The sequence below is a fragment of the Moschus berezovskii genome, chromosome Y (assembly GCF_049115385.1).
Source record: "Moschus berezovskii isolate FMDL1 chromosome Y, NW_MosBer_1.0, whole genome shotgun sequence".
NCBI classification, from domain to species: Eukaryota; Metazoa; Chordata; class Mammalia; order Artiodactyla; family Moschidae; genus Moschus; species Moschus berezovskii.
This window is the reverse complement of record NC_142489.1, coordinates 4482556-4626348: the sequence shown is the minus strand read 5'-3', so window position 1 is coordinate 4626348 and position 143793 is coordinate 4482556. Positions and strand designations below refer to the sequence as shown.

The 143793-nt window shown below is 49.2% G+C and overlaps 1 protein-coding gene across 2 annotated transcripts; it reads left to right on the top strand.

Annotated features, from left to right (window-relative positions):
- The first annotated feature begins 71550 nt into the window (after positions 1-71550).
- Positions 71551-128674, top strand: LOC148773011 (cAMP-dependent protein kinase catalytic subunit PRKX). Of its 2 annotated transcripts, none has more exons than XM_088834355.1 (9): positions 71551-71680; positions 96395-96563; positions 108011-108274; positions 116902-117021; positions 121897-121992; positions 123805-123862; positions 125622-125699; positions 127380-127528; positions 128539-128674. In XM_088834355.1, the coding sequence occupies exons 2-8, from the start codon at positions 96466-96468 to the stop codon at positions 127503-127505; spliced, it is 840 nt and encodes a 279-aa protein (XP_088690481.1). In that variant the 5' UTR covers positions 71551-71680; positions 96395-96465; the 3' UTR covers positions 127506-127528; positions 128539-128674. The 2 variants fall into 2 exon arrangements, with proteins under 2 accessions (XP_088690481.1, XP_088690480.1); XM_088834354.1 differs by lacking the exon at positions 71551-71680 and adding an exon at positions 72475-72993.
- The last annotated feature ends 15119 nt before the right edge of the window (positions 128675-143793 follow it).

Sequence of the window (143793 nt, the reverse complement as noted above, 5' to 3'; positions counted from 1 at the left end):
TTCTGGAACGGTTTGTTCACTGCCTGCCCGCCTCTTCGGTCGTATCCGACTCTTTGCGACCCCGTGGACAAAAGCCCACGAGGCTTCTCTGTCCATGGGATTCTCCAGGCACAAATACCAGAGCGAGTTGCCATTTCCTCCTCCAGGGGATCTTCCCGACCCAGGGATCGAACCCACGGCTCCTGCGTCTCCTGCACTGGCAGGTGGGTTCTTTCCCACTGAGTCACGAGGGAAGATGGTACACTGTGTTTCTATTATCAGCTCCACTTCAGATCATGCATTAGATCCTGAAGGCTGGGGACGACTGTCCAAAAGAATGAAAGCTTGATGAGATCAACCGTCATTCTTCCTGCTTTTATCGAGAGGTAACTGACATGTAAGATTCTGTCCATTTAAGGCTGTGCATGTGTGATGATGTGATACATGGATATGTTGCAAACTAATCACTGTCCTAAGGGTAACGCCTTAAGCTTCCAAAGTTACCGTTCTCTTGCTGTGGTGACAACATTTAAGATGTACTGTCTTGGCAACTTGCAAGTCTGTAATCCAGTATTGGTGCCCCAGCTGTGAAGAATCTGCTTGCCAAGCAGCAGACTCTTGGGTTTGATCCCTGGGTCACGAAGATGCCCTGGAGGAGGCAATGGCAACCCACTCCAGTATTCTTGCCTGGAGAATCCCATGGACAGAGAAGCCTAGTGGGTTACAGTCCATGGGGTCGCAAAGAGTCGGACATGACTGACAGACTAAACAAGAGCAACAACCAACAAATATTCAGTTCAGTTTAGTCGCTCAGTCGTGTCCAACCCTTTGTGACCCCATGGACGGCAGCACGCCAGGCCTCCCTGTCCATCACCAACTCCCGGAGCTCGCTCAAAGTCCTGTCCATCGAGTCGGTGATGCCACCCAACCATCTCATCCTCTGCCGTCCCCTTCTCCTCCTGCCCTCAATCTTTCCCAGCATCAGAGTCTTTTCCAATGAGCTAATTCTTTGCATCAGGTGGCCAAAGCATTGGAGTTTCAACTTCAGCATCAGTCCTTCCGATGAATATTCAAGACTGATTTCCTTGAGGATGGACTGGCTGGATCTCCTTGCAGTCCTAGGGACTCTCAAGAGTGTTCTCCAACACCACAGTTCAAAAGCATCCATTCTTCAGTGCTCAGCTTTCTTTATACTAATAAAGTATTAGATTTATTTATACTAACATTGCAGTCAGGCGAACAGACTCTCATCCTCCAGTTTGCCTTGTCAGAGCACATTTCAGTCTCCTCCTTAAAGCTAGGAACGCTTTTTTATTCATCTTGCTTCGTCCTTGGTGTCAAGCCGAGGTCATTACACAGTGAGTGTTGGAAACGCGAAACGAAGGAAGGGGAGAAGGAGGCAGGGAGAAACGGTAGATGGATGGAAGGAAAGAAGGAAAAATGTTGGAAAGGGCGGAATACAAAAGAGATCTTATCTCACGGTTGCTATCAGCCAATTTTTCACAGACTTCCCTTTAATTCCTGTCACTGATAGAGATAAGCTTTACCATCACAACTCAAGAACATTTCATTGATAGATGGCTGAATGCCTCAGGGACAATATCTGCATGATGTAATAATAATTTCCTCTATTTTTATAGCTCACCAAAATCCTAACTCTAGTGGAACACGGTGGTGAGATATGATAGCCCCCATTATTCAATCTGGCACACACACACACAAAAAAAAAATTCAAGAGGCAAAAATAACATTAGCAAAGCCTCCTGGAAATTTATGTTTTTCCACAGTACTTCCTTGGTAGCAGAATATTTGCAACCCTGTTTGGCGCATAATTCACAAAGAAACAGGGAGACGCCATCAAAATGTTAATTCAAAATAAATAGCGGCTCTGGTTCCTGCTCCAGACCGCCAACTGTGTCACACAATTTCATGCTAATGGATTATTAATTACAATGCCCTCTGCATATTAATTGATGCCCTGCAAATATTTTCATTACAAGTGGCTTGTTCATAAAAGAAACACACGAAAAAGAACACACACACACAAAACAGAAAACACAAAAACACAAAGACACACACACAAAAAAACGTACACTATCTTTTCATTGGAATATATTGGATTTACAATGCTGAGTTGGTTTCAGGTGGACAACAAAGCTATTCAATGATACAAATAAATATATATATATATATGTAAACATGGGGCTTCACAGGTGGCTCAGTGGGAAAAAAAAATCCACCTACCAATGCAGAAGATGCAGGTTTGACCCCTGGGTTGTGGGGAGATCCCCTGGAGGAGGACATGGCAACCCACTGCAGTCTTCTTGCCTGGAGAATCCCACGGAGGGGCAGGGCCCGGTGGGCTACATCCACAGGGTTGCAAATAGACGCAACTGAAGCAACTGAGCACCCATATATGTAAATATGTATTCTTTTTCAGATTTTTTTTCCATATAGGTTATTACAAGATGTTGAATATATTGCCTTGTGCTATACAGAAGGTCCTTGTTGGCTATCAATTTTATATATATGTGTGTGTGTGCTCAATCCCTCAGTCATCTCCAACTCTTTGTGACCCCATGGACTGTAGCCCACCAGGCTCTTCTGTCCATGAAATTCTCCAGGCAAAAATACTGGAGTGGGTTGTCATTTCTTCCTCGAGGGGATCTTCCGGACCCAGGCATCAAGCCTGCACCTCCTGCACTGGTGGATAGGTTCTTTCCCACCGCTTTCCCACTTTTTATATCTGGTAATGTGTCCCCTTGAATCCCAAATTCCCAATTTATGCCTCCCAATCTTTGGTGATCCTGTGTTTGTTTTCAGCACAAAACCACCCCATCTCCTAGAAATGCAGGAAGCTTTGTAGTTTTGCCTTGAGTTCGCTCTGATCATCACGGTGGATGCAGCTGAATAAACTTGCAGAGAACTTCATTAGTATTAAGGCTTTCGAGGTAAACTTCCCGTGATACGAACCGCGTTCAGGGGACGGACTCGAGGTTCTTCCAACAGGGGGGCCGCTTCTATAAATCTGGTCCCTCGAGTGGGTGGACGGGGTAATGGAGAAGCTGACGCTGAGTTACCGCTTCACAAGAATATTGAATCCTTAAATGAACTGTGCACTCTCATTTTTAATAGGAGCGAGCAGTGGCCGGGCATAATAAAAATAATTGAAACGAGGGTTCGGATCCATTAATCTGCTGAGAAGCGCCTCGGAGAATAAGTGAGGCTGAAAAGGTGGCAGACGGTCATGACAGCCCCCGATAGATGTCACCGGAGCCTAATGGTCTCAGCGGTCATCAATAAAAAAAAGGCTGAACGGCGTAGATAATGCAGAATAAAACTTGAAGACAAATTCCTGCCCTGGAAGGACAGAATAGAGAACGGGAAAAGTGTGGCGTGAAGCAAACGTGCGTCTCCATTGCTGTTGAGAATGAAAAAGAGGATCCTGTATCTACATTGTGTTGTGCCTGCTAAGTCGCTCCAGGCTTGTTGGACTCTTTGCGACCCGTGGACTGTAGCCCGCCAGGCTCCTCTGTCCATGGGCTTCTCCAGGCAAGAATACTGGAGTGGGTTGCCATTTCCTTCTCCAGGGGATCTTCCCGACCCAGGGATCGAACCCACCTCTCTTGTTTCTCCTGCATTGGCAGGCAGGTTGCTTACCACGAGCCCCACGTGGGAAGCCCTTGTATCTATGCAACACACAGAATTCATGCAGTGACTCAAATTGCTGCTGCATGATAGACTTCCCTGGTGGTCCAGTGGCTAAGACTCTGAGCTCCCAAGGCAGGGGGTCTGGGTTCCATCCCTGGTTGGTGAACTATACCCCACACACCACAATTAAGAGTTTGCATGCTCCAAGGAAGACTTGGCTTGCTGTAATTAAGATCTGGCACAGCCAAATAAATTAATAAATAGATTATAGATATATTTTTTAAAAAACAGTGGCACTTTTTATCAATTAAAAAAAATTTCTACTGGATGCACAAAACGTTTTAATCCCTCCCTTCTGCTGTGTATGCCATATACAGCAATATGTAAATCCATCCCAGAACAAATATCTATTATTGGCTCAATTTTCACCTGAGCCTTTTTCCTGGAGTCTGAGAAGGACATGGCCACTCACCATGCTCACAGGTGGTGGACGGTTCACCTTCTAAACAGTACCTTCTGTTTCTTTTTTCTTCTCACGAATTCTTTTATTTTGGGAGAGTTGTTTTTCATAAAATTATCTATTGTTAGACAGACAATATTATAACATAGGATTATTTATCCGAGTTAAATTCACCCATTCCAGTCCATTTTAATTCACTGATTCCTAGAATGTCGACGTTCACTCTTGCCATCTCCTGTTTGACCACTTCCAATTTGCCTTGATTCATGGACCTAACATTCCAGGTTCCTATGCAATATTGCTCTTTACAGCACCGGACCTTGTTTCTATCATTGGTCACATCCACAACTGGGTATTGGTTTTGCTTTTGCTCCATCCCTTTATTCCTTCTATAGTTATTTCTCCACTGAGCTCCAGTAGCATACTGGGCACCTACTGACCTGGGGAATTCCTCATTCAGTATCCTATCATTTTGCCCTTTGTTACTGTTCATGGGGTTCTCAAGGCAAGTATACTGAAGTGGTTTGCCATTCCCTTCTCCAGGGGACCACATTCGGCTGTGGTCCATGTGATTAGATCAGCTAGTTTCCTGTGATTATGATTTCAGTTTGTCTGCCCTCTGGTGCCCCCTAGCAATACCTACCGTCTTATTTGGGTTTCTCTTACCTTGGTCGTGGAAAATCTCTTCACAGCCGCTCCAGCAAAGTGCAGCCGCTGTACCTTACCTTGGACGAGGGGTATCTCCTCAAGGTCGCCCCTCCTGACCTTGAACGCGGAGTAGCTCCTCTCGGCCCTCCTGCGCCCGCGCAGCCACCGCCTGTTGGACGTGGGGTAGCTCCTCTCGGCCGCCGGCCCTGGCCTCAGGCGTGGGGTAGCTCCTCACGGCCGCACCTCTTTGCGTGGTTCGTTGCGCCCGGGCCGGCGTCTCTCGCGTCGCGTCTGCGCCGCCGGGGCCGGCGTCTCTCGCGTCGCGTCTGCGCCGCCGGGGCCGGCGTCTCTCGCGTCGCGTCTGCGCCGCCGGGGCCGGCGTCTCTCGCGTCGCTGTGGGCAGGAATCCCTTAGAAGAAATGGAGTAGCCATCATGGTCAACAAAAGAGTCCGAAATGCAGTACTTGGATGCAATCTTAAAAATGACAGGATGATTTCTGTTCGTTTCCAAGGCAAACCATTCAATATTACAGTAATCCAGGCCTATGCCCCAACCAGTAATGCTGAAGAAGCCGAAGTTAATCGGTTCTATGAAGACCTACAAGACCTTTTAGAACTAACACCCAAAAAAGATGTCCTTTTCATTCTAGGGGACTGGAATGCAAAAGTAGGAAGTCAAGAAACACCTGGAGTAACTGGCAAATTTGGCCTTGGAGCACGGAATGAAGCAGGGCAAAGGCTAATAGAGTTTTGTCAAGAGAATGCACTGGTCATAGCAAACACCCTCTTCCAACAACACAAGAGAAGACTCTACACATGGACATCACCAGATGGTCAACACCGAAATAAGATTGATTATATTCTTTGCAACCAAAGATGGAGAAGCTGTATACAGTTAGCGAAAACAAGACCAGGAGCTGACTGTGTCTCAGATCATGAACTCCTTATTGCGAAGTTCAGACTTAAATTGAAGAAAGTAGGGAAAACCACTAGACCATTCAGATATGACCTCAATCAAATCCCTTATGATTATACAGTGGAAGTGAGAAATAGATTTAAGGGACTAGATCTGATTGATAGAGTGCCTGATGAACTCTGGACGGAGGTTCGTGACATTGTACAGGAGACAGGGACCAAGACCATCCCCATGGAAAAGAAATGCAAAAGAGCGAAATGGCTGTCTGAGGAGGCCTTACAAATAGCTGTAAAAAGAAGAGAGGCGAAAAGCAAAGGAGAAAAGGAAAGATATAAGCATCTGAATGCAGAGTTCCAAAGAATAGCAAGGAGAGATAAGAAAGCCTTCCTCAGTGATCAATGCAAAGAAATAGAGGAAAACAACAGAATAGGAAAAACAAGAGACCTCTTCAAGAAAATTAGAGATTCCAAGGGAACTTTTCATGGAAAGATGGGCTCGATAAAGGACAGAAATGGTATGGACCTAACAGAAGCAGAAGATATTAAGAAGAGGTGGCAGGAATACACAGAAGAACTGTACAGAAAAGATCTTCACGACCAAGATAGTCACAATAACGTGATCACTGACCTAGAGCCAGACATCTTGGAATGTGAAGTCAAGTGGGCCTTAGAAAGCATCACTAGGAACAAAGCTAGTGGAGGTGATGGAATTCCAGTTGAGCTATTTCAAGTCTTGAAAGATGATGCTGTGGAAGTGCTGCACTCAATATGCCAGCAGATTTGGAAAACTCAGCAGTGGCCACAGGACTGGAAGAGGTCAGTCTTCATTCCAGTCCCAAAGAAAGGGAATGCCAAAGAATGCTCAAACTACCGCACAATTGCACTCATCTCACACGCTAGTAAAGTCATGCTCAAAATTCTCCAAGCCAGGCTTCAGCAGTATGTAAACCGTGAACTCCCAGATGTTCAAGCAGGTTTTAGAAAAGGCAGAGGCACCAGAGATCAAATTGCCAACATCCGCTGGATCATGGAGAAAGCAAGAGAGTTTCAGAAAAATATCTATTTCTGCTTCATTGACTATGCCAAAGCCTTTGACTGTGTGGATCACAATAAACTGTGGAACATTCTGAAAGAGATGGGAATCCCAGACCACCTGACCTGCCTCTTGAGAAACCTGTATGCAGGTCAGGAAGCAACAGTTAGAACCAGTCATGGAACAACAGACTGGTTCCAAATAGGAAAAGGTGTACGTCAAGGTTGTATATTGTCACCTTGCTTATTTAACTTATATGCAGAGTACATCATGAGGAACGCTGGGCTGGAAGAAGCACAAGCTGGAATCAAGATTGCTGGGAGAAATATCAATAACCTCAGATATGCAGATGACACTACCCTTATGGCAGAAAGTGAAGAGGAACTCAAAAGCCTCTTGATGAAAGTGAAAGAGGAGAGTGAAAAGGTTGGCTTGAAGCTCAACATTCAGAAAACAAAGATCATGGCATCTGGTCCCATCACTTCATGGGAAATAGATGGAAAAACAGTGGAAACAGTGTCAGACTTTGTTTTTTTGGGCTCCAAAATCACTGCAGATGCTGATTTCAGCCATGAAATTAAAAGACGCTTGCTCCTTGGAAGGAAAGTTATGACCAACCTTGATAGTATATTAAAAAGCAGAGACATTACTTTGCCGACCAAGGTCCGTCTAGTCACGGCAATGGTTTTTCCCGTGGTCATGTATGGATGTGAGAGTTGGACTGTGAAGAAAGCTGATCGCCGAAGAATCGATGCTTTTGAACTGTGGTGTTGGAGAAGACTCTTGAGAGTCCCTTATACTGCAAGGAGATCCAACCAGTCCATTCTAAAGGAGATCAATCCTGGATGTTCATTGGAGGGACTGATGCTAAAGCTGAAACTCCAGTACTTTGGCCACCTCATGAGACGAGTTGACTCACTGGAAAAGACTCTGATGCTGGGAAAGGTTGGGGGCGGGAGGAGAAGGGGACGACGGAGAATGAGATGGCTGGATGGCATCACCGATTCTGTGGACATGGGTTTGAGTGAACTCCGGGAGTTGGTGATGGACAGGGAGGCCTGGCGTGCTGTGATTCATGGGGTCGCGGAGAGTCGGACACGACTGAGCGACTGAACTGAACTGAACTGAACTGAGGATTATTTATATTAACTTGTAATAATTTTATTGTTATTTTAAGATGAATTAACACATAAATGCGCTTCCCAGGTGGCTCGGTGGTCAAGAATCCACCTGTCAATGCAGGAGATATAAGTAATGTGAGTTCAATCCCTGGGTCGGGAAGATCCCCTGGAAGACGGCACGGCAACCCATTCCAATCTTCTTGCCTGGAGAATGCCATGGAGACACGAACCCATCGGGCTATGGTCCATAGGGTCACAAAGAGTCGGTCTATCTATCCATCCATCATATCTATCCATCCATCCATTGGGCTACGGTCCATAGGGTCACGAAGAGTTGGTCACAACACAAGCAAATTATCATTCACGCAGCATGGAAATACTGACAAATATATCCATTTCCATTTCTTCCCTGGTAAACAGTGATAGTTGAGGGCAGAAGAATGTGGTGTTGGAGAAGACTCTTGAGAGTCCCTTGGACTGCAAGGAGATCCAACCAGTCCATCCTAAAGGAGATCAGTCCTGGGTGTTCATTGGAAGGACTGATGCTAAAGCTGAAACTCCAATACTTTGGCCACCTCATGCGATGAGTTGACTCATTTGAAAAGCCCCTGATGCTGGGAAAGATTGAAGGCAGGAGAAGGGGACGACAGAGGCTGAGATGGTTGGATGGCATCACCGACTCAATGGACATGAGTTTGGGTGGACTGCGGGAGCTGGTGATGGACAGGGAGGCCTGGTGTACTGTGATTCATGGGGTCACAAAGAGTTGGACACGATCAAGCCACTGAACTGAACTGAAACATTGATAGACACAATTTAAGTAAACAGAAGTTCTTCAGGGTCCTTAACATTTTCCCCCAGCTCTACTGAGGTGTAATTCATTAATTAAACTATGTATATACTTATCTTTTAACTTAAATCTATTTATTTTTCATTAGAGAATAATTCCTTTCCAATATTGTGTTGGTTTCTGCCATCCATCAACATGAGTCAGCCATAGGTAAACATATCTCTCCTTCCTCTTAACCTCCCTCCCTAAACACTGTCTTCCTAAGAGCATCTTCTCTCAGACCTCTCCGGGTACCAATTTTTCCAGCTGGACCTCTGCAAAACAGGACACTGAGATGGATCTGGGGGGGGGGGGGAGGCGGAGTGCAATGTGTTTGCGAGAGCAAGAACGATAAGGCAGGTTCAACCTAGCTTTGCCAGGGTAGCACTGATTTCTACAGCAAGCTCCCGGCATCTGAGCCGAGCCATAGTGGCCAAGCCTTTAGAGCCTAGATTCCGTCACTGGACACGGATTGCCTCCAGGAAGAAAATCAGGACCCTGGACAGAGAGTTCTTTCACGAGGAGGAACCTAGGTATTGTATTTCTGTGTTTACAACAGGAGTTATTGTCCATGTATGTGTTTAAATATTTACGTATTTATTTGGCTGTATTCGGTTCAGTTCAGTTCAGTCGCTCAGTTGTGTCCGACTCTCTGCGACCCCATGAATCACAGCACGCCAGGCCTCCCTGTCCATCACCAACTCCCGGAGTTCACTCAAACTCATGTCCACAGAGTCGGTGATGCCATCCAGCCATCTCATCCTCTGTCGTCCCCTTCTCCTCCTGCCCCCAACCTTTCCCAGCATCAGAGTCTTTTCCAGTGAGTCAACTCATTGCATGAGGTGGCCAAAGTATTGCAGTTTCAGCTTTAGCATCAGTCCCTCCAATGAACACCCAGGATTGATCTCCTTTAGAATGGACTGGTTGGATCTCCTTGCAGTCCAAGGGACTCTCAAGAGTCTTCTCCAACACCACAGTTCAAAAGCATCGATTCTTCGGCGATCAGCCTTCTTCATAGTCCAACTCTCACATCCACACATGACCACGGGAAAAACCATAGCCTTGACTAGACGGACCTTTGTTGGCAAAGTAATGTCTCTGCTTTTTAATATACTATCGAGGTTGGTCATAACTTTCCTTCCAAGGAGTAAGCGTCTTTTAATTTCCTGGCTGCAATCAGCAGCTGTATTAGGTCTCAGTAAAGTCATGTAAACTCTTAAGTTTTGGCATATGGGGTCTATCCCCTCAGCCAGGGATCGAACCTGGGTCCCCCATATTGGGAGCGAGGAATCTTAGTCACTGGACCATCAGGGAAGTCCTAGAGTGACTGTGTTTGACTGCTTTGGGCTCCCCTGGTGGCTCAGGTGGTAAAGAATCCACCCACAAGGCAGGAGATCCAGGTTCCATCCCTGGATTAGGAAGCTCCCCTGGAGAAGGGACTGGCAACCCACTCCAGTACTCTTGCCTGGATATTCCCACAGACAGAGAAGCGTGGCTGGTTATAGTCCATCGGGTCACAAAGAGTCGGACACAACTGAGCGACTAACACGTTCAATTTCATTTATAAAAGTCAACTGGGTCCTTCTGCGTGAGTATCGCTCAAATGAATGAGTTTGCATAGGAGCAAGCCAAGTTATAAACATCATTCAGGAAGACTGTTTTCAGAATTAGAGTCCCGCGTTTGTGATCGTTTTCCTTTGTTTCTGTAAGATGTTTACAACCGGGTAACATGAGATTGTTACGCAATCAATTTCTTCCACTCTCTTGTCCCGTGGTGATTCTGCTCACGGAGTCAAATCTCACCTACAGAAGGATGAAGGGTTAATTCAGGGAACTATCGGTTAAAAAAAAAAAGAAAAAACTGGAGCCTCTTTAAGGCATTTTGTTTAACAAACACATCACTGAGGACTCACTCTTGCATTTCTTTTCAATCTCATTCAAACAGAAAGCCTGTTGTGTATTGTGAATCCCTTTCAAGGTCACATATCCTGAAGCTTTTGTGGCTTATTTAGTTACTTTCAGTCGCTTCAACATCTGTATTTGAAAACCTTCAAAAAAAAATAACATCTGCTTTTGAAATCCTTCAGACAAAAGTGACTAGCGTGTCCTCAAAAGTACTTGAAACCAGATTTCCCTGCTTAAGTATGATGTGATCTTTTTTTCCTTTTCTTTTTTTTTTTTTTTTGCTGAAGTGTAGTTGATTTACAATGTTATGTTCATCTGTGCTGTACAGCAAAGTCTCTCGGTCATACACACACATATATATATACCTTATTCTTTTCATATTCTTTTCCTGGTTTATCACAGGATATTGACTCTAGTTTCCTGTACTGTGCAGTTGTACGCTGTGGTTTGTCCCTCCTATATGGAATAGTTGACATCTTCTCATTCCAAACTCCCACGGCTTCCCTCCCCACCCTGCCTCCCCTTGGCAACAACAACGCTCCTCTCCGGCTGTGAGTCCGCTTCTCCTTCGCAGATAAGTTCATTCGCATCATTTCTGAGATTTCCGGTGTAAGGGACGTTATGTGATATTTGCGTTCCTGCGTTTGACTTGCGTCAGTCAGGTATGACAATCTCTACGTCCACCCACCTTTCATATTCTTTTCCGTGGTAGATATTACGAGATGTTGAATACGGTTCCCTCTGCTATCTAGCAAGACCTGTCTTTCATCTATTTTATACAGAGTAGTGTGTGAATGCTAATCCCAAACTCTTAATGCATCCCTCCTCACCTCTCCTCGTTGAGAACCGTGAGTTTGCTTTCCTTGTCTATGAATCTGTTTCTGTTTTATGGATAAGTTCATTTGTATCATATTTTCAGTTTCCACGTATGTGATACGATGCGATATTCGTCTATTCAAACCATATTAATATAAATACAAAAATTGATACAACTTAAATTGGAGTATATTGTGTGTGATGTGTAATTATACATGTGATGTGGGCATACGATACTCTATCTTTACATTTACCATTTACATGTAAATTATTATACAAGTAATAATGTATGCATATAGTGGTGCTGGAGAAGACTCTTGAGAGTCCCTTGGACTGCAAGGAGATCCAACTAGTCCATTCTAGAGGAGATCAATCCTGGGTGTTCACTGGAGGGACTGATGCTAAAGCTGAAACTCCAATACTTTGGCCACCTCATGCCAAGAGTTGACTCACTGGAAAAGAGTCTGATGCTGGGAGGGATTGGGGGTAGGAGGAGACAGGGACGACAGAGGATGAGATGGCTGGATGGCATCACCGACTCTGTGGACATGAGTTTGAGTGAACTACGGGAGTTGGTGATGGACAGGGAGGCCTGGTGTTCTGTGATTCATGGGGTCGCGGAGAGTCGGACACGACTGAGCGACTGAACTGAACTGATAATATACATATAATAACATACGCACTCTATAGTACTATGTATTTATCTATACAAAACCATTCTAATATACATACAAAACTGATACAAATATAATTTAAATTGTATTATATTGTATGTAATGTGTAATTATACATGTGATATGGACATACGATACAATATCTTTACTTGTACAAGTATGCATGTAATAATACATCCATATTTGGGCTCCAAAATCACTGCAGATGCTGATTGCAGCCAGGAAATTAAAAGACGCTTACTCCTTGGAAGGAAAGTTATGACCAACCTAGACAGCATATTAAAAAGCAGAGACATTACTTTGCCAACCAAGGTCCGTCTAGTCAAGGCTATGGTTTTTCCCGTGGTCATGTATGGATGTGAGTTGGACTGTGAAGAAAGCTGATTGCCGAAGAATTGATGCTTTTGAACTGTGGTGCTGGAGAAGACTCTTGAGACTCCCTTGGACTGCAAGGAGATCCAACCAGTCCATTCTAGAGGAGATCAATCCTGGGTGTTCATTGGAAGGACTGATGCTAGAGCTGAAGCTCCAATACTTTGGCCACCTCTTGCGACGAGTTGACTCACTGGAAAAGACTCTGATGCTGGGAAAGGTTGGGGGCGGGAGGAGAAGGGGACGACGGAGAATGAGATGGCTGGATGGCATCACCGACTCTGTGGACATGAGTCTGAGTGAACTCCGGGAGTTGGTGATGGACAGGGAGGCCTGGCGTGCTGTGATTCATGGGGTCGCGGAGAGTCGGACACGACTGAGCGACTGAACTGAACTGATAGTACACATATGATAATATATGCACTCTGTAGCACGATGGATTTGCCTATACAAAACTATATTCATATAAATACAAAATTGATACAACTTAAATTGTATTCTATTGTGTGTAATGTGCAATTGTACATGTGATGTTGACATATGATGGAATATCTTTACATGTAGTAGTCTACCTCTAATAATATCGATATAATAAAATATGCAATCTATAGTGCTAAAGGACTATATTTCTATTAATATATAAATATAGTGATAGTAAACATTTTACTTATATAAATATATAATAAATTACAAATATAATCTACATGGGAAGGATATGGCAACCCACTCCAGTATTCTTGCCTGGAGCATCCCATGGACAGAGGAACTCAGCAGGCTGCAGTCCAGCGGGGCGCAGAGTCTGACATGAGTCCAGCTACTCCGCACGCAAGCACACAGGATACATAAATCATACTTACTATACAACAAATATACTTTAGAGTGACGAATACATATGCATAAGCTAGAATACTTTAATGTGTATTGTTACCTACAAGAACGCATATTCGCAAGCAATGAAATCCCCCCCAACAATGCCTTACTTTCTGCCTTCTCACACTTCAGCCCAGAGACGCGTTCAAGACCCCTTTCCCCATAAAGGAGATGGGGCTACGTGTCCACCTGAGCCCTTCTGAAATGAGAGTTTAGGAAATAGCCAAGGGCTTCCCTGGTGGCTCAGACTGTAAAGACTCTGCCTGCAATGCGGGAGACCCTGGTTTCATCCCTGGATGGGGAAGATCCCCCGGAGAAGGGAGTGGCAACCCACTCCAGTACTCTTGCCTGGAAAATCCCATGGACAGAGGAGTCTGGTGGGCTACGTATGGTCCACCGCGTTGCAGAGAGTCAGACACGATTGAGCAAAACACACACACAGTCGGTCAACAACGGGGACCTCCCCAACTCTTCTGTCTGTATGAGAGTCACCCAAGAACTTTAAACACCAGAAAGCAAAGTCAGTTCCAACAAGAGCAGCAAAGAGGGGCATGCACTCTGGAAGCATCCCACCCGAAAGTGGTCCAGCCAGGCAATGTAGGTGTAGGTACGCCTCGTCGGACACATGTGTGAGCATCACCAGGCACGCACGCTCACTCCATAAGAGACTCGAAGCTCTCTTTCTCATGGCTCAGGTCCCACGTCTTGTCCCTTCTCTCGAATAATATCCCGTTGAGTATGCTCACCTTTGAAGCCATTGACAACAGTCGAGGCCCGGAAACCGGAAAACCTACCCTTGAAAAAAAACATAGATTGCCCCGGAACGCTCACTGTAAAACCAGTTGCCAAGGGTCATCTTAAGTAACATAGCTGGCAACATGGGCATTGGATAGGGGAACGGGGAACGACCAATTGATTGGTCGTATCAATCAACTTATAAGAGGATGAATATCGTTTCGGTTTCTTTTTTCTTCGTTTAATCTTTTTCAACTGAAGGACCATTGCTTGACAGAATCGTGTTGGTTTCAGCCAAACATCAACATGAATCAGCCATCAGTGGATACATATCACTCTGTTTTTCTTCACTCAGTGTCACGACTTTGTGGTCTTTCCACTTCAGTCCCTCGCTCAACACGACGTCTCACTCACCAGTCACTTTTGTAGCCGTCGTTTGGGGTTTTCAACTCCACGGAGCAGACACTCTATCTGATTTGCATTCCTGGTGGAGTAGGGAGTTTGAACGTTTTCAGTAAGAAATGTTGATTACTTTATTTTGTGCTGCGTGAGCCCACCTGTGTAGGAAGTACCAAGGCAACAAAAATATGCTTGAGATCACGCATTTGATTAAAGGGGAGTCAGATGCAGCTGATTAAAGACAGCAGAAAGGCCTGAATATCTGTCCTTTTTGACACCTTAGGGAAGAGATGCCTACCGCTCCTTAGACACTGATAAAGCCAGAACAAAGTTGGGGGAATCATCTTCCAGTCAATCACCCTGACAGCAGGTGCTGGCATCCCCAACCCCCTCGTACAGACCAGGTGGGGAAACAGCCCAGAATATTCCCCAAGTTGAAAGGGGAATATTCCTCATAGCCCTAATGAAGTTCTGAGGACCACACATTGATGAAAAGTGAAAGTCGCTCAGTCGTGTCCAACTCTTTTCGACCCCATGGACTATAACGTTCATGGAATTCTCCAGGCCAGAACACTGGAGTGGGTAGCCTTTCCCTTCTCCAGAGGTTCTTCCCAACCCAGGGATCGAACCCAGGTCAACTTTTCCTTTCCACTAAACATTTTTTGAGGACATGCGGGTTCAGTCCCTGGGTTGGGAAGATCCCCTGGAGGAGGGCATGGCAACCCACTCCAGTATTCTTGCCTAGAGAATCCCATGGACAGAGGAGCCTGGCGGGCTACAGTCCATGGGGTCGCAAAGGGTCAGGCAGAACTGAGCGACTAACAGTTTCACTTTTCATGGTATCTTGTGCATAAGGAACCACTTTTTTCCTGACACATTGTGTCAGAAAGAACTTACGGGCTGTTTCTTATGGACATATGCTACACCCGACCTTGCTTGGATTCATTTGATAAATCTGCATTTATCATTTCTTTTTCTTTTATGACTATGAACAGAACCACATGATCATCAATTAAAGACAAAGTTAGGCAAAAATGGCATCTTTAAAATATGAACATTTCAATTATGAACATGTTTATATTCTTCTGTTTTTTGAAATTGTCCTTTATTTTTCTCAGTGCTTTATAGTCTCCAGTGTAGAATCGTTTTGCAATTTTTGCTAAAATTTTAAACCAACTTTGTTGATGCTACTGTAATTGGTATTTTAATTGCATTTTCTATTTGTTGATATGCAAATCTATATTAAGATTTGTATGTATATAAGCGTTGAATCACTGAGGTTGCACACTTGAAATGAATATGTTAACTGTAGTTCAACAAAAAGAATAAATAAATAAATAAGCAAAAATTTAAAAGAGAAACAGATTTTTATCCAGTCCTTGCAGTCAGTAACTCTGCTCCTTTCACTTATAAACTATAAGAGTTTACAAATTATTTCAAACTTTCTGTATATACAGACATGTCAATTATGAACAAAACTTCCTTTTCTCCAACTCATAATTTTCTTAAACTTGTTGCTTTGTAGTGGGGTATAGCCAATTAACAACGTCGTGATAATTTCAGGCGAACATCAATGGCACTCAGCCATACATAAACATGTATCCATTCTCCCCCAACCAACTCATAACAGTTTAATCTGATAATGCAACCTTTAGAATTTTGCTTCCATGTTCATGATAACAGTTAGCCTGTAATTTTATTCTTATAAGGTCCTTCTCAGATTTTTATTAAACATGTACACTGCCTTCATATAATGAGTTGGAGGCATGTCCTCTCTGTTTCTGTTTTCTGGAAAAGTGTGTAAGATTGACGTTATTTCTTCTTCCTAATGGTTTTGCAAAAATCATTGGTAAATGTCAGTCTTGAATGTTCATCGGAAGGACCGATGCTGAAGCTGAAACTCCAATCCTTTGGCCACCTGATGCGAAGAGCTGACTCATTTGAAAAGACCCTGATGCTGGGAAAGATTGAGGGCGGGAGGAGAAGGGGACGACAGAGGATGAGATGGTTGGATGGCACCACCAACTCGATGGGCATGAGTTTGAGTAACCTCTGGGAGTTGGTGATGGACAGGGAAGCCTGGCGGGCTGCCGTCCACGGGATCACAAACAGTGAAACATTACTTCATGACTGAAAACCACGAAGAAAAAGCCAACTGTCCTTGGTAACATTTTAAATTAGATTCAGTATCTTCAGTGGATCAAGGCCTTTTCCTCGTTGAAAAAAATAAAGACACAGGTCCCACCTTTATGTTCGCCTGGGGTGCCCCAAATTCCTATTTTTCACCTGAATCATTTTCGCTCAAGCCGTGGGTCTGGCTTTCTGCAGTAGATAAAGGAGCCCTGCTATCGTGCTTTGAATGTTACCCTGGGTTTCTTTGATACCAAAGGACACACATCAACACCCTGGCCTCCACGTCTCCACCAAACCGAAAGCCACTTTGTTTGAAAGCCTACAGCGTCCACCGGTGCCTTCGACAGCCCTCTCCCCATCCGAGGTCACGAAACGTCTTAAAAGGAAGATAAATGCCTCGTGGGGAGACAAAAAGTCTTTTGCCTTCTGAATCTACGCAGCTGGAATGGCAAAGGAGCGATAAAGGAGGGAAAAAAACTCTCTTAGATGCTGTGTTTTGTTGAGCTGCCACACAAAACCAGCACATTCTTACCGGTGCTAGCCTGGGACCCTGTAGCTGGGCAGGACGTTTTTTTTAAAAAAATATGTTTTTTAATTGATTTTTGGCTGTGCTGGGTGTTCATTGCTGTGCAAGCTTTCTCTGGCTACAGCAAGCAGGGGAGACTCTGGAGTTTGCTGTGCGGGTTTCTCATTGCAGTGGCTCCTCTTGTTCCACGGCACGGGGTCTAGACCCCAGACTCAATAGTTGGGGTGCACAGATGACTTAAGTCTCCCCACAGCACGGGGGATCTTCCCAGCCCAGGGATTGAACCTGGGGCCTCCTGCCTTGGCAGCTGAGGAGGCAGGAAGCTTCGAGCAATCGGCAGACAGCTGTCTTAACAAATCTTTCAAGGGGCTTGAAACAAATGCTTCCCCCAGGGCAGGGGGGTGGGGGTGGGGTGGGGACACGACGGATGCTTCATTTTGTCACCCACGGGACTATACACGCTACAGGCTAGGTATTGGCACAGAGCAGGGAAGATTTGAATAGACAAAGGAAGACCGCTCTGTGGGTGACTTTTGTCATTGACCAGAAGAGTCCACTGGGCACTTTTCCTCCGTAACAGCTCCACTGGAGGGGGGCATGGACACCCACTCCAGTATTCTGGCCTGGAGCATCCCATGGACAGAGGAGCCTGGCGGGCTTCGGTTCACGAGGTTTCAAAGAGTCGGACACGACTGAGCGGCTGGGTGAGGCAGCGCACAGGTAAGCCATGCAGATTTTCCTTCTCCGTGCACGTGTTTTTTTTTTATTTGTTTCAAATAGTTGCTTCTTCCTCTTTTTTAAAGATCTATTTGCTTAACATCTGCGCTGGGTCTTCGCTGCTGTGCACAATCTTATTTTTTTTTTTCCTAGTTGCAGCGATCGGGGGCTACTCTCTAGTTGCGTTTGCACGGGCTTCAGGAACCCTCCCCACGGCCAGCATCGCAGAATCTGCTCCTCACGTCCGTGCAGAAGAGTCGTAGCTCTCCCAGGCTTCGGGTCCTGCTTGCTTTTCGTTTGCATTTCTTTGTTCAACTGAGAAAGGAGAGGTGTCCGAGCTCCTTGGATCGGCCGTGGGGCTTCCATGGAAACACAGCTCCCCCTACTGTTGCGATGTCTTTCCACGTGAAGGAAAGAGAATGAATGGTAACCAACCTGTCCAAGGACAGACAGCTTCGCTTGCTTCTTGGGACCTTGAAAACGCACAAACAAATCCGATCGGATGGGCCAGGCTGCAGAGAGAGTGGGTGAGTTTTAATCCCACGCCCTCTGTAGCATTTTCCTCTGTATCAAAGATTTTAATGCCCGCAACCCGAGAGATGTTGAAACTGCATTTTCTTATGCTGTTGTGTGGTTGCTAAGTTGTTCAAGCTGCATTTTCTTTTGCTGTTGCTGTCTAGTTGCTGAGTTGAGTCCGACTCTCTGTGGCCCCGTGGACTGTAGCCCGCCAGGCTCCTCTGTCCGTGGGATTCTCCAGGCAAGAATACTGGAGTGGGTTTGCCATTTCCTCCTCCAGGGCATCTTCCTGACCCAGGGATTGAACCTGGGTCTCCCGCATTGCAGGCAGATTCTTCACCAATGACCAACCTGGAGACTGTCTCAGTCGTGACATTTCTGATCCTTCGAGAATATCCAGTCTCAGATGGCAGCTTCCCTTCTCCTTGATAGGCTGCATATATAATAATTTTATTAGCATCTATTAAAATCGTATCACAGCCTAAGATGAAACAATTTCATCGTTTCTGAATTATTTGAGAACTTGGTTTAGATGACTTTCCTTGTGCTACTATTTATTCTGCCTCCTGAGAGCCTTTTTCTAATATTTATTTATCTAATGTTTATTTTCTAACATTTATTTTTTCATTATCTATTACCACTTTAATGTTTATTTAGTTACTTTTCTGGCTGCATCGGGTCTCAGCTGCAGCATCCAGGATTTTCTGTCTTCACTGCAGCATGTGGGCTCTTTGGTTGAGTCATGTGGGGTCTAGTTCCACCATCAGGAATTGAACCCAGGACCCCTACACCGGGAGCTGGACCACCTCAGCCACTGGACCACCAGGGACGTCCCCAGAAACAGGCTTTTTAAGATGATCTTTATAATGATTGATGTATAGTACGAATGCCCTTTATGGATATAATGAGCTAGTCAGTCTCTTAATTGGATTACATTATATGCCGGGGGCGGTGGGGGAGGGGGGCTCAGCTGTAAAGAACCCACCTGCCAATGCAGGAGACTCAGGTTCGATCCCTGGGTCGGGAAGATCCCCTGCAGGAGGAAGTGGCAACGCATTCCAGTGTCCTTGCCTGGAGAATCCCATGGACAGAGGAGCCTGGCTGGGCTGCAGTCCATGGGGTCGCAGAGAGTCGGACCTGACTGAGCATGCTCAGCCAGCATACACCAAGGGGAAAGGAAATCTTAAAAATTTTAATTAAGGTCCTGGATCTGGTCCCTGGGAACCAATGAAATGCAGATGTGAGCTGGGGTGGACCTTGTCTAATAAGGTGCAGGCTTACAAAGAGGGTCCTGATGTTGCCTGAGAGGAGTGTGTGTCTCTGTGTGTGTGTGTGTGTGTAATGGAATATCATTGAGCCATAAACAGAAGGACTTCCTGCCATTTGCAACAACACGGGTGGATTTGAGGGGCTTAGGCTCAGAACTGTGAGGCAGACAGAGCAACACAAATACAAAGCTATGCTTTTTCCAGCGGTCATGTATGGATGTGAGAATCAGAATATAAAGAAAGCTGAGCTCTGAAGAATTAATGGTTTTGAATCCTGGTGTCGGAGAAGACTCTTGAGAGACCCTTGGACTGCAAGAAGATCCAATGAGTCCATCCTACGGGAGATCAGCCCTGAATATTCATTGGAAGGACTGATGCAGAAGCTGAAACTCCAGCCCTTTGGCCACCTGATGCGAAGTGACTCGTTGGTAAAGACCCCGATGCTGGGAAAGATTGAAGGCGGGAGGAGAAGGGGATGACAGAGGATGAGATGGTCGGATGGCATCAGCGACTCAACGGACGTGAGTTTGGGTGGACTCCAGGAGTTGGTGATGGACAGGGAGGCCTGGCGTGCTGCCGTCCACGGGGTCGCCAAGAGTCTGGCACGACTGAGCGGCTGCACTGAAGTGAACTGATATGGTACCACTTGCGCGTGGACTCTAGAAGCAACCACGAAATGCAGACTCACAGAAAGCAGCCTGGAGGTTAGCAGAAAGAGGTGATGGGGGGCGGAGGGATGGGGAGGGAGGGGAACGGGCCAGAAAGGAAGAAGACAGAGAGACAGAGGGAGATGGGCAGGAAGGAGACAGACACAGTGGAGACAGCACGCGGGGCGGGCAGCAGAGTCGGGAGCCCTCTCCTTGGGTCTCAGCTCACCTTCTGTGAACGCGGAAGGTCCCTGGGCATCTATTCTGAGTGCTGACCTGGCTTCCATCACAAACCAAATGCTGGCCACGAAAGCGTCTCCCTCAGCGACAAGCAGACCCTTTCGAGAACATCTCATTTCCCACTTCTCATCTCGCAAAGTCTCAAGATGTAGTCACACGTTCCCGCAATGATCGCCTGGGAACTGAACTTTTTTTTGTTGTTTTTTTAATTCTGTTTTGCCGCCGTGGGATCTTTAAGGGCTCAGACGTGGCTGGGTTCGTCGAACGCCTTGCGTTCGCTAAAAGCTCCGAATTAATTTGCTTCTTGAGATGCCCGTACAGTAAGCTCCTGCATGCGTGCTAAGTCGCTCCGTCTGTGTCTGACTCTGCGACCCCATGGACAGCAGCACGCCAGGCCTCCCTGTCCATCGCCAGCTCTCGGAGCTTGCTCAAACGCATGTCCATTGAGCCAGTGATGCTGTCCAACCATCTCATCCTCTGTCATCCCCTTCTCCTCCTGCCCTCAATCTTTCCCAGCATCAGGGTCTTTTCCAACAAGCAGGTTCTTCGCATCAGGTGGCCAAAGGACTGGAGTTTCTATGTATCAGTTCAGTTCACTTCAGTCGCTCAGTCGTGTCTGACTCTTTGCGACCCCACGGACTGTACCCCACCAGGCTCCTCTGTCCATGGGATTCTGCAGGCAAGAACACTGCAGTGGGTTGCCATTTCCTCCTCCAAGGCTCAACCCAGGGATGGGAACCGAGTCTCTTGTATCTACTGCATTGGCAGACAAATTCTTTACCACCAAGCCGCCTGGGAAGCCCATCAAATAGCTACAAGGATATATTGTACAGCACAGGAAATGTAGCCACTATTTTCAAATAACCATAGATGAACTATAACCTTTGAAACTTGTGAATCAGAGTATCATACACTGGTACCTTATTGATATTGGGCATAATATGACTTCAATTTAAAATAAAATAAAAAAATAACTAAGACAAAAATGACAATCAGATACCACCACCCAGAGACTACAATAGACAAAATTTAAAAGCCTGACAGTAATAAGCAATGCGTGTGGACCTGGTGGAATTCTCATGCCTTCCTGGGTACGATATTAAATGATACTACTTATGAAAAATAGCAGTCTGGCATACAAACCAGAAATTTCACCCCTAAGTATGGAACCAAAGGGGAAAAAAATGGCTGGGGGGAAAAATGAAATTTTTTAATACAAAAAAAAAAAGATTTCTGTACTAATGTTATTGCAGTTTCATGCTCAGTCCCTGGGTGGGGAAGATTCCCCTGGAGGAGGGCATGGGAATCCATCCCAGTATTCCTGCCTGGAGAATCCCCTGGACAGAGGAGCTTGGCGGGCTATAGTCCATGGGGTCACAAACATTCACGACATGAGTGACCAACTAACACTTTCACTTTCATGCATAAGAGCCAAACAGATTAACTGGTTATACAAACTATGTTCAGCATAAGCATCACACACACAAAATGTTTTTTATTTATTTGTTGGCTTTGTTAGAGTCTTTATTTTTTTTTAAGTAATTAATTTATTTTTTATTGGAGGCAAATTATTTTACAATATTATATTGGTTGGTTTTGCCACACATTGACATGAATTCGCCCCGGGTGTACATAAGTTCCCCCTCCTGAACCCCCCTCCCACCTCCCTCCTCCCTTTATCCTCCCTCTGGGTCATCCCCGCACGCCAGCCCCGAGCATCCTATAACATGCATTGACCCTGAACTAGTGATTCGTTTCACATATGACAACATACGTGTTTCAATGCCATTCTCCCAAATCATCGTCTTTATTAAGTTTATGACAATGTTGCTTACGTTTGAAGTTTCGTGTTTGTTTGTTTGATGCACGGCACCTGAGATCTCAGCTCCCCATCCAGGGATAGAACTCACACCCCCTGCATGGGAAGGCAAAGTCTTAGCCACTGGGCCACCATGGAAGTGCTCCCCAGAAAATATAGACAGGAATACATTCTGATTACAGCTGTGCATGTGTGCAAACTCATTCTTGTGTCTGACTCGGGGATCACAAGGAGTGTAGCCCGCCAGGCTCCTCTGTCCATGGGATTCGCCAGGCAAGAGTACTGCAGTGGGTGGCCATTCCCTTCTCCGGGGGATCTTCCCAACCCAGGGATCGAACCCAGGTCTCCTGCATTGGCAGACATGTTCTCCACCACTAGTGTTACCTGGGAAGTGCCGTTACACCTGTGCCTTCCAGCTTTCCACCTTCCTCCTGTCTTTCCTGCACAGAATCGCCCCCGGCAGGCGATGATAATAAAGGCTTTACTCACCCTCTGCTTGACCTCCCTTGGAGGTGTTGCTGCTGCTGCTAAGTCACTTCAGTCGTGTCCGACTCTGCAACCCCATAGACGGCAGCCCACCAGGCTCCCCCATCCCTGGGGTTCTCCAGGCAAGAACACTGGAGTGGGGTGCCATTGCCTTCTCCCTTGGAGGTGTTAAGCCTGTTTATTCTCATATTCTAAACACACCTGGGGGACCTCTAATGTGATGATAAACACGCTGTAGCTGGGGGTCCATGAACCAGGTGGAGCTTCCCATTGCAAATTATTACCAATTCACGTTTCCACCTACCTGCTGTCTCCAACGAGCTTTTAAAAACTCTTTTTAAGATGTGTCCAAAATAATATTTCTGAGTAAAATAGAAAAAAAAAAATTATGGTGGTGTTTGACGCCACCTTGCGGGAGCGTTTTGCTATGACGCCACTTAACTATTTCTTGGCCATTAATAGAAGGAAAGCCAGAAAATAAAATTTTTTTAAGGGTTTGTTTTTTTTTCTGACATGGACCATTTTTTAAAATCTTCATTTGACTTCTACAGTATTGCTTCTATTTTACGTTTTTGTGTCTTTTTTGACCTCGAGGCATGTGGGATCTTAACTCCGCGACCAGGCATCAAATCTACAACCCCTGCAGCTTGGAAGGCAAAGTCTTAACCACTGGACCACCAGGGAAGTCCCAGGGAACCCTTTCAAGATCCATGAAACACAGAATCTTCTTTTCAAAAATGATCGTGGAACCCACGCTTGAAATGTGGACATTAGCATTTTTTATGATTAAAATGATATCTGGTTTAATGGTGTCCACTGAGAAAAGTGCCCAGCCTAAAAGTGGAGAATTATGTTTTATTCTGCGAGCGTTCTGAGGACTCTTAACTCAAGCCCAGGAGGCAGCCTCTCAGATGCCACTGAGGGACCGCTCCTAAGAAGAAAGGGAGGAGAAAGGTTGAACAGCAATTTTTGCAACAAAATCCTAATAGTCGGAACACCAATAGATTATTGTTTATTAAAGAAAACCAGGCATCTCAAGTTAATGAATTTAGTGCTTTTCAAAGTTTGAGAAGAAGAGCTATGACAAAGCTAGACAGGATATTAAAAAGCAGAGACATTACTCTGCCGACAAAGGTCCATCTAGTCAAGGCTATGGGTTTTCTTTTTTTTTTTTGCAACTGCATATCAGCATTTTATTGCAGGCTCAGTCACACATTTAGTAACATAAGAAACAATCTTCTGAAACAAGTTACATAGAAAATAATATAGCTAGCAGTTATTAGTAAGCTCATAAGAACTGCAAGTCACAACTTTCATTAGGTAGAGCCCAGTATACCCCAGGTCATCTGACTGTATTTGTTAAATAACTATACCCTGGTGTTAATCTCCTGGTTGTACATCATGGAGCATCTGATCTTTATCTGAAGATTGCTTACTAGATAAGCTTTAGAAACAAACTTAGAGTTTCCTTTTTAATAACAATTCAGTCTTTTAGCAATATAACATAACAACAACGAACTATCTCAGAAGTGATTCTTAGTAAATACTAGATCTTAATTCCGGAGAAGGCAATGGCAAGCCACTCCAGTACTCTTGCCTAAAAAATCCCATGGATGGAGGAGCCTGGTAGGCTGCAGTCCGTGGGGTCGCTAAGGGTCGGACCCGACTGAGCGACTTCACTTTCACTTTTCACTTTCACACATTGGAGAAGGAAATGGCAACCCACTCCAGTGTTCTTGCCTGGAGAACCCCAGGGACGGGGGAGCCTGGTGGGTGCCATCTGTGGGGTCACACAGAGTCGGACACGACTGAAGTGACACAGCAGCAGCAGCAAATCTTAATTCAGAGAAGGCGATGGCATCCCACTCCAGTACTCTTGGTTTTTCTAGTAGTCACGTACGGATGTAAGAGTTGGACTATAAAGAAAGCTGAGCCCCGAAGAACTGATGCTTTTGAATTGTGGTGCTGGAGAAGACTCTTGAGAGTCCCTTGGACTGCAAGGAGGTCCAACCAGTCCATCCTAAAGGAGATCAATCCTGGGTGTTCATTGGAAGGACTGATGCTGAAGCTGAAACTCCAATACTTTGGCCATATGATGCCAAGAACTGACTCACTGGAAAAGACCCCTGATGCTGGGAAAGACTGAAGGCAGGAGGAGAAGGGGGCAGCAGGGGATGAGATGGCTGGATAGTATCATGTGCATTTGGGCAAATTCCAGGAGGTGGCGAGAGACAAGGAAGCCTGGCGTGCTGCAGTCCAGGGGATCAGAAACAGACAGATGTGACTGCACGACTGAACAGCTTTGCAAAAATGCAAACACTGGGCTCGCTGAAATCATTCTTTTGACAAGCCCTGCAGCTGTCTGGGGCCAGTTTCCTGTGCTTTGTCATCCAGAGTGCCCTGAGGGTGTATGTTTGAATGTGACTGCAGTGGCTGGCGGCAATATCCTTTGTTTCAGTTCAGTTCCGTGGCTGAGTCGTGCGGCGACCCCATGGACTGCAGCACGCCAGGCCTCCCTGTCCATCACCACCTCCCAGAGCTTGCTCAAAGTCCTGTCCATTGAGTCGGTGATGCCATCCAACCATCTCATCCTCTGTCATCCCCTTCTCCTCCCGCCTTCAATCTTTCCCAGCATCAGGGTCTTTTCCAGTGAGTCAGTCCTACGCAACAGGTGGCCAGGGTATTGGAGCGCCCTAAGGGTTCACATTTGAATGTGACTGCAGTGACTTTTGGCGGCAACATCCTTTGCTTACTGAACTGCAAACAAGTGGTTGGAAGAAAGAGACAACATACCTTTTTTTTTTCCTGTTCAAGATTAATTCTAGAATGTATTCCTGTTTTATTCCTCATTGAGAAACTTCTCGAGACGGGTGGATTGGGGTGGGAGGTGGAAGGGAGGTTCATTACGGAGGGGACATGTCTATACCTATGGCTGGTTCCTGTTGGTGTTTGGCAGAAACCGACACAATTCTGTAATGCAATTACCCTTCTGGAGAAGGACGTGGCAACCCACTCCAGTATTCCTGCCTGGAGAATCCCATGGACGGAGGAGCCTGGTGGGCTGCAGTCCATGGGGTCGCAAAGAGTTGGATACAGCTGAGGGATGAAGACTTGCCCTTTTATCACAGTTATACATCTTCAAGCCAGGACAGTACTTAGTTGAGAAGCATAGATACAAAATACTAGCCGTCCTCTTTGGACAGAAAGGAAGTTCAAGGGCTTTATATGCCCCGGGTCCGTGTATTCTTGGATGTCCCCTCGCCGGTCTGCCTGACAAACGTTGTTGTGCTACTGTGGCCTCAAGGGACCTCCTTATTGAGATGTGAAGGTTGTTTCTGAACGCTGGTGGCAGCGATACGATTTGCTTTTTGACTGTAAACAGCCCCAACGGTGCTTCTTTTCTGCCCGCTGCTGTCCTCCCTGGGAAGCAAGGCTGGGTTTCCCCTGACCTAGAAACCGGTGGGTGATGCAAAACCATTGTCTCAGACTCCTGAGATCATGCAAAGTGAGACGGGAAGGAAGAGGTCAAGGCACAACTTTTAAAAGAACCACACAGCCCGAGGACAAAGCATAAGCTGATCAGAATCAAACAGGACCAAGATGGCAGACAAGCCAACTTGGCGAGACCTTGATCCTCAGTCAGCAAGCTCAATGACACATCCAGGGGCTCCGTGACACTTCCACGTGAGGTCAAAGTCGCTCAGTCATGTCCGACTCTTTGCAACCCCCCCAGGGACTATACAGTCCATGGAATTAATTCTCCAGGCCAGAATACTGGAGTGGGCTGCCATTCCCTTCTCCGAGGGATCTTCCCAACCAAGGGATCAAACCCAGGTCTCCAGCACTGCAGGCAGATTCTTTACCAGCTGAGCCACCAGGGAAGCCCAAGAATACTGGAGTGGGTAGCCATTTCCTTCTCCAGCGGATCTGCCTGACCCAGGGGTTGAACCGGGGTCTCCTGTATTGCAGGCAGATTCCAAAGCACTTCCAAGGCATTGTCAAAAGACCAAAGAGTGTGCGGGCGGCCGACTTCCTGGAAATCTCCACCCCTTCCCCAAAACAGCTGGACTAATCCTCCTCCTCATTAGCCTGTGGAATTACCCAGCCCATGAAAACTAACCACGCGACGTTCTGCAGCTGCTGAGCTCACCCTCTGCGATGGGCTCCACTCTGTCCGTGGAATGTGTCTCTCTCTGAATAAATTCCCTTCTTACCTAACACTTTGTCTCTCACTGAATTCTTTCTACGATGAGACATCACGAACCTGAGCGTCGTTACGTCCTGAAACCACGTCTGTGATCTCAGTCGGAAGACCATGGGTTTTGGCCGGGTTTGAGTCCCAGCCACGTAGGTTCAAGTCCCAACTGGAGGTCAGTTCAGTTCAGGCGCTCCGTTGTGTCTGACTCTCTGTGACCCCGTGGACTGCAGCACGCCAGGCCTCCCTGTCCATCACCAAATCCTGGAGCTTGCTCAAACTCATGTCCTTTGAGTCGGTGATGCTATCTCATCTCATTCCAATCTAAGGTAGACAGTTTCAAAAGAAATCCTTGGAGTGGACCAAAACAATTCTGGATAAAACTTCTCTAACCAGGGCAAGCGGAGAAGGCAATGGCAAGCCACTCCAGTACTCTTGCCTAGAAAATCCCATGGATGGAGGAGCCTGGTAGGCTGCAGTCCGTGGGGTCGCTAAGGGTCGGACACGACTGAGTGACTTTACTTTCACTTTTCACTTTCACACATTGGAGAAGGCAATGGCAACCCACTCCAGTGTTCTTGCCTGGAGAATCCCAGGGACGGGGGAGCCTGGTGGGCTTCCGTCTATGGGGTCGCACAGAGTCGAACACGACTGAAGTGACTTAGCAGCAGCAGCAACCAGGGCAAGAGCGCCCACAATGCAGGCCGTGAGAGTCACGAAACTATAACCACTCTGAAGAGCAATGTTCCAGGCAGAAAAGAATTGAAACTGAGTACCTCGGTAATTCAGAGGATGAGATGGTTGGATTGCATCACTGACTTGATGGACATGAGTCTGAGCAAACTCCAGGAGACAGGGAAGGACGGATAGGGAAGCCTGGAGTGCTGCAGTCCAAGGGTTTGCAAAGAGTCAGACACAACTTAAGAGACTGAACAACTCAGATTGGTCTTCTTTTTTTTTTAACTGAAATCACACCTAGTGTCCAATCGTCATATATGGATGTGACGGTTGGACCATAAAGAAGGCTGAGCACCAAAAGAATTGATGCTTTCGAACTGTGGTGTTGGAGAGGACTCTTGAGAGTCGCTTAGACAGCAAGGAGATCAAAGCAGTCCATCGTAAAGGAAGTCAACCCTGAATATTCATAGGAACTGATGCTGAAGCTGAAACTCCACTCCTTTGCCCACCTGATGCAAAGAGCTGACTCACTGGAGAAGGCCCTGACACTTAGAAAGTCTGAGGGCAGGAGGAGAAGTGGATGACAAGGATGAGATGGCTGGATGGCATCACTGACTCGATGGACATGCGTTTGGGTAAACTCCGGGAGTTGGCGATGGACAGGGAGGCCTGGCGTGCTGCAGTCCATGGAGTCGCAAAGAGTCGTACACGACTGAACAGCAATGGACTCTTTACACTGATGGTGGTGAGAGAACGCCCTATAGATGAGCACGGGTCTCCACCAGCACCCTTCTCAGCCTACAAGGATATGACACCCTTCAGTTGGTCCTTTCCCTATGAGCAGTGTCAGACCCTAAACATCCGGTCTGTCGTAGAGTCCTCTCCCCTGGCTCTTCAGGAAACTGACGGCTACATGGGCTGGTGATGTCATCGTTCCTAAACAGCCCGGGACGCTGTGAAGAGTTCGCAAATTCAATTGTGTTGGTAGCATTTCCCTCCGTGTTTCCATTAACTAACGTTTAATTCTGATTGGCAGCAACACCCCCGCCGAGACTAACCAGAGCTTCCTGAGGATCAGGAGAGCCTTTGTCATCAGCAGCCTCTGCATAGAGAATACCGAATCAGGGATAGGAAAAAAAAAAAATTACCAAGTGACAGAGCGTGCAGAAACAAGGGGTAAACATCAAAACCTTAGAAATTCCTTAGAAATTTCATCATGAGGGCAGTTGTGGAAATGGGGGGCATTTAGAGACAATATGGGCTTCCCTTGTAGCTCGGTCAATAAAGAATCTACCTGCAAAGCAGAACACCTGGGCTCGATTTCTGGGTTGGGAAGATCCCCGGGAGGAGGGCACAGCAACCCGCTCCAGTATTCTTGCCGGGAGAATCTCATGGACTGAGGAGCCTGGTGGGCTACAGTCCATGGGGTCGCAGAGAGGCTGACATGCCTGAGTGACTCTTCTGCCAAGTTGCATTCCCTTCCGTGTCCTCAAGTGGATGGACGTTTCTTCAGTCAGTTCAGTTCAGTTCAGTCGCCCCGTCGTGTCCAATTCTTTGCGTTCCCGTGGACTGCAGCACGCCAGGCCTCCCTGTCCATCGCCAACTCCCGGATCGAGTCAGTGATGCCATCCAACCATCTCATCCTCTGCCGTCCCCTTCTCCTCCCATCTTCAATCTTTCCCAGCATCAGGGTCTTTTCAAATGAGTCAGTTCTTCGCATCAGGGGGCCAAAGGATTGGAGTTTCAGCTTCAGCATCACACCTTTCAGTGAATATTCAGAACTGATTTCCTTTAGGATGGACTGGTCGGATCTCCTTGCGTACAGGTTGAATGCAACCTTTCTTGCATACAGACAAAACATTTGGATCTTTCTCCTTGGGAAAGTGTAAAGAAGGAAGCGAAAGGGTTAGTCCCTCAGTCGTGTCCAACTCTTTGTGACCCCATGGGCTGTAGCCCGCCAGGCTCCTCTGTCCATGGGATTTCCCAGGCAAGGTTACTGGGGTGGGTAGTCGTTTCCTTCTCCAGGGGATCTTCCCGACCCAGGGATCAAACCCGGGTCTCCTGCCTTGCAGGGAGATTCTTTACTGTCTGAGATACCCAGGAAGCCCTCCTTGGGAAAATCTGATACTTTTGTGTTAATTATGGTTCTGTAGTTAAAACATGTTGACCAAGCAAAGTGGTCCTGTGTGGGGGATCCAAGGGGTATTGTTGTCACAACATTGCTTTCTCCTGGATTGCGGAGAGGGCAGCTGATTACAGACTTTGTTTTCTTGCAGTCTTAGGACTTCTTTGGTAGTCAAAACCCTTATTGTTTTCTCAGAGACAAAGGAGAATGAAGCCCACGTTTGAGATGAGATTACTGGAGGATCTTTATGAATGTAAAGAGGACGTGATGAATCCTACACAGGGAAGAGCAGAAAGCCAAGCACTCACTGTTCTTCTCCCACTCAGCAGCAAGATGGTGTCTCAGGCAGATGCAACCTCAGCTGTGCGCACACACACAGGTCCCAGAGCAGAGAGCAGAGACGCAGCTTCTGTCATCAACACCATCGTCATCACCACCATTATCACGGTCACCAACATCCCCCCTTTTCATCATCATCATAAATGCCAGGCAAGATGTTAGCATCGTATTTGCAAACGCACATGCTGCTGCTGCTAAGTCACTTCAGTCGTGTCCGACTCTGTGTGACCCCATTGACGGAAGCCCATCAGGCTCCCCCGTCCCTGGGATTCTCCAGGCAAGAACACTGGAGTGGGTTGCCATTTCCTTCTCCAATGTGTGAAAGTGAAAAGTGAAAGTGAAGTCGCTCAGTCGTGTCCGACCCTTAGCGACCCCACGGACTGCAGCCCACCAGGCTCCTCCATCCACGGGATTTTCCAGGCAAGAGGACTGGAGTGGCTTGCCAGTGCCTTCTCCACAAATGCACATATAACAGGTCTAATGTAAATCAACTCAGGAGGTGCCTGGAATAGGCAACTTCACAGAGATACAAAGTACAGTTCCGATTCCCAGAGGCTGGGGAGCGGGGAAGAGGGGATGGGGAGTTGGTGTTTGACGCAGACAGAGTTGGCTTCCAAGGTGGCTCAGTGGTCATGAGCCCGCCTGCCGCTGCAGAACATGTGGGTTGGATCCCTGGGTCGGGAAGATCCCCTGGAGGAGGGCATGGCAACCCACTCCAGTGTTCTTGCCTGGAGAATCCCACGCACAGAGGAGCCTGGCGGGCTACAGTCCAGGGGGTCGCAAAGAGTCGGACACGACTGAGCACACAGCTCTTTTGGTTGTGAAGTTGAAAAAGTTCTGGAGATGATGGTGCTGATGGTTGCACCACCATATAAATATGCTTAACGCCTCCTCCGAGCTGTGCACGAAAAAAGAGCTGACGTGGAAGTTTTTGTCATGTGTATCTTAACTCAATTAAAACACACACGCTCGCAGAGTTGACCTCTGATTTCAGGCATTCCCGGGAAATTGTCCTCATCACCTCCCCGCCGCAATGCCCCGATCCCATCACAAGCTGCGCGATACATGCCTCCTTCATGTCTTCTTTCCCCAAACCCCTTAAATTATTATTTGTTTTTGCCTCAACCATCCCTTCTTGCTAACTAGGAAGCCATATTCCGGAGCAAGACCATACCGGTCAGTTTCTTTGGTGACTGGAAGGAACTGCTTCTATCTGAAACTGGGTGGAAAGCCTTCTTAGGCTAACAGGAGCTGGTATCTGGCAGCTCCAATACCAGCAAAACCCCAGGACTCAGATGGCTGATAGTACATCATCGGTCGGTCTGGTAATTGAGTCTCCAAGGAGAGGGTCTGTTCTGGGAACAGGGATGCTCTCTCACCACCAGGACGATGAAACGGGTGTGATTTTCCTTCTTAATCCCTCGGGGCTCCCAGGCAAGCCTCACAATTAGACTGCAGCTGTCGCCGCTGCTAACTCACTTCAGTCGTGTCCGACCCCACATGTGAAATAAACACAGTTCCCATATCAGAACCTGTCCCCATGCAAACAGCTTTTTTAAAACACGGCACCAAAATATTTCAAGAGTGATCAGAGACCTGTGACCATGTGGGAAGATTTAAAAGATGGTACCCTAACACATCAAAAGTGATTAGAGACTTGTGTCCATGTGGGGAGGTTCAAAACATGGCACCCCAATTCTTCAAGGGTGATCAGAGACCTGTGACCACATGGGAAGTTTTAAAATATGTCAGTCCAATACCTCAAGGGTGATCAAAAACCAACCTCTATGCAGAAAGCTTTACAATATGGCCCTCCAGGTGAAGAGCCAACTCATTGGAAAAGACCTTGATGCTGGGAAAGATTGAAGGCAGGAGAAGAAGGGGATGACAGAGGATGAGATGGTTGGATGGCATCACCGACTCGATGGACATGAATTTGAGCAAGCTCCGGGAGACAGTGAAGGACAGAGGAGCCTGGTGAGCTGCAGTCCATGGGGTTGCAAAGAGTCAGACACGACTGAGCGACCAAACAACAACTAATACTTCAAAGGTGATCAGAGACACATGTCCACCTGGAGATACTGAAAACTTGGCACCCCAGCACTTTTCAAAAGTGACCAGAAGCCAATTAACAAACCAACATGTCAAGGGTTAAATGATTAGAGTTTTAGGATGCACCCACTTGACATAGCGAAATTTTCATTCTTTTCTTCTACCTTGTGCAGAAAAAGGCAATCTGGATGATGCTGGAAACTAGCTAAGGGCTGACCTAAGTTCAACACCTGGGACCCCCTTTGCTTTCCTGATGGCTCAAACGGTAAAGAATATCCCTGCAATACAGGAGATTCGGGTTCAATCCCTGGGTCAGAAAAGGAAAACCCCCTCGGGAAGGACACGGCAACCCACTCTGGTGTTCTTGCCTGGAGGCCTCCAGAGGCAGGGAAGCCTGGCGGGCTGCAGTCCATGGGGTCGCAGAGAGTCGGGACACGACTGAGCGACGAACGCTTTCACCTTTCACCGTTTCTTTCAACAAGAAAACTGCCTTTTGGAGAAGAACATGAGCTTCGCTGTGCCATACTGGAGAGAGGAGGTCCTGACGAAAATACGTAGTCACCCAAGGACTTGCACTGAAGGAGCATCCGAGGAATTCCCCTGCCCAAAAGAATATGACATTTGGGAATAAGCACTCATTTGATGTCCTTTTTCTAAAGGAGGGGGAAGGGCAACAGCCCATGATCCTACCTCGGTTCTGCCTCTAACCTACCTCTCTGCTTATTACATGTCACATGGCATGAAATCTGACCGTGGTCCAAGCTTCTGAAGCTGCCAGCATCACCCACGAGCTGGTTAGGACAAGAAACATCCCACCCAGACTTCTGAACTCAGCCTCTGCACTTTCATACAATCTGCAAGTGATCCCTTTGCAAGTTAATGATTGTGAAACCCTTAACTTATAGGGCATTTCCTTAACCTGCTCAAACTCTGTGGTCTAGACGAGCTGTTCTAGCTGGTCTAGCACCTGTTCTCAACCAGAAGTGGCTCTGCCCCCATGGGGGCACTTGGAGATTCCACAGACCTTTTTTTTTTTTTTTGGCTGGAAAGCCATATAAATAGTGTGTGTAATACATGAATTTTTGAAAATACTTGAATTTTTACCTAGCGAAAAAATTTATGACACTTTGATTCCACTTGTTTGGCTTAGTATGAATAGAATGCTAGCTATCTAATTTACAAAAATAAATGCACAAAAAGCAACAAAAGTTTACTGTATAGCACAGGGAACTATAGCCAATATCTTGTAATAACCTGCAAAAAGGAAAATACTCTGAAAAATAATGAATGTGTGTATGTATAATTGGGGCTTCCTTGTTGGCTCAGAGGTAAAGAATCTGCCTGCAATACACGAGACCTGGGTTTGATCCCGGGGTTGGGAAGATCCCCTGGAGGAGGAAATGGCAACCCACTCCAGTATTCCTGCCTGGAGAAGCCCATGGACAGAGGATCCGGGCGGGGCTACAGTCCATGGGGTTGCAAGAATCGGACATGACTTAGCGACTACACCACCACCATTTGTATAATTGAATCACCTCACTGTGCAACTGAACATTGTGAGTCAACTATCCCTCAATTATATATATATGTTTATACACACACACACATAACCCTCAGCTTTTAGGTTGTGAACACTTTTGCAGTCCACAGCTTCCTCCCTTATGCTTCCCCCACCCCATGCTCAGCTGCTCTGTCGTGTCTGACTCTTTGCAGCCCCATGGACTGTAGCCCACCAGGCTTCTCTGTCCACAGAAGTCTCCAGGCAAGAATACTGCAGTGGATTGCCACTTCCTCCTCCAGGGGATCTCCCTAACCCAGGAATCGACCCCATACCTACTATGTCTCTGGCATTGGCAGGCAGGTTCTGTACCGCTGAGCCACCAGGGAAGCCCAAATTGCCCAAATCCATCTGAAAAAAAGAACCCCTTTACAGCCATGGCTCAGAGCCAAAGAAAACTCACCTTACAGGCGCTGCTGGGGCGGGGGGTGGGTCGGGTGGGCCCTGGTGGGGGAGGAGAGCTGGCCCCACCCCCATCCCCTGCCAGAGGCGGGTCATTGTTCCCTTCACAGCCCTGGGGGGCAGGGATGGGTGCGGTGGGAGGAGGCCTGTCTGCAAAACCTCCTGTGGCTGCATCTGGGGCAGAGCCTTTAGCAGACAGAGGGACTGGAGACTGGCTTCAAAGGATCAGCCTCAGAGGTCGGCGGCGGGTGTGGGGGGGTGGTCACAGGTCCTCTTCTGCAGGACCGCTGTGGGGTTGGACTCCATCCAGGGCGCCCCAGCTTTGTTGGGAGAGCCCTTAAGGGGCTCAGAGGAACCAGGTCTCTGCCACATTCCCTCCCATCTCTTTTTTATTTTTTCAGGCCTTTGGCGAGGTCTCCCAGGGAGGCGCCACTGTGGCATCCATTTACAGAGCTCCGGAGAGAAAGAGAAAGTGAAAAAAGACTTCGGGGAAATCAGGAGCTCAGGCTGCTGTGTCTCCCCCGCTCATCTCCTGAAACGGGGCAGGAAGGAGCGGCAAAGCCAGCCACGCCACACCCCACCCCACCCCCGAGTGCCAGGCGCACGGGACCGCTCACTCCTGAGCTGCTCCGAGCGTCAGGCCTGAGATCTGAGCTAACCCTCAAGTTCCTTTCTCCTATCTGTTTATCCCCTACGGTGGGAAAGGGGCCAACGCGTGTGGAAAATTCCTCCAGCGAGGCACTCAGCTCGCCCAGGGGTCATTCCCCGCGCGATTCACACCCACGACGCTCTTGGCAAATTTAAGCAAACTTTCTAGCGCTCAAGGAGACGTCTCGAAGGGGACTGTGGTCCCTGGAGCCTCCTATTCTGTCACTCACCCCTCCTACTGATAACGACAAAGTCAAGTTCAGTACCATTTTTCTAGATTCCATTTATAATGGGACTGAAGAATTTATTGACAGGGCAGTAATGGAGAAACACGTAGAGAATAGACTTAAAGACATGGTGGGGGTGGGGAGTCAAGCTCACCGTCCACTGCACACACCAGAAAGTGCTTTCCTGGCTGGCTTTAAAGTGTCTTTCAAATGGTTCCCATATTTAAAATTGGCTTTGTCACGGGGCATCAATCCTGCATAAAAGGTTTTGTTTCATGTTAAGCTTGAAATGGGATTTAAGAAATGGAATATTTCCTGCAGTATCTAGACAGCGTATTAAAAAGCAGAGACATCACTTTGCCAACAAAGGTCCGTACAAAATCAAGGATTTTTTTTTTTTTTTCAGTAGTCATGTATAGATGTGAGAGTTGGACCATAAGGAAGGCTGAGTGCCAAGGAATTGATGCATTCCAACTGTGGTGTTGGAGAAGACTCTTGAGAGTCCCTTGGACTAGCAAGGAGATCACACCAGACTGTCTTAAGGAAATCAACCCTGAATATTCACTGGAAGGACTTATGCTAAAACTGACTCTCCAGTACTTTGGCCACCTGATGGGAAAAGCTGACTCAATGGAAAAGACCCTGATGTTCGGAGAGATTCAAGACAAAAGGAGGAGAAGGGGATGACAGAGGATGAGATGGTTGGATGGCATCACTGACTCGATGGACATGACTTTGAGCAAGTTCCGGGAGCTAGTGAAGGACAGGGAAACCTGGCGTGCTGTGGTCCATGGGGTCGCAGAGAGTCGCACACGACTGAGCGAGTGAACTGACTGACTGTGTGTGTGTTAAATGCAAACTCTTCAACTAATTGCAATCCAACAGAAACCAGCCTTTTTGCCTGTCATTTTGCCCAGATGTTAAAAGCAGACCCATGCAGTCCCAAAGTCATTCTTTGTCCAGAGATAAGCCCTGATATCTCTGCCCCAGATCATTTCTAAGAACTGAAGAAAAAAAAGAAAAAAGATCTCAGAAAACTGTCAAGACCTAAATCACTCACCCACCCTCAGGAGCAGGAAACAAGATCTGCAAATGGATAAGCAGCCTGACTCCCTCCCTTATTCAAAATACAATCACGTGGATTAAATGGTAGCTTAAAAAAAAATTAGCAAGCTTCAAAACAATGGCGTTTGAAGCAGTTGTTGAGTGACTGCGGTCATGGACTGAGCATCTTGTCTCTTTGGGGAAAGAACAAAGTTGAATTCCCTTCATGGCCCTGGAAGACCTGATGCAGGACATGCTGGAGGACAGTGGAAACTTTGCTTTCGGTCGCTCAGTCGTATCTGACTCTTTGCGACCGCAAACAAGATAGCGTCCCTCACTGTCTGCTGGAGTTTGCTCAAATTGATGTCCACTGCATCGGTGATGCCATCCAACCGTCCCATCCTCTGTCGCCCCCTTCTCCTCCTGCCTTCAATCTTGCCCAGTATCAGGGTCTTTTCCGATGGGTCGGTTCCTCTCATCAGGTGGCCAAAGCACCGAAGCTTTAGCTTCAGCGTCAGTCCTTCCAATGACTATTTTATGATCTGAAGCCCAAATATATCTTAGGTGGCCGTCTTCCCTGCTTAGACACTAAGACCCGTGGTCTCTCGCTGTCCTCCAATGGCGTGTGAACAGAGGCTGTGGGAAGGAGACTCATCCACGACATCTTCTGAACCTACAGTCCCTTTGGCCTTCCGTCTTGGTTGGTTGGTTGGTTTGCTTTGTTTCTATTGATTTGATTGACGTCTGGTTGATTTACAGCAGAGTGATTCCTTTTGGTATGCACATGTTCTTCTTCACATGCTTTCCCATGATGGTTGACTATAGGATATCAGATACGTCCCCGTGCTACACAGCGTGTGTGTGTCCTCAGTCACTTAGTCGCGTCCGACTCTTTGCGACCTCATGGACTGCAGCCCCTCCAGGCTCCTCTGTCCACGGGATTCTCCAGGCAAGAAGACTGGAGTGGGTTGCCACGCCCTCCTCCAGAAGATCTTCCAGACCCACGGATCGAACCCTGTGTTCCTGTATCTCTTGCATTGCAGGCGGATTCTTTCAAACACTGAGCCACCAGGGAAGCCCTCACACTATGCGGTAGAACGTTGTTTATCCATCGTATATATAGTAGTTTGAAAAAGAAAGTGAAAAATACTGGAGTAGGTTGCCATGCCCTCCTCCAAGGCATCTTCGCGACCCAGGGATTGAACCCACATCTCTTATGCCTGCTGCATTAGCAGGCAAGTCCTTTAGTATTAGTCCTTTAGTATTAGTGCCAATACTAATTGGAAGCCCAACCTCAGGTGTAACTTGAATCTATTTCATTGTTTCCCTCTTGTTTTCATTGAAACCCAAGCCCCAGATGAAGGTCTCCCTGTCCCTGGGAACCTTGCTTGACTTCTCATAGTCAAGGAAAGAAGACAATCAGGGCCAATTACCTTGGTGAGAAATCCAACATGAGAACAATGCACATTTTCAAAATTTCTTTGAAACTCTGCGTCTACGGCATACCTTCCGGTTCGTACAAATGCCACTCTCTTCATAACTGGAACAGTGAAGAAAGCCAGCTGATCACTCACTCATAACACACTTTCATAGAGACAGCTCTTTCCTGGCAATTACAGAGATGCATCGACTTGAAGACCGCTTTGATCTGTCGCTGCTTCTTCTAGAGAGAAATTTAGTTTCTCCTGTGTTTTTCAGAGCACACGTCAAGAGAAATTCTCTTTCGTCCGTTTAGTAGAGTCCAGCCACCCTGGGCACCAGGGAAGCATTGTGGAGACAAGGAAGGTCCTCCACAGGAAGCAGATGATCATTAGGATCTCCTTCAGAGGAGCACTTTGTTGATTTTTGTACGTCTTGTGCTGTCAGTGAAATACTCTAAACCAAATGCAGGAGGAAGAGGTTGGTGACAAACATCGTTTCCTAAATGCTCCCTGGGCAGTTCTGCCTTTTTCCGACTAAGAACTGTAATCTTGGAGAATCATGAGTGAGAGATTAAAGCACCCCTTCCTGTCTTCTGTACAGGATGTTGCTATTCTTCCATTTTTTAATAAATAGATCTTTTTTCTTTTCTTTTTAATGACATACCTAGACTGTATTAAGAAGCAGAGATAGTACTTTGCCAACCAAGGTCCATCGAGTCAAGGCTATGGTTTTTCCAGTAGTCATGTATGGATGTGAGAGTTGGACCACAAAGAAAGCTGAGCGCCAAAGAATCGATGCTTTCAAATTGTGGTGTTGGAGAAGGCTCTTGAGAGTGCCTTGGACAGCAAGGAGATCCAACCAGTCAGTCCTAAAGGAAATCAGTCCTGAATATTCATTGGAAGGATTGATGCTGAAGCTGAAGCTCCAATACTCTGGCCACCTGATGGGAAGACCCTACTCACTGGGAAAGACTCTGATGCTGGGAAAGATTGAAGGCAGGAGGAGAAGGGGATGACAGAGGATGAGATGGTTGGATGGCATCACCGAATCCATGGATATAAGTTTCAGTAAACTCTGGGAGTTGGTGAAGGGCAGGGAGGCCTGGCGTGCTGCAGTCCACGAGGTCCCCAAGAGCTGGACATGACTGAGTGTCCAGATAAGGCATTGGTATCTTACCTCCCAGACCAGAGATGGAACCCACGCTCTTTCTGCAGTGGCACCCGGAATCTTAACCCCGGGACAGCCAGGGAAGTCCTCTCCTATGTCTTCTTTTCATCTCTTCAAGGCAAGTCATTTGTCGGTTCAGGCAAGCGTTTGATTGCTTATGACAAGAACTTCCTCAAACAGCCGTCAGCTCTTGAATGAGATGAGTCCCCAGGGAGCACATTCTCTGTTTTGGATTCTTTGATATTTACACAGCAGCATGAGTTGCTGAGAAATCTTTTTTTTTTAAGATTTCTTTTTTAATGTGGAGCACTAAAGTCTTTATTGAGTTTGTAACAATATTGATTCTGTTTTACGTTTTGATTCTTTGTTCTCAAGGCGTGTGGGATCTTAGGTCCCCAACCAGGGGTCGAACCCACACCCCTGGCGTTGGAAGGTGAAGGCTTAACCACTGGACCGCCAGGCAAGTCCCTCAAGTTAATTCACCCACAAGTTCACAGGGAAACATTCGATGTCTACCTTCCTTGATGTCTACACACCAGTATGAATTGTTGAGAAATCTTTTACTTTTCTTTTAAGATTTTTTTTTTTTTTTTGGAATGTGGACCATTGCAAAGTCTTTACTGAAAGTGTTAACGATATTGCTTCTTTTTTACATTTTGGCTTTTTAGCTGCAAGCCAAGCTCGATATTAGCTCCCTGACCACGGATGGACCCCACACCTCCTACACTGGAAGCACAGAGTCTAACAACTGGACCAGCAAGGAAAGCCCCTGAGAAATCCTTTTATTTCACCCAAAAGTTGACAGCGGAACACTGAATCACATACAGTCCCATGAAGAACAAGTGTTCAAAGTGGAAAACGAGTGCCTACAAAGAGAAACGTCGCCAGAGTTGACATGGCTGAGCTTCTCAGAATAAAGCTAACAGAAGACCCGGTGTCTATTTATCAAAACAATAATAATTACAAAAAGAAAAAAAAAATTGCAATTTAAAATAGCATCAGAGGAACTTCCTTGGTGCTCCAGTGCTTAGAACTGTGTGCTTCCAATGCAGGGGGCAGTGGGTTCAATCCCTCGTCAAGGAACTAAGATCCCACACGCTATGCAGTATCGCCAAATAAATTTAAAATAAAAAAATAAATCAAAAATAAAATGACAACCCCAAAAATTTCAATCATGGGAATAATTACAAACAGATACATAAGATGTCTATGAAAAAAACAATGAAATACTATTGGGAAAGATACATAAATGAGAAGATGGGGATATGCAGGATCAGAATCCTGTATTTCCTCCACATGCTCTGATCCATTCATACTTCCTCCTCTTCTGACCTCCGGGAAATAGATGACGCGGCCGAACCACGTTGTCTGAAGGCGCTGCATCAGCTCATAACCTGCTTTCACCGCTGAAAAATAAACGTGGAAGCAGTTTGGCGATTGACCCCTCCAAGGAAGCAGTTGCATTCTTGCCTGCAGACCACTCTTCTTGCACAGTCTGGGGTCTGACATACTCCCAGCTGTGCAGGTCACAGGATGAAGCTTCCATCCAAAATGATACCAATGAACTTACTTACAAAGCAGAAAGAGATTCACAGACTTAGAGAAGGAGCTTATGGTTGCTGGGGGAAAGGATGGGGGAAGGGATAGTCAGGGAGTTTGGGATGGACATGGACACACTGCTGTATTTAACACGGAAAACCAGCAAGGACCTGGTGTCCAGCACAGGGAACTCTGTTCAATACTCTGTGATAACGTTATGGTTCCCAGGGGAAGGATGGGAGAAGGGATAGTCAGGGAGTCTGGGATGGACATGGACACACTGCTGTATTTAACATGGAAAACCAGCAAGGACCTGGTGTCCAGCACAGGGAACTCTGTTCAATACTCTGTGATAACGTTATGGTTCCCGGGGAAGGATGGGAGAAGGGATAGTCAGGGAGTCTGGGATGGACATGGACACACTGCTGTATTTAACATGGAAAACCAGCAAGGACCTGGTGTCCAGCACAGGGAACTCTACTCAATCCTCTGTAATAACCTTATGATCACCAGGGGGAAGGATGGGGGAAGGGACAGTCAGGGAGTCTGGGATGGACATGGACACACTGCTGTATTTAACATGGAAAACCAGCAAGGACCTTCTGGACAGCACAGGGAACTCTGCTCAATCCTCTGTGATAACATTATGGCTATCAGGGGGAAGGATGGGGGAAGGGATAGTCAGGGAGTCTGGGATGGACATGGACACACTGCTGTATTTACCATGGAGAACCAGCAAGGTCCAGCACAGGGACCTCTGCTCAATGTCCTGTGGCAGCCTGGATGGGAGGGCAGTTTGGGGGAGCATGGATACATGTGTATGTATGCCTGAGTCCCTTTGCTGTCCGCCTGAAACTATCACAATGTTTTCAATCAGCTATACCCCAATACAAAATAAAAACTTACAGAAATAAAAGCTCAGATTCTAAATGTGAATTTGTTGTACCCAATGCTGTAGAGAACAGACCAGAAGGGAAACACAATGTCACTGCCATCAAATACTGTCGTCTGGGAAACTTTGCTGCCACTGATTAGGTGGATTTTCATTATTGCTGAGAACCAGAACCCACCACAGTCCATCCTAAAGGAAATCAGTCCTGAATATTCACTGGGAGGCCTGATGCTGAAGCTGAAGCTCCAATCCTTTGGCCACCTGATATGGAGAGCTGACTCATTGGAAGAGACCCTGATGCTGGGTAAGATTGAAGGCAGGAGGAGACGGGGATGACAGAGGATGAGATGGTTGGAAGGCATTACTGACTCGATGGACATGAGTTTGAGGAAACTCCGGGAGTTGGTGATGGACAGGGAGGCTTGGCGTGCTGCGGTTCATGGGGTCGCAAAGAGCCAGACACGATTGAACTAAGGAACGACAACCAAACCTACCCAATCATGAGCTCATTGAATAATTCCATCAGAGTGCTTAAATAAGGCTCACAAACCCTTCTAAGACCATAGTTTTCAAAGCCAGTTCTTGGACCAATAGCATCAATGCAACCTAGGAACTTGATCCAAATGCAAGTCTTCAAGCCAAGTACAAACCACCCCGCAAGACCCACTGAAACAAATACTGTTTTGGGGCTTCCCAGGTGGCTCAGTGGTAAAGAATCTGCCTAGCAACGCAGGAGACACAGGTTCGATCCCTGCGCCGGAAAGATGCCACATGCCTTGGAGTAAGTCAGTCCGTATGCCACGGCTATTGAGCCTGTGCTGTAGAGCCTGGACGTTACAACTACGGAATCTGGAGTGCCCCAGAGTCTGTCCTCTGCAGCAACAGAAGCCACTGCTATGAGGAGCCACAGCTATGAACAATGAACCCCGGCTCATGGCAACCAGAGAAACGCTTGTACTCTGCAATCAAGGCACAGCACAGCCAAAACTAAACAAACAAGAACACAGCCAAAAATAAGCAATTAAGATGACTTTTAAAAAAGTTTTTCACACGTCCTGCGTCTTTCTGAACCACCCTGACGTTCGAGAACCACCGCGTCAGGCATCCCTTTCTCGTAAGTAGGTTCATATCATATTTGGGGTCTGGTTTCCGGAATCACATTACTGTAAAACCACAATGAGCAGAAGCCGTTCTGGAGATAATGGCGCAGACGTCTGTGTGTCTAATGAGATGAAGAAAAAAAAAACAAAAAAACCAGACTGCCAGCAGGGAGCCGGGGTGTTTAGGCAAAGATGGATGAGCTTGTCTCTAATCCTGGGAGAAGAGAAATTGCCTTTCTGGTACAGAGCATCATCTTGAACATGACAGGTTTGCCTTTAACTTGCCTATGAGGGGATTTGGAGGGTGGAGGGTTATCAGGTACGGTCATGGATATGACCTGCTTTATACCATTTTCTCCCCGGGTGCTAACCGTGAGACCTCACCTCGTGTGGGTATCCTAACTTGACAGTGGGTGACCGTCCCTCATTTTAAATGAATAAAAGTGCATGTTCCCTGGTGGCTCAGGTGGTAAAGAATCTGCCTGCTAATATGGGAGACCTGGGTTCCATCCCTGGGTCACGAAGATCCCCTGGAGATGGAAATGGTAACCCACTCCAGTCTTGTTGCCTGGAGAATTCCAAGGACAGAGGAGCCTGGTGGGCTGCAGTCCACGGGGTCGCAAAGAGTTGGACACGACTGAGCGCCTAACACACACCGCACATCCCCAAGGAAAATGAAATGTGTGTCTCAAAGAGATTTCTGTCTTCTGATATCCACTTCAGCATCATTTGTTTGTTTATTTTTGGCTGGCCTAGCTCTTCCTTGCTGCCCTTGGGCTCTCTCTAGTTTTCTAGTTTCTTTAGCTTTTTCTTGCAGAGGCTTCTCTTGCTGCAGATCACAGGCTCTAGAGCATGCATTGCGGCTCTCAGGCTTAGCTGTTCCGTGGCAGGTGGAATCTTCCCGGAACAGGGATCGAACTTGTGTCCCCTGCATTGGCGGGCAGATTCTTATCCACTGTACCAGCAGGGAACTCCCCATTGTGTTATTAACATAAGCCATTAACACATGGAACAATCTAAGTGTCCGCTGATGGATGAATCAATAAAGAAATTTTGGTGTATGTATATACATATATATGCTATGCAGTATTATTCAGCCTTAAAAAAGAAGAAAATTCAGACATTTCCAATAACTTGAATGAACCTGGAGAACAGTATGCTAAATGGAGTCAACTTATGACCAACCTAGACAGCATACGAAAAAGCAGAGACATTACTTTGCTGACAAAGGTCCCTCTAGTCAAAGCTGTGGTTTTTTCACTATCATGTATGAATGTGAGAGTTGGACTATAAAGAAAGCTGAGCACTGAAGAATTGATGCTTTTGAACCATGGTGCTGGAGAAGACTCTTGAGAGTCCCTTGGACTGCAAGGAGATACAACCAGTCCATCCTAAAGAAAATCAGTCCTGAATATTCATTGGAAGGACTGAAGCTGAAGCTGAAACTCCAATCCTTTGGCCACATGATGCAAAGAGTCGATTCACTGGAAAAGACCCTGATGCTGGGAAAGATTGGGGGCGGGAGGAAAAGGGGACGACAGAGGATGAGATGGCTGGATGGCACCACCCACTCTATGGACATGAGTTTGAGCAAGCTTCAGGAGTTGGTGATGGACAGGGAGGCCTGGCTTGCTGCAGTCCATGGGGTCACAGAGAATCGGACACGACTGAACCACCGAACAGCAGCAGCAGAGACAGTGACCTGGGTGGATAGCTTGGAGAGATTTCCTGCCCTCTGGTTTCCAGTGCGTCAGAAAGGAGCGGTTTCCCAGCAGCAGAGAGGAAGGTGGGAGATTGCGGGGGATGGGGGTGTTGACCACACAGCCCTCTGAGCCTCCAGGTTCTGGGAACCTTCCTCCCTCCCAGGAAGACAAAGTCCTTCGTGATGCAGACTTTGGCATTCTTTTTTTTTTTTTTTAATAGTTGGTTATTTCCTGATATACATTTACCTTTTTCTTTGACAGGTCTCATAACTCCTTTCAGAGCCGTGTTCAGGTTGGATTATCTATACCACTCCTTCCTTTTACTGGGACTCCTTTTTTTTTTTTTTTTTTTGGCTTTCCGGGTCTTATTTGCACCTCGTGGAGCCTTCATTGCATCACAGCTGGGACCTTTGCTTGTGGCACATAGCCCTCTAGCTGTGGTACTCAGGCTTCATTGTTCCAGAGCACGTGGGATCTTAGCTCTCCAACCGGGGATTGAACCTGTGTCAGCTGCGTTGCAAGGCAGATTCATAACTGCAGGACCACCAGGGAAGTCTCGTGCGTTCTTGCCTGTGTCTTTCCCAGACTTTTGAAATGAGTTTCCTGTTTACAAGTAATCGTCAGATCGCAAAACTCAAGGCTCCCATGCATTCCCACCTGGGACCATCCGCTTAAGTGTCCCCCACTTTTGGAAGAAAACTTGCTGGCTGGCTTCCCTGTTAAACGTCAATTGCCCTACGTGACCGTAAGTCCGTAATATGAACCCCACCTGCTGTCAACATGTTCATTTTCTGCCCTGTTTGCGGGTGAGCCTGTTGACCGTGGTTTCTTTTTGATTATCTCAACGACCACAGAAACGCCGTTAGGTGATTTGAGATGGTGTTTGAAGAGTGGATTTCAAATGACTGACGGGAGACTCTCCACGAGAAAAGGACTTAAGATCTGATGGATGCGGACAGCCCCATGCATTATTTACATGCTATGTGAAACCTGTAATTATGGATAGAATTGATGGTACAATCCTCACTGCAGGGAAGAAAGAACAATTTCTACAGTCATGCTCTTGTAATTTACTTTGGTTTTTAAGACCAATGGGTCACAGGCAGGGAGTTGCAACTCTTTTTGTTTTTTTTTTAAGATTTTTTTATGTGAATCATTTTTAAAGTCTTTACTGAATTTGTTGCAACATTGCTTCAAGGCTATGTTTTGATTTTTTGGCTGCAAGGAATGTGGAATCTTAGCTCCCTGACCAGGGATCAAACCCATACCCCACTGCTTTGGAAATCAAAGTCTTAGCTACAAGACCACCAGGGAAGTCCCAGGACTGGAAATTTTTGAACCAAGCTGAGGGTACCTAGCAGAACTCTGACGGTATCATGAGATATTTCGGACTGGAGAAATTTGTGCAGACTGAAGCATTCCAAGGATGTTGACTCCTTAATGTCCTTTAGTAGGAAAGCTGCTACTTAAAGAGGTTGATTTGGGAAAGGAAGCCTTACATGTTGGCAAAATTAATGGATATTTCAGGTATTTCCGTCTGGAATGAAACCACTAAAACGACTCAGGCCTTCAGTTGCACTTTCCATGTTTCATGGCATTTAATCATTGCATTATAACAGCATCTCACTGCAGCCAAGTAGGTGTGGGAAATATTGGGAGTGCAGTGGGGAAGGTGAATATATCTGTTCAAGCTTTCCAGACAGAAAGGGAAGATTTCCCAACTGATCATTTTTACCTCCAAAGCCGTGGACACAGAGGGTTCTGTCTGAAAGGCAGTGAAGTTAGATCAAATAGAGAAATGCTGGCAAATGTTTTCTTTCTTTTTTTTTTCTTTTAAGTCTTTATTGAGCTTGTTACAATATTGCTTCTGTTGCTTATGTTCTGTTTTTTTTGGCGGGGGATCTTAGTTCCCTGACCGGGGATCAAACCTATACCCCCTGCTTTGGAAGGTGAGTTCTCAGCTAGTAGACCCCCAAGGAAGTGTCAGCTGATGTTTTCTGCAACAACAACAAAACAAACAGCAAAAAAAAAATATGGGGAATAAATATTTGGGCTTTGAGGATCATACCATCTCCTTTGAAAATATGCAACTCTGTCATTGTAACAGGAAATTTGCATACCCATATACAAATGAATGTATGCAGCTGTGTCCCAATAAAACTTTATTTATAAAAGCAGACCGAGGGCCATACTTGGCCCCTGGTTCATAGCATGCGGATGCTTGACACAGAGCAATGAAACCACTTCTAAGAGTTTACTGAGAGCTTACAGCTGACATGGGAACTTCATGTAGAGCATCTGTTTCCCAGACACTCAGTTGCCTTTTCCATTTTATCTTCAAAGTGCTTATCTCTGCCTGCACACCAGAGCTTGATCACAAATCCATTTAAATTCTTAATATGGAAAATTCTGGAGACTCTCAAGGAAGCACTTTGCCGTTCTCTTTGCCTTCTGCATTACTGACCACAGAAGCCTTCCAGGACAATGCCCTGATCATCACCAGCAAGTGAACTTTCCACCTCTAAGCTTTTTGTACTGAGCAATTAAAGTAAAACCCATCGAAGGGAACCTTGCCTATGCTCAGGTCTGCTTCCATGTTTTTGTTTTTGTTTTTTTAAGATATGGACTTTTTTTTTTGAAGTCTTTATTGAATTTCTTGGGGCTTCCCAGGTGGCTCAGATGGTAAAGAATCTGCCTGCAATACAAGAGATCTGTGTTCAATCCCTGGCTTGGGAAGATTCCCTGGAGAAGGGAATGGCAACCCACTCCAGTATCCTTGCCTGGGAAATCCCATGGACAGAGGAGCCTGGAGGGCTACAGTCCAGGGAGTTGCAAGAGTCCAACAGGACTTAGCAACTAAACAACCACCACTTACTGCGTGTATTACAATATTGCTTCTCTTTTACTTTTTGATGTTTTGACTGCAACGTCTGTGGGATCTTATTCCTAGAACAGGGATCAAACCCCTACCCCTTCCAAACTGCTTTGGAAGGAGCAGTCTTAACCACTGGACCTCCTGGGAAGACCGCCTGGGACTCTGCTTCTTAAAATACATACAGAAAGAATGAACATAGGTATATGCATAACTGATTCACTTTGCCTGAAACTGACAAAACATTGTACATCAAACTCTGCTCCAATATGAAATACAAATTAAACTAAACACATACACAGTCTGAACCTACGCAGTGTGCGTGTGAGCTTTGCTGCTCAGTCGTATCTGAGACTTTGTGACCCCGTGGAGTGTCGCCTGCCAGGCGCTTCCGTCCCTGGGATTCTCCAGGCAAGAATACTGGAGTGGGTTGCCATTTCCTCCTCCAGGGGATCTTCCCGACCCAGGGATCGAACCCACATCTCGTGCATTGCAGAGAGATTCTTTACTGTCTTGAGCCACCAGGGAACCAATGCAGAGGTCTCAGCTAACCAGCCTCTGGGAAACTCCCAGATAAAACTGTCTGATTCTCTCTCATTTTTTCCCCTATAACAAAGCCACTATGGAAGGATGTCTCAGAAAAAGAAAAAAGAAGGCAAAAATTAGTTTTGGATTCCAGACAGAGCTTTAAAGCCAGGGTAAGAGGAAAAAATTTCAAATGCACGAACGGACAACTCATGTTGGCTCCCTTTAACGAATCACCCATGATGCCCTTCTTTCTGGCCTGCGCTGAAAGCAAGTCATCAGCCCAGCCCACCCACTGCCTGATTCTGCCAGCGGGTGAGAACCCTCCAGATGAAAGCCTCTCTCTCTCCTTGAACTTCATCACTCAGCAAACAGAGCCGAGTCTTCCCTGTAGCATCTCTTGGCTGCTCTTACAGCCCTGCGTTCTAGAACCTTGGACCTTAACCATCAAGGTCTGTGGAACCAATCGAGCCACTCCCTGCCCCCTTTCTGTGATGATCGCCCCGAGCAGATAAGTCTCTTTGTTCAGTCCCCCTGTCGTGTCCGACTCTTTTTTGACCCCGTGGACTCCAGCCCACCAGTCTCCTCTGTCCCTGGGATTCTCTGGGCAAGAATACTGGAGTGGCTTGTCATTTCCTCCTCCACGGGAATCCTCCTGAACTCAGGGATCAAACCTGCATCTCCTGCCTTGGCAGGTGGATTCTTTTCCACTGAGCCACCAGGGAAAGCCATCAAACAGTGTACCAAATATGAAATTTATTGTAGCATTATTATTATTCAGTATGCAAAGCACCACAAAACCGATTATTATTGTTATTGTTAAGCAATGTTTATTTTTGCTTACTCACGGCACATCAGACGTTGTCAGAAGCTCTTTACAGGAAATAGCTTGTGCTGTTTCCATCAGATGGGTTTGCAGCCAGGATGCAACGTCAGGGTGGTTGGGCTTGAAGGCCAGTTTTCTTAGCCTTGACAGTCTGATTAAAACATAAACATTCAATGTAAAACATGCTGCTGTTTGGGACTTCCCTGACAGTCCAATGGTTTAGACTCTGGACTGTCAATACAGGGGCCACGGGTTCAATCCCTGCTCAGGAAACAGATCATCCATGTCAAAAGATTTTTAAAAAAAAAAGAAACAAAAAAATGCTGCTATTTATCCTGAGTTCGATCCCTGCATCAAGAAGATCCGCTGGAGAAGAAAATGGCAAGCCACTCCAGTATTCTTGCCTGGAGAATCTCCATGGGACCGCAAAGAGTCTGACACAACTGAGTATGCACACACGCACGCATTTATAACTACACCTATTTTAACAGGTTGTTGTTTAGTCGCTCAGTCACGTATGACTCCTGTGACACCATGGACCGCAGCACGCCAGGCTCCCCTGTCCGTCACCAACTCCCGGAGCTTACTCAAACTCATGTGCATCGAGCCGGTGATGCCATCCAACCATCTCATCCTCTGTCGTCCCCTTCTCCTCCTGCCTTCAATCTTTCCCAGCATCAGGGTCTATTCCAATGAGTCAGCTCTTCGCATCGGGTGAACAAAGAAGACAGACTCTCCCGAAACAGAAATCTTGGTGATACTCTGGGTCTTATGAGGGACTGGATATGTGCCTTGGGGAGAGCAGTGTAAATTTGCAGAATCAGTGGAAAAGGAGAAGAACTTTCTGGAAGCCAGAGGATATGTTTACAAACAGGAATCTTTACCTGGGAGAAAAAATGTTTGCATTTCTCCATCGTAAAGTATCTCCACCTTCCCTGGTCAGCAGAAAAAAAAATGGAGCATTGAGTTCAGTTTTGGCTTCAAGATACACAAAGACAAACAGAGAATAAAAGATGGATAGATGGGTGGATGGGTGGGTGGGTGAATGATGGATGGATGGATGGGTGCATGGGTTGGTGGATGGATGGATGGATGGGTTGGTGGGTGGATGGATGGATGGATGGATGGATGGAGGGTTGGTGGGTGGATGGGTGGATGGATGATGGATGGATGGGTTGGTGGGTGGATGGATGGATGGATGATGGATGGATGGATGACTGGATGGATGGATGGATGGGTAGATGGATGGGTGGATGGATGGGTGGGTGGATGGATGGATGGTGGATGGGTTGGTGGATGGATGGATGGATGGGTAGATGGATGGGTGGATGGGTGGATGGATCAGTGGATGGATGAGTTGGTGGACGGATGGATGCATGGGTTGGTGGATGGATGGATGAGCGTCTATCCATCGATGGATGGAATAGCACTTTCTAAGATAAATCATTCAGTCAGTTTCATCAGGGTGTGTGACAGCCCAAAGAGCACCCCAGAGGACGGCTGTGGCCAGCACACAGGTACGGGCCCCTGGCAGTCCTGGCTGGGAGGCTGATGGCAGAGATTAGGGGAGAAAGGTTTCCATCTGAAGGACCTGATAAGACCACAGTCAACAGGATGTGGCGATGACCCGCGTCCGGAAAAAAAGAGAACAAAGGCATAGATAACGTACCCTTTAGCACCCAGCAGGATTGAACGGAAACCTGTATTTTTTTTTTTTTTAATATTGAGTAAAGGAACTACCAGCTTGATGATAGTGGGGGGTGCGGTAGAAATGAATTCACTTGTTATTTTTATGATCCTTACTCCAGATCCCGGTCTTTTACAAGAAAGTAATAAGAGTGAACAAACCATGCTGACTTCAAGATACATGTGCTTGTTTCATTTATTGATCTGCATTATCTGAGATTGCCTTTATTGTTGTTATTATTTTAAATTTTATTGGAGAGACGTGTCTAGTAGCCCAGTGGTTAGGACTGTGTGCTTCCATTGCAGGGGTCTCGGGTTGAATCCTTTTTTGGGGGAACTGAGATCCTGCAAGTCGTGTGGTGCCACCAAAATAATATATAAATAGATTAAACTTTACACGAACGTGTTACAAGTGCAGTCTTAAATAATAGTAATTTTAGCAAAATTCAGTGTTCACTTTGAATGGATTTTAGTACAAAATTTTTAATGCTTTTAATGTTGACCACGTGGATCTCTTGTTTGGTGATTTTTTTAATGTTCTTATTCTTCATGGAAGAATAATGGCTCCACAACGTTCTGCTGGCCTCTGACATTCGTCAGGATGAGTCAGACACAGCTATGCGTGGGTCTTCTGTCTCTTGAACCTGCCTCCCACCTCCCACCCCAACCCCCTCCCCCAGGTGTTTACAGAGCTCCTGCTTGAGGTCCCTGAGTCAGACGGCAAATTCCCATCAGTTAGCTGTTTCACATGTGGGATTGTATATGCTTTCATGTTACTCTCCCCTTTAGTCCCACCCTCGACTTCCTCCCCTTGGCTTCATTTTATTTTATTTTAATGCAATGTACACTCCTGCTTGCTTTCCTTTCTGGTCCCCGGTGGGGTATGTGTTCTGTTGTACTCTTTGCAACCTCACAGGTCAGACTCTTCTCTTTTTTTCTTTCAGGACGCCAGTTCTTCCTTCCTGACACAAAGCCTGGACCCCTCCACGGGACCTGTGTGGTGTCCCACGGCTTCCAAACAGCTCACGTGGGCACCAAACAGCCAAAAATGGAACTCCCAGACGTTTTCTCGGGAAAACGAGATTGTCCCGGGAAAGAGATAGGCGCAGTTGAGATTCAAAGACAAACATTTGCCCCACGTGAAGGTCACTCTCTTCTCAGCAGTAAGTTTGGAAAGAACGGATACTTTTTTTCGTTTCTATAATAGAAAGGCATCACTTGAAGAGACTTGTGGCTGTTCAGCTGCTCAGTCTTGTCCGGACTCTTTGTGACCCCGTGGACTGCAGCATGCCAGGCTTCCTGGTCATTCACTAGCTCCCAGAGATTGCTCAAACTCATCTTCATCGAGTCTGTGATGCCATCCAACCATCTCACCCTCTGTCGTCCCCTTCTCCTCCTGCCTTCAATCTTTCCCAGCATCAGGGTCTTTTCCAAGGAGTCGACTCTTTGCATCAGGTGGTCAGAGGACTGGAGCTTCAGCTTCAGCGTCAGGTCTTCCCATGAACATGCAGGGCTGATTTCCTTTCGGATTGACTGGCTTGATCTCCTTGCAGTCCAAGGGACTCTCAAGAGTCTTCTCCCACACCACATTTTGAATCGACACCATTCCCTGAGCCCCTTAGGGGAGACTTGTGTCGTTTGAACAAAAGAAGCAGGCAGGCAGATCTCCGTTCCTTTTGCCCACGCTAAAAGCATCTGTGACCGTGTGACTAGGTGACCCAAAATCACACAAACAAGACCCAGAGGGAAAGCACGGAAGAGAATTCGCTTTCACGCCTGTGTCTTTGCACTTAGATGGCATAATTCATGAAAGATGCTACAAGCTTCTGAGCATTTTCTGGGTGGCAGAGTTGGCGGCTTGTTTGTGCTGATTTTGAAGAGGGAGGGTGATGCAGACAGTGTCCCTCCCTGCCCAAGCCCCCTTGAACCTTGTCTTGTCTTTAAAATATATATATATATATATATATATATATACATATTTTATCGAGGTATAGTTAGTAGGTATAGTTAATGTTGGATGGCAGATTCAGTGGACATGAACCTGGACAAACTCAGGGAGGTGGTGAAGGACAGGGAAGCCTGGTGTGCTGCAGTCCATGGGGTCGCAACGAATCAGACATAACTGAGGGACTGAACAGCAAACAACAAAATAGTTAATGTACAATCTAACTCTCAGATGTAGAATATGAAGTGATGTGAAAGTTGCTAAGTTGTGTCCAAGTCTTTGGTGACCCCATGGACTCTAGCTCGCCAGGCTCCTCTGCCCATGAGATTCTCTAGGCAAGAATAGCGGAGTGGGTTGCCATGCCCTCCTCCAAGGGATCTTCCCCACCCAGGGAGCTAACCCACATCTCTTATGTCTCCTGCACTGGCATTCAAGTTCTTTACTACTAGCACCATTTAATAAAAGGTAGCTAACGTAAAAAAAAATAATGGAGAAGGAAATGGCAACCCACTCCAGTGTTCTTGCCTGGAGAATCCCAGAGACGGGGGAGCCTGGTAGGAGGCCGTCTATGGGGTCACACAGAGTCGGACACGACTGAAGTGACTTAGCGGCAGCAGCAGCAACGTAAAATAAAGGGCTTTCCAGGTGGCACTAGTGGTAAAGAACCCGCCTGCCAGTGCAAGAGACATAAGAGACACAAGTTCGATCCCTGTGTCGGGAAGATCCCCTGGAGGAGGGCATGGCAACACACTCCGGTATTCTTGCCTGGAGAATCCCACGGACAGAGGAGCCTGGCGGGCTACAGTCCACAGGGTCACAAAGAGTTGGACACAGCTGAAGCAACCTGGCACACATGCAAAGTAAAACAAAATCCACCTTGTTTTTTCCAAACCACTGTAATAGCACTATAATTACTAATGCAAACACACACACACACACACACATTCCTTTCCTTGCAAAGAATGTGGTCGCATTAGCTGGAAAACTTCAGATTATACTTAACTGTATAGTAATTAGGCTTGTAATGGCAGTTTTATTATGCATTGGATTAGATGGTTAGCATAATTATAGCAACCAGCTCAGTCTGTATCAAAACCACGTAATTGCTTGGTGGGGCTGGGTGATACAACTCAGAACTGATGTTCCTTGAAAAACATAGATGTTAAATCAATTCACCATGTCCTTAAAAAATCCTTTTCAAGCATGGTTGTTTCTGAAAAAAAAAGCAGCTATTTAAAATAAATTGAAATGTAGCTCAGAGTTGCCTTTCTTGGTAAAGCATGTTGTTGCTCCGTCACTAAGTCATGTCCAACTCCATTTATCGATATCTTTCCATCCATTTACCCATCCATCCTCCAGAGAGAGGCTGAAAACCTCTGACATAGCGTGAGAGACTGTCGCATTATCCATCTAGTTATTCTGGTGGCCCAGATGGTAAAGAATCCACCTGCAGTGTGGGAGACCTGGCTTTGATCCCTGCGTTGGGAAGATCCCCTGGAGGAGGGCATGGCAACCCACTCCAGTATTCTTGTCTGGAGAATCCCCATTGACAGAGGAGCCTGGTGGGCTACTGTGCATGGGGTTGCAAAGAATCAAACATGACTGAACGACTAAGCACAGCATTTATTCTATCCATGCATCCATCTAACCATCTATCTATCTATCCATCCATCCATCCATCCATAGATGCATGCATCCATTCATCCATCCATATATCTATCCATCCACCCACCCATCCACCCCCCATCCATCCATCCGTCCATCCATCCATCAGTCCATCCATCCATCAGAGTGACGCTGAGAAATCCTGAACTAGCACAAGAGACTGTCTAATTATATGTCTACTGAGTCTATCTATCCATCCATCTATATATACATATATCCATCCATCCATCCACCCACCCACCCATCCATCTATCTATCCACCCATCCATCAGAGTGATGGATGTCATATGTCCTGACATCCTGAATTAGCATAAGAGATTGTCTAATTATCTATCTACTTAGTCTATCCATCCATCCATCTATCCATCCACCCATCAGTCCACCCATCCATCCGTCCGTCCATCCATCCGTCCATCCATCCATCAGAGTGAACCTAAGAAATCCTGAACTAGCATAAGAGACTGTCTAATTATCTATCCACTGAGTCTATCTATCCATCTATCTATCTATATATATCCATCTATCCATGTATCCATCCATCCGTCCATCCACCCATCCGTCCATCCATCAATCAGAGTGAAGCTAAGAAATCCTGAACTAGCGTAAGAGACTGTCTAATTATCTATCCACTGAGCCTATCTATCCATCTATCTATCTATATATATCCATCCATCCATGTATCCATCCATCCGTCCATCCACCCATCCGTCCATCCATCCATCAGAGTGAACCTAAGAAATCCTGAACTAGCATAAGAGACTGTCTAATTATCTATCCACTGAGTCTATCTATCCATCTATCTATCTATATATATCCACCCATCCATGTATCCATCCATCCGTCCATCCACCCATCCGTCCATCCATCCATCAGAGTGAAGCTAAGAAATCCTGAACTAGCATAAGAGACTGTCTAATTATCTATCCACTGAGTCTATCTATCCATCTATCTATCTATATATATCCATCCATCCATGTATCCATCCATCCGTCCATCCACCCATCCGTCCATCCATCAATCAGAGTGAAGCTAAGAAATCCTGAACTAGCATAAGAGACTGTCTAATTATCTATCCACTGAGTCTATCTATCCATCTATCTATCTATATATATCCATCCATCCATGTATGTATCCTTCCATGCACCCACCCGTCCACTTATCTGCTATGGTCGCGCTTCTCAACCAGGGACGACTTTGCCCCGAGGGGACATATGACAATACCCAGAGGCGTTTTTAGCGGCCAAACCTGGGGCAGGGGGTGCTCGTCACACCTGGCGGGTGGAGACCAGAGACGCTCCTCCACACCCCGCAGGACCCAGGACGCCCCACATCAGAGACTCGTCCGGCCACAGGTGTCAGACATGCTGAGCTTAGGAAAGAGTGATTTCACACGCACGCGACGAGTTGACTCCCAGACTCTGATGCTGGGAAAGGTTGGGGGCGGGAGGAGACGGGGACGACAGAGAATGAGACGGCTGGATGGCATCACCGACTCTGTGGACATGAGTTTGAGTGAACTCCGGCAGTTGGTGATGGACAGGGAGGCCTGGCGTGCTGTGATTCATGGGGTTGCAGAGAGTCGGACACGACTGAGCGACTGAACTGAACGGAAATGAACATCACTGCAATTTGCTTGAGGGTGGAGGTGGGGGGAATGAGCCACGTGCAATTTCTCTGCGCTCACGTCTCATCTCATAAGCAAGCCCTGTGTTTTAGATATTCTTGTTCAGAAATAAAACGTCTGTGAAATGTTCTCTCTCGCTTGCCGGAAAACAAACACAGAATCCTAAAACACCTTTCAAGTGGCCCATACAAGCATAGTTCACATTTCAGTTCTTAAGGATGTATCCCTCCCCTGCAGTTCAGTTCAGTCGCTCAGTCGTGTCCGACGCTTTACAACCCCGTGGACTGCAGCACGCCAGGCCTCCCTGTCCATCACCAACTCCTGGAGTTCACCCAAACCCATGTCCATTGAGTCAGTGTTGCCATCTAGCCATCTCATCCTGTGTCGTGCTATTCTCCTCCTGCCTTCAATCTTTCCCAGCATCGGGGTCTTTTCAAATGAGTCAGTTCTTTGCATCAGGTGGCCAAAGTATTGGAGTTTCAGCCTCAGCATCAGCCCTTCCAATGAACACCCCAAACTGATCTCCTTTAAGATGGCCTGGTTGGATCTCCTTGCAGTCCAACGGACTCTCAAGAGTCTTCTCCAACACCACAGTTCAAAAGCATCCATTCTTCGGCGCTCAGCTTTCTTCACAGTCCAACTCCCACATCCATACATGACCACTAGAAAAACCATAGCCTTGACTAGACGGAACTTTGTTGGCAAAGTAACGTCTCTGCTTTTTAATATGCTGTCTGGTAAAGTAAGTAAAGTCACTCAGTCATGTCAGACTCTTTGCCACCCTGTGGACTGTAGCCCACCAGGCTCCTCCCTCCATGGGATTCTCCAGGCAAGAATACTGGGGTGGGTTGCCATTTCCTTCTCCAGGGGATCTTCCCGACCCAGGGATCTAACCTGGGTCTCCCATATTGCAGGCAGACGCTTTACCATCTGAGCCACCAGGGAAGCCCAATATGCTGTCTAGGTTGGTCATAACTTTCCTTCCAAGGAGTAAGCGTCTTTTAATTTCATGGCTGCAATCACCATCTGCAGTGATTTTGGAGCCCAAAAAAACAAAGCCTGACGTTGTTTCCACTGTTTCCCCATCTATTTCCCATGAAGTGATGGGACCAGATGCCATGATCTTCGTTTTCTGAGTGTTGAGTTCAAGCCAAACTTTTCACTCTCCTCTTTCACTTTCATCAAGAGGCTTTTTAGTTCCTCTTTGCTTTCTGTCATAAGGGTGGTGTCATCTGCATATCTGAGGTTATTGCTATTTCTCCTGGCAATCTTGATTTACACTTTAGACCTTTTAAAATTCTTTTTGGCTTCGTTTGTTTGAAGTATTTTATTCCACTCCAATAGCCAAAATATATTTTAGGAACTGCATTTGGGTTTGCCAGTGTGTGTTTGTAATACAGATAAGCCTCGGGAGTAGAGCTCACGACTGTATTTCTGTAGGTGAAAACCGATGAGACCTCTTAGGAGAATCAGAGGCTGTTTTGACGCAATGGAGTAAACACAGCGGTCTCAGGTATCTCAGAAAAATTGGGAGGATGAAAGCTAAACCCAGCATTGAAAGGACAGTGTATTTCAATTCCAACTGAAATCAATAAAGGAGGTTTCATTTTAGTTGCTAATTCTACTTTGGCCACCTGATGGGAAGAGCTGACTCCTTGGAAAAGACCCTGATGCTGGGAAAGATTGAGGGCGGGAGGAGGAGGGGACGACAGAGGATGAGATGGTTGGATGGCATCACCAACTGGATGGACGTGAGCTTGAGCAAGCTCCGGGAGTTGGTGATGGACAGGGAGGCCTGGCGTGCTGCAGTCCACGGGGTCGCAAAGAGTCGGACTAAATGACTAAACAATAGTAACAACAATGCTTCGGAAAACATCCAGCTCACCTGCATCTTCATAAAATTCCACTTAAATAGTACAGATGTACCAACACATTGTCTCACGTTTTTAAAAACCCTTTATGAAAACAATCAACATAACATATCTGATTCTCCTTCCTTTTAAAAACTATATACATGACCACGTATAAAAGAGATAGCTAGTGGCGTTTTTCCCTTGTGGCTCAGCAGAGAATCCACCTGCAATTTTGGAAACCCCAGTTCTATCCCTGGGTTGGGAAGATCCCCTGGAGGAGGGCATGGTGACCCACTGCAGTATTCTTGCCTGGAGAATCCCTCTGGATAGAGGAGCCTGGTGGGCTACAGTCCATAGAGTCAGATAGAGTCCAAAGAGTTAGAAACACTATCCAGTCCATGGAATTCTCCAGGCCAGAATACTGGAGTGGGTAGCCTTTCCCTTCTCCAGGGGATTGTCCCAACCCAGCGATCGAACCCAGGTCTCCTACATTGCAGGCAGATTCTTTACAAGCTGAGCCACCAGGGAAGCCCAAGAAAACTGGAGTGGGTAGCCTAACCCTTCTCCAAAAGATCTTTAATGGACATTTAAATTAAATGAGTATTAAATTCATTTAATAAAAGATTAAATGCATTCATATTAAATGAATATGGAAACACGTCTCTGTTCGTACAACTGGACTTTCTCCTTTCTTTTTTTTTTTTTGTCCATTGTTAAAAGGTCCTCCAGATCAATCAAGACCCATGAGTCAGACTACTGACCCTAGATTTTCCATTCTGAGTCACTGTGAGATAAGCCCTAATGCCGGGAACAGTAAGGTCAACTGACATAAACCCTCTCAACCCCCAGGAAAGGCAGAGACTCATCAGATAGATAAGATTAGAATTCCATAGATGGAACACCCTTTTTCCCTCTAAGTCCCGATGGTTCCCTTTAAACCAAACACCACAAACCAAAAGAATATGAGCGGGTCTACGATGCCTTAGGGTGGTCAGCTCCAACATTTTGTGTTTTCATATTTTGGCCTCGAGACATGGGGGAATCTTAGCTCCCCTACCTGGGAATCGAACCTGCACCCATTGCCTTGGAAGGTGAAGTTCTGACCACTGAACTTCCAGGGAAGTCCTTGAAACATTTTAAAATGCCTCAAAAGTCAGCGCCAGTGTCTAAGTATTTTTTAAGAGTCATCATTACCTGGCTTCAACCTCATTTTAAGCTGTTCATTTGAAGGGAAAGTGAAAGCGTTAGTCGTTCAGTTGTGTCCGAGTCTTTGAGACCCCATGGACTGTAGCCTGCCAGGCTCCTCTGTCCATGGGATTCTCCAGGCAGAAATACTGGAGTGGGTTGTCATTTCCTTCTGCAGGGGATCTTGCCAACCCAGGGGTCGAACATGCGTCTCCTGTTTTGACAGGCGGATTCTTTACCCTCAGAGGCACCAGGGAAGCCCATAGTAATCTATAACGGAAAACAGTCCCAAAATAATATATGTGTATATGTATAACTGAATCACCTCGCTAAGCACCTGAAACAGTGTCAGTCAACTATGCTTCAAATTATAAAGCAAGTGAAGTTGTTTAGTCGTGTCCGACTCTTTGCAACACCATGGGCTGTAGCCCCCCAGGCTCCTCTGTCCATGGGATTCTCCAGGCAAGAATACTGGAGTGGGTTGCCATTCCCTCCTCCAGGGGATCTTCCCGACCCAGGGATCCAACCCCTGGTATCCCACTATAAAGAGAAAAAAATGGATTGATTAAGTGCTTGTGTTTGTTGGTTTTGGTGATTTCCGATTGGATTTCTAGCTGCAGTATCTTCTATGGAAATAGTTCAGCTTCCCTAAATGGAGCCTCTTTCAAACTGGAGAGTTTCTCAGAGCATGAGGAGTCTGCCTGCCTCCCTAAAACACCCTGTCAGGATAAAATATTTCATTGAGTTTTATTGTCAGAGGGCAGATACCGGGCTACTAGCTAAGTTGGTAGATTCATTATTTAAGAATAAATGGAGACAAATAAATTTTACAGGGCTTTTTTTTTTTTTAATCCCAAAATGACAATTGCATGGGACTTCCCTGGTGGTCCAGTGGCTAAGACTCCACGCTTCCTATGCAGGGGCCCTGGGTTTGATCCCTGGTCAGGGAATTAGGTCCTGCCAGCCATAACTAAGCCCTGGTGAAACCAATTAACAAAAAATAAAAATTTTAACAAAGAGAACACTGTAGCCAAATTTAAAAAGACCACTTTGGACTCCCCACCCCACCCCCCCGCCACTCCATCTATCTATCTAAATTGTCTTATTATTATATAACAAATGTATCATATGTAATTTCTATCTATCCAACTTGCCAGGTGCTGCTAGTGGTAAAGAACCCACCTGCCAATGCAGGAGACGCGAGTTCAGTCCCTGGGGCTGAAGATACCCCGGAGAAGGGCATGGTAACCCACTCCAGTATTCTAGCCAAGAGAATCCCATGGACAGAGAAGCCTGGCGGGCTACAGTCCATGGGGTCGCAAATAATCGGACATGACTGAAGCGAGTCAGCACACTCAAGAATCTTCCATCAATCATGTACCTATTCACCTATCCATCAATCTACCTCTGTCAAAGCCTATTTAACACAGGCATATACAGAAACCACAAAAAACATACAAGAAACACTTGCTCCCTGGAGGGAAACAGTGTATTAAAAAGCAGAGACATTACTTTGCCAACAAAGGTCCATCTAGTCAAGGCTATGGTTTTTCCAGTGGTCACATATGGATGTGAGAGTTGGACTGTGAAGAAAGCTGAGTGCTGAAGCTTTTGAACTGTGGTGCTGGAGAAGACTCTTGAGAGTCCCTTGGACTGCAAGGAGATCCAACCAGTCCATCCTAAAGGAGATCAGTCCTGGGTGTTCATGGGAAGGACTGATGCTAAAGCTGAAACTCCAATACTTTGGCCACCCTCATGCAATGAGTTGACTCACTGGAAAAGACTCTGATGCTGGGAAGGATTGGGGGCAGGAGGAGACGGGGACGACAGAGAATGAGATGGCTGGATGGCATCACCGACTTGATGGACATGAGTTTGAGTGAACTCCGGGAGTTGGTGATGGACAGGGAGGCCTGGCGTGCTGAGATTCATAGGGTTGTGGAGAGTCTGACACGACTGAGCGACTGAAGAAGAAAAGCAAAACTGAGGTATGGTTGCTGTTCAATATTGCATTAGTTTCAGCTGCATAACATGGTGATTCACAGGTTTTAAAACTGATACTCCATCTATAGTTATTATAAAATATTGGCTATACTCCGCGTGCTGCACCATACATCCTTGCAACTTATTTATTACAAAGATAACAGTTTGTGCGTTTTCCTCCCCTCCCACAGGGGCCTCTCCCGCCTCCCTTCTCCCTACTGGTCGACACTAGTTTGTTCTTTGTATCTTGGGCTTCCCTGCTGGCTCAGTGGCAAAGAATCTGCCTACAGTGCAGGAGACCCAGGTTTGATCCCTGGTCAGGAACATGCCCTGTGACTCAGCTTCTTTTCTTGTTATGGTCTCAGCTGCTGCTGCTGCTAAGTCACTTCAGTCGAGTCCGACTCTGTGTGACCCCATAGACGGAAGCCCACCAGGCTCCCCCGTCCCTGGGATTCTCCAGGCAAGAACACCGGAGTGGGTTGCCACCTCCTTCTCCAATGTGTGAAAGTGAAAAGTGAAAGTGAAGTCGCTCAGTCGTGTCCGACCCTTAGCGACCCCACGGACTGCAGCCTACCAGGCTCCTCCATCCATGGGATTTTCTAGGCAAGAGTACTGGAGTGGCTTGCCATTGCCTTCTCAGCTAGTTTACGGTATTTTGTTAGATTCCACATATTGGGGATACCGTTCAGTATTTGTCTCTCTCTGATCTGTCTCACTCAACCTCACCCCTCCAGGTCCATCCATGTTGTTGCAAATGGGAACATGTTGCTCTTCCTTTTTTTTTTAATGGCAACAAAACAGTTTTGTTTTTTTTTTTCAAAAGCCCCTCCTGAACCCCTCCAACCTCAGAGCACGCACTGTTGACACATCCAGATTTAGGAAAACATTCTGATAGCTTTTGACTGCAAACCGAAGCAGGGAATGTCAGGGGCGGGGCTGGTTGTGGGTGGTCCCAGTGTTCTGAGAAGTAATGAAGACTCTCTGAAGGAGCTAAGGGTATCAGATGCACCCCGGAGCTTCCCTGGTACATCCTGGCCGATATGATGCCTCTCAGAGTTGAGTCCTCTCAGAGCGACCTCACCATTCTCCACGGTCCCTGAGAAACAAGACCGTTTGAGATCTGCAGTGGGTGGTATGCTCCAGAGGTGACCTGACACCTCCTGTCCTTATGTTCTGATCTCCTAAGTGAAATGCTTAGTCACTCAGTCGTGTCTGACTCCTTGCGACCCCGTGGACTGTAGCCCACCAGGCTCCTCTGTCCGTGGGATTCTCCAGGCAAGTATACTGGAATGAGTTGCCATCCCCTTCTCCAGGGGATCTTCCCGACCCAGGGATCAAACCCGGGTCTCCAGCATTGCAGGTGGATTCTTTACCATCTGAGCCACCAGGGAAGGCCAATATATACATACATACATACATACATATATACATATATATATATAGAGAGAGAGAGAGCCCAGAATGTATATATATGTGTTCTTTCTTGTTATGGCTTATCCCAGGCCACAGACTATAGTTTCTTTTGGAAATGTGAAACTCTTTGCTCCATCTCTGGACAAGCCTACACATGTACTCCTCACTTTTAAAACCTAAAGGGCTTGGGAGGAAGGTTCAAAAGGCTTCCAGACAGAGGGGACACATGTATACCCCTGGCTGATGCATGTTGATGTTTGACAGAGAACAGCAAAATTCTGTAAAGCGATTATCCTTCAACTAATAAACGCTAAAGTGCTATGCCTGAAATTCAGCGAACTCCAGGTCAGCCTAAGTCAACACAGAACATCAGATTCATTTCTAAGTTGTTGTCGGTTCTGTGTCCCTCAAAGCTTTCACACCACTCGAGGTCGCTCTCCCACGAAGGTCGTTTTCTCTCTGTATTTACCCTCAGGCTTATCAGCCACACTTGCATCATCTCTGTGTTCAACTGACTGTTCAGGTTCAGTCGCTCAGATGTGTCCAACTCTCTGCGACCCCATGGACTGCAGCACCTCAGGTTTCCCAGTCCTTCACCAACTTCCGGAGCTTTCGGAAACTCACGTCCATCAAGTGGGTGATGCCATCCAACCGTCTCACCCTCTGTCATCCCCTTCTCCTCCCGCCTTCAATCTTTCCCAGCATCAGGGTCTTCTCCAATGAGTCTGCTCTTTGCCATCAGGTGGCCAAAGCATTGGAGTTTCAGCTTCAGCATCAGTCCTTCCAATGAATATTCAGGATACGATGTCTGAATGGTTTTTTTTTGGAGTACATTACCTGTTTTTATTCAAGTCTATGCACATTTTCTGAGCTTGCCTGGTGGCTCAGATGGTAAAGAATCCGCGTGCAATGTGGGAGACCTTGGTTCGATCCCTGAGTCGGGAAGATACCCTGGAGGAGGGCATGGCAACTCATTCCGGTATTCTAGCCTTGAGAATCCCATGGACAGAGAGGCCTGGCGGGCTACAGTTCAGGGGGTCACAAAGAGATGGACATGACTGAGCTACTAACAAGCACATCTCTTATCAGGCAGCTTCCAGGAAACCGGCAAGTTCAGTTCAGTTCAGTTCAGTCGCTCAGTCGTGTCCGACTCTTTGCGACCCCATGAATCACAGCACGCCAGGCCTCCCTGCCCATCACCAACTCCCGGAGTTCACTCAAACTCATGTCCATCGAGTCGGTGATGCCATCCAGTCATCTCATCCTCTGTTGTCCCCGTCTCCTCCCGCCCCCAATCACTCCCAGCATCAGAGTCTTTTCCAGTGAGTCAACGTATCACATGAGGCGGCCAAAGTATTGCAGTTTCAGCTTTAGCATCAGTCCTTCCAATGAACACCCAGGATTGATCTCCTTTAGAATGGACTGGTTGGATCTCCTTGCAGTCCAAGGGACTCTCAAGAGTCTTCTCCAACACCACAGTTCAAAAGCATCAATTCTTCGGCGATCAGCTTTCTTCACAGTCCAACTCTAATACCAAGGGAACATTTCACGCAAAGATGGGCTCGATAAAGGACAGAAATGGTGCGGACCTAACAGAAGCAGAAGATATTAAGAAGAGGTGGCAAGAATACACAGAAGAACCGTACAAAATAGATCTTCATGACCCAGATAATCACGATGGTGTGATCACTCACCTAGAGCCAGACATCCTGGAATGTGAAGTCAAGTGGGCCTTAGAAAGCATCACTACAAAGAAAGCTAGTGGAGGTGATGGAATTCCAGTTGAGCTATTTCAAATCCTGAAAGATGATGCTGTGAAAGCGCTGCACTCACAGAGAAATTTGGAAAACTCAGCAGTGGCCACAGGACTCGAAAAGGTCAGTCTTCATCCCAATCCCAAAGAAAGGAAACCAGCAAAGCCCCGTTCTAATCTAACAAACACTGGATGCCTTCAAAAGTTTCCCAAGGTCTTCTCAGCTCAGTTCCAAATCCTAGAGATGATGCAAAGTGTTCAATTCTTGACTCTGTTTCCCCAAGTGTGGAGTTGGGTATTACCTTAAAAACCAGCCACATATATTCCTTAGAAAGATGTCAAGAGCCGAGTTTATTTTTTCTCTGTGAGTGTCTTCTCTCCCATCCTCCATCTCAAGGCATCTTATGATGAGAACTATGCTTACAAATTAAATAAATAAACAGCAATTAGTGGCATGATTTTTCATAGCCCATCATTTTGGGTCTCAAGTGGGTTGGCTTAATTATACAGGAGAAATCATAAAAAATAAAAAATGAGAACCACAAGATCGTTAAATGCATCCAGTATGGACTAGATGGTTTTATACCCTGCCTTTATTTTTTAAGTGTTTTTTGTTTTTGCCTCCATCTACTTCATAAATACAGACCAAATGGTAGGAACAACACAAATTGTCCTAATTATGGGTCTAGATGTAGTTTTCTTGTTGTTGTTCAGTGACTAAGTCCTGTCCAGCTCTTTGAGACCCCTTGGACTGCAACACACCAGGCTTCCCTGTCCATCACCATCCCCCGGAGTTTACTCAAACTCATTTCCATCAAGTCGGTGATACCATCCAACCATCCCATCCTCTGTCGTCCCCTTCTCCTCCCGCCTTCAATCTTTCCCAGCATCTGGGTCTTTTCCAGTGAGTCAGTTCTTCCCATCAGGTGGCCAAAGGATTGGAAGTTCAGCTTCAGCCTCAGTCCTTCCAATGAACATTCAGGACTGCTTTCCATTAGGATGGACTGGATTGATCTCCTTGCAGTGCAAGGGACTCTCAAGAGTCTTCTCCAGCACCACAATTTGAACACGCTGCTGCTGCTGCTAAGTCGCTTCAGTCGTGTCTGCATAGATGGCAGCCCACCAGGCTCCTCTGTCCCTGGGATTCTCCAGGCAAGAACACTGGAGGGGGTTGCCATTTCCTTCTCCAATTCGTGAAAGTGAAGTCGCTCAGTCATGTCCAACTCTTCGCGACCCCATGGACTGCAGCCCACCAGGCTCCTCTGTCCATAGGATTTTCCAGGCAAGAGTACTGGAGTGGGTTGCCATTGCCTTCTCCACAATTTGAACATATTATATTTCAAATATGAAATATGAAAACTTTCTTCATATTTTATTTTTTAAACTGAAGTATATTGACTTAGAATGTTGTATTTCTGCTGTACCTCTGTTGTTATATATAACATATAATATATATAGGCATAAGTTGTATATTTTATTATTTCATGCGTGCTCCGTCACTTCAGTCATGTTCAATTTTTTGTGACCACATGGACTGAGCCTGCGAGGCTCCTCTTTCCAAGGGGTTCTTCAGGCAAGAATACTGGAGTGGGTTGCCATTCCCTTCTCCTGGAGATCTTCCCCACCCAGGGATCAAACCCAGGTCTCCCACATTGCAGGCAGAGTCTTCACTATCTGAACCACCAGAAAAACGCATAGATTCCCCATACATGCGTAAATATACGACATTTCTTCTGAATAATATTTTCTGGGTGACCCCTGTTCTCTGCCCTGTGAAAATGGCATGTGCGTTCTGGAATCTTGTGAACTGCACTTCTCAACTTTCTTTATTTCCTCTCCAGTCTCAAACAGGTTTTCAAAATCATGGCTTGATCATGAGCAAAGCTAGTTCCCACCTCACCACCAAACTTAATTTTCAGGATTTTAGCGCATCATCTCTCACACGTCTCCTTCACGATAAATGTAACTTCACTCTCTCTGGTTTAAACTGTTGACTAAAAGTTAGTCGCAACCTGAAGCAGAGAGATATTTTATTTGGTGAGCATGTTTAGGACTTGGAGCCCAGGAAACAGCATCTCAGGAGCTCTGAGAAAACTGCTCCAAGGAGGCGGGAAGGGAAAGTGTTCGTCACTCAGTCACATCTGACTCTGTGGGACCCCAAGAACTGTAACCCGCCAGACTCGTCTGTCCATGGGATTCTCCAGGCAAGAATACTGGAGGGGGTTGCCGTTTCCTGCTCCAGGGGATCTTCCCAACCCAGGGATGGAACCAGAGTCTCTGATGACTCCTGCATTGGCAGGCAGGTTCTTTACCACCTGCGCCACGTAGGAAGTTGCTGGTTCACCTGAAGGAGTGGCAGAGGTGGCAGATGACTGCTTCTTCCATCTCACCCTCCCCCAGCTCATCAGCAATCACCTTGGGGAGGGCCGGGGTGGAGGACAGCATTCGTTTGGTCGGAAGGCATTGTGTACCGTTTTGGGAGCCCTCATTCACGGTGGGAGGCCAGGAATCGCTCATGGCTGTGACATTTCTCGCTCACAGATACAGCAGGAAACAGCTTCATTTCATGGACTTCCCGGGTCATTCAGTTGGTGAAGAATCTGCCTGCAATGCGGGAGATCTGGGTTTGATCCCTGGGTCAGGAAGATCCCCTGGAGAAGAGAGAATGGCAACCCACTCCACCCTTCTTGCCGGGAGAATCCTATGGAGAGAGCAGCCTGGCGGGCTACAGTCCACAGGGTCTGCAAGCGTTGGACACGAATGAGCTACTGACTGTTCATTTTCATTTAACCACCAAACCTCCGAGGGAATGTTACTGTGGTGATCTGTGGCGTTGGCCTGCATCACGCATGAAGGGAGAATTCTAGCCACAGACGCCTTCCTCCAAGGTCTGGGGGAATGTTTCTACTTAGTCATATCTTCCTCACGTCCTTCAAGAGTTTTCAAGTTTCCTCTTTGTACCCATAAGTACTGATGACCAGTGACAACAATCTTTCTCAGATAAGGATTAATTAATGTTCTTGATGTCCCTCCTGGAAGTTAAGATAAACTACAGAACCACAGCTTCTGAGCAAGACCTGAACATTAATCTGATCCATCACTATTTAAAAATATAATAAAAGCAGGTTTCCAAGCCTTTCCATCTGCATCTCCTGTGAAATCTTGTGTATTCCAAAACCTGTGTCCTCAGAATCAGATAATCTGCACAATAGAAAATTTACGGTAAAGGTTTTTCTAATCCAGATAAAACTTTTTGGATATTTCCCTACTTTTGGGGTGGGTGAGTCATCTTGTTATGCAATGAAGATCAGAGTCTGTTAGAAAATGTGGATGACTATAATACTTCCTGGGCTTTCCCAGTGGCTCAGACAGTAAAGAATCTGCCTGCCATATGGGAGACCTGGGTTCAATCCCTGGGTTGGGAAGATCTCCTGGAGAAGGGAATGGGAACCCATGCCAGTATTCTTGCCTGGACAACCCCACGGACAGAGGAGCCAGGTGGGCTGCGGTCCTTGCCTAGCTGCTTCAGTCTTGTCCAACTCTATGCGACCCCATGGACTGTAGCCTACCAGGCTCCTCTGTCCAGGGGATTCTCCAGGCAAGAATGCTGGAGTGGGTTGCCATTCCCTCCTCCAGGGGATCGTCCCATCTTCCCAAGGCAGGGATCAAATCCAGGTCACTGTGGGCAGGTTCTTTACCATCTGAACCACTGGGGAAGCTCACTCAGTCCCAGGGAGGCAGTTCATGGGGCTGCCAAGGGTCAGGCAAGACTGAGCGACTTAGCATGCAGGCAATCCTAAAAGAAGTGTCCGGCTGCACTTCCAGACCACCCTTTGTCTCCCTCCTGTCTTCAATACTGCCTGCACCTGTTATGGCGTTGCACTGACACCTCATCCTTGGTAGAGGTGGCTGTCATTCGTTCTTGATTACAAAACTCAGTAACTCCCTGTCCCCCGCCACAACCTCAAGCTCATCAATCACAAAGGTGGTTATGACTGTATAATGGCTTGCTTAAAAGGAGTTTTTTTTTTCCCCTCTCTGTTTTGCCTTTCAAGAAACATGCTGTGGTTGCTGAAGAATTTTTATGAACCTTGCAGATGAAAGCTGCTTTGTTTTCAAGGTATGATGAGACCCGCCCAGGATATTTATAGCAACAGGTAGGTAAGTGATCCACCCCGCAACCCAGACTTTAATGCTCAAAGGGTCTCTGTTAACAGTTTTCCCCTTGGGATATCATTGTTGCAGGGAGAAAGCCAAGTCTGTTTCCATGTTGGAAACTTGTTTGTCTGACTTGCTCTAACTATTATAATCATACTCAGTAGCTTCCCTGGAGGACCCTGCTCCTCTGCTGGACTGAAAACTAAAGTGCCTTTGTTCAGCTCAGGGAGAGATGGTTTGTCTCTGCCCACCTGTGAATAGATGAGATTCAGTTCAGTTCAGTCACTCACTCGTGTCCGACTCTGTGCGACCCCATGGACTGCAGCACGCCAGGCCTCCCTGTCCATCACCGCTTCCCAGAGTTTACTCAAACTCATGTCCATCGAGTCAGTGATGCCATCCAACCATCTCATCCTCTGTCGTCCCCTTCTCCTCCCCCATTCAATCTTTCCCAGCATCAGGGTCTTTTCAAATGAGTGACTTCTTCACATCCAGTGGCCGAAGTGTACACATTTTAGTTTCAGCATCAGTCCTTCCAGTGAATATTCAGGACTGATTTCCTTTATGATGGACTGGTTGGATCTGCTCGCGGTCCAGGGGACTCTCAATAGATGCGATTAACATACCCCTCCCTTGGAGATGTTTTTGCAAGACTGAAGAGCCTTTCAGTATATTTCCCCAGTGCCTGTCCCGCTCTGAGCTGGCTTCTGACTTCAGCTCCTGATTGCGTCTTTCTCTCGGATCTATAAAATAACCTGGCATCCAGACCCCAATAAGATGCTTATTTTGGAGGCGCTAGCCTGCCCTCCTCTCGATCTCCCGGCTCCCAGATTTAAAGTAGCTTCTTGCCTCGACACCTCCTCGCTCGGATTCACTGGCCTGTCCTGCCCTTGAGCTGCAGAAGGCAATGGCAACCCACTCCAGTAGTCTTGCCTGGAGAATCCCAGGGTCAGAGGAACCTGGCGGGCTGCCCTCTATGGGGTCGAACAGAGTCCAATAGGACTGAAGCCACTTAGCAGCAGCAGCAGCAGCCATTAAGCAGAGAGAGCTTGGACTCAGAAGGGGAAGGTGTGCCTTTCCCTGGGTGTAAAACCCCAGCCTTGACCACCGACCTTCATCAGCCAGTCAGACCCCCCAGCGACCACTCTGCGGGACAGAACCTGGCGGGTGGTCTGAGCTCAGGGCACCAGCCCTTGTCTGAACCAGCGGCAGGGGCGAGCAGCCCCTTCCCCCTGCCCCGCCCGCTCCCGGAGCGCATTCTTGGCATTCCAGCCCGAGGACTGGCAACCTGACCAGAGCAGCCATCACACCCGGGGGTAAAAGCCACCCACAAAGGGCACAGCAGGGCTGGGGCGAGGCTGTCAGAAAAGCCACACCCAGAGCTGGTTCTGATTTCCTGCCACCCGCTCCCAGCGGGCCCACGCCTCCTTCCTGAAGTTCTTGCCGCTGCGATAGGCGGTCCCCACCCCGACCCCCAGGACGCAGGGGCCGGACACTCCCTTCCAAGGGCGGAAGGGCTGGAATTGCGCCAAACTATATGACTGCACTGAACTGAACTGATACGCTGGCACGGTGCTCAGATTGTGAGCCGTGGATTTGCGGCCGGGTGGACAGGGAGGCCTGGCGTGCTGTGATTCATGGGGTCGCAAAGAGTCGGACACGACTGAGCGACTGAACTGAACTGAACTGAACTGAGCCGGGTTGGGTGGGGGGCGTGGGGAGGTGGGGGTGGGGTGGGGACGGCTCAGAAAGGTTCATTCGAGGCCTTTCTAGTTGGGCCAGCCAAGCTGCAGCTGCAGAAGACCCCTGAGAGACCCTTGGACTGCAAAGAGATCCAACCAGTCCATCCTAAAGGAGATCAGTCCTGAATATTCATTGGAGGGACTGATGCTGAAGCTGAAACTCCAATACTTTGGCCACCTGATGCAAAGAACCGACTCATTGGAAAAGACCTTGATGCTGGGACAGATTGAAGGCGGGAGGAGAAAGGGACGACAGAGGGTGAAGTGAGGTGGTTAGACAGTATCACTGACTCAATGGACTTGAGTTTGAGTGAACTCCGAGAGTTGGTGATGGACAGGGGAGCCTGGCATGCTGCAGTCCATGGGGTCACAAAGAGTCGGACACGACTATGAGACTGACCAGCAACCAGAGAAACAGTGGCTGGCTGGTATAAGTGGTATAGCTGTAATCACAGATGGCCTGAGACAGACCTCCACTAGGGAAAACGAAAACAAAACAAAAACTATCCTTGTGTGTCTGAAAGTTTAATGTATCTGATCATCTTGCGTTTCTTTCCCCAAATCATCCCAGGTGTGTTTAAACCAGCGTCCCATCAGCTCCCATGCACTGCATTTGCTTGTTCTACTATCTGCCTCTTAAGTAGTTTTAAAAATAGTTGTTTTGAAATAAAGATTTATCAGGGATTTCCCTGGTGGTCCAGTGGTCAAGACTCCATGCTTCCAATGCAGGGGACCAGGGTTCAATCCCTGGTCAGGAAACTGGATCCCACATGCTGCAAGTAGGACCTGGAGGAGCCTAATAAATTAAAAAAAAAAGAAATGATTTATCTGAAGCTGCCAAGAAACCCTCAAGGGAGGTCCGTGTGCAGTTTCTCGCTTCCCCCACTGTGGACACCTTTATAACATCACTTTTGTCCAACTAGGCTGGGCTGCTGGAAGTTACCCTGGTCCCTCACCAGGTCTGCTGTGGACTAATGGGCATGGTGTAGTCAGCTGAGCACCCGGTCAACCCCAGTTTTATTTTTTAGTGTAAAGTGATGCTGGGAAAGGTTGGGGGCGGGAGGAGAAGGGGACGACCGAGAATGAGATGGCTGGATGGTATCACCGACTCGGTGGACATGAGTTTGAGTGAACTCAGGGAGTTGGTGATGGATAGGGAGGCCTGGCGTGCTGTGATACATGGGGTCGCGGAGAGTCAGACACGACTGAGCGACTGAACTGAACTGAACTGATAGTCGTTCAGTCGTGCCCAACTCTTTGCCAGCCCATGGACTCTTGGCCACCACGTTCTTCTGTCCATAGGACTCTCCAGGCAAGAATACTGGAGTGGGTTGCCATTCCCTTCTCCAGGGGATCTTTTCCATGCAGGAATCAAACCCATGTCTCCTGCATTGCAGGCACATTCTTTACCAACTGAGCTATAAGGGAATGCCAAGGGAGCCACCAGGGAAGCTCTTAAAAAAAGTTATTTTTTTAAACTTTGAACCACGCCCTCGGGCTCCTGGGCTGTTGACACCTCTCACGCCCACGAGTCTCCCAGAAGAGCTTGGCAGGGACTCCACCCTTGGGGTGCCCCGGGATGTGGAGGCCGAGTGCGCACCTCACCCTATGAGCACCTGCTGTTGCTTGCTCCTTAGAAGAAAAGCAATGACCAAACCTAGACATGTAGCCAAAAGCAGAGCCATTACTTTGTCTGGGAAGGTCCGTAAAGTCAAAGCTATGGTGTTTCCAGCAGTCATGTACAGAGGTGAGAGGTGGACGATTAAAAGGGGCTGAGCATCAAACAATTGATGCTTTGGAGTTGTGCTGGAGAAGACTCCAGAGAGTCCCTTGGACTGCAAGGAGATCCAACCAGTCCATCCTAAAGGAAATCAGTCCTGAATCTTTACTGGAAGGACTAATGTTGAAGCTGAAGCTCCAATGCTTTGGCCACCTGATGCGAAGAGCTGACTCACTGGAAAAGACCCTGATGCTGGGGAAAATTGGGGGCGGGAGGAGAAGGGGACGACAGAGGATGAGATGGCTGGATGGCATCACCGACTCGATGGACGTGAGTTTGAGCAAACTGCGGGAGCTGGTGATGGACAGGCAGGCCTGGCGTGCTGCAGTCCATGGGGTCGCGCAGAGTCGGACACGGCTGAGAGACTAACGCAGGTGCACGGACCGCAGCGGCCTTTCTGCTGCTGCGGGAGGCCGCGCGGTCTGCGGGGGAGGGAGTGGTACCCAGCGCAAGGCCGGGGCGGAGGCGCGGTGTAGAGGAGGCGTGGCTTAGCGGAGGCGTGGCTTAGCGGAGCGTGGCTTAGCGGAGGCGTGGCTTAGCGGAGGCGGGGCGGAGACCGGCCGTAACCAAGCCAGAGGGGCGGGGCCTAGCGGGCGTGGCCAGGGAAGTGGGCGGGTCAGAGGCCGGCCATAGCCGAACGTAGACTGGAAAGGGGAGTGGCTAGAGGAGGCGGGGCCACGCCCGACCGTGAGCGCAGGGTCGGGGCGGTGACGGGCCGTATCCGAACACAGAGGGGTCGCGGATGAGACGAGGCGTGGCTTAGCGGAAGTGTGGCCAGTGGAGGCGGCGCTAGAGGAGGCGGGCCTTAGCCGAGCGTACGGTAAGAAGGGGTGGGGCTTAGAGGAGGCGTGGCCGTCGGAGACGGGGCTAGCGAGACGGGCCGTAACCGAGGGCAGAGGGGGCGGGGCTTAGCAGGGCGTTGCCAATGGAGTCGGGACCAGCGGGGGCGTGGCCATTCGAGGCGGGGCGTAACCGAACGTAGTGTAGGAAGGGGAGTGGCCAGAGGCGGTGCGGCCAGCGGAGGCGGGCCAGTGGCGAACATAGAGTAGGAAGGGGCGTGGCCAGCGGAGGCGCGGCCAGCGGCGGCGGGCCAATGGCGAACGTAAAGTAGGCAGGGGCGTGGCCAGCGCCGGCGCGGCCAGCGGAGGCGGGCCAATGGCGAACGTAGAGTAGGCAGGGGCGTGGCCAGCGCCGGCGCGGCCAGCGGAGGCGGGCCAATGGCGAACGTAGAGTAGGCAGGGGCGTGGCCAGCGCAGGCGCGGCCAGCGGAGGCGGGCCAATGGCGAACGTAGAGTAGGCAGGGGCGTGGCCAGCGCCGGCGCGGCCAGCGGAGGCGGGCCAATGGCGAACGTAGAGTAGGCCGGGGCGAGGCCAGAGGCGGTGCGGCCAGCGGAGGCGGGCCAATGGAGAACTAGAGTAGGAGGGGGCGTGGCCAGCGGCGGCGCGACCAGCGGAGGCGGGCCAATGGCGAACGTATAGTAGACCGGGGCGTGGCCAGAGGCGGTGCAGCCAGCGGAGGCGGGCCAATGGCGAACGTAGAGTCGGAGGGGGCGTGGCCAGCGGCGGAGGCGGGCCCACGCCCGAGCCGCGCGCGCAGGGTCGGGGCCGGCGCCCGGGGCGGGCGCAGGGAGCGCGCTCGCGGCCCCGCCCAGCCCGCTTCCGCCGGCTCTTCCCTTGCCCGGAGCCTCGCGCTCGCCGCGGCCGGCGTTCGGGGCGGCGCGGGCGTGCCCCGAGGAATGCACGCGCAGCGCGGTGGCCGCGGCCCCCGGGACCCCGCCTCGCTGCAGCCGCCGCCGCCGCCCCCGGAGGCCGCGGGCTGCTCCCCGCAGCCGCCCCTGCACTGAGCGCCGCGCCGCGCCTTTGTCCCCGGCGCGCTCGGCCGCCCCCCGGGACGCGCATGGCGGGGCCCGGCTGATGCCGCCGCCCTCCGAGGCTGCGTCCGCAGGAGCCCGGCCCCGCGCTCCGCGCCCCGCGCCCCCCGCGCCCCCCGCGCGCCCCGCATGGAGGCGCGCGCGCCGGCCGAGGCGGACGCCGCCGGCCCCCGAGCAGGACCCGCGGAGCCCACCGCGGGCGCGCCCGAGCCCGAGCCGCTCGCCTACCGGCCGGACGACTTCCACATGCGGGCCACCGTGGGTGAGTTCTCTGCGCCGCCGGCCCCCGGCTTGGACTCGGATCCCGCACACAAAAGGGTCGCGTGCGCTCGCCCCTGCGGCGCCGGCTCCCGGGGCGCGCCCCCTCCCCGCCTGCCTGCGCGGGGGTCCCTCCAGCGCCCCTCCACTTGCAGGGCGCCTCCCGCCGACCCCTCTGGTCCTGGAGAGCCGTCCCTCTCTCCCGATCGTCCAAACTCTTTACTTACATCTCTCCCCACCCTCCCCAGAGCCTCCCCGCCGGGCTTCCCCTGGTCTGCACTGCCCCCCACCTCCCGAGCGCTCCCCGATTGAGGCCTCCCCACCGTGGTCCTTACGAGCCCCACCTGCGGCGCCGGCTCTCCCGCGGCGCGCCCCCTCCCCGCCCGCCTGCGCGGGGGTCCCTCCAGCGCCCCTCCACTTGCAGGGCGCCCCCCGCCCGACCCCCGCTGGTCCTGGAGAGCCGTCCCTCTCTCCCGATCGTCCAAACTCCATTTATTTACATCTCTCCCCACCCTCCCCAGAGCCTCCCCGCCGGTCTTCCCCTGGTCTGGACTGCCCCCCACCTCCCGAGCGCTCCCCGATTGAGGCCTCCCCAACGTGGTCCTTACGAGCCCCACCTGCGGGCACTCTCGGGATCTTTCAAAGTCTCTTTATTGCGATTTCCCGCCCGGTACACTCCCCCCCCCCCCAATCCCCTTCGCTGGACTGTCTCCCCCCACCCCTCTCCAGCGCTCCTAGATTTAGAAGGCACCACCCCGGCCCTTGAGATCTCGTCTCCCCCACCTGCGGGCACTCTCGATCTTTCAAAGTCTCTTTATTGAGAGCCCCCCGCCCCCCCATCCCAACGCCGGGCGGTGCCCCCCAGCAACCATCTCCTTGTCACCATCACCCCCACCACCCCGACGTCACAAAGCCTGCCGGGGATCAGTGCACACTGGTGGTCCCGCGCGGGCCCTCCCCACCGCGCCCCCCACCGGGGCCGGGACTCTTGGGCACACAGGCAGGGTCCGTGGAGACACCTGCCGACTTCACCTTGGTCCGTCTCCCCTCCCCTTGTCCAGCGGCAGGATGCTCCCGCTTGGGCTTTACAATTCTGGGCTGTCCAGTGGCGTTCTGGGAGGAGGTTCCTTACATCGTAGTTCTTTCCCTGTGTGTGCATTTGAACATTCGGCGTGGCCCATGGAGTTCTGGGGGGCAATGCACGGCATTGGAGGTAGATGATAGCAGACTACACGTTTTGTTACGTCGTGGTACCTTTCCTGTTTGCCTTTGAAACTTGGCATCTCTCTTTTTTTTTTTTTTTATTAATGCAACACTAACTTTCCACCTCCACCTTTGTACCTGAACACTCCTACGCAACTGAATAGATAAAGTTTCCCGGTCCCCAGACGTGTTGGTTTCTGGAGTCCGCCCCTGAGGGGTTAGAATGTCCCAACCCCACAAGGGCGCTTCATTCAGCCCCGGGGGCTCAAGCCAGCCTGTCACTTCTTGACACCCCTTTGTTGCTAAGGGCCTTGTGCCAGCCTGTCCCTCTTTTGCCCTTTTCATATTGCTGTGGGGTTGTGGAGAGACAAGAATACTGCAGTGGTTGGCCAGTGAAGGACAGGGGAGCCTGGTGTGCTGCAGTCCATGGGGTCCCAAACAGTCAGACGTGACTTAGCAACTCGACACCCACCGCCATCACCACCCTCCTTTTCAAGGGAGGAAGCACTGAGTTCAGGGTCATGCTTGAGGCTTCATAAGAGCAAAGGGCACAGCCAGAGTGGCCTTGAAACTTCCCCTTTTTTCCGTAACTTCTTGGCCGTGTGTAGTCAGCAGTGAGGGGAGGGTCCGCAAGAAGCCTGGTTTGGGATGGAGAGAATGGATGGCACCCTCCGTCTGTCCTGCCGTTCACGTCCTCTCCCTGTCTGTCCGGTTCTTCTCTGGCTCCTTCCGGCTTCTCTGTCTCCGTCTGTTCTCTTCCCCTTCCTGTCTGCCCCTCCCTCTCAATTTCATCTCTATCCCATTTTCACTGTCTCTGTGTCCCTCACCGTCTCTGGCTTCTCTCTCGCTTCCTCCCTCTGGGGCACTCCACTGGGCTGATTTAAGAAGCTGCCCGTGTTTTTTTATTTTTCCAGGGCAGCAGAGGAGGTGAGAAACCCCAGATCGGGGCGCAGTCACCCCCCCTCCCCCCGCTAGCTGTAAAACGCTCATCAACAATGGAAAGTTGGTAGAGGCCCCGCCGGCCCCTTGGCACACAGCTCTGGCAATTGGATCTGTTTGGGGCGCTGAAGCCAGTCTCTTGTGAAAGATGCCAGGGTGTCGGGCGGGCCCCCCCCCTCCAGGGGCAGGTGGGTGGGCTGCAGGCCTGAGGTCGTCTGGTGTCTGCAGCCCCCTGGGGACACTCTGGGCGCTTGCCTGGTGGGCATGGGGAGCCCTGGTGAGTCATCTGGTCCTTAAAAATAGAGCGTCACTGCCCCTGGGGGCGAAGCGGGGCCGGATAGGGTAAGACGAGCTCTCTTTGCCTTTCATAATGAAGAAGATGCTAGCGCTTCAAGGATAACTTCCTGTGGGCTCCAAGGGTATGAAGGGAGAGCCAGGTCATCCATAGTCAGGATGTTGGATTAGCTCAGGTGTGGGACCAGGGTGGATGACACTACCCTTATGGCAGAAAGTGAACAGGAACTCAAAAGCCTCTTGATGAAAGTGAAAGAGGAGAGTGAAAAGGTTGGCTTGAAGCTCAACATTCAGAAAACAAAGATCATGGCATCTGGTCCCATCACTTCATGGGAAATAGATGGAAAAACAGTGGAAACAGTGTCAGACTTTGTTTTTTTGGGCTCCAAAATCACTGCAGATGCTGATTGCAGCCATGAAATTAAAAGACGCTTGCTCCTTGGAAGGAAAGTTATGACCAACCTTGATAGTATATTAAAAAGCAGAGACATTACTTTGCCGACCAAGGTCCGTCTAGTCAAGGCAATGGTTTTTCCCGTGGTCATGTATGGATGTGAGAGTTGGACTGTGAAGAAAGCTGATCGCCGAAGAATCGATGCTTTTGAACTGTGGTGTTGGAGAAGACTCTTGAGAGTCCCTTATACTGCAAGGAGATCCAACCAGTCCATTCTAAAGGAGATCAATCCTGGATGTTCATTGGAGGGACTGATGCTAAAGCTGAAACTCCAATACTTTGGCCACCTCATGAGACGAGTTGACTCACTGGAAAAGACTCTGATGCTGGGAAAGGTTGGGGGCGGGAGGAGAAGGGGACGACGGAGAATGAGATGGCTGGATGGCATCACCGACTCTGTGGACATGAGTTTGAGTGTACTCCGGGAGTTGGTGATGGACAGGGAGGCCTGGCGTGCTGTGATTCATGGGGTCGCGGAGAGTCGGACACGACTGAGCGACTGAACTGAACTGAACTGGGACCAGGGTGGGTGGGGGTGTGTGTGTGTGTGTGTGTGTGTCGCTTTGGAGCTTTGCTGACTTTTTAAAAAAATTTTTTTACTGAAGGATAATTGCTTGACAGAATTTTGTTGTTTTCCGTCAAACCTCAAGATGAATCAGCTGGTATACTGCTGACTTTTTGTTTTGAAATCACATTTTTTTGAAATCACCTTTTGCCAAGACTTTTTTCTTTAATGTTGCAAGATTCGTGTGAGAATCTTGCAACATTAAAGAAAAATCAGGCAGATGCACTGCCTGAGATGCTAAGAAATTCAGAATAAGCTTGGAAAAGTCCTCAATCCTCCAGAGGTGTCACAGTTTCCAGTAACTTTATACAATAAGCTGTCCCAAACAAAAGTGAGAGGCTGCCTGCTGTTAGAATGCAGTCCAGACTAGCCTGCTGTCTCTTCATCCTAAATTTCCACTCGGGGAAACTACAGTTTCCCTTTTCACTGCTCACAGACCCATGCTTCACCAGCCCTCATCACAAACAGGCTCCCGTGGTGTCTATGAACTGTCTGTACACACTCTTCCAGCTGAGGAAGGCCTTTCTGCATGACATGAAAGGAACCCACACACAAAACACAAAACAAACTAACCGCTCCCACAAGCCTCTTAGCCTTTATCATGGGCCCCACCCCCTCGGAAACTTCCAGAATGAGTCAGGGTGGCTGGACCTGTCCCCCAGCCTGAATATGTCATTCGCTCTGTTGTGTCCGACTCTGTGCAACCTCATGGACTGTAGCCCGCCAGGCTCCTCTGTCCATGGGGATTCTCCAGGCAAGAATACTGCAGTGAGTTGCCACTCCCTTCTCCAAGGGGATCTTACCCACCCAGGGATCGAACCCGGGTCTCCTGCATTTTCAGGCAGATTCGTTACCAATTGAGCCACCACCCTGAAGGGTGTATTAGAGCCCTGGCATCACACAGTGAGGCATTTTCATCTGGTTTCGTGTCTTCCTTTCATTTTGCCTGTGAGCTGAGCCCCGGGGGAGTGACCTGTGGGACTGAATTTCTGACTCACCATCCCCCAGGGACGGTTGTGATGATGTTTGATCTCTTAGCGCAGGTGGAACTCGGCAGGTGGGCACAGGTGTGCTTCTGCCTGATTTAGCAAAAAAAGGAGCCAGGGCTTCTCAGATGGTGGGACAGCCCCCCTCCACCCCCCAGCCTCCCTGCTGTTGGGCAGAGGGACCATGACCTCAGAAGCTAGCTGGCAGCAGACGGCCCCGTTCATGGGGAGGCCACGACATCTTGGAGAGCTTAGTCAATAGGGAGGACAGCCAGTGAGCAGTAAGTGATCAGATGCTCTTGTTCTGTGCTCCTGGATAAACCCTCTCTGGGAAACTGTCCAGAATTGCAGTTCTCCACGAATTCAAACAGCTTGGAAGAAAGCTTTACTTGTATTGGTGAAAAATCTCACAAAAGGGCGTTTTTATTTATTTTGAAAATGTTTATTTATTTGGTGGTGCCAGGTCTTCGCTGTGGCACGTGGGATCTAGTCCCCCGACCAGGAAGTGAACCTGGGCACCCTTTGTTGGGAGTGTGGCGTCTTATCCACTGGACCACCGTGGAAGTCCACAAAGGGCATTTTTAAAAGGGCTTGGAGCCGCGGGAGTGGGGTGGGGTACCATCTTGGCTAAGCTGATTTCCTGGATTGGAAAACTCAGGCTCAGTTACAGCAGGAATGGTTTGCAGCCACGCTTGATTTCTTGTCCTCAGCAGAAACAGTGGTTGTATTAAAAAGAAACGTTTTGGAATAATAGTAAGCGCGCAGGGGATTCCCAAAACCCACAGCTAGTCTTGCGTATCAATCACAACGCTTTCCCTCCTGCAACATCTTCTTTAGCTGTCATTCGATATCAGGACCAGGATGTTGGCTGTACATACGGCTATATTCAAGTAGATAAGCAGCAAGGACCTGCTGGACAGCACAGGGAACTCTGCTCAATCCTCTGTAATAACCTTATGGTCACGAGGGGGTGGGGTGGGGGAAGGGATAGTCAGGGAGTTTGGGATGGACATGGACACACTGCTGTGTTTAACATGGAGAGCCAGCAAGGACCTGCTGGACAGCACAGGGAGCTCTGCTCAATGCTCTGTAATAACCTTATGGTCACCAGGGGGAAGGATAGGGGAAGGGATACTCAGGGAGTTTGGGATGGACATGGACACACTGCTGTGTTTAACATGGGGAACCAGCAAGGACCTGCTGGACAGCACAGGGAACTCTGCTCAATCCTCTGTAATAACCTTATGGTTCCCAGGGGGAAGGATGGGGGAAGGGATAGTCAGGGAGTCTGGGATGGACATGGACACACTGCTGTATTTAACATGGAGAACCAGCAGGGACCTGCTGGACAGCACAGGGAACTCTGCTCAATGTCATGTGGCAGCCTGGATGGGAGCGGAGTTTGGAGGGTAATGGATACACGTATATGTATGGCTGAGTCCCTTTGCTGTCCACCTACAACTTTCCCAACATTGTTGATCGGTTATATTCCAGTATAAAGTACAAAGCTTTTTATCTTTTATTTTTTTAGAAAACGAACCAGGATATTGGAATGGGTTCCATATTCTGTTAAGAGAGCGTAGCCCCAATCACTGTGCCCACTTGTCATGGAAGCTCTTTTGAATGTGTGAGAAGGGTGTGTGTCTGTGTGTGTGTGTGCATGTGTGTGTAGTTCTGTGCAGTTTTATGCTGGGAGTCCGTCTGGGCAGCCCCCGCCCGTGACTGAGATCGAGATCAAGGCACAAAACTCATTCCCTGACCCCGGGAGTGTGCTCCCATCTGACTGTGTCTTAGCATAGCGTCACGCTGTCGGAAAGCCGTGTGTTCTTACGATCTGGGAGGCCTTCCCGTAGTGAATAATTAAACCTGTACTCTTGTCTCTTAACCATCGTTTTCCTTTCAGCTGCTACGCCTCTTGGCTCCCCAGAATCGACCCTAATCTCTCTCCCTCCCACGCGAACGGGCTTCTGCTCCCAAACCGCAAGACAAACAGGACGTCCGTGGCAGGTGGAATCCCGACGGGCGAGATCCCCCGTGCTGGTGGATTGACTCCTTGTCTGGGCGGTGTTGACAGGAGCCGCCATTAGGAGGGAATGTGGCCTCTTGCGCCACGATGCTGTTTGTGTTCACCTTCTAATCTGAACTCACCTTGCGTGGGTGCAGAGGAGAGTTTCATCCTGAAAACATCGCGGCAACTTTGCAAGTTAGGTAAAAGACCAGAAAAGAATACTGCTTCTTACACAAGTCCTGCTGGCTATTTGTCCTCATTTTTTTAAAAAAGTTTATTTATTTATTTTGTTTTACTCTTTGGCCATGCTGGGTGGCTTGTGGGATCTTAGTTCCCTGACCAGGGATTGAACCTGTGCCGCCTGTGTTGAAAGCATGGAGTCTTGACCCCAAGACCACCAGGGAAGCCTCTGTTCCTTCTCATTTTTGTTAAAGACTGCTGTGACAGTGATGTAACGTGAAAGGAACTGTTTTCCAGGGAAGCGTCTAGTGACCTTTTGCATATCCACAGTTGCCTGGCCCGCCCCTCTGTGAGGTCCCAGAACGTGTGTGTCCCACGCCAAGGAGACTCTCGCAGTCGTGCCCGCCCCGCACCCCAGCCGTTTCTTGCCCTTCCAGCCGCTGAGAACCCCCTGTCTGCTGTCTGTCTCCACGGTTCCCTGGGCATCTTCTCATAGACTGTTTTCTCAGCTTCCGTCTCCGCGGGGTGGGGCCTTTGTAAACTTTTCATCTCCAAGGGTTGTAGCTCAGCGGATAAAGAAGCCACCTGCTGGTGCAGGAGACCCGGGTTCGATCCCCGGGTCGGGGAAGATTCCCCTGGAGAAGGAAATGGCAACCCACTCCAGTATTCCTGCCTGGGGAATCCCGTGGATGGAGGAGCCCGGTGGGCTACAGTGCATGGAGTCACCAAGAGTCGGACACAACTGAGCGACTGACACTTCGCTTTAGGAGAAGCTTGGGAGGTGCAGAGGCGAAAGTTCCCTGCTCGGGAGAAAGAAAAGGAAAACTAGCCTGAGGAAGGAAAAACACAGGACGGGGAGGGCCATCCAGGAGTAGAAGAGTGCAATGGAAAACAACCGCGTTTTCATTTCCCTCGGGGAAAGAGGGAGAGGGGGCTGAGTTAACAAGCCACAGGTACGTCCCCACAAAGCCTGTGGTCCTGGGTCGGCTAGACCCTCGGGCACGGACACACACACAAATCATGGCCCCTCTAACTTGACAGTGGGACCTGCACTTTGAAACAGGCTCTCTGCAGACGTGATGAACTGAAGGGTCTGAGATGAGCTTCCCCCTGGATGGGGGTGGCCCTAAACCCAGGGACAGGGTCTTTATGAGACACAGAACAGGAGAGACACAGACGCAGAGGAGGAGCCACATGGAGACGGAGGCAGAGCTGGGAGGGAGGTGGCTGCCAGTCCAGGGGCGGACGCCTGGACTCCCCAGAAGCCGGAAGAGGCAGGGAGGACCCTCCCCTGGAGCCTCTGCAGGGAGCTCAGCCCTGGGACCCCTTGACCTCAGACGTCCAGCCTCCAGGGCTGGGGGAGGCTGGATGTGTGTGGTTGTTAAGTCCCCACATCGTAGGAGCCCCAGGAAGCTAATGTAGGTAGCAGAGAGGACTGCGGAGTTGCTTTCTACGCGACTTTGGAGCTTGATCCGTGAATAATGGGTTAGCCTGAATCCTCGGAGGTCGAGGAAGCCCGGTTCCACGTCAGATGAGTGTTTTCCAAGGTTATTCTTACCCCATGCAGAAGGTGTCTGAAGCCAGGAAGCCACGTGTTCATTTCAGAGGACCGTGCGTGCGTGTTCAGTCACTCAGTCGTGTCCTGACTCTTTGGAACCCTGTAGACTGTAGCCCGCCAGGCGCCCTCTTTCCATGGCAGGAACAACTGGAGTGGGTTGCTCTTTTCTTCTCCAGGGGGATCTTCCCGACCCAGGGATCGAACCTGCATCCGTGACGTCTCCTGCATGGGCAGGTGGGTTCTTTACGACTGGTGCCACCTGGGGCAGCCCCTTCAGAGGACGAGGCGTCGCTCATTCACCGCTTGGCAGAGCTCCTTGGGGCAGAGCCTCCACCAGCCTCCTGTGTGGTCAGGCCAGCGGCTACCATCTTGAATCCATCCCGACCTTGGCGTCTTGCTGGGCACACCATCCATGGGGTATCTTATCAGCAACACAGATCAACTTCTCACGATTCTGGAGGCTGGAAGTTCAAAGTCGGGGCGGTTGGATTTTGGTCCGAGAGGTCTCCTGGGTTGGCTTCTAGCGGCGTCCTCAAGGGTGCTAGATAGTAGGAAGCTCTTCTAAGGATGCTAATCCCATCCTCATGAATTCTCAACCTCATCCCGTCGCAGAGAGCCACCTCAATACACCATCATGATGTGCCCGCGTGTATGTGTGTGTGTGTGTGTGTGTGTGTGGTGTTTGGACTTCCACCTGAACATTTTGAAGGGACACACACATTCAGACTATAAGATTGATGTCTCCTGATGTGTTGACCTACCTTCCCTTGAGGTCAAAGGTTGACCTGCCTTTGGGGCTGCAGGCGGCTGTCTCCAGCAGCACCATCACGTTCCCGCATCCTAGAATCCCGACAGAACACCTGTCCCCCCTGGGGCTGGGGACAAAGCCTGCTTGACCCTCTCCTGGGTCATCCGTGTAGACCAGGGCACGGCGGCGTGATGCGGATGGCAGCTTTGCTTCTCGGGTGGGTACCACCGAGGAGCTCACGTCTGTCTCTAAGGAAAGGGCCAGAACAGCCTGTGACACAGGCGTGACTATCCCCTCCCTGGGTCACTTGACCCTTGCAACCACCTTGTCCTTCCTGTCGGGGAGAGGGAAGAAAAAAAAAAAAAGCCACAGTCACGATTCTCAGGAAAACCTTTCTCATTCACTTTGGGCATCACTCCGTGGGGCTTTCCTGGTATTTTCCCCAAGTTTTTTTTTTTTTTAGACACCCATATGTCCCCACACTCAGACCATTCGAAAACATTTCCCTTTGTTGAAACTGCAAGTGCTTTTTCTTGCCGGGAAGAACCAGTCGATACTGGGGAAAAAGGCAGGTTCACTTTCTGGGAGCTCCGGTCCAGGGGATGACCACAGGCGTCTCCGTGGGTTTTCACGGAGGGCTCTGGGAAGAAAAGGACCAACCAGGGCCTTTCGGGGTATCCTCTCCAGACGCTCAGGATGTGAGCTGATCGGGGTTTGCAGTGAGAGCACGTGGCTCCCCGTTTGGCAGACAGCTGTGCTTGTGCCGTGTCCGCAGAGAGAGAGAAGGAAGTGTCATGTCTGGGGTCTCCTGAGGACACATAGATGGGCCCTCCTGGATTAGGGCTCCACCCTCAGGACATCCTTCCTCGTTAGAGGTTTCATCTCCACTCACTGTCCCACCAGGACGCTGAGTTGTGTCCGACTCTTTTGCGACCCCATGGACTGTAGCCCACCAGGCTCCTCTGTCCGTGGGATTCTCCAGGCAAGAATCCCAGAGTGGGTTGCCACTCCCTCTTCCAGGGGATCTTCCCAACCCAGGGATGGAACCCAGGCCTCCTGCATTTTGCAGGCGGATTCTTTACCAGCTGAGCCAGAAGGGAAGCCCAAGAATCCTGGAGTGGATAGCCCATCCCTTCTCCAGGGCATCTTCCCGACCCAGAAATCGAACCTGAGTCTGCCACGTTGCAGGCAGATTTTTTACCATTTGAGCCACTGGGGAATGCCTTGGCACAATTTAAGACCCGTCGCAGCCAAATAAATAAATACTTTAAAAAAAGAAAAACTCTTGCTTACGACAAATGGGAAACACATTGACCAACATATGGGGCTGGAGGTGGGAGTGTGTGCGCAGTGAGGAAGGTGTTCATGACCACTTGAGGCTGTCAGGCTGTACCAGACTGTCCACCACTAATTGCCACCTCCACCAGGCAGGCCCCTCCCTGGTGCTGGAGAAGCAGAACCAGTTTTGAATGTTACAGGAGGGCCCCAGCCCCAGGACTGCTCCTGGATAAGATGCAAAACCTTCCCTTCGAGGAGGAGCTTCTGGCTCCGGGATGCACCTTCAGACACGCAGCTCTGAGCCGCGGGTCTCGGAGCGGGGACGTCGGGTGGGCTGCCGCGTGGAATCCCAGAAACCACGCTCATATCCACCCGGGCGGTGGAGACGCGGGTGATGGAGGGGAGGCTTGTTTGCAAGGAGTCTTTAGAGTGTCGCTTGGTTGAACATCACGAGTCCATTTACTTCCTTTTTTTTTTGGTAGGCTTTGTTCAGTTGGGAAGTCCTGTCTGACTCTTTATTACCCCATGGACTGCAGCACGCCAGACTTCCCGATCCTTCACTGTCTCCCCAAGTTTACTGAAACTCATGTCCATCGGCAGACTTAGCAGGCTTTTCTTTTTTTCTGAGGTTACCCTTCGAAGAATAACAAAATCAACACTACAGATACTTCTGTGTTTCTGTGTCAGCGGCTCAGTCATGTCCCACTCCTTGCGACCCCATGGACTGTAGCCCACCAGGCCTCTCTGTCCATGGGTTTCTCCAGGCATTCCCTTCTTCAGGGGATCTTCCCAACCCAGGGATCGAGCCCCAGTCTCCTGCCTTTGCAGGCGGATTCTTTATGGTCTGAGCCACCAGAGAAATTAATGGGTGCTTGTTGCTGCTGCTGCTAAGTCACTTCAGTCATGTCCGACTCTGTGCGACCCCATAGACGGCAGCCCACCAGGCTCCCCCGTCCCTGGGATTCTCCAGGCAAGAACACTGGAGTGGGTTGCCATTTCTTTCTCCAATGTGTGAAAAGTGAAAGTGAAGTCGTTCAGTCGTGTCTGACTCGTAGCAACCCAATGGACTGCAGCCCACCAGGCTCCTCCATCCATGGGATTTTCCAGGCGAGAGTACTGGAGTGGCGTGCCATTGCCTTCTCCGATGAATGCTTGTAAGCTACTCTTAATTGCAGAAATAGGCTTCCCCACATTTCAGGGCCGGGATCTCCGATGCTATGGTGGACTGGGTAGACAGAATGCTGCATCTTTTGCTAAATTCCTGAAGCTGAAGCTCCAATACTTCAGCCACCTGATGCGAAGGGCTGACTCATTGGAAAAGCCCCTGATGCTGGGAAAGATTGAAGGCGGGAGGAGAAGAGGATGACAGAGGGTAGGATGGTTGGATGGCATCACCGACTCGATGGACATGGGTTTGAGTAGGCTGCGGGAGTTGGCGATGGACAGGGAGGCCTGGCGTGCTGCAGTCCATGGGTTGCAGAGTCGGACGCGGCTGAGTGATCTGAAGAGACATTTCTAAGGATGAGGTGAGGAGGGATGAGCACGTACGTGCTTGACTTTATCTTACAGTCTGTAAACAGTACATTAGAATACGTGAGTCCACACCCCTTTTCCAAAGGAATACCCAAGAGAGAAGTAGCAATAAAGTCATAATTGCGAGTCGTCAATCAGATGAAATAATTCAGTTGAAGCGTATCTCTTTCCAAGAGATGGGGACTGGATCAGGAAGGAAATGCGATGTGCTTTTTAGCCTTGTATGAGAAATGGTGTTCAGGTCCGTGTTGCTGAACGTACTTGGGTTTCTGCTGGCCTCTGAATTCTCTCCAGGTGGCTCGTGTGCACACTTTCTTGATGAGGCAGCTCACCGCGGGGGACGGCTTTGGAGGGAAGCCTCCCTGGGGTTCCTGTGAAAAGGTGGACAAGGACTTGAACTGATGGCTTCACCCTGCTGGCTCCTTCTCTGGGCAGCCTCTCCGCGGAACAAAGGAGCCAGCACAGCTGAGGCTGGGTGTGGCCGGCGGGGCTCTGACTGCAGAGAAAGCCGGCCTTTGTAGCTGTGAGGGCGCCCAGAGTCTGAGTGTGGAGGGAGAGATGGAAGCAGGGCTCTTGTGATCCTGAGCGGGGTGTGTGTGGGCGCGCACTTAAGCCCTGGGGCTTGCAGGAAGCAGGCAAGGGGCGGACAGTAAACCGGCTTACGTTTGGGAGCAGTTCCTCCCCCCTCAAAAAAAATTAGTTCAGGTTGAAAACTCGAGCTTGGAGTCTAACTAAAGTGTTACTCAGTCGTGTCCGACTCTCTGCGACCCCCTGGACTGCAGCACACCAGGCCTCCCTGTCCATCACCATCTCCTGGAGCTTGCCCAAGTTCATGTCCATTGAGTCGGTGATTCCATCCAACCATCTCGTCCTCTGTCGTCCCCTTCTCCTCCTGCCTTCAATCTTTCCCAGCATCAGGGTCTTTTCCAGTGAGTCAGCTCTTCCCATCAGGACCTATTGTATAACACAGGGCCCTCTGCTCAATACTCTGTAATAACCTTACGGCCACCAGAGGGGAAGGATGGGGGAAGGGGTAGTCGGGGATTTTGGGATGGACATGGACACACTGCTGTATTTAACATGGGAAGCTGTATACAGTTTCATTTTTTGGAAGTTCTACTTGAGTGACAGTTTCCATTTATCCTTAACACCTTCATTAAAAAAAAAAAAAAAGCAAATTTACCCATTATAAGAAAAAAAAACCCACCAAGGAGTCAGAGCATTACGTGGATCCTTGAATGTAAACAGTTCCTGTTGGGATGTAATTTTACTCACAAAGAGGTTCATTTAGTTGATCCTCAAAAAAATTAGTTAGCATTTTTTTTTTCCTTTGGTAACGGATTCTGGGGTATTTGTTGTATTGACTTGGTCAATACAATTCCTAGTTTTCTCTCTTTTTTTTTTAAGGATTCTCCATCGTGTTCTCCCAGAAGCCTGTTTCTAAGAGGTGCCCATTTCGGGACAATTGGCCTGGCTTCCTTTAAAAGCAGAAGTAAAAATGCAGGGGCTGACAGCTTTCAACATCAGCTAGACAGCTAGACAGCTTTAGCATCGCCTCTAGCACCTGGGATGCTGTTCACGGTGGGGTGTGTGGTTGGGTGGACTTGGCTCTTGACCTCCTGGGTGAGGTCTGCCTTTGTGCAAGAAGCAACCGTCTTTTAATTGTCCAGCGATTTCGTGTGCTTTTCTGCCCACACGAGTTGGAGCACACGCCTGTATTCGTAGAAAGGATTCTGGCCAAGGCAGGGGCGGCGCGGGTGGGAGAACCCTTCTGGCTGTTGAAAACACTCCGGTTCTTTGCATGTTGACAAACAGCTCTGGCTGAAACCTGAGGCCTGCTGCCTCTTAGGACGGGAAAAGCCATCCTCTGTTCTGGGACTCATGGCCTGGCTTGACTGTTGAGTCAGCTCGAAGGTAGTTCCTGCCTGGGCAGGTAGTTCCCAGGTGTGTGTGTGTGTGTCTGTGTGTGTGTGTGCGTGTCTCTGTGTGTGTCTGTGTACGTGTATCTGTGTGTGCGTGTGTGTGTGTGTTTAAGTCGCCCAGTCGTGTCCGACTCTTTGCAACCCCATGGACTGTACAGTCCATGGGATTCTCCGGGCCAGAATACTCCAGTGGGTGGCCTTTCCCTTCTCCCGGGGGATCTTCCCAACCCAGGGATGGAGCCCAGGTCTCCCGCATTGCAGGCGGATTCTTTCACAGCTGAGCCACCAGAGAAGTTCCCAGGTAAGACAGTCCCAAACCTGCCCCGGAAGGTGGTTAGTATTTGTCCCTTTAGAACGTCTTAGTTCGGAAGCAGTGTGACCTCTGAGGGTCGGGGTCCCAGGCTGCTGTGTTCGCAGCCCAGAAAAGACGCCAGTGAATGGGGACAAACATCTCGCAGTGATATGAGAGCAGAAGACTGCATTAGCGTAAGATTAGGATGTCAGCCCAGCCCAGGAACCACCCAGCCGTACTGAGAGCAGGCAGATTTCTGAAGGAAGGCAGATTGACAGGCGGTCTATGGAGACGGAGTGACTAGCTTTTCTTAGGACTCTTGAGAATGACTGGGGTAATCCTAGGGGTAACATATCCGCCTGCCATGCAGGAGACCTGGGTTCCATCCCTGGGTCGGGAAGATACCTTGGAGAAGGGCATGGCGACCCACTCCAGTATTCTTGCCTGGAGAATCCCATGGACAGAGGAGCCTGGTGGGCTACACTCCATGGGGTCGCAACTGAGCAAACCAGCACATATTTTTGGTCAACTTGAGTAGTGGAGACGTTGTCTTTCGGTGGCTTTTTATTTGTTGCCGGCGTTGAACTTGACTTTCCCAAGTGGCTTGGCGTGGCGTCGCCCTTTGAAAATACATCTCTGGCATGTCCAGACTCTGCACCAACCCGCCGTGCCTGGGCTTGCAGAACGGTGTGTGTCCTGGGTGATGACTGCACTCTCTGGCTCCAGCCGGGCCAGCCTCAGGCCAGGGGCGTTTGGAGACACACCGCTGTTTGTTTTTCCTCGTAGCCTTATGGATCCTGTGGGCTTGCCCAGAACACGGTGTGCGTGCATCGTGCAAAAATGAAGGTTGGGAGCTTGCCCTAGTCCGGGGTCACGGGGGACATTTTTCTTTAATGTGCTTCAGCATCTTTTAAAAAAATTACTCATTTGTGTATTTATCTGACTGCACCAGATCTTAGTTCTGACACACGAGCTCCTAGTCACCTGGCAACTGGTTCCCTGCTGTTGTTGTTGAATTGTTAACGAGTGTCCGACTCTTTGCGACCCCCTGGACTGCAGTACGCCAGGCTTCCCTGTCCATCACCAACTCCCGGAGTTCACTCAAACTCATGTCCATCGAGTTGGTGATGCCATCCAGCCATCTCATCCTCTGTCGTCCCCGTCTCCTCCTGCCCCCAATCCCTCCCAGCATCAGAGTCTTTTCCAGTGAGTCAACTCGTCGCATGAGGTGGCCAAAGGATTGGAGTTTCAGCTTTAGCATCAGTCCTTCCAATGAACACCCAGGACTGATCTCCTTTAGGATGGACTGGTTGGATCTCCTTGCAGTCCAAGGGACTCTCAAGAGTCTTCTCCAGCACCACAGTTCCATTCTTTGGCGCTCAGCTTTCTTTGTAGTCCAACTCTCACATCCATACATGATTACTGGAAAAACCACGACTCTGACTAGACAGACCTTTGTTGGCAAAGTCATGTTTCTGCTTTTTAATATGCTGTCTAGGTTGGTCATAGCTTTTCTTCCAAGGAGCAAGCGTCTTTGAACTTCATGGCTGCAATCAGCATCTGCAGTGATTTTGGAGCCCCCAAAAATAAAGTCTGACACTGTTTCCACTGTTTCCCCATCTATTTCCCATGAAGTGATGGGACCGGAGTCCGTGACCTTAGTTTTTTGAATGTTGGGTTTTAAGCCAGCATTTTCACTGTTAGTTCCCTGACCAGGGATCAAACCTGCATGAGAGAAGGTGACGTCTCAACCTCTGAAACACCAGGGAAGTCCTTTTTCTCTCCTTCTTAACAGGAAAAGACCAGCAGCCTCGCTGTGATCGGTACATTGACAACGGTCTGAGACATCAAGCTGGCAGAAGGCTTGAGATCCCGGAACAGACGAAGAATTAAGGGAACCCAGGAGATGATAAAAACCAAGAGGGGAGCCTGCCAGGAATTTTTTTCTTTTAACCAGTCTCACTTTGAGTCCCATTTTCAGAGCACTTTGACAGGATACTGTGTTGATGAGCGAAAGCAGGAAGTGGCTGTAAGTAACAGTCAGAGATTTTGGCAGGCTGGCTGGACATGACAGAGGAGGGGGGTCTTCTTCATCCTGGTGAATTTTGTTATCGTTATGGAGCTGGGGGCTCCCAAAGGCATCGCTTTCCTCTGCATCTTTCTCTTTTGGGCTTGAGGGGGTGTCCCCAAGGCGGTGCGTGCTGCGGGTCCGTCTCTTTCTCCGTGAACATCCAGGGGTCCCCTTGTGTTGGCTTCCTGGAGCTGTTGTTACAGACCATTACTAAACCAGGTGGCTTAAAACCACACCTATCCATCCTCCCCCAGCCCTGGAGACCAGACGTCTGAGATCAGGGTGTCCCAGGGCTGAGCTCCCTGCAGAGTCTCCAGGGGAGGGTCCTCCGCGCCTCTTCCAGCTTCCGGGGGCTCCGGGCGTCCGTCCCTGGGCTGGTGGCCGCCTCCCTCCTGTCTCTGCCTCCGTCTCCACGTGGCTTCTCCTCTGCGTCCGTGTTTCTCCTCTTCTGTGTCTTACAAGGACCCTGTCGTGGGGTTTAGGGCCACCCCCATCCAGGAGGAACCTCATCTCAGACCCTTCACTCCATCACGTCTGCAAATACCTTCTTTCCAAGTAACTCCCCATTCTCAAGTTCTGGGTGGGGACTTCCCGGGTGGTCCAGTGGCTAAGATTCCACACTCCCAGCGCAGGGGGCCTGGGTTTGATCCATGGTCAGGGAAGTAGTTCCCTCATGCAGCAGCTGAGACCAGGTTTCAGCGAAGTAAATTAAAAGAAGTGTGTGTGTTAGTCGCTCAATCACGTCCGACTCTCTGGACCCCATGGGCTGTAGCCCGCCAGGCTCCTCTGTCCATGGGATTCTCCAGGCAAGAACACTGGAGTGGATTGCCCTTCCCTCCTCCAGGGGATCTTCCCCACCCAGGGATTGAACCGGCATCTCCTGCATGGCAGGCGGATTCTTTACCAGCTAAACCAAATTAAATAAATATTTTTAAAAAAAATGGGTTGCAGGCAGACAGGAATCTTGTTTCAGGGACAAACATTTTTCCAGCCACTATATGCCACATCCTCCGCTTGTCCAGAGGCACCAGCACGGAACTTGATGCCAGCTTTTCCTCGAAACAAAGCAGCTCCGCAGACCCCTCTGGACACCCGCCAGGGTTGCCCTGTCTGCGAGGGGACCTCCGGGACCTTCTCATATGCTTCACCCGCCCCTATGGTGCTCCCTGCCCTGCCCTGCCTCTGCCAGCCCCATCCCCGCCCATCCTCAAGCAGCATTTTCTCTTTGAGTTTGCAAGTCCCTCTTTTTTGGTTCTTCCCGCTGCCTTCTGTGGCCACAGGGAGAGCTCTGAAACAAACTGAAAACACGCCAGATCTCAGATCAGCCAGGGCCACTTCCCGCCTGTCTGCCCCGTGACTTCCTGGAACCTGTCTCTCCCAAAGAACTTGATGGAAGCCTTTCGAAAGGGCGGCCCTTCTCTGTCCCCTTTCCCCCGCCGCCTTGAATCTCAGCTCGTTCATTCAACTAGACCGCAAGCTCCAGTCTTCTCCCTCCTCCCCCGTTTCCATTGCAAACTCAATCGCTCAGTCGTGTCCAGCTCTTTGCGACCCCATGGACTGCAGCAGGCCAGGCCTTCCTGTCCATCACCAACTCCCCCAGTTTACTCAAACTCATGTCCATCGAGTCGCTGATGCCATCCAACCATCCCATCCTCTGTCGTCCCCTTCTCCTCCCGCCTTCAATCTTTCCCAGCATCAGGGTCTTTTCCAATGAGTCAGCTCTTTGCATCAGGCGGCCAAAGGATTGGAGTTTCAGCATCAGTCCTTCCGATGAATATTCAGGACTGATTTCCTTTAGGACTGGCTTCCTCCAGAGACAGTGTCTTGGGACTTCCCTGGTGGTTCAGTGTTAAAGACTCCACGCTCCCAGTACAGGGGGACGCAGGTTCCATCCCTGGTCAGCTAACTGCGTCCCACATGCCATGACTAAACACACTGCGTGTGCAAACAGAGGCACAGTACAGCCAAATGTAAGTCTAGCCTCCGGGAGGGCTTCCCTGGTGACTTAGTCGGTAAAGAATCTGCCTGCAGTGCGGGAGACCTGGGTTTGATCCCTGGATCGAGAAGCTCCCCTGGAGGAGGAAATGGCAACCCACTCCAGTCTTCTTGCCTGGAGAATCCCATGGACAGAGGAGCCTGGTGGACTGCAGTCCATGGGGTTGTAAAGAGGCAGACACGACAAAGCACGAACCGTATGACATTGTCAGGTCCCACCCTGGATGCAGTTTACGGCTTGGACTTTTAAAGTGGCCGGCTCATGTTATCAAATTACAGAGGCCAACCTTTGCCTCTGGGTCAAGAGCCACCAGGCGAGGTTCAGAGCAGCTCCTATCTTCTCGCCGGGAGCCCAGTGCAAGACCAGGAATTCCAGGCGTCTCCTTGTGTAACATTTGTTAGCAGTGGGAGTTGGCCTGGCAACTTCCCGTGTTCCTGGTTTTCTTTTGCGATTATACACTTTGTATCTTTGATAGGAGACAGCGTAACTTAAATAGCCTGTAACTGGAAGAATTGGGTGGGTGCTGAAGTATCTGTTCTATTTTTATCTTTTAAAAATAAATATCTTACAGAATGAAGGAGGGCACTGTGCGACGGAATGCGGCTTGTCTCCCGCAGCATTTTTGTGCAACGGAATGCGTCTTGTCTCTCAAGCATTTTGAGGGAATGACTGGCTTTTGTTTTTGAAAGCCTGTCTAGACGAGTGGACTCACAAGGGCCGTCTGCCCCACCCAGCGCCCAGCTGAACTGTGTCCAGCTTATTCAGCTGATCTTTGAAGCTGAACATTCCAAGCTTAAAAAAGCAAAACAACAAAACTTCATAACTTTATCCAAAGCACACATTTTTTTGAGGCTGCTGCTGCTGCTAAGTCACTTCAGTCGTGACCGACTCTGTGTGACCCCATAGATGGAAGCCCACCAGGCTCCCCCGTCCCTGGGATTCTCAAGAGATAATTCTCAAATCAATAAAATTCACCTGTTTGAGGGGTCCAGTTCCATGATTTTAAGTTTAATCAAAGTTAGCACACATTCTTTACAAAACACCTGAAGCTTTCCCCCCGCCACCAGTGAAACAGGAGTTGGTTTGCAGCCATAATTTCCAAAAGCCAACTTTTATGCTGTGTTTCTTACTCTTTTTAATTTCATGCTGGAGGATAGCCGATTAACAGTGTTGTGATGGCTTCAGGTGGACAGCAAAGGGACTCAGCCATCCAGACACATGTACCCATTCTCCCCCGAACTCCCTTCCATCCAGGCTGCCACGTGACATTGAGCAAAGTTCCCCGTGCTGGACAGCAGGTCCTTGCGGATTTTCCATGTTCAATACTACAGTGTGTACATGTCCATCCCACACTCCCTAACTTACCTCTTCCCTCTGGCAATCATGAGTTCTTTTCCTAAATCTTGTGAGTCTCTTTCTGTTTTGTGTGTAAGTTCATTTTTGTGTTGTTGATATGCAGGGTCGTGTTAGTTTCCGGTGGATAGCACAGTGAGTCAGTTATACATATATCTCCTCTGCTTTTTAAGATTCTTTGACATGTAGGGCATTGCTGCTGCTGCTGCTGCTAAGTCACTTCAGTCGTGTCCGACTCTGTGTGACCCCATAGACGGAAGCCCACCAGGCTCCCCCGTCCCTGGGATTCTCCAGGCAAGAACACTGGAGTGGGTTGCCATTAAGTATTGAATAGTTCCCTGTGCTGTATAGTAGGTCCGTGTTCATGATCTATTTTCTTTATTATGTGTGTGTGTGGGGGGTGCTCTGTAATTCAGTCCTGTCTGACTCTTTGCGACCCCATGGACTGTAGCCCTGGCAGGCTCCTCTGTCCATGGGATTCTCCAGGCAAGAAGACTGGAGTGGGTTGCTATTTCCTTCTCCAGGGCATCTTCCCAACCCTGGGATCAAACCTGGGTCTCCAGCATTGAAGACAGATTCTTGACTGTCTGAACCACTAGAGAAGCCCGTTTAATGCACGAACTCCGTCATTTTCAAGGACCCAATGCTCTTGGGTTGGCCAAAAAAAGTTTGTTTGCCTAGCAAACCCATTGTTCTCTAAAATTCTTAGTGAAAATGAAAAATGGTTTTCACTTTTACTCAAAACTGGATGAACTTTTTTTGGCCCACCCAGTGCTCCTGAATGTCTGAAACAGGAAGAAAGGGTGATTTCTCATCAGGTGAAACAAATAGTTCAGTTCCCTGTTTTTCAGCAGAACAGGAGATTAAATGCCCACGTGTACGATCTTCTTGTACGTTTAACCACGCTTTGGTAAATTTCTACTTTGGTGGGATTTCTGCTGCTGCTGCTGCTGCTGAGTCACTTCAGTCATGTCCAACACTGTGCGACCCCATAGACGGCAGCCCACCAGGCTCCCCCGTCCCTGGGATTCTCCACGCAAGAACACTGGAGTGGGTTGCCATTGCCTTCTCCAATGTGTAAAAGTAAAAAGTGAAGTCGCTCAGTCGTGTCCGACTCTTAGCGACCGCACGGACTGCAGCCCACCAGGCTCCTGCATCCATGGGATTCTCCAGGCAAGAGCACTGGAGTGGGCTGCCATTGCCTTCTCCGGCGGGATTTCTCCATCAACTCTGAATTCACCAGCTGTCATCATCATTCTGTTTCACGTTGTCTTTTCCTTTATGTGTGAAATAGAGTTTCTTTTTAAACGTGTCTTCAGATGGTTTGTTTGTCACCCTTTCATCATCGAGGGCATGGCAACCCACTCCAGTGTTCTTGCCTGGAGAATCCCATGGACAGGGGAGCCTGGTGGGCTACGGCCCACGGGGGTGGTAAAGAGTTGCACACAACTGATCGAATTAACACTTCCATTTTCTCCTTTTACTTTCATCTTCAAAGAGTGAATATGTCCTTTATGACGGGGTCTTTTCGTTCTTAAACGCAAGACGGAAACGTGAGAAAATGCTCCTGGTGGTCTCCCTGATGTAAACGTACTAAAAAAAAAAAAAAGGCTGTGCGATTCTTCCAAGTTAAATGGTGTCAGAGGTTATCTTTGAAAAAAAAAAAGATATGGTGTCATCATATATTTGCTTCCTGCAGTCTCAAGAATAAAAAGTAGTTTTTGGGAAGCAAGGCTTTGTGTCTTAAGAGAAGTGTTACTGTGTCCATTTTCTGCTTGAGATAACCGTGCATGGACCCATTTAGAAACTCTTTTTTATAAGATGAGGAATCCTTTCCCTTCCAGTAATTAAAGCGTGGCATACGAGTGGAGCTCATAAAAAGGAATGTGAACTGTGGCAGCCTTTTTGGAGAAACTTCCTCTTTCAGGAAGTCTGAGAGTAATTCTCCTTTCTAGCCAGGGTGTGTTCCCAGTAAGGACCGCCCAGGGGCTTACCCCACGGGTAGCAGAAACTCAGCAGCCTTTCCTTTGCCAAGAAAATGTTGCTATTCTTAGCCAGAAGCAGGCGCACTGTTTGTGCCTGCTTCTTTTGATAAGCTTTTGCAGAGTTCATCACTTTTCCAGAACAGGCTGGCTTCTCTTTTCATGATTTCTCATTGTCTTTCTTTTGAATTTCTCCTCATCAGCATTAATCTGGACAAAAACAATTGAGCCTGGTGTCCTCACTGTGGCCTTTAATTTTTCCGAAATTTTCCCAGACCCCGTCAGCGTATCAGAAGACCTGAGCGGAGCTCCGTTGGGGCACTTGAAGCGTGTACCTTTCCATGTCCAGACCTGTTCTCAAACAGGAGGAAGATTAAAGCTGTATTAGGTTCTGTACGCGAAAACATGAACATGTAGTATTAAGTGATTAAACAACAAGGATGCTCGGATGATTCCTGAGCGTTGTTTGGTTGAATTCGTACCCCTTGGTGCAGCCAGAACAGATTTCCACCAAACTGGGAAGCTTGAAACCGTAGACATTCATCTTCTCTGAACCCTGGGGACCAGACGTGCGAGGTCAAGGAGTCCCAGGGCTGAGCTCCCTGTAGAGGCTCCAGGGGAGGGTCCTCCCCTCCTCTTGCAGCTTCTGGGGGCTCCGGGCGTCCATCCCTGGGCTGGTGGCCGCCTCCCTCCTGTCTCTGCCGCTCTCTTCATGTGGCTTCTCCTCTGTGTTCATTGTTGCTCCTGTTCTGTGTCTTAGGAGGACCCTGTCCTCGGGTTTACGGCCACCCCTGGTGACTCAGACAGTAAAGAATCTGCCTGCAATGCAGGAGACCGGGGTTCGATCCCTGTGTCGGGAAGATCCCCTGGAGGAGGGCATGGCAACCCACTCCAGTATTCTTGCTTGGAGAACCCCCATGAACAGAGGAGCCCGGCAGGCTCCGGTCCATGGGGTCACAGAGAGTCAGTTAGTCGAGCAACTAAACAGCAGCAGTAGTTAATTACAGCGTTGTGTTCGTTTTAGGTGTAAAGCCCAGTGAGTCAGTTACATGTCTGTTCTTTTGCACACTCTTTTCCCATATACGGTTGTTACAAGATGTGGCGAGGAATGCCCTGTGCCGTACAGGAGTAGCTGCTGCTTCGTGTATTTTCCGTCCAGTCATGTGTAGCGGTTCATCCCAAACTCATTTCACCCTCCCCCGACCCTTTGCCCTTCCTTCGCCGTACGTTTGTTTTGTGTGTCTCATCCTGATTTAGAAAAGTGTCGAGACAAAGACGCGTCGAAGCAACGTATGTGTGTGTGTATGTGTGTGTTTTCTCTGGGGTGACTCATTTCCAGACACGATGGTCAGTCGCTCTCATCAAAGGACCATTCAGGGGCGAGCTACGCTTCTTGTCCTTCAGCTGCTGAGTCGTGTCCGTCTCTCTGCGTCCCCATGGACTGCAGCACGCCAGGCCTCCCTGTCCATCACCGACTCCTGGAGTCCACCCAAACCCACGTCCATTGAGCCGGTGATGCCATCCAGCCATCTCGTCCTCTGTCGTCCCCTTCTCCTCCTGCCCTCAATCTCTCCCAGCATCAGGGTCTTTTCCGGTCAGTGGGCTCTTTGCATCAGGTGGCCAAAGTACTGGAGCTTCAGCTTCAACATCAGTCCTTCCAGTGAACACCCAGGACTGATCTCCTTTAGGATGGACTGGTTGGATCTCCTTGCAGTCCAAGGGACTCTCAAGAGTCTTCTCCAGCACCACAGTTCAAAACCATCAATGCCCAAGTGTGCTCAACCTTCTTTATGGTCCAGCTCTCACATCCGTGCGTCACTCCTGGAAGAACCACAGCTGTGACTCTTTGTAGCATTGTCGTAGAGTCAACTGATGCTATGTGTGTGCGCACGGATTTAACTTGACCGTTCCAGAGGAGTGTGTGTCACCTGGGGTCTCGTAGGGAATGGAGTCATCCGACCCCCCAGGTTGCGTTTTGTTCCCGGGGTCTTGGGTGGTGGTCGCTGAGCACACCTCTGAGCCCTCTCTGCCTCCCGCGTGCAGGTACGGGGACTTTCGGGCGCGTGCAGCTGGTCCAGGAGAAGACAAGCAAGCATTTCTTCGCCCTGAAGGTGATGACCATCCCCGACATCATCCGCCTGAAGCAGGAACAGCACGTCCACAACGAGAAGTCGGTGCTGAAGGAAGTCAACCACCCGTTCCTGGTCAAACTGTGAGTCCTTGGCTCTGGGTCCCCGCCTGCATCCCCCCAACGTGGGATTCTCCTGTGTGTGCTGGGGACGGAGTGTGTCCCCGGCAGTCCCGACACCACCTCAAGCACGAGAGGGTGCTGTTCCCACCGAGTGCCTGCCCAGGGTCGGCGGGGAGAAGCGGTGTCTGTCTGCCCCAGCAAGGCATCCATGTGGGCGCCCCGCCTCCCATCGCCAGAGCTCTCACCTCCTGGGTTTTCCCGGGACCTCAGGCACCCGCTCACTTCTGCCTGCTCCCATCCTCTCCAGGGTGTCTCGTGGACTCTCGAGTATCGTCACGTGGATGCATCGTGGCATCAGCCAGTTGCTGGTTCCCGGTGCGCAGCGCATACCTGCCTCTCTCTCCCACGCCCTTTGACGTTTGCTTCATTACTTGATTTCTGACTTGCGGGCTGAGGTGCATGATTGTTGGGCTTCCCAGGTGTTGCTGGTGGTGAAGAACCCGCCTGCCAGAGCAGGAGATCCGAGAGACGCGGGTTCGATCTCTGGATGGGGAAGATCCCCCGGAGGAGGGCATGGCGACCCACTCCAGTGTTCTTGGGCTCCCCTGGTGGCTCATAGGGCACAGAATCTGCCTGCAATGCGGGAGACCCGGGTTCCGTCCCTGGGTTGGGAAGGTCCCCCGGAGAAGAGCATGGTGACCCACTCCAGTGTTCTGGCCTGGAGAATCCCACGGACAGAGGAGCCTGGAGGGTACAGTCCTTGGGGTCGCAGAGAGTCGAACAGGACGGAGTGACTTTCACTCCCTCACTGCCCCTCACGGGCCGGGGGAGTCTTTACCACTGAGCCACTGGAAAAGCAGCTCTCCCACGCTCTTTGCTACTGAAAGGTATGACTCTGGCCCACGGCCCAGAGGTGTAGGCGTCCACAGGAGGCTGTCTGTCCCCATCCCTGGCGGGAGGTGGGGGGGTGCTTCCTCCCTGGTTCCCACCTCCTGCCTGCACTGTATTACTCTCAACCCCCCTTCTGCCCGAGCCAAGCCTGGACTAGGGGCCCCCTCTGTACTCTAAGCTGTTCTGGCCTCCCTGACTCGCCTGCTTTGAAGGCATCCTTTGCTTCCCTGCAGCCCGCCGCCCATCTGCGTCTCTGTTTGCAATTCCGTAGAGAATGACCCCACGGGCTTTATTTAATCGTGTCCTCAAGACGGCTGGCTCTGGCTTTGTCCCTGGCTTTGACTGTTTTTCAGGCTTCCCAGGTGGCTCAGTGGGTTAAGAACCCAGCCGCCAATGCAGGAGACGTGGGTTCGATCCCTGGCTCTTCAGAGATCCCCTGGAGGGGACGGCAGGGCAACCCACTCCAGCGCTGTTGCCTGGAGAATCCCCACGGACAGAGGAGCCTGGGGGGTGCTACAGTTCACGGGGTCGCAGAGGGTCAGACATGACAGAAGCGACTGAGCACGCACGCACGGGGACCCTTTTGAGATGCCCTGGCCTCCAGCATCCCAGCACTGGACCCTCACTGGAAGGTGGCGGTGCCACCCACGTGGTCAGCCCAGGATCACCCCACCGCTGTGATGCTCGCCTCCTCTGCCTTGCCCTGACCCGCACCATCTCCCAGCTCAGCCATCCACACCTGCCTTGCTTCTGCAGTTCACCTGCCCGGGCATGCAGACACAGGACCGTTTACTGTGGTCTCGGAACGTCTTGCGTGTCTCCCTTCCCGCCCCCACGCACGGACAAAAACACCCATAAACTCGAAACCACCGTAGTATTGTCTGCAGATGAGTAGAGGCATGTTTGGTGGAGGACAGACGGGAGCAGCTGGGTTTTTTGTGTATGTGTGTCTGACTTTGCTTTCACGGAGCCGAAGGGCAGTCTGGAGCCCGTGTGGACGGGTCACTAGAGTCTCATGCTTTTGAGTCATCAGAACAGAAGTAGCTGGTGCATCGGACTCAACCCCCTGACCCCGGTCAAGTCTTGAGTCTCCAGGTGTCTGACGGGCAGACTTGTAGACAATCCAGTGCGTGTATGTCTTCCTCTGCAACAAACCAAAGCTTCTACTTAATGGTGTCTCAACTGTGAACTCAGTGATTCTGGGAAGGCACTCCTGTTGCCCAGCGTTTTTCAGTGAATCTTTTATAAAGGAGATGTGGACTGCTCTGTCTGTGGCCAAGGCATTCTCATGTGATTTAGCAGAACTGGCTTGAGCCATTTTTTTTTTAAGCCGAATACAGGAAGTCCTCAAACCAGAACCCAAGGGTGTGTCCCAGAGGGTGCTTCGTGGCCCAGTTTTCCCAGGAAGACAGGCCTCCTGGTGGCCGGATTCCTGTTTGTTTTGGAGACCGAGTGGTCTGTTGAGCTGCTGTGGTAGCTTATGTGATGGTGAGAGAATCTGCCTGCAATGCAGGAGACTCGGGTTCAATCCCTGGGCTGGGAACAAGAGGAGGAAAGGCAGCCCACTCCAGTGTTCTTGCCTGGACAATCCCCCGGGCAGAGGAGCCCGGCGGGCTATGGTCCGTGCGGTCGCAAAGAGTCGGACATGACTGAGCGACTAGCGCTTACACGGAAGAGAAGCAGATGGACTTGATGGTGGTAGGAAAAGTCCGAGATGTTGTTGAGACGACAAGAGTTTGGAAAAGAGGCAGGAAGCTGGCGGGAGAAGCCCTTTTCAGGGCTGGAGGTGGCGGGGTGGAGATGCTGAGATGACCTCATTGCGTGTGTTCTGGGCTCAGGAAACATTAGGGTGATGCTCTTGTGAATCCTGGTCTGGGGGCGCTTCCAGCTCTGGATATCCCACCTCTTTGTGGGTTTAATTGTGCCTGCCTCCCAAAAAGATGGGTCTTCCCTGGTGGCTCAGATGGTAAAGAGTCTGCCTGAAATGCAGAAGACCTGGGTTCGATCCCTGGGACGGGAAGATCCCCTGGAGAAGGAAATAGCAACCCACTCCAGTGTTTTTGCCTGGAGAACCTCATAGACAGAGGAGCCTGGTGGGCTACAGTCCATGGGGTCGCAAAAGAGTCAGATACGGCTGAACAACTAGCACCCAAGCCCAGAAAGATACCATAGGCTTCTGTGAAAGTGACCTCGTTTCGAAATTGGGTCATTGGCAGGTGCAATTAAGTTGTATGTGGAGGTGCTGTAGAAATGTGTTGTTCATCCGATTTGATGGTGTCCTTATACCAAGAAGCCTAGGTCAGGAAGATCCCCAGGAGAAGGCAATGGGAATTTTTGCTTGTGATTTAGTCTGCACAGCTGTCCCTCTGTGTGTGTCTCTCTTCTGACCTCCTCTTTCTGTATGGACCCCAGTCCTGTGAGATCAAGACCCTCCCTATTCACCTCATTTTGCCTTCATGCTCTCTCTGAAGACCCATCTCCTAATACAACCATATTGTTAGGTCCTGGAGGGGTTAGCAGTTCAACATCCAGATATGGGGTGATGCAGACGGTGTATACACACATATATATATGAAATCTGCCTGAAATGGCAGGAGATGCGGGTTCGATCCCTGGTTTGGGAAGATCCCCTGGAGGAGGAAATGGCAACCCACCCCATTATTCTTGCCTGGAGAGTCCCGTGGACAGAGGAGCCTGGTGGTCTCTGGTCCGTGGGATCACAAAGAGTCGGACATGACCGAGCGACTGACACTTTGACCATCCAGCCCAGAGCACCTACATACTGACTTGCTAAATGCAGGTCTTTTAGCCCATGAGGGTACTATTATGAGGTCCTTGAGGTTTGGAATGTTTTCCATGCTTTATTACTTCAGAGACCAGGTTGTCTTTGAAAACTGCGATTGTGTTGATCCAGGGCCAGCAGGCTTTGGATGCATCCCCGTACAGAGCAGGGGGGAGAGGGATCTGTGTGACCAGCCCTGGGAACAGACGGTGGGGGACGCCCACAGACACGGGATAAAGCACTCAGTTGAGTGGGAAGAAACCAGGAGGTGAGCAGGTGTTGAATCCTCCCAGCTGCGCAGTTTTTCTTGGAAGTGAGTCACTTCTCCCAACATCTGCCTTTTCAAACACTGTCCAGAAACCCCAAGTGGGTTTTCCTTGCATTTACCTGAAGCTGTGTGGAGCATGGAAGATCTCGCCGAAGAAAGACTCCAGTTTGAACTTCTGCTTGAACAGTATGGCACGTTCGCCTGGGGTGTTATCAGCAAGTTCGGAATTTGAAGTGCTACTGGTTGCATTTTTCTGAAAACCAGCCAGGAGGTTCACTGCATAGATGTCGGACAAAACTTTTCTGTTCTGGGATAAAGCCATTCCGAAGGTCAGTGCAGCTAGCAGAGAGATAATTTTAGAAGAGCTGAGTAACTCAGCGTCCAGGGTGTTGAAGGATTGTGACAACAGTCAAGATTTCCCAGGGGAGGATGGCTTCGGTCCTGTCTGAAGAAGGCAACCCTCTGTCTGCTGTTTGTAGTTTCTGCCGTATAGAAATTGCTGGCATCTAAGAGTGGGACCTGGAGAAGGGCGTGGCAACCCCCTCCAGTATCCTCGCCTGGAGAATCCCATGGTCACAGGAGCCTGGTGGGCTACAGTCCATGGGGTCGCAAAGAGTCAGACCCGGCTGAGTGGCTAACGCTTTGTGTTCTTTCGAGAGTGGCACCGGGACAGGTGTTCTCAGCACCGCTGACATTTTTAGGACTTAAGCCCAGGAGGCAGCATCTCTGTTAACCCTGAGAATTGCTCTGAGGAAGCAGGACGGGGTGGGGGGAGCCAGGTTATATACAAGTTTTACAACAGAGAGCAGATATTGTGAACATCAGAAGATGATTGTTAGTGAAAGAAATTAGATATCCAAAGTTGAGGAATTTAGTGCTTTTCTATGTATGGATGTGAGTGTTGAACCATAAAGAAAGCTGAATGCTGAAGAGTTGATGCTTTTGAATTGTGGTGCTGGAGAAGAGTCTTGAGAGTCCCTTGGACTGCAAGCAGATCCAACCAGTCCATCCTAAAGGAGATCAGTCCTGGGTGTTCATTGGAAGGACTGATGTTGAAGCTGAAACTCCAATCCTTTGGCCACCTGATGCGAAGAGCCGACTGACCGGAAAAGACCCTGATGCTGGGAAAGATTGAAGGCGGGAGGAGAAGGGGACGACAGAGGATGAGATGGTTGGAGGGCATCACCGACTCTATGGACACAAGTCTGAGCAAGCTGCAGGAGTTGGTGGTGGACAGGGAGGCCTGGCGTGCTGCAGTCCATGGGGTTGCAGAGTTGGACACAACTGAGTGACTGAACTGAACTGATACGTAGGAATATGCAAGAATCTGGACTCACTGAACTCATGGCTTTATTCTGCATCTCAGCTACCTGGGGCCAGCGTCCCGTGTGTTCACCTCCTGAGTTTCCTCAGGGCTCACCATGGGGAGTGGCTACTAGAAGGCAGGTGTTGTTTCCTGAGTTCCTTCAGGGCTCATGGACTCACCATCCATCGTGGTTGCAATCACTCGTGACCGTGACATCCTTAGTTTACTGATACGGCCGGAAATAATTCCATTTCTCACGAGTTTCCATAGAGGTTCATTGTGCAGGGTCATCAGTCAGGTGTCACTGGGACTCCAGAAGACTTTCCCCGTCAGAAAAGCCCTTGCTGGGTGCGACGCTCGGCCATGAAAGAACAGTGAGGTGGTCATAACTTTGGGATGCTGTGTGCTTCTGTTTGAGCATCACGGCAAGGAACAGCCTGGTTAGACCTAAACATGTCATGATGTGACCCCGAGAAGGAGTGCGTGCAGCCCAGAGAAGGAGACTTGTCTCGATTGTAAATGATGGAAAAAAGACGGGTGTCTGGTCACCTGGTTTCTCTAGATAGTGATGCTGGGGAGGAAGACATGTTCCTGATCCTTCCAGGCCCTTCTGGCTGGTCTAAGAATGAAATGGACCTGAGACAGATGAACCAGGAGAGAAAGCACACAAAAACTTAATCTGACGTATACATGGGAGACAGCTGCAAAAATGGAGTCACTCCCAAAAATGGCCCAACGCGTAGTCTGCATGCTCAGTTGTGTCCCAGCTCTTCGTGACCCCCATGGACTGTAGCCCCTCCAGGCGCCTCTGTCCATGGGATTTCCCAGGCAAGAATACTGAAGGGGGTTGCCATTTCATCCTCCTGGGGATATTCCCAACCCAGGAATCGAACCCGCGTCTCCTGCATCGGCAGGCGAACTCTTTTACCACCGAGCCAAATGGCCCTAACCCTCCGCTTAAACACCGTCTTCAGCTGAAGACAAAAAGAGGATGTTGGGGGTAGTGGTTTGAGATATCCGAGAGGAGGAAGGGCAGCTGACATGGAGACGGAGAAGAAACAAAAGTCTTCTACATAAATGTTTGCTGGGCCAGGAGAGACCTAGAGACCGAGCGTGAACTCTGGTCTCCAGGCTGTTCGCCCCATCACAGGGGGGCCCGTATCCCTATGCAGACATCTCTGCTGAAACTGGAGATTCCAGGACCAACTCCTCTATCTGCGTTCTTTTAGGCAGTTCAGGGAGAAGGTCCAGGTTTTCTCCTGAGTCTGCTGGACCTCGTTTGTTTTGAGCTGGAGATAATCTGCATGCCAGAGAGATACTGGGGGAGGGCAGGTTTTGTTCCTTTTCCAGTAACAACAGCCACAAACCACCTCCCACCCCAGCCCAAGCCCTCTGTCTTCCGTCACATCTCAACACTGCAGATGTCAAGCCTTGAGACTGGGAACGGGACAAAGATACACAGGAACTGGGGGAAGAGAAACCCCTAGAAGTGGCTGCCACTGGGCTTCCTAAACATGGGGGTCTCTGGGCAGCCCTGGCCGCAAGAGGCAGAAATCTAGCAATGCAGAAAGAAAGGCGTTTATAGGAGTCTAACAAAGTGAGGTGAGTACATCCCTTAGGATGCAGCCCTCAATGTGCATCACTACGCTACACCGTTACTAAGCAACAGGTCCCGCTCAGCCATTGGTCAGTGCTGTAGAAGGACCCGCCCAGAAACAGTCGTTAATAAGCGACCCTTAGTGGTCCTGCCCGACCATTGGTTGATGCCTCTGAGCTCCGCCCACTGGCAACCAACTACGAATGAGAGACCGTTAGTGGTACCGCACCTCCATTGGTTGGCAGTTCAGAAGGCCCCACCCACAATCAACCAACTGCCAATGAAGTCCCGCTAATGGTCCTGCTCAGCCACTGGGCGGTGCCACGTCCCCCCAGCAGGCAACCAACTGTCAATGAGTGACATTCTTGCTCCCACTCAGCCATTGGTCGGCTCTGCAGTGGGCCCCGCCCACAAGCAACTGCCAATGAGCGACCCTTAGTGGTCCTGCTTAGCCATTGGTCGGCACCGCAGTGGACTGCCAAGCAACTATCAATGAACAACCCTTAAGTTCATTGGACGGTGCTGCAGTGGTCCCTGCCCACAAGAAGCCAACTACCAATGAGCGACCCTTAGTGGTTCTGCTCCGCCATTGGACGGCACCGCAGTGGGCCCCACCCACTGGCAACCAGCCATCAATGAACAGCCCTTAGTGATGCTGCTCAGCCATTGGATGGTGCTGCAGCAGGCCCCGCCCACAGGCCAGCAGCTGTCATTCACTGCTCCTTAGGGCTTTTGTGCAAAGGTGAGTGGACTGGTGGACGTCGGGTGGACACACAGTGCAGACGCGGGTCCTGGCCTTACCCCCGGGGGCTCCCCAGCTCACCCAGCCTTGGTCCAGCAGGAGAGCCCGGAGGGCCCCGGGAGCAGGCTGGGAGTTGTGGCTTGGGGGGCTCAAGGGTGCTTTCCAGGGCCACCCACTGGCTGGACCCGGGGCTTCAGGCTGCGGTGACCCTCTCCCCCATCCTTGGGTCTGTGATCTAACTAGAGCGGGCGTGTGTCCTGGTAACCCTGCAGTCAGGGACCCCCATGGGACCTTGTCTCCCCCCATCTGGGCACCCGGAGAAGCCTGGGGGTCTCCCCCATCCTCGGCCTGCGATCTACCTACAGCGGGCGTCTGTCCTGGCTAGTCTGCAGTCAGGGACCCCCATGGGACTTCATCTTCCCCCATCTGGGCACCCTGAGAAGCCTGGGGTCACCCCCATCCTGGGTTCGCGATCTAACTAGAGTGGGCGTCTGTCCTGGCTAGTCTGCAGTCAGGGACCCCCATGGGACCTCATTTCCCCCCATCTGGGCACCCTGAGAAGCCTGGGGGTCACCCCCATCCTGGGCCTGCGATCTACCTACAGCGGGCGTCTGTCCTGGCTACTCTGCAGTCAGGGACCCCCATGGGACCTCATCTTCCCCCATCTGGGCACCCTGAGAAGCCTGGGGTCTCCCGCATCCTGGGTTCTGCGATCTAACTAGAGTGGGCATCTGTTCTGGCTAGTCTGAGTCAGGGACCCCCATGGGACCTCATCTCCTCCCATCTGGGCACCCTGAGAAGCCTGGGGGTCTCCCCCACCCTTGGGTCTGCGATCTACCTACAGCAGGCGTCTGTTGTGGCTACTCTTTAGTCAGGGACCCCCATGGGACCCCATCTTCCCCCATCTGGGCACCCTGAGAAGCCTGGGGTCTCCCCCATCCTGGGTTCTGCGATCTAAGTAGAGTGGGCGTCTGTCCTGGCTAGTCTGCAGTCAGGGACCCCCGTGGGACCTCATCTCCCCCCATCTGGGCACCCGGAGAAGCCTGGGGGTCTCCCCCACCCTTGGGTCTGTGATCTACCTACAGCAGGCATGTGTCCTGGTTACCCTGCCATCAGGGACCCCCATGGGACCTCATCTCCCCCCATCTGGGCACCCTGAGAAGCCTGGGGGTCTCCCCCATCCTGGGTTCTGCGATCTAACTAGAGTGGGCATCTGTCCTGGCTAGTCTGCAGTCAGGGACCCCCATGGGACCTCATCTCCCCCCTATCTGAGAACCCTGAGAAGCCCGAGGGTCAGTTGGGTGAGGTGGCCTGGCTCCCTCAGTGATGACAGCTGGGCAGGGTCTGGGAACCTGGCCCTCAGGAAGCTGCCTGCTGAGCTCTGTCCCTTCTGAGCCAGGCCTGGGACCCTGGAGGGTGAAGACTGTGCCTGGGGACCTGGCCCCTTCTTTTCAGAACAGAGAATATAACATGTGTCTGGTAGACATTTAGCGGAACACTGTTCGCTGACCGTGATGTGACCTCAAGAGCAAAGGATGTGAGGGCGTGTGAATGTGCTCAGTCGTGTCTGACTCTTTGCGAACCTGTGGACTGTTGCCCCGCCAGCCTCCTCTGTCTGTGGGATTGTCAAGGCAAAAATACTGGAGTGGGTTGCCATGACCTTCTCCAAGGGATCTTCCCGACCCAGCGATCGAACCTGTGTCTCCTACATCGCAGGGAGATTCTTCACCCCTGAGCCACCTAGGAAGCCTGAATAAAGATTCTGACATCAAGAATCTGGCAACAGCTAACCACACCCGTCCTTCACCTTCCATACAAAAGGGCTTTGCCGAAAGTTTCCAGTAATTTAGGGTTTCTTAAGGCTTGATGCACCCATTTCCTTGTATGGCCCTGTAACAGACTTTTCTGTGTTTCAAATTCCAGTATTCTAGTATTGTTTGGTCTCAGTGGGTGTCGGGCAAATTACAGCAGCTCTGTTTGAGGGCAGTGGGCTCCCCAGGTGGCCCAGATGGTAAAGAATGCCGCTTGCTGATGCAGGAGACGCAGGTTCAATCCCTGGGTGGGGAAGATCCACTTGCAGAAGGGAATGGCAACCCACTCCAGTCTCCTTGCCCGGGAAGTCCCATGGACAGAGGAGTCTAGAGGGCTACAGTCCTTCCGGTTGCCAAGAGTAAGACAGGACTGAGCGACTAAGTACGCATCTAAGGCTAGCCTCAGAGAGTCTTCACATTTAAATGCACACTTAGGGAAAGCCTCTTGAATGCAGGACCCATACTTTCCTCTCCACCGTGATGAGCGAAATAGACATTCATTTGAACATCAGAACGGTACGTTGCTTTTTCTTTTTGAAAGGCTTTCCTTGGACATAGATGTTTTTCCTCTCTGCAGCCCATCTTTTTTCAATTTGGCCACCTTGTGCAGCTTGTGGGATCTTAGTTCTCACACCAGGCATCAAACCCATGCCCTCAACAGTGAAAGCACAGTGTCCTAACCGCTGGAGCATCAGGGAATTCCCTTATCTTTTTTTTTATTGCATAAACGTATACTTTCTTATCTTTTTTTTTAATTGCATAAACTTATACTTCACTGGGAACTTCCCTGTTGGTCACACGATAAAGAATCTGCTTGTAGTGCAGGAGACCTGGGTTTGATCCCTGGGTGGGGAAGATCCCCTGGAGGAGGGCATGGCAACCCATTCCAGTGTTCCTGCCTGGAGAATCCCATGGATGGAGGAGCCTGGCGGGCTACAGTGTACGGGGTTGCAGAGAGTCAGACATGACTGAGCACATGTACTTTCCTGACCACTGTACTTGATTCCTTCTTTCTGATTTCCCTTCCAGTTAGGTTTTGAGTCATTGCACGCGATCTCCTCCAGGGCTTCGTCTGTATATTGATAACAGTTTAGGCAGGCCTCAGAGACACAGTGGCTTCAGCGGCAGTGCCCCTCAGTAAAGCAGAGAGCGCCATAAGGCAACTCACAAGAGGGATTTGGTTTCCCAGTGAGTCTGTAACTTTTGCTTACAGGACTTTGTCATTCTTTTTTAGATTCTGCGTATAAGTAATATATAGTATTTCTGTGATTCTGTCTGACTTCACTTCGTATGACCATCTCTTTCTTATGCGTACCTTTTCCAGGGGCATATCTTATACAATTGTATTTATTCCAATAGATGGAGAAGGGAATGGCAACCCACTCCAGTATTCTTGCCTGGAAAAGCCCATGGATGGAGGAGCCTGGCGGGCAGCAGTCCATGGGGTCGCAAAGAGTCGGACACGTCTGAGTGACTTCACTTTTCATGACGTGTATGAAAAGGAATGAAAGTCGCTTAATTGTGTCCAAGTCTTTGCAACGCCATGAATCACAGCACGCCATGGCTTCCCTGTCCATCACCAACTCCCTGGAGTTTACCCAAACTCATGTCCGTTGAGTGGGTGATGCCATCCACCCATCTCATCCTCTGTCATCCCCTTCTCCTCCTGCCTTCAATCTTTCCCAGCATCAGGGTCTTTTCCAATGACTCAGCTCTTCGCATCAGGTGGCCAGAGTATTGGAGCTTCAGATTCAGCATCAGTCCTTGCAATGAATATTCAGGACTGATTTCCTTTAGGATGGACTGGTTGGGTCTCCTTGCAGTCCAAGGGACTCTCAAGAGTCTTCTCCAACACCACAGGTCAAAAGCGTCCATTCTCACACTCAGCCTTCTGTCTGGTCCGGCTCTCACATCCATACGTGACTGCTGGAGTGCCCCTAAAGATGTATCTTCACGTAACCTGTTCTTGTACCATGAACTCAATCCTCTCCCCACCTGAGCCTTTGTCTGTCTGGCCGAGGCGCAGCGCTCAGTCTCACTGTGATCCCCCCCCACCACCCCCCCGGTGCAGGTTCTGGACGGGCCATGACGACCGCTTCCTGTACATGCTGATGGAGTTCGTGCCGGGCGGCGAGCTCTTCAGCTACCTGCGGAACCGCGGCCGCTTCTCCAGCAACACTGGGCTGTTCTATGCGGCCGAGATCGTCTGCGCCATCGAGTACCTGCACTCCCGGGACATCGTCTACAGGGACCTGAAGCCGGAGAACATCCTGCTCGACAGGGACGGCCACGTCAAGCTCACCGACTTCGGCTTCGCCAAGAAGCTGGTGGACAAGTGAGTGACCGTGGCTCTGCCCGTGTTTCCCCTTCTCCCCGCCCTCTGCCTCTGGCAGCCTCCACTCTGTCTTCTGTGCTGGGAGTTTCTGTTGAGATTCTGCATCTCAGCAGAAGTGATGGGGCCTTACCTGGTGGCTTAGACAGTAAAGAATCCGCCTGCAGTGTGGGACACCTGGGTTCCATCCCTGGGTTGGGAAGATCCCCTGGAGAAGGGAAAGGCTACTCACTCAAGTGTTCTTGGGCTTCCCTAGTGGCTCAGACAGTAAAGAATCTGTCTCCAAAGTGGGAGACCTGGGTTTGATCTCTGTATCAGGAAGATCCCCTGGAGAAGGGAAAGGCTACCCACTCCCGTATTCTTGCCTCTGAATTCCGTGGACAGGGGAGCCTAGAGGGCTATAGTCCATGCGGTCGCAAAGAGTTGCACACGATTGAGCATGCACACATAGCAATATATGTATAGATATACGTGGGTTTCCATGGTGGCTCAGTGGTAGAGATTCTGCCTGCCAAGCAGGAGACACAGGGTTTGATCCCTGGCTTGGGAAGATCCCCCAGAGAACGGAATGGCAACCCACTCCCGTATCCTTGCCTGGAGAATCCCATGGACAGAGTAGCCTGGCCGGCTACAATCCATGGCAGAGAGTTAGCTGTGACCGAGCGACTAACACTCACCCTTACAACTGATATTGTATGCTTTTTGTCTTTATCTGACAGACTTTGCTGAATATGTCCATCTGTAGGTCCATCCAGGTTGCTGCAAATGGCATGCTTTCATTCTTTTTCATGGCTGAGTAATATTCCACTTCATATATTCACCACATCTCCTTTATCCTTTCCTCTACTGATGGACAGTGAGGTTGTTTCCACGCCTTGGCCATTGTCTGTAACAAGGATGATGAAGTGTTAAGAGGTAGAGGCGTGTTATTTTGCCCCCACAAGTTCAGGAAAATCTTACAGACTGCCCCAGGGCCCAGTCCTTCTGACACCCCGTGGGGTCACAGGGTCGGACAGACCTTAGCACACAGAGGAACATACAGTACTGTATTTCTGAGGACAAAGATGTGTGTTCCCTTCCTCTGCACGGTTTTACTAATTTAACTTCCTGACGTTGCTATCGAGAACATCGCTGTCCAGAACAAATTCGGCACAGACCTCCTGTGTTATTTCACATTTTTAAGGAGCCTCGTTCCAAAAAGTCAAACCAGGCGTAAATGGTTTCATTCAGAAGTGGGTTTAATTCAGGATGTCCCAAATGGGACCATTTCAACGTATTGTCCGTATCAGCCTTCACAGACTCTCCGTGAATATTTTTTGTCCTCACCACATGGCGCAGTGGGATCTTAGTTCCCCAGCCAAGGGTGGAACCTGCGTGCTCCCTGCTTGGGAAGCGTGGGGTCTGAACCACTCGACCTCCAGGGAAAGCCTCCGTGATTCTTTGGTACTCAGGTTTTGAAATTCCAAACACGCTTTCTCCTTTGGTGTGTCTTTAAGGAGGGCACTGATTTCCCATCAGAGACATTAGATCTGCGTTTATTGGCGGTGACGCTTGAAGCAGTTGGAAAGAAAGCAGATTCCCATCCATTTATCAGTCCGTGCATTGAGTGTGGGTTGTTGCATTTAAATTCAAATTGAAACCGGGTTAGAATTTCACTCTGTTCAGTGAAAGTTCAGCTGATGACTCCCGTATCAGAAGCTAGATCAGGAACAGACGCCCCTGGTGTCCATTCCTGTGACGAGTTGGGGTTGGTTCACGTGAGAACTGTTCCTCACGTTGCAGAAACATCTGTTTATGGCAAACAGTTGGGGAGCAGTTTTACATTAAAGGAAGGCAGTCCTAGAGGAAATCAATCCTGAACAGTCATTGGAAATCAGTCCTGGGTATTCATTGGAAGGACTGAAGCTGAAACTCCAATCCTTTGGCCACCTCATGCGAAGAGCTGACTCATTGGAAAAGACCCTGATGCTGGGAAGGATTGAAGGCGGAAGGAGAAGGGTACGACAGAGGATGACATGGTTGGATGGCATCACCGACTCGATGGACGTGGGTTTGAGTGAACTCCGGCAGTTGGTGATGGACAGGGAGGCCTGGCGTGCTGCAGTCCATGGGGTCGCAAAGAGTCGGACACGACCGAGCGACTGAACTGAACTGACTTACATTAAATAACTCATATGTGATGGCTTTTAGACAGGGGCCCTCCTGGGATTCCTTTCTCTGATGCAGTTAAAGTCAGTGTCACTTTTCCCCTATAGAATTTCATCACTTACATGGCTAAGAATAAAATGGGGTGCTTTGTGTCTGAGCTGCTAAAGAATCCGCCTGCAATGCAGGGAGACCTGGGTTCGATCCCGGGGTTGGGAAGATCCGCTGGATAAGGGAAAGGCTCCCCACTCCAGTACTCTGGCCTGGAGAATTCCGTGGACTGTATAGTCCATGCCTTTCACTTTCCGTTTACCTAGCAGAGAGCAGGTAGCTTTAAACCTCAGTTTTATTCTATGGTGGGATGGTAGTGGTGCTGCCCACTACTGGCAGCCTTGGGTATAACGTCCACCCTTTTTTTTTTTTTAAAGTTATTCTTTTTGGCTGTACTGGGTCTGCATTGCTGTACTTAGGTGGCTCAGCTGGTAAAGAATCTGCCTGCCGTGGAGGAGACCCATGTTCAATTCCTGGGTCAGGAACTTCCCCTGGAGGAGGGCATGGCAGCCCACTCCAGTGTTCTTCCCTAGAGAATCCCCACGGACGGAGGAGCCTGGCGGGGCTACAGTGCCTGGGGTCCCAAAGAGTCAGAGACGACTGAGCGACTGCGCAGAGCACTCGGGCTGTTCTCTAGTTGCGGCGGGCAGGGGCCCCTCTCTGGTTGTGATCTGCAGGCTCTTCTCATTGCAGTGGCTTCTCCCGTTGTGGAGTGCAGGCTCACTCATGGTGGCACGTGGGCTTTTCACGGCCTTGTGCGATGTGCGATCTTCCTGGAGCAGGGATGGGACCCAGGGGACAAAGCAAATAGACAGGGGTGATGATTACCTGTGCCCACCCCCAGTGGTGGATTCCCAGTCTTTCAGCTTCCAGGGGAGGCCAGTTTTTTTTTTTTTTTAATTAATTAATTTTATTTAAAAATTTTTACTTATTTATTTTTGCTTATACCAGTTTATTGCTACCAACCCATCTTCCTGCACCCTCATGCAGGCATGCTCAGTCACGTAACCCCATGAGCTGTAGCCCACCAGGCTCCTCTGTCTGTGAACTTTTCCAGGCAGGAATCCTGCAGTGGGTGGCCATTTCCTTCTGCGCGATATATTTTTTAATTGAAGGGTAATTGCGTTACAGAAGTTTGTTCTTTTAAATTTATTTATTTTTAGTTGAAGGATAATACTCTAGAGTAGTGTGTTGGTGCTGCTGCTGCTGCTAAGTCACTTCAGTCGTGTCCGACTCTGTGTGACCCCCATAGACGGAAGCCCACCAGGCTCCCCCGTCCCTGGGATTCTCCAGGCAAGAACACTAGTGGGTTGCCATTTCCCTCTCCAATGTGTGAAAGTGAAAAGTGAAAGTGAAGTCGCTCAGTCGTGTCCGACCCTTAGCGACCCCACGACTGCAGCCTACCAGGCTCCTCCATCCATGGGATTTTCTAGGCAAGAGTACTGGAGTGGCTTGCCATTGCCTTCTCCGAGAGTAGTGTGTTGGTGCCTACCAAACATCCACACGAAAGTCCTGGTTTGGTTTGCTTTTTTGTTTCCAATGTCATTTTGTTTGGAAGCCTGATTCCAACACACCGTCAGTAAACTGCTTCACAGATTCGCTGGGAGATCAGGTTCCCCGACCGTCACCAGCTGCCAGCTGAGTAGTCTGTGGTTCTGAGAGCTGACGCGGTCTGCCCGTATCCCCACAGTTGGCAAGAGATACTGGTTCATGAGTTTGAGGTTAAGTTTATTTCCCTTACCAAGAGCCTGTGTTCATGGAAGCACCTGAGGGGCAGTGACAAAGGAAGGCTTGCTATGGGGGCCACTAGCCTTCCTTGGACTCACGTTTTTGCCCATTTCTAGAGGGTCGGACTGAGTGTGTTATACGTTGTGCTCACTTGTGTGTTCCCTGCGTGGCGCACCTCACTGTGAAACGACAGCTGCTCCTGCCCTGTAGGATGACCGGTAAGGATGGCTGGATCTGCACCTTGGAAAGTGTGTGCTGGAAACAGTTGAGTTCCAGTCAGGTAGTGAACGTCGAGTCGAGAGTCAGCGCTCCTGAGTTTATCACAGCTACCCTCAACGGCACCAGTGTCACCTCCATAATTGTCACCTGCACTTTCATCGGGGCCACCAGCACCATCAGCATGAGCACCATTATCAGCATCGCCACCATCAGTGTTGTCACCTCCGCCATCGCCACCATCAGTGTTGTCACCTCCGCCATCGCCACCGTCAGTGTTGTCACCTCCGCCATCGCCACCGTCAGTGTTGTCACCTCCGCCATCGCCACCGTCAGTGTTGTCACCTCCGCCATCGCCACCGTCAGTGTTGTCACCTCCGCCATCGCCACCGTCAGTGTTGTCACCTCCGCCATCGCCACCATTGCGATCACTCTCCTTTGCTGTGGACTGCATCTGTCTTCCTCCAGCATCCGTGTCTTAAAGCTCTGACCCCGCATTCTGACTTTATTTGCAGATGGTCTTGCTGCAAGGGAAGTTAAGCTCAGGTGACTAAGATCATGGCACCTGGTCCCATCACTTCATGGGACATAGATGGGGAAACCGTGGAAACAGTGGCTGACTTTATTTTTCTGGGCTCCAAAATCACTGCGGATGCTGATTGCAGCCAGGAAATTAAAAGACGGTTACTCCTTGGAAGGAAAGTTATGACCAACCTAGATAGCATATTAAGAAGCAGAGACATCTTTGCCAACCAAGGTCCATCTAGTCAAGGCTATGGTTTTTCCCGTGGTCATGTATGGATGTGAGAGTTGGACTGCGAAGAAAGCTGATCGCCGAAGAATTGATGCTTTTGAACTGTCGTGCTGGAGAAGACTCTTGGACTGCAAGGAGATCCAACCAGTTCATCCTAAAGGAGATCAGTCCTGGTGTTCATTGGAAGGACTGATGCTAAAGCTGAAACTGCAATACTTTGGCCACCTCATGCGACGAGTTGACTCACTGGAAAAGACTCTGATGCTGGGAGGGATTGGGGGCGGGAGGAGAAGGGGACGACAGAGGATGAGACGGCTGGATGGCATCACCGACTTGATGGACATGGGTTTGAGTGAACTCCGGGAGTTGGTGATGGACAGGGAGGCCTGGCGTGCTGTGATTCATGGCATCGCAAAGAGTCGGACACGACTGAGCGACTGAACTGAACTGAGCTGAACTGACATCATGGCAGTGTGGTCTTAAAACTACAGGACGTGTGACCCTGTGAGACATTTATTACACCCCCCCAGCTCTGGAAATCGACGATCAGCCTGCTGGCTGTCCTGCGTTCCTGATGACGGTCTCTTCCCGGCTCATTCTCCCCATGTCCTCCCGTGGTAAAGAGAAATCTCTGTCTGCCTCCCTCTTCTTACAGGGACAAGAGTGCTGGGGTTACTCCTAGTCTTTTGATTACATCTTGCAAGACCCTGTTCCAAGCAAGATCGCATTCACAAGCAGCAGGCTTTCATTAGGCCTTTTGGGTGGAACACAGCTCAACCCAGTATGGGTTCTGTGGCAGGCACTGGGGAATATGAACAGAGCACCAGCTGGACGTGTTGTACAAAGCAACTTCTCCCTCCTTGGATAACAGTCTCCTACCCCCAAAACTGTTAGTCACTCAGTCGTGTCCGACTCTTTGTGACCCCATGGACTGTAGCCCCGCCAGGCTCCTCTGTTCATGGGGATTCTCCAGGCAAGAAGACTAGGGTGGGGTGCCATGCCTTCCTCCAGATCTTCCCGACCCAGGGATCAAACCCGGGCCTCCCGCAGTGCAGGCGGATTCTTTACTGTCTGAGCCACTAGGGAAGCCCCGTGTCATAGTGGAAATGATAACACTGGTGGGTATCACCTTGCCTTCTCTCCACGAGCTGAGTGAGTGCAAAATGGAACAGCAGAGCATTGATAGTTCACAGCCTGGACCAGCACTTTCCCACCAGCATCGACAGCCATCCATCTTTGTCTTTCCATACTCCCTACAATCACAAGCTCGTTTCTAACAACGTATGCCTCTGTGCCCAGGAGGATTGGGAAAATGTTTTTTAAGTATAAAGAGAATTCTCTTAAAACAAGAAGACAGCTGTTCCCGCTTTTCAGTAACTGTCTGCTGGGAACGTGGGGTCTACACAAGTCTGTTCACCTCCCAGCTTTCTGTTTTCTTTGGGGATATTAACTGAGGAGTGACATTTCTGGGGCTTGTCGAAATTCTCTTGTAACGTTTCATGGAACTGCAATTCCACTTCGAGGTGTAAAGTTTTAAGAAAGTTTGCTGCATTCTGAAGCTCTTGCTTAGCAATTTACGCCTCTCTAGCTCCCCAGAAACGTGGAGTCTTTTTGGAAAATACTTTTGCTTCAAAAAGATATGGAGAAGGACATGGCAACCCAGTCCAGTATTCTTGCCTGGAAAAGTCCATGGACAGAGGAGCCCGGCGGCCTGCAGTCCGTGGGGTCACATGACTGAGCACGCGTGTCTGAGGAGGGTGCGGGGAGGTGGGTTGGTAGCAATAAACTGGTAGAACCAAAAAAAGAAAAAGGTGTCAGGCTACCAGAGTCTGCTTGGGAAACTGCTCAGTCATACAGCCTTCGATGTGTGGGCCCCTCACCTGAGGCTGCCGCCAGCCAGAGACTCAACTTTCCGTGTGTAAGCGGAGACGCCGCCCCCGCCCTGGGTATGGTTCCCCGCCGCTGCCTCCGGCTGGTCTGGACCTTCCAGCCATATTCAGGCAGCCGTGGATGTGCCACCAGGCTGGAAGCACACCTCTAATGGGATCGGACAGCAGAGCTCAAGAATTTTGTGAGCCAAAGCAGCAAGGTGCTGATAGTGGTTTTTTTTTTTTTTTTTTTAAATACCTCCTGCTGGTGCAGGAGACTTAAGGAGACAGCTTCTCTGCTGGGTCCGTCTTCCCTGGTTGGATCTCTGGCTTTCAGCCCAATGTCTACCGTTCAGTAGCTCAGTCGTGTCCGACTCTCTGCGACCCCATGGACTGCAGCACGCCAGGCCTCCCTGTCCATCACCAACTCCCGGAGCCTGCTCAGACTCATGTGCATCGAGTTGGTGATGCCATCCAACCGTCTCATCCTCTGTCGTCCCCTTCTCCGGCCTTCAGTCTCTCCCAGCATCAGGGTCTTTTCCCGGCTGTCCTCTAGGTGGGGCCCAAAGCTAACTTTTCTGCAGGTCTCAGCTCATCTGGGGGAGAAAACCTTTTCCAAAGTTCTCAACCCTATTTCTCCTCCAAACATCCTGGAGCCCCTCAACCTCAGGATTTTTAAATGCCGCTGCTGATAGTGACGTGGCAGTGAGCCCACAAAAGCTCAGCACACACTTCAGACCTTTTGCAGAGAGGGCAGAAAAGATGCTTCATTGTGGATTTGCTTTTCCTCTGGGAGAAGAGAACCAGATCATTTATTTATAAAGCAGACATACAGGTTCCTGACAGTCACTCCCAGGTACAGCAGGCTTCACGAGTCAGTAGCTGGAATCTTTTTTCATATTGTTTTATGGGGAAACAGGACTTTGGGGGGTTTGCTTCTGAGCAGCAAAGGGACACACAGACCAGGAACAACACACGGCCGTGATAACAGGACTGTTACTTCGAGTCTGTTTTGCTTAATGAGTGTTTATAAAAGGAAGCAGGACTTCCCTGGTGGCTCAGACTGGAAAGAATCTGGCTGCCATGCAGTAGATTTGATCCCTGGGTCAGGAAGATCCCCTGGAGGAGGAAATGGCAACCCACTCTGGTATTCCTACTTAGAGAATCTTACTTGGAGAAGAATTACTCCAAGAATTCTTATTTGGAGAATCCCAGAGGAGCCTGGTGGGCCACAGTCCATGGGGTTGCAAAGAATTGGACGTCACAGAGTGACTTTCATCATTTTGTCATGATCATAAAAAAGGAAGAAACTCAGGGAAGACAAGGTTATTGTCTTCATGTTTGGGGTAGGATAAAGACAAAATCCAGCACAGGGAACTCTGCTCAATCCTCTGTAATAACCTTATGGTTCCCGGGGGGAAGGATGGGGGAAGGGATAGTTAGGGAGTTTGGGATGGACATGGACACACTGCTGTGTTTAACATGGAGAACCAGCAAGGACCTGCTGGACAGCACAGGGAACTCTGCTCAATGTCACGTGGCAGCCTGGATGGGAGGGGAGTTTTGGGGAGAATGGGTACATGTTTATGTATACGCCTGAGTCCCTTTGCTGTCCATCTGAAACCATCACAACAGTATTCATCGGCTATATGCTAATATGAAGTAAAAGTTAAAAACCTTAAATTGAAAAAAAAGTGTTTATAAAAGGAAGAACGTCACAGAGGACAGCGCTGCCGTGTTGATCTACGGGGTTGGGGTTCACAGCTGCGCGTAGGTTAATGCATTGACATAGCCTCCCCGCTCCTGAGGTGCATGCGTCGGCCAATCACAGCCGAGTTCTGAGGATACCCCCCTCCCTCCTCCCACAGGACATGGACCCTCTGTGGGACCCCCGAGTACCTGGCCCCCGAGGTCATTCAGAGCAAGGGCCATGGCAGAGCGGTGGACTGGTGGGCGCTTGGCGTGCTGATATTCGAGATGCTCTCAGGGTGAGTATGCCTTCCCTGGGGAAGATGCCTGCGGCCTCCCTCCCTGTTCGCTTGCTCTGGGGGGCTCAGCCCCCAGAATTTGGTGCAGGGTTGTCAGGGGATGCACACACTTGGAATAGAGTCTCCCACAGTTTCCTGGGGGCTCAGACCCTGGGATTTGGTGCAGGGAGTGGCGGGGGTGGACACACTTGGAGTGGGGTCTCCCACAGTTCCCAAGGTGCTCAGCCCCCAGGATTTGATGCATGGGGGTCAGCGGATGGACGTACTTGGAGTGGAGTCTTGCAAAAGTTTCCACTGTGAGTGATGATGCTATGAACTGACCATTCGGCTTGCTCTCTAAGGAGGAAACAGCAGGAGCTTGGAGGACCAGCAGGGCGTGTCTGTTGAGATCTTTTGTCTCTAAGTGTCCCCGTCTGCCAAGAATATACGATTCATCATGCACCGATCACTCTGGAGTGATTTCCAGAGCTGGGTGTATATGTTAGTCATTCAGTCATGTCCGACTCTTTGTGACCCTGTGGACTGTAGCCCAGCAGGCTCTTCTGTCTGTGCGATTCTCCAGGCAAGAATACCGGAGTGGGTTGCCATGCTCTCCTCCAGGGGATCTTCCCGACCCAGGGGTGAAACCCAAGTCTCCTGCATTGCAGGCAGATTCTTTTCCATCTGAGCCACCAGGGAAGCCCCGAGCTGGGTAGCGGGCATCTTGGATAAAGAAATGCTTTTTCGGACTTTCGGAAGGAACAGCCCTCCAGAAAGGAAAGAGTGTATTCTTTCTTGAAAACCCCAAACATGCCTCAGGGGATGTTTGGAATTCCATTGACCTCCCCGCTCTGGATTCCAGAGAGACGCACCCTGTATCAGCATGATTAACCACTCAAGTCTGGCATTTCTGTGAGGTGTTGCTAGGAATTCCGTGAGGCGGTAAAGAATCTGTCTGCCAGTGCAGGAGATGGAGGAGGCGGGTTCGATCCCTGGGTCGGGAGGATTCCCCTGGAGAAGGGGAATGGCAGCCCACTCCAGTGTCCTCGCCTAGAGTATCCCATGGACAGAGGAGCCTGGCGGGGCTACAGTCCACAGGGTCGCAAAGAGTCGGATGGGACTGAGCACTCACGCACAGCATTTTCCCCACACCAGGCACACCGATCTAGCATCTTCCCTGTGGACATCTGTGGACCCGCCGCTCCTGGCCATCCTGCGCTCACACGGCTCTTTTGTTGGATGCTGTGCTTGGCGGGCAGGTGGGCAAGGTGGGGCTGGGGTGTCCGCCCAGGACTCCGCCCCGCCCCCGCCTGCCCCTCCTCCTTCCCCTTGCTCTCCTGTTCTTCTCTCTCTCTGCTCACACGCCTCTGTCGTCAATCACATAGACCAAAAAAAAAAAAAAAAATCCCTTCCTGAGCACCCCAGCCCAGGAAGTCCCGGTCAGAAACACAAGGGCTGAAATGTATTCCCTGCGGTGTCAGAATGTAAGAATCGTGCGTCTGTCTGCACCTGTGTGTATGATCAGTGTTCCACAGGTGTCCCACAGCAAAGGGTGGCCGTGTTGCTTCCTGAGCGTTTCTGACCAGCAGAGGGTAGCGTTGCCTGAGAATGGAATCCCGCTGCCCAGAAGACGTTTTTGCTAGAATGCACTTGCTGTGTCTTCTGTTTTTTTGTCTGTATTATTATGGGGGGAAGAAAATGTAATTTCACAGAATATAGTAATATGGAATATCATAGCAAAGATAATGTTTGAATATAGTATACAATTAGAAAATATGTTGTTGGAAGATAATGGCATATTATTAGGACATATGGGGTTCCCTGGTGGCTCAGATAGTAAAGAAGCTGCCTGCAATGCGGAAGACCAGGGTTCGATCTCTGAATGAGGAAGATCCCCTGGAGAAGGGCATGGTGACCCACTCCAGTGTTCTTTCCTGGAGAATCCCATGGACAGAGGAGCCTGGCGGGCTACAGTCCAAGGGGTCGCAGAGAGTCAGACATGACTGAGTGACTGAACAATATGTGAGACCTCTCTGAGTTAATTGGAGAAGGGCATGGTGAGCCACTCCAGTGTTCTTGCCTGGAAAACCCCATGGACAGAGGAGCCTGGTAGGCCGCAGTCCACGGGGTGAGGATTGGCCTTGAAATGCAGAGGTAAAGTGAAAAGTTGCTCAGTCGTGTCTGACTCTCTGCGACCACATGGACTGTAGCCTGCCAGGCTCCTCTGTCCACAGGATTCTCCAGGCAAGAATTCTGGAGTGGGTTGACATTCCCTTCTCCAGGGGATCTTTCCGACCCAGAGTTCAAACCCAAGTCTTCTTCACTGACAGGTGGAATCTTTACCTTCTTAGCCACCAGGAATGCTGAGGTAGGTCAAAGATGTCTATAAAAAGCAGATCACGGATAGCTGATGGGGAAAAACAATTGCAAAATTGGCCTGTATTCTGAGGCATGTGGGATCTTCCCGAGTCAGGGATTGAACCCATGTCTCCTGCATTGGCAGGCGGATTGTTTAGCACTGACCTGCCAGGGAGGCCCTGATGTGCATTTTTTAAAGAGAACATTTATTCGGCTGGATTGGGGGTTAGTGGTCAGTTGCAGCCTGCCGGCTTTTTCATGGCGGCCTGCAGACACTCTCGTTGTGTAAGCTTGGACTCGGTGGATCCAGCACATTGGGCTCACTTGCTCCAAGGTTTTAGTTCCTCGACCAGAGATGGAACTGGCGTCGTCCGTGTTGTAAGGCGGGTTCTCAACCACTGGACCGCCAGAAAAGTTCCCGGCCATGCATTTTTTCAGATGAAATTCCTGAGCTTGCCTTCATGGGGCAGTGCAGGCGGTCCTTCTGTCTACAGCCCACCACGGCTGATGTCAAGATGCAAGTCGTGCCTACGTGTGTGAACGGCACTCGCTGCGTGTTTTATTAAGACCATCGCCATACTGTCAAGTAGTTATCCTCCAGTTCAGTTGCTCAGTCGTGTCCAACTCTTTGCCACCCCATGAACCGCAGCACACCAGGCCTCCCTGTCCATCACCAACTCCCAGAGCTTGCTCAGACTCATGTCCATCGAGTCGGTGATGCTGTTCAACCATCTCGTCCTCTGTCGTCCTGTTCTCCTCCTGCCTTCAATCTTTCCCAGCATCAGGGTCTTTTCAAATGAGTCAGTTCTTCATATCAGGTGGCCAAAGTATTGGAGTTTCAGCTTCAGCGTCAGTCCTTCCGATGAACAGCCAGGACTGATTTCCTTTAGGATGGACTGGTTGGATCTCCTTGCAGTCCAAGGGACTCTCAAGAGTCTTCTCCAGCACAACTCCAAAACTTTGGCCCTCAGCTTTTCTTTACAGTCCAGCTCTCACACCCATACATGACAGCTGGAAAACCAAAGCTTTGACTAGACGGACCTTTGTTCGCAAAGTAATGTCTCTGCTTTTTAACATGCTGTTTAGGTTGGTCATCCTTCAGTTAAATTAGTCAAATAAAGGGGGGGAAAAAGGCTTTAGAAGCGGGGAGGCTTCCCTGGAAGTCCAGTGGTTAAGACTCCGAGCTTCCACTGTGAGCAGTGTGGGTTTGATCCCTGGTCAGCGAACTAGTACCCCATACCCCATGTCATGGGCCAGTAAATAAATTATTGGAAGGTTTCCGTTGGATTAAAGATAGACACTTGAAGATAACTTTCAAATCTGGGCGGGCTTCCCTGATTGGTCAGCTGGTAAAGAATCTGCCTGCAATGCGGGATACCTGGGTTCGATCCCTGGGTTGGGAAGATCCCCTGGAGAAGGGAAAGGCCACCCACTCCAGTGTTCTGGCCTGGAGAATCCCATGGACTGTATAGGCCTTGGGGTGGCAAAGAGTCGGACACGACTGAGCGACTAACACCCACGTCAGATCTGGGCACCGTCTTTGGCCGCTTCCCGCACCCCGACCTCTGGGATACGCGTGCCTTCTGCTCCTTCTCTCTGGCTGGTTCGGTGAGCGCTCCCTCCTGATGACTTTTTTCCGCTCGTTAAAGCTGCTGCTCACATACTTTCACCTGACGATGGCGTGCCACGCCAGCTCCCTCGGAGCTCCGCATGCCGTATTCTCCGGGAGCCCGTGGAGGAAATGCATGACGCGTTTCCTCCCGGGCCCGTTTCTGAATGGAAACCGTCCCTCGGCGTGTCCTCATGCATAGCCGCCACCCAAGGCAGGAATACGAACCCCCGGCCGCTGCTGGAACCAACTCCTGGCTCAGGGGTGCAGGCCCGGCTCGGGGGTTTATTCACTCGAAGGCGTTCACACTCGGCGAGGGCTGGGTGTCTCTTGGCCGGGGTAGGTTCGCGATCCACAGAAGCTGGTTACCCTAGAAGTACAGCTGGCTGGGTTAGTTGTAGTTACGAGACTGTAATGGGCTTCCCACGTGGCCTCAGGGGTGAAGAAGTTGCCAGCCAAGACAGGAGACGCAGGTTGGATCCCTGGGTTTGGAAAGATTCCCCTGGAGGAGGAAATGGCAACCCACTCTGGTATTCTGGCCTTGGAGAATCGCATGGACAGAGGAGCCTGGTGGGGCTACAGTCCACAGGGTCGCACAGACTTGGACACGACTCAGTGACTAAACAACACACAACAAGTCACTGTGTGTTGTCTAGCTAGTGACATAGCCTCGTGGGCATTGCCTTTTCCAGACTTGCCCGTCCTTTGCCGTTGGGACAAAGTGCTTCATGCTTGGCCTCTTGGAACCGCGCCTTCATGGCTGGTCCTGAGTCATCCGTGACTCCAGGGTGGGAGGAGAAAGCGCACACCGCAAAATGAAATTCTCTTCTGCCGGTGTCAGGCGGAAGGAGCCATCCTTATAAAGCCTGGGGGTGTTTTTTGTTTTCCACTCTGGCCACTAAAAATAGCTGTTTTTATGTTCCTAACAGGTTCCCTCCGTTTTTCGATGACAACGCCTTTGGCATCTATCAGAAGATTCTTGCTGGCAAGATAGACTTCCCCAGACATTTGGAGTTCAGTGTCAAGTAAGTCAGCCCTCTTTGGTCATCGGGGGTGTTTATTTCTAAAGCCCCTGAGAAACCCCCCAGTGGAGGCATCCTGCCCCGCTGGGTACCATCCTGGTTTGTTCCTCTGAGCTCAGCTGACCCTCTTTAGGTGGGTCATCTTTTCCCCCCATAAAGGGGAAAGCTCTTCATGACTCTGCTGGGATGACACGTCACCTCTTCGTGACTTGCAGCCGTATTTTGTCTTTTGAGATAGTGGGTGTATTTATCATTAGCGAATAAAGGCTGTTTGTCATCACCCTGAGTAAGGAAGCAGCTTTGTTATTCGAGAAGAAGGCCCTTGTTCCTCCCAGCGAGTTTGGTGGCTGGTGCGGGAGTTGATGACTTTGCGTGCTCAGTCGCTGTAGTCGTGTCCGACTCTTTGCGACCCCATGGACTGTAGCCCGCCAGGCTCCTCTGTCCGTGCGATTCTCCAGCTGAGAGCACTGGAGTGGGTTGCCATGCTCTCCTCCAGGGGGTTTGCCGACCCAGGGATCAAACCAGGGTCTCCTGCATCTCCTGCATTGGCAGGCAAGCTTCTATACTGCTGAGCCCCCGGGGAAGCCCTTGTATAATATGTAAGTACTGTGAGTGATTACGTTAGTTCAGTAAAATTTTTAAGGGGGGACTCAAAGGAAATGGTTTGTGGAAACACACTTTGACGTAATTGTGTTGAATCCTCATCTGCTGTGTGAATGCAGCCTTCTCTATCCTTCTGGGTTCTGATTTTTTTATTGTTGTTCAGGCGCTCAGTCGTGTCTGACTCTTTATGACCCCATGGACTGCAGCATGCCAGGCCTGCCTGTCCATCACCAACTCCCGCACCTCACCCAAACTCACGTCCATCGAGTCGGTGATGCCATCCAACCATCTCATCCTCTGTCATCCCCTTCTCCTCCCGCCTTCAATCTTTCCCAGCATCAGGGTCTTTTCCAATGAGTCAGCTCTTCGCATCAGGTGGCTGAAGTACTGGAGCTTCAGTTTAAGCATCAGTCCTTCCAATGAATATTCAGGGTTGATACCCAGTGAATCAGTATTCTGATACCGTCTGCTATTTAGAAGGAAAATCTCAGTGACCCAGCAAACACAAAAATACTTCCCTTGCTTCCGGGAAAGCAAAGATGTCCAGAGAAGAATCCCACAGATAATTAGACCCACCGGAAAAGCGTGAAGACTGATTTTGGTAGACTCATACGTTGTGTAGTTGGCCGGGGTTGGCCTGGCAGGTATTTTTGAAATGAATGGTCAGACATCCGCAGGGCAGACAGGGTTTCTTCTGCTCTTGTTCAACGGCTGTTCATGTCTACGATGATTTGATCAACCTCTGTGCCTTAGCTGGGCTGCAACTCCTTATCGCGTAAATTGTTTAGGTTATTTAGGAACAGATAATGGTGAGAAAGGGCCTTCCCAGGTGGAGCTAGTGGTGAAGAACACGCCTGCCAATTCGGGAGACATGAGAGACACGGGTTCGATCCCTGGGTCGGGAAGATCCCCTGGAGGAGGGCACGGCAACCCACTCCAGTGTTCTTGCCTGGAGAGTCCCGTGGACAGAGGAGCCTGGCGGGCTGCAGTCCATGGGGTCACAGAGAGTCAGGCCCACCTGAAGCAACTTAGCACGCAACAATGGTGAGAAAGGCTGGGAGATGTTTAGCCAACGTGCAGCCTGAACCACTGGGCCGGTGTCCGTGTGGAATGGTGTGGATTTTGTTGCTGTTGACCTGCTGTGTTTGCGTGGGTCCGTATCAACGTGTGTTTCTGTCTCCTCCCCACCCCACCCCGCCCCGGCCCGAACAGAGACCTCATCAGGAAACTGCTTGTTACCGACAGAACAAGGAGACTGGGAAACATGAAGGTTAGTATTTCTATCCGTGTATGGGGGACGGTAGGGGCTTCCCACGTGACGTTCGTGGTGGAAAGTCTGCCGGCCAGTGCCGGAGACGTAAGAGATGTGGGTTCGATCCCTGGGTTGGGAAGATCCCCTGGAGGAGGGCATGGCCACCCACTCCAGTGTTCTTGCCTGGAGAATCCCACGGACAGAGGAGCCTGGCGGGCTACAGTCCTTGGGGGTCGCAAAGAGTCAGACACGACTGAGCGTCTCGGCACCTGTTAAGTGCTACTCACTTTAAATGCCTCTCATCTGACTTCAGACGTGTCAACAGTGGCAGAACAGTCTTACCCTTTCATTGGGCAAATTTCAGATTTGATTCACCCAGAATCGGGTCTCCTCACCTCTCCAAAGGAGTCAGTGGCTCAGCGGTGATCTATAAGTTAACTAATCATCGCTTTCTTTATTGACTTTTGTATGTATTTTTTTGTTTCTGAATATTCTTTTTAATCGTCATTGACGGATAATTGCTTTACGATGTTAATGTTGGTTTCTGCCGCACATCAGCCCGAGTCCGCCATAGGGATACCTGTGTCCCCACGCCCTTGACCCTCCCTTTTGTCATTCACATGCTGTGTGGTTTACCCCTTTGAATCCGACAGTCTTGGATGGCTCGTGATATGTTTGCAAAATGATGCACCCGTCACCACAGTTTTAAAGAGCAGGCTTGCTCCTTCCCAAAGAAGCCAGTACCCTGTAGCTACCACTTCTCTGAAGTTTCTGGACTTCCCAGGCGGTCCCGTGGTTAAGACTCCAGGCTTCCACGGCAGGCAGCCCGGTTCCGATCCCTGGTTGGGGAATTAAAATCCCACACGCTACAAGGTCTTTTTAAAAATAAAAAACAAAAACCCATCTTTCAAGTGTGACATGCTCAGCTTGCATTTTTAGTCACGTGACCTAATCTCTGGGCCATAGTGAGCAAATGACATCATTTTGTGAACCTCATTTTATACGTTTGTAAAAGTAGCTCAGGTGGTAAAGCTTCCCGCCTACGATGCAGGAGACCTGGGTTCTGTCCGTGTGGTCGGGAAGATCCCCTGGAGGAGGGCATGGCAACCCACTCCAGTCTTCTTGCCTGGAGAATCCCCATGGGTAGAGGAGCCTGGCGGGGCTATACAGTACATGGGGTCGCAAAGGGTCGGGCACGAGTGAGCGACTAACACACACACACACACACACACACACACACAGAGTGAGCCACAGCTTCAGCTGAAGGAAATTGTCAAGGTGAAAATGCCACTTTACGTTGGGAAGGCCTGAACCATAATCACCCTTTGGTTTTGTCGTCCAGGGCCCTATACGTGTGAACAGCATGTTGTTGATGTTTAGTCACTGAGTCTCTGCGACCCCATGGACTGTAGCCCGCCAGGCTCCTCTGTCCATGGGATTCTCCAGGCAGGAACACTGCAGTGGGTTGCCATTTCCTTCTGCAGGGGATCTTCCCGACCCGGGGATGGAACCCGCAAGTCCTGCATTGGCAGGCAGGTTCTTTTACCCCTGAGCCACCAGGTAAGCCCGAACACCAGGACTGCATTCTCTCTAAAATGAGCAAAAGCATGTAATGACGCTCAGATGCCTTCACTGGTGGTTTTCTCCGGGGACAAAGGCTCGCGTCATAGCGAAGCCGTGTTTTTCTCTGCGTGGAATCGTACGGAGCATCTCTGTGCTCCTCGCTTTCCTGTCCTTCCGGCCTTCTCTGCGCTGATGCCGGCTGTCCCTTTTGCAGAACGGAGCCGAGGACGTCAAACAGCACCGGTGGTTCCGGGTCGTGGACTGGGGCGCGGTCCCGGAAAGGAAGCTGAAGGTACGGCCACACGTCAAGTCGGGCGGCTCGTACCCGGGGAGGCCTCAAGCTCTCCTGAACACAAACACGGGCTCTGAGTCTGTGGCTCAATTCCTTAGGAGAAATCCCTAATGAAGTGATTTCAAGTCGTTAATAAGTTCACACTGTTGAGGGAAGACCTTAGCTGAAGAATCGGGCTTCCCTGGTGGCTTAGTTGGTAAAGAGACCTCCTGTGGTGATACAGGAGTCCCTGGTTCGATCCCTGGGTCAGGAAGATTCACCTGGAGAAGGGACTGGTAAACCACTCCAGTATTCTTGTCTGAAGAATACCATGGACAGAGGAGCCTGGCGGGCTGAAGTCCATGGAGTGGCGAAGAGTCTTCAAGAACATCTCTACCTTAATCGAAAAATTACAAAACAAAAGATATAGCAATGTCAGTGGTTACATCAAAGCTCAGTGGTCCCAGATCAGTCTAACAAGTAAAATCATAAAAGTCTGAAATGTGAGAATTCTCAGAATGTGACACAGAGCAAAAAGTTAGGCAGTGTTGTTGGAGTCAGGACACAGATAGACTTGCTCAGTGAATAGTTTCTGCAAAGCTTCAGTGTGCAGAAAACACGGTACGTACAAAATGCAATAGAATGAGGCATGCCGAAATGTAACAACCTCCTGGGGCAGACTCCGTGCAAGATTTCTGCAAAATTTTGATTACATTAAAAAAAAAAAAAAGAGCATGTGTGTGTGTGTGTGTCTGTTTAGTCGGTCAGTCGTGTCAGACTCTTTGCGACCCCGTAGACTATAGCTCACCAGGCTCCTCTGTCCATGGGGATTCTCCAGGCGAGAATGCTGGGGTGAGTTTCCATGCTCTCCTCCAGGGGATCTTCCCGACCCAGGGATTGAACCCAGCTCTCCCGCACTGCAGGCAGATTCTTTATAGTGTGAGCCACCAGGGAATCCCAAGAACACCAGAGCAGATAGCCTATGCTTTCTCTAGGGGTTCTTCCCGCTCCAGAAATCGAACCGGCATCTCCTGCATTGCAGGTGGATTCTTTACCACCTGAGCTGTAAAGTGCAATAAAATTAGGCGTGCCTGAATGTAACAACTTCCTGGTGCAGACTTGCTCAACAGTGCAAGGTTTCTGCAAAGTTTTGATTTAGAAAAAAAAATAGTATCTGTACAGTGCAATAAAACTAGGCGTGCCTGAATGTAACAACTTCTGGTGCAGACTTGCTCAGTGCAAGGCTTCTGCAAAGTTTTGATTTAGAAAAAAAAAAAATAGTATCTGTATAGTGCAATAAAACTAATCGTGCCTGAATGTAACAACTTCTGGTGCAGACTTGCTCAGTGCAAGGTTTCTACAAAGTTTTGATTTAGAAAAAAAATTGTATCTGTATAGTGCAATAAAACTAGGCGTGCCTGAATGTAACAACTTCTGGTGCAGACTTGCTCAGTGCAAGCTTTCTGCAAAGCTTTGATTAAAAAAAAAAAAACAAATACAGTTTGTTAAACTTGTGTGATAAAACTCGGCTTGCCTAAACGTAACAAATTCCTGGTGCAGACTGGCAAACCTTTGATTTATTAACAAAACAAAACACAGTATGTGCAAAGTGCAGTAAAACTGAAGCGTGGCTGAAGGTAACATCACTGGGTGAACACTGTTCCTCTCTGACCACGGCACTGTATCTTTGCTGGTCCCCAGCCCCCCATCGTCCCCAAGCTGTGCAGCGAGGATGATACCTCCAACTTCGAAGCGTATCCTGAGAACGACTGGACTTCTGCCCCGCCGGTGTCACAGAAAGAGCTGGATGTCTTCAAGAATTTCTGACCTCGGGACTCCCCGCCTGGAAGGTATATCTTTATGTATTGATTTTTGAAATATCAAGGCGTCTTTTATTTCATTCATCCATGATATCACTTGAAAGTGTGTGAAAGTGTTAGTCGCTGAGTCGTGTCTGACTCTCTGTGACCCTGTGAACTGTAGTCCAGCAAGCTCCTCTATCCATGGGATTCTCCAGGCGAGAATCCTGGAGTGGGTTGTCATTTCCTCCTCCAGGGGAATCTTCCCAACCCAGCGAATGGAACCTGGGTCTCCTGCATTGGCAAGCGGATTCCTTACCATATGAGCCACCCGGGAAGCCCTGTATCAGTTGAATTCTGTTTATTTTTAAATTTCTTATTTAGTTTTTTTTTTTTTAACATGTATTTCTTCTTTTTCAAATTCTTTTCGCATATAGGTTATTAGAGAGTACTGAGCAGAGTCCCCTGTGCCATACAGGGGGTCTTTGTGGTTGAACTTATTTACAAAACAGAAGCAGACTTAGATTGCGGGTCTGGGTCCTGTGGTTTTCTTTCTTCATCATCAAATGTTTTGTCCGATGGTGAGGTCCTGTGGCAACGTACCAGGAAACGGGGACCCAGTTCTGTTTTCTGGGCTGAATGTCTTTTCAGATTGTGGACGAGCTTGGGCTATTTCTATGGAACATGGAGAACCCACCTTTAAAAAACTCCTTTCAAGTTACTGTATGTCCGGCTTTGTTGCTCTGTAGAGTTCAGGCTTTTGGGTCTTTGCAATAAGATTGTGAAAGGAATCTGGCTTCTTTTGCGCTTCCGTTGTTGTTCCTGTTAAGATGACAAATGGTACCCAGGTGTTTTGAAAGCTTAACAAAATCCAGACTTCCCTGGCAGTCCCGTGGGTAAGACTGCATGCTTCCAATCGGGTGGGTAGGTGGGCGGGCAGGGTGTAGGTTCAATCCTTGATTGGGGAAATAAGATCCCATGTGCTACACAGGACAAGCAAAAGATAAAAAAAGAATAAACATTGCAAAAGTAACCAAACCCTTGGTTTTATTTCATGCCAGACACAGGGTGATCTGAGCCTGTCCGGAACACATAGTGGCCCACTGATGTGACCCGAGGAAGCATCTTCTCCTCGGAGTAAGGATGCTTCCGCATTTGTGTGCACCTGGATATGTATAAAGAAATTGCAGAGCTGTTGACGTTCGTGGCCCTGGAATTATTTAATCTACTGGAAACCGACTGCACAGTAGGATACTTTGAACATTCGTTTGGTTGCAGGTTTTCTTCTTCTTTTTAGTCGTGTGTTTTCCTACTGGAATATCATGGTTTCGTTTTGTTTTGTTTTTTTTTCATAGACTTGACTTTTTAAGTTTTGAGCTGAACTTGTTCAGATATAACCACAAATTGTGTGTGTGTCTGTGCGTCTGCTCATGTCTGTGTATAAAAAAAGGCGGTATGCTTGGAGCACAGAAATTGTGTCATGGTGTACATGTTCCTACTTCCCAGAGATTATATTTATATTTCAGATTTTTCTGTTTTTTTAATGAATCTGTTGTCTTGCTGGACAAAATTTTAACAGTTATGATATATGCATTTTTTATCATCTTATGTGCATTTTATGGTTCTATCCTATGACTGTCTGTATCCAGTATATATAGTCCTTTGGGTCTTGAAACCAGAAGGCAAAGGAAGGAGATGTGAGTTAGAATTTAATGCAAGACTAGCCACTGACCGCAGATGCTTTTCAAGGAATTTTGTCTGTGGCATTAAAAAAAAATTTCAGACTCTGTAGGGAGATGGCTAGCTATTCATATTCCAGGTTCAATCCCTGGACCAAAAATGCATCTCCCGATACGGAAGAGTCTCTCTTTCAGCGCTGGCTCGGGGAACTTAACGCATATGTTTTTCTTTTCCCCTTTGGTTTTGGGAAAAGCACGGATCGGAAGGGAATACGATGGAACCGTTTGAACCTTCCTTGTTTCTGCTTGGTTTCTCTTCTCGTGTGCTTCTGGTTTCACAGACCTGCTGGGCCTGTGCCGAACAAGCCTGGGGGGAGCTTTGTTTTCCCTCTGGACCCGAGGGTTGGGTGAGGACCGTGAACCCTGTCGCTCGCGACGGCCAGGTGTTGAGCGTGTCGCCGTGAGCACGCGTCGCTGGTTAAGCTTGCGTCTGTCTTCCCAGAAGCAGGACGTGCTCAGAGCTGCTTGGCATCCTCACTCCTTGCCTTCTTGACCCTCTTTCTCTTTTGCTTTCTGATTCTAACCTTTGCTGTGAAAAAGCAGGCCGTGCTTTTCCTGTTGACTCAGCTGGAAAGACAAGAGTGGCCCAAACCCGTTGTGTAAAATCCAGTCGTAGGGTCCAGCCATGCCCTTGCCTGGCGGAGGTCTGTGCATTTAAGCAGTTGGTTCCAGAGCCTTCAGTGGCTGCAGGGGCTCACCCAATAGACCTCTGAGATCCCTCCCTCCCCACAAGCCCTGCATCCTCCCTTTTCCTGGCCAGAAAAGTTCAGCTCCTTGGACCACAGGCTTGCAGGCAGAGTGTGCCCTCGGGAGGTGTTGCTCTCAAGGGTTGGGTTGCGCCCTCAACTTACAGCTCTTCTCAGGTCTCTGCAACTCAGGTATTCTTGGGTCACCTGGTGAGTTCTTTGCTGTCCACACTGTTTCTTTCCTGTGCTGGGGCAGAAAGGTGTGTCTTTCCCAGCTTTTGCTCCCCTCGCTTCTGTAGGCACATCTCGCGGTGTGGAGAGTTGTTGTTTGGGAAAAGTAAACTTTTTTTTAATGTGGCACAAATGTCAAAGGACATACATGTTTATGTCAGATTTGACCAGTTGCACCCTGAAGAATAGATGCTTTTGAACTGGTGTTGGAAAAGACTCTTGAGAGTCCCCTGGACTGCACGGAGATCCAACCAGTCCATCCTAAAGGAGATCAGTCCTGAATATTCATCAGAAGGACTGAAGCTGAAATGCCAATTCTTTGACCACCTGATGCGAAGAACTGACTCTTTGGAAAAGATCTTGATGCTGGAAAAGATTGAGGGCAGGAGGAGAAGGGGACGACAGAGGATGAGATGGTTGGATGCCATTACCGACTCGATGGACATGATTTTGAGCAAGCTCTGGGAGTTGGCGATGGACAGGGAGGCCTGGCGTGCTGCAGTCCGTGGGGTCAGAAAAAGTCGGACACGACTGTGCAACGGAACAACAGCAGCTCCTGGATCAGAAGACACGGGGTGTGTGTGCTTGCAGGAGATGTGAAGAGAAATGACACCTATAAAAGCTTTGAGCCGAAGACGCTGAATCACCCCCTTCTCATAAACGACCTCGTCTTCAGAGAGCAGTCCGTTCCGCCGAGAGAGTCCACGATTAAGTAAAACAAACATTACAATGGGCAACTCATTAAAGATTTGCTTTCAAAGGGTGCACTTGGAAAAATGTTCCCAGAGAACTGTTATTTTGGGTCTGTACTTTTCCATCACCATGCTCTTTGGATTAAATGGTGAGCCAACCGGGACTAAAATCTTACCATGCCGTTCCTGAACTATTACGTCATTGAATGTTACAAGGTTAAATGAGCAGCACGAACCTGCACAGAGATACAGACCCACCAGGAAAAACATTAAGTCTTGAGTCCTCTGACTATAAAAATAAATGAGTATTATTTGGAGCCTTATGCTTAACAAAATACAAAATAAATGAAACACCTTTCTTGAACACGATACAAAAATTGTAAATACACATGTTGATCCCGATGCATATATTTTTGGCTTTGTTCTTCTTCTCTAGGATTTAATTTATGAGATGGAAACAGCACAAGAACGCATGGAAATGCGTTAATTTTGCCTTAATTTTGAAGAACTATGCAGGGAAAACAAAGGTTCAAATACCGCAGGTGGCTTGCTTCTTCATAAAAGCATGGTGGTTGACCATCAGCCACACAAAGCAAATTGGAAGGGAGGAGGAATTCCAACACTGCCAGGCGGGGTTTACCTCACCTTTCACACACCCCTGGTGCCCACTGAGTCATTGAAAACATTGTGTGCTGGTGGCTGGGCCGTAAATTACATGGTCTGACGTCATGCAATGCTGGGCGTGATCCAAATGAGTCTTAAACACGTGAACGGCTCACCGCAGACAACCAGAGAATCATTCACTCCCTGGAGGCGTTCTGTCACGTTCGCGTCTTGGATCAAAAGTAATCAGGGTGTGCACGGTTTTGAAGAAAGTTCACGGCCACCGTGACAACATTTCAGACCGGAAAAGGAGAGATCTGGTTTTTGTTTGCTGCCATTTGACAAGTCGGCAATATCTCCCTAAGTGACAATACTCTTTAAAAAGTCTTCGGACTCCCCGCCCACCCCCGCCCTGGTGGCCCAGTGGTTAAGACTTCACCTTCCAATGTTGGGGGCGGGGGGTGTGAGTTTAATCCGTGGTCGGGGGAGCTGAGATGCCACAGGCCTTACTGTCAGAAAGCCAAAAATACAAAACAGGAGCAATGTCACAAATTCAGTAAAGACTTTAAAAATGGTCCTTATCCCCCCCCCCAAAAAAAAAATTTATAAAGTCTTTAGGAAATGCATTGATTTCAAGAGGTGGATCGCAGTGGGTCTTGTTTTCCTCAGGGAAGAATAAAGCCAGCCTGCTTTGAGAGCCATCTGTAAAACTCACAAGGAGATAAAACGCCAGTCGGTCATAATGGCGTGTTGCCCGTGGTCATGGCAGTTGGGATATCCTGCTCAGCAGACATGTATCATTGGCCAGCAATGGAAAAAAAAAAACCCAAAAAACAGCAACCATGATTTCTGGTGTCAATTTGTCAAAATATGCAAAGGAAAAAAGAACGCAGTCACCAGATAACCGGCGTGCACGTCACAGCATCACGACGCTTTAAAACGCCTCCCATTCTGGCTCCTCCAGCAGGTCTGGCTTCACCTGTTTTTCACCTTCTCGGGCGATGTTTGGTTTCCTTGCCTCCATCTGCACTTCGGGACCCACCTGCCGCCCATCCGAGTCACCGGCCGCGCCAAGCAGTTGAGTGATGTGACTTGCCTTTGCCGTTTCTGCCTCCGACCTACGTTGCCTCTCGATTGGAACCACTTTTAGCTGTGAGATTTGGCTCCATCCTCTTCATGCAGGACCCCCGGCGCCCTGTTCTGCAGGCAGCGAGGGCCTCCCCACCTGGGTGAACGCTGCAGACTGCACTCACTCCCCACAACAGAATCTTCCCTGCAGCTTCAGGTGCAGGAAAGATTGGAATTTTTTTTTTTTTTTGGTTCCCAGCCCTTTGATTTTGCATCACAAAATTGACAGCATCGTGCAAGTCTTTTGCTCGTTCCCAGTTGAGATTTGAATTGAGGTGCCTGTGTTCTTTTTTTTCCCATTGGTCCATCTACTCTGCGTGTATTCTGTACCTGCTGAAACTTTGTGTATACTGTATACTCTTTGATCTGTTTCTGACTAACCAGTTCAACTTGAGCGGTCGTTTCTACTCACCAAGAACAAACAGAAGAGCACGTGTATGATTGTCTTAAATAATATATTTGAGTCTGTGTGTCTGTCTGTCTGTCTGTCTGTGTCTTGGTGGAGGTTCAGTGGTGAGCGATGCTTCCACCAAGCATCACGTTTTCATACCGAGCTTGTTCCTGCTGACCCCGTGTGGTCACCACCACACACAATCCTTGATAATCAAAAAGGAAAATATTCTGGAACCCTCTTAAGTTATTGTGTCTGGAGACGTTTTCTGTTGATATTCTCTTTGCTCTTCCATGTGGACTCCTGTGTTATTTAAATAAAACTCATGGCACGTGTGTTTTTTTTGCAACTGGGATCAGAAGCGTTTCTGCTCACCGGCTGCCTTTCCTGGCTCCCCGAGACGGTTTCTCCGGCTCTGCAGGGCAGTCGGAGTTTCCTTCTTTCTTGAGGGATGAAGCATCCAGGGCTGGTGCCATCTTCCTGCCCGAGTCATACTGGGAGCCCCGCCCTGATCGTCTCAGCTTCTTATGTGGTTTAAAAAAGAAAGAAAGAAAAAAAAAAAATCCTGTTTCTACACCTCTCCATTCCTTGCACAATGAAAATCACTGTGATTTGTGTGTATATATATATATATATACACACACACACACACACCCCCTGGGAAGATTTTACTGCTGTCTAATTTATGAAATAATACTGTTGATTCCAGGTTTGTTTAATAAAACTTTGTATCTTTTAAGATAAAATTCTGACTGATTTGTTTCTTTGGTCACGGGAAAAGCTATAGCTTCTCTGCTTTCATTGAGCCCCGAGTGGCAATCTTTCTTTTTAAATTTTTATGTTTTGCTGAGATGGAAGTGACCACAAAATTTTATCTTTGTTTCAGGTTTAAAACATAAGTCATTCTATATATGCATATAAAGCAAAATGAAGAAAAACACTCCAGTACATCTTGGTAACATCCATCCCCTTACATAGTTCCAAAATGTTTTTTTTGTGCTGAGATCTTTCACATTCTACTCCTTTCAAACAAGTTGCAGGTATATGATACAGCACTGTATTTTCTTCCGCAGAGGGCCAGATGGCCAGTATTTTTGGCATTCCCTGTGCAGTGTGCAAAAGCAGCCTCAGGCAGTGTGTAAAACGAAAGGGTTGTGGCTGCGTTGAAATAAAGTTTTATTTATAAACGGAGGCTGGGGGGCCGGGTTTGCCAGCCTCTCATCTGGTGCCCTGTTGATATCTTTACCAAGTCACCTTTGCAGCTTGTTCAAAGTGTGCCTTCATCCTTGTCATTACAAAAATATAAAATTTCATTCTCCTCACTCACTCACATAGCTTGGCTTGACACTCAACTTTCCAAGTCACCTTTGCAGTTTGGTTTTTAAAAAAAAAATAATAATCCTGCCTTTCTCACTGTAAGTCAAACCCATGTGTGACTTGTAACAGTTGAATCACATTGTTGCAGCTGAGTATCAAACTTCACAGGGCTTCCCTGATAGCTCAGAAGGTAAAGAATCTGCCTGCAAGGAGGGAAACATGGGTTTTATCTCTCTGTTGGTAAGATCTCCTGGAGAAGGGAATGGCATCCCACTCTAGTATTCCTGCCTGGAGAAGCCCATGGACAGAGGAGCCTGGTGGGTTACAGTCCTTGGGGTCACAAAGAGTCGGACATGACTGAGCCACTCAGTACACACAGAACCCTTGATAACCACCATTTTACTTTTTTTTTAATTAGCCTTTTTAGATTCCACGTCTAAATGAGATCATGCAGTATTTGTCTCTCTGTATAACTTATGTCACTTAGCATCATAGCCTCCAGGTCTATTTCCGTTGTGTAAAAAGGGCAGGCTTTCCTCTTTATGGCCGAGTAAATATTCCGTGGTATGGATCTGCCGCAGCTTCTTTGTCCATCCATATGCGGATAGACACTGAGATTGCTTCCATATCCCGGCTGTCGCGAGTCATGCTGCGGTGAAACCGCCACTCCAGATACCTCTTTCCAAATGGAAGTCAAACCCACCGGGAGATATTCACCCACACCCGTCAGAATGGCTTTTATCGACAAGCTGAGAGGTGACACATTTTGGTGACCATGTGGGGAAAAGGGAGCCCTCGTGCCCCGTGGGTGGGAACGTGGACCTGTGCAGCCAGTGTGGAAAACGGCGTGGAGGCGCCTCAGAGATTAAAAGTAGGAGTCCCGCTGCTGCTGTGCTCAGTCGTGTCCGACTCTCTGCGACCCCATGGACTGTAGCCCGCCAGGCTCCTCTGTCCGTGGGCTTCTGCAGGCAAGAACACTATAGTTGGATGCCAGTTCCTCCTCCAGGGGAATCAAGAACTACCATGCGATCCAGCAGTTCCACTCCTGGGCGGACGCTATGATTTAACATTTAAAACACAGTTATTTTCTCCTCCCCCTGTATCCTTTAAAGGTAGTGAAATGGAGGCTGAGAAAGACTTAAGCTAGTCATGCAACGTCTCATAGTTAATGAATCGTGGGGCTGAGGTTCAGACTCCCAGCTGATCCCTGCTCATCCCATAGTACCACATGACATCTCAGTAATAAAAATACTGGGACGGTCGTTGAAGCCACAAAGAACTAGCTTCTCTGTATTCAACATTGGATGCCGAAGACCTCCAGTCCGGGTATCGCTGCGGACCATTGGATGCTTTCGTTTGCCTTAAGGCAGAAAGCCCTGATCTAGTTGAACCCGGGTCCGTCAACCCTGTTGAGAGACACATTTATTACTGGCAAATTCCCTTCCCAAAAAAATACAGACCAGAGACTGTTTTAGAAACTTGTGAAGCTGCAAGTTCAGATAAACTTAAATTTTTTTTTTTTTAATTGGAGTAGAGTTGAGTTACAATGTGGTGGTAGTTCCAGGTGTATAGCAAAGTGAATCAGTTCTACATAGACATACATCCCCTCTCTTTGTGTGTGTGTGTGTGAAGCAGAGTTTTATTAAAGTATGAAAAGCGACTGGGAAAGCTCGGCTTAACGACTAGCGATGCAGCAGCAGCGGCGGCGGCAATGACTATTTTGCCTTACATCTGTAACCGGATAATGCGGTTCGTTTCATCAGAAGATGGTTTGTTTCATCAAATATCAGAAGAGGGATGGAGAGTTGCCAGCCCCCCTTGCTAGCGTTAGCCAGGGAGTTAGACGTTTTTAATTGGTTATTACAATAAATCAAAAGAGGGTCTCAAGGTTGTAAACAAATTTTACCAGACCCACACCCACAGTTTGCGTTTTAAGATGAGAGGGTTGGAACTTCCCAATAGAAAGATCTTAAGCAGACCCACTCCCATAATGTACATTCTGAGATATCAGGATTAGTCCCAAGGTTTTCAGGAAGGAGAAACTGTCCTCACGCAGGATACAGGGTGGTTATATAATCCTTAGCGCAGAATTAAACTGAGCTGTTGTGTAACCATCAGTTCTCGGCTTACAGAAAAAAAAACGTTTTATGTGACTAAGACTAAGGAATGTAGAGACCAAAAAAAAGGCGTTTGTCCTTTCCTCCTCCCTGAGAATTCCAGACCCCTGTCTCCTCTTCGAGAGCCCCAGTCCCGTCTCATTCTTGGGGACCCTCGACCCCTTTCTCCTCCTCAGGGACCCCAGACGTATCAGTCCGCCTAGGAATTGACTCTCTCATTTCCTCCTTTTCTTTTAGGAGAATTATGTTGCAAAGGGAAACGGGCGTCATTTTCCTTCCATAACTGCTTCCTGCTGTTGAGGGGCGTCGACCCTAAATTGTTGAGGCAACGTATTCTCCTGACCCTCATGTTGAGGGTCTCTGATCCAGGGACCCCCAAGATGATACGGTGGAGGAGGTTGTGGCACTTGAAGGAGCCTGGACAAACCGTTTGTGACTTAAAAGCTTTCAGATGGTTAGAAACAAACCACATTATAAGGTTACGGATGTAACGCAAAATAGTCATTGCTGCTGTTGCTGCTAAGTCGCTAGTCATTAAGCCAAGTTAAAACATAAACAAAATTAACAGTTACAGTATGTCCATAGTTAAGGTACAATATGTTATACCAGTCCACTCTAGGATTGTTAGATGTCATCATGGAGTTGAGGAAAGTCCTTTCCTTGAGGTGGAGAAACCTACCACGGGAAGCCTTCAATTGATGAGGCAGTTGAAAGGCTGAAAGCTGGGTCACATAGTTAATTTTAAAGCTTCAGGATCTGTGACAATATCTGCTCGTGAAAGCGTTCTGTTGGAGAGACAATCCCTTCTTAGGAACAGTTTGAGCCCTCATTAAAACTGTGGGTAAAACTTGAAAGCAACCGTCTTGTGTTTCCAGAGTTAGCTCTATGCAGACGCCTCTTAATAAGGCTCTTCCTGAAGATTGGGGTCTCCAGGAACAGTGTAAATGATACTCTGTTCCTAGAGCTTTTGACACCCCTTGAGTTAAGGTGCTCTGAACTTTAGAGTTTAAGATCCCACTTCCATCTTGAGCAGTCAGTACTGTAAGATTTTGCTCATTAGTAAACTTAGGAACTTACAGTTCAGTTCAGTTCAGTCGTTCAGTCATGTCCGACTCTCCGCGACCCCATGAATCACAGCACGCCAGGCCTCCCTGTCCATCACCAACTCCCGGAGTTCACTCAAACTCATGTCCACAGAGTCGGTGATGCCATCCAGCCATCTCATTCTCTGTCGTCCCCTTCTCCTCCCGCCCCCAATCCCTCCCAGCATCAGAGTCTTCTCCAGTGAGTCAACTCGTCGCATGAGGTGGCCAAAGTATTGGAGTTTCAGCTTTAGCATCAGTCCTTCCAATGAACACCCAGGATTGATCTCCTTTAGAATGGACTGGTTGGATCTCCTTGCAGTACAAGGGACTTTCAAGAGTCTTCTCCAGCACCACAGTTCAAAAGCATCAATTCTTCGGCGATCAGCTTTCTTCACAGTCCAACTCTCACATCCATACTTTAGGCATTAGCAAAACAATAGTAGCAATTACCCTTAACCAGTGTGGCCATAGCCTTTTTTTCAGTAACAAACAAACTGATTCTGTGGGCAAGCTGAAAGCAGGATCTTTCAAGAGAGCAGTTTGAAGAGCCTTAAAATAAGCCTTTGGAGTCTCTGGGGACCAAACCAGTTTGTGTTTGGACCTGCTGAATCTCAGTTATAAGTTTATATAAAGGCCGCGCAAGTTCCCCATAACCCGGAATCCAAATGAGGCAATATCCTATAATGGCCAAGAATCCTCTCAACTGTCTTAAAAGTTATGGGCAGAGGATGATTTAGTATAGGTTCAACTCTAGAAAGCAAGCTTCAAATCACCGACTGAAAAATATTTGGCTCGTTCAGGAATTACAGACAATAACGTATACGGATTCAGTTCAGTTCAGTTCAGTCGCTCAGTCGTGTCCGACTCCGCGACCCCATGAATCACAGCACGCCAGGCCTCCCTGTCCAGCACCAACTCCCGGAGTACACTCAAACTCATGTCCACAGAGTCGGTGATGCCATCCAGCCATCTCATTCTCTGTCGTCCCCGTCTCCTCCCGCCCCCAACCTTTCCCAGCATCAGAGTCTTTTCCAGTGAGTCAACTCGTCGCATGAGGTGGCCAAAGTATTTGAGTTTCAGCTTTAGCATCAGTCCTTGCAATGAACACCCAGGATCGATCTCCCTTAGAATGGACTGGTTGGATCTCCTTGCAGTCCAAGGGACTCTCAAGAGGCTTCTCCAACACCACAGTTCAAAAGCATCAATTCTTCAGTGCTCAGCTTTCTTCACAGTCCAACTCTCACATCCATACATGACCACGGGAAAAACCATAGCCTTGACTAGACGGACCTTTGTTGCCAAAGTAATGTCTCTGCTTTTTAATAAACTATCAAGGTTGGTCAAAACTTTCCATCAGTATAAGGATTAGACCCTACTTACTCGTGTATCTTGAACAAGTCTTCATTGATCATTTGACTTTTTTATACCCCAAACAGGAGAGTTGTATGGACTGTTGCAGGGAATTAATAGCCCCTGTTCCTTTAAATTTTCAATGATGGTTTTAATCCTTCCCTAACACTTCAGGCTTTGATGGATACTGCTTTTGATGTGAACATAGGTGAGGGGCATTGAGCTTCGTAAGGACGGAAAGAGTGTTTTGTGTTCAACCCACAATTTTTCCATCAGCCCACACTTTAGGATTTACATTTTATTCAACATATATCCACTCTTTTAAAAATTCTTTTTCCATATAGGTGATTACAGAGTATTGGGTAGAGTTCCCTGGGCTATACAGTAGACCCTGATCGCCTGGTTCTTTATGTATAGTAATGTGTATATGATTAAACTTTTAAAATTAAGCTTCTTCTTTTCTGTTCAATTCAGTCGCTCAGTCATGTCTGACTCTTTGTGACCCCATGAACCACAGCATGCCAGGCTTCCCTGTCCATTGCCAACTCCCCGAGTTTACTCAAACCCATGTCCATTGAGTCGGTGATGCCCATCCAACCATCTCGTCCTCTGTCATCCCCTTCTCCTCCTGCCCTCAATCTTTCCCAGCATCAAGGTCTTTGCAAATGAGTCGGCTCTTTGCATCAGGTAGCCAAAGGATTGGAGTTTTCGCTTCAGCATCAGTCCTTCCAATGAACACCCAGGATTGATCTCCTTTAGAATGGACTGGTTGGATCTCCTTGCGGTACAAGGGACTCTCAAGAGTCTTCTCCAGCACCACAGTTCAAAAGCATCAATTCTTCAGCGATCAGCTTTCTTCACAGTCCGACTCTCACATCCATACATGACCACGGGAAAAACCATAGCCTTGACTAGACGGACCTTTGTTGGCAAAGTAATGTCTCTGCTTTTTAATATGCTATCTAGGTTGGTCATAACTGTCCTTCCAAGGAGTAAACGTCTTTTAATTTCCTGGCTGCAGTCAGCATCTGCAGTGATTTTGGAGCCCCAAAAAATAAAGTCTGACACGGTTTCCACTGTTTCCCCATCTATTTCCCAAGAAGTGATGTAACCAGATGCCATGATCTTCGTTTTCTGAATGTTGAGCTTTAAACCAACCTTTTCACTCTCCTCTTTCACTTTCATCAAGAGGCTCTTTAGTTCTTCCCTTTCTGCCATAAGGGTGGTGTCATCTGCATATCTGAGGTTATTGATATTTCTCCCGGCAATCTTGATTCCAGCTTGTGCTTCTTCCAGCCCAGCGTTCCTCATGATGTACTCTGCATATAAGTTAAATAAGCCGGGTGACAGTATACAGCCTTGATGTACTCCTTTTCCTATTTGGAACCAGTCTGTTGTTCCATGTCCAGTTCTAACTGTTGCTTCCTGACCTGCATGCAGGTTTCTCAGGCAGGTCAGGTATTCCCATCTGTTTCAGAATTTTCCACACAGTCGAAGGCTTTGGCATAGTCAATAAAGCAGAAATAGATGTTTTTCTGGAACTCTCTTGCTTTTCTGATGATCCAGCGGATGTTGGCAATTTGATCTCTGGTTCCTCTGCCTTTTCTCAATCCAGCTTGGACATCTGTAGGTTCTTGGTTCACATACTGTTTAAGCCTGGCTTGGAGAATTTTGAGCGTGACTTTACTAGCGTGTGAGATGAGTGCAACTGTGCGGTAGTTTGAGCATTCTTTGGCATTGCCTTTCTTTGGGATTGGAATGAAGACTGACCTCTTCCAGTCCTGTGGCCACTGCTGAGTTTTCCAAATTTGCTGACATATTGAGTCCAGCACTTTCACAGCATCATCTTCCAGGATTTGAAATAGCTCAGCTGGAATTGGGGTGTAGCCTATGAACTGTATTTTGATAGTTTTAGGTGGACAGCCAAGGGACTCATCCATACATACACATGTATCCATGCTCCCCAAAACTCCCCTCCCATCCAGGCTGCCACATGACATTGAGCAGAGTTCCCTGTGCTGTCCAGCAGGTCCTTGCTGGTTCTCCATGGTAAATATGGCAGAGTGTCCATGTCCATCCCAGACTCCCCGACTATCTCTTACCCCATCCTTCCCCCCGATAACCATAAGTTCTTTCTCTAAGTCTGTGAGTCTGTTTCTGTTTTGTTAATAAGTTCATTTGTACAATTTCTTTTTAGATTCCACAGAGTGTTTACAATATTTCTCTGTCTGAACATGTCGTAGTTTTTTGTTTTTGCTTATTTCTAGTTAAAATTACCTGAAGTGTTCCTACGATATAAGGAAAGAATCGGTAAGGAGCCCATCACATGAGATCTACCTTCAATAAAATATTAAGTGCAAGAAGTACACTATTCTTAACTATTTTGTTTGTTGTTCAGCAGGTAAGTTGTGACCGTCTCTTTGCGACCCCATGGACTGCAGCACACCAGGCTTCCCTGCCCTTCACTATCTCCCGGAGCTTGCTCAAACTCATATCCATTGAGTCGGTGATGCCATCCAACCATCTCATCCTCTGTCATCCCCTTCTTCTCCTGCCTTCAATCTTTCCCAACATCAATCTAATGAGCCAGCTCTTCACATCTGGAGAAGGCAATGGCAACCCACTCCAGTGCTCTTACCTGGAAAATCCCATGGACAGAGGAGCTCTGTAGGCTGCAGTCCATGGGGTCGCTAAGTTCAGTTCAGTCACTCAGTCGTGTCCGACTCTCTGCGACCCCATGAACCACAGCATGCCAGGCCTCCCTGTCCATCACCAACTCCCGGAGTTCACTCAAACCCATGTCCATAGAGTCGGTGATGCCATCCAGCCATCTCATTCTCTGTTGTCCCCTTCTCCTCCCGCCCCCAGTCTTTCCCAGCATCAGAGTCTTTTCCAACACAACTGAGCGACTTCACTTTCACTTTCCAGTTTCATGCATTGGAGAAGGAAATGGCAACCCACTCCAGTGTTCTTGCCTGGAGAATCCCAGGGGCGGGGGAGGCCTGGTGGGCTGCCGTCTATGGGGTCGTACAGAGTCGGACACGACTGAAGCGACTTAGCAGCAGCAGCAACTCTTCCCATCAGGTGGCCAAAGTATTGGAGCTTCAGCTTCAGCATCCGTCCTTGCAGTGGATGTTCAGGGTTTGATTTCCTTTAGGATGGCCTGTTGTTAAGTATAGATGTTCCTGAAGACAAGTTTATGTGCCCGATGCGTAGTGAGGTGAAACAAAGTAAAAAATGTCAGACTTTGGAGTAGAGAAGGGTTTTATTGCGGGGCCAAGCAAGGAGACCAGGAGCTTGTGCTCAAGAAAGCCCCCAAACTCCGGGAATGGTGTCAGCAAAGCCCTTTAAAGGCAGGAGGAGGCAGAGCGAGCTTAGTTGTTGCAAAATTCTCGTGCTGCAATCCTTTGCTCTTGTAGCTGACCGCAGTGGGTCAGGGCTGCACGTTGCTGTAAACCTCCAACGGGGACAAATGTTATCGTCTCTTCTGCAACTGTTTATCTCTTTAGGAATGGAAAACTGTTACACTCTGAAAGTCAGGAGCCTTGAGGATGCCTTGAGGATGTGCTACTCTGTATATTTCCGACTAGAGACAGAATTCTTTTACAGAAGGTGCAGAGACAGCCCGAGAAAGCAGAGGAAACACAAAAGTTTAAAAAGAACAGATTTAATATGGAATCAGATTTTGCTCTTCCCTGTTTCATAGACCGATGTGTTGGCCAGCAGCTCTTGAGGATCCACTGTACTCAGAGAACTGAAACCTTACACCCGTCAAAGAGTGAGTGACCCATTCTCCCCCCCTGCCCCGCCCATTCCCCTCTACCCGCTGACCCTGGCAGCCACCGCTGGGGCCGGGTTTCACATTTCCCCAGAAACCTTTTTCAGTTCTCAAGAACATCGCGGACAATAGACTCCAGCTTTTGCTATCTGGGTTACAAAGGTCTGGCTTGGAGCCGGCTGCAAATTCAGCATTTACGGTTCCCCGGGGAGGGCAGGGGGGGCCCATGTCTTGGAAAGCCACTGGCTGAACAATCATTCTTCCTCATGAATCAGAGTCTGTGTGCAGGCTGTTTAAACACCAGTGTCTTAGAGGAAGGTGGGAGTGGGGAAGAAATGCAGAAAAGGCAGCGCTTTTTCAATGATGTCATTCCAGTAAGTGAGGGAGGAACAAAGAATAATTTGGCCCAGTGAGGTCTGAATTCTGGCTCATCTTGCCCACGTGGAGAATCTCGGCCCAAATTAGGATTCACTTCTTGCAGAGTATGTCCTGATACCCAAGAGCTCTCCGTTTGCCGGTGGCCAGATGTTTAGCTCCTTGGCTTTTTTTTCTTGGGATTTCTTGTCTTTTCCTGCTACCCCTGAGGAAGGGGGCCTCTGGTATCCTAATAGTTTGAATTTTACCCTGTTTTTCAGAACGTCATTGTAAAGAGAAATCGGGGCTCTGTTAGTTCAGTTCCGTCGCTCAGTCGTGTCCGGCTCTCTGCGACCCCATGGACTGCAGCACGCCAGGCCTCCCTGTCCATCGCCAACTCCCGGAGTTTATTCAAACTCATGAGCATCGAGTCGGTGGTGCCATCCAGCCATCTCATCATCTGTCGTCCCCTTTATCAGAGAGCCCTGAATTCATGCTTTCCAGACCTCTCACTGTGGTCGTGGTGACAGACCGCTTTGGCACATTTCGCAGAACCGTTCCGGACGCAGGCATGGACCTTGCTTCATCTTTCTGGGAACGCTCTACGTGACTGCTCCCAATCCTTTGCTCTTTCCACGTAAACTCCGAGCTCTGCGTTTCCGATTTCACCAGGGGCCGAATGGTTGGGAGGAGCTTGAAGAATGCTGCGGGCTTCCCGGGTGGCGCTGGGGGTCAAGAACCCGCCTGCCAATTCAGGAGACGTGGGTTCGATCCCTGGGTCGGGAACATCCCCTGGAGGAGGGCGTGGCCACCCACTCCAGTATTTCTTGCCTGGAGAATCCCAT

Coding starts and splice junctions, on each gene's coding strand:
- LOC148773011 (XM_088834354.1), top strand. CDS start 72,861: ATGGAGGCGCGCGCGCCGGCCGAGGCGGACGCCGCCGGCCCCCGAGCA. Junction 96,564..108,010: donor CACCCGTTCCTGGTCAAACT/GTGAGTCCTTGG, acceptor CCCCCGGTGCAG/GTTCTGGACGGGCCATGACG. Junction 117,022..121,896: donor ATATTCGAGATGCTCTCAGG/GTGAGTATGCCT, acceptor TGTTCCTAACAG/GTTCCCTCCGTTTTTCGATG.